Raw genomic sequence first — 144,179 nt, 5'->3', positions numbered from 1 at the left:
ATTGACTTTACAACAAGAAACCATGATAAATAAATGATGAAACTAAATGATGCAAATGTATTATTGACTATGTTTATATGATGAACACATCTCATTACCCAAAACATTTAATCAAAGTGATTAATAAAGGAGCTGACTGGTGAGTGAACATTACATTTCCAATACATAACACAGAATACATGAATTACAACTTCAACTCGAAAGCTCTGTTCTCACCAACGCTCTTCACGTCACTTGTGCTTGACCGCCAGAGAGGAGGCGGGGCTTACCTCCACGCAGACGCCAATCAGGTTTCATCCATCAGCTGAATTCACCACTAGTGCTGCTTTGTACATGTTAAAAGTCCCAGACACACCAGGAAACCAAACACCGTTCTGTCTGAGTTCATGACATCATCCAGAGCTGCTCGGTGGACTTCACCAAGCTGGATCCACTGGCTCTAACAAGACACACCAGCTGGTTTACTAAAACCCAAACCCAAAACCCAAAATAAACGATTTAGCTGTGATTTCATTGCAATAACCAGATTAAAAGGAGGCTAAAATAACTACAAAATTATGGTGATTATTAAAAGAAGATCTGAGGCTCTTTTCATGTCATTGCAAGGTAGTCACAGGTGTAATTAATAATAATTAATTGAAATGAAAACTGAATATTTTCATGGGGAAGAAATTCATCACAAAAGGTATTGAGATTTTACCGACAAACTTTGAAATTGATCTGGTGAAATATCTGTTTGTTAAAAGCACAAAGTTTCTAGAAAAGGTGAAAAACTTTCTAGGCGGTGCTATTAAGTCATTTTACCACACGCCTAAAATATTAAACATAAATAATAATTCCTTCAGTTATAATAAGGCGTTCACCCAACCAAGAAGCCAGGTGTTCCTGTGTTTACGCCTCATTTTAGTGTCTCTAAAATCTCTGTCATATTCAGGTTGCCACAGGATCCAAATCCAAAGAAATGATCACCTCATCACTATAGTCTGAATTATTCAGCATTTAGCTTCTGGCTGTCTGCTCCTCTCCCAGTAACTTGTCATCTGTGGGATGCTCGTCGTCGTCACGGCGATCACTTTTGAAAGGCTGCAGCTGCTCAGAGGATGCATGGGGTCGACAATGAACATGGATTTTCCAGGAGGGTCGGTGGGGGAAATGGCCAGGCGTTTGAGGCACATCCCCAGGTAGGCGTCTTCGATGAAGATGGGTTTAATCTGAGGAGAGACCTTCAGGATCTTGGCAGGCAGGTCCAGGGACATGATGTAGGTCATGCCCAGAGGATATGGGGGGTACTCTGCCTCAGCAAACACGTGTCTCGGCATGTAGAACTTATCGAATGGGTTTCTTAAAACCGGGCTGTGCCACCACACCAAACCCGTCATGTAGTTCTGTTTGGCTGTGCCTGGATCCAGCAACAGTTTGACAACATTTCGGACATGCAGTAACATATCAGAGTCGATCTTCATGACGTAGGAGGCCTTGACGCAGTGTGCTGCCAGCCACTCCAGCATCATCATAGTCTTGATGGTCAGATTGTGGTAGCTGTCCTGGAAGTTACTCTGGATCAGGTCATGATGCTGCAGGTTCTCCTGTTTGAGCTTCTCCTGCTGCTGCTCAGCATCAGCTCCTCCAGGTAGGCCAAGTACGAAGAGAGTCTCCACCTGCTGACCCAGAACCAGTTTCTCATTTCCCCACGTCTTCCGGATGGTGTCCCGAGCTGCAACATCACCGGTTCCAACGTGAACCATCAGGACCAGGAAAGGAGTCTTGGTCTTACACGTGGGGGTGTCATCCATGATGTATTTGTAGTTCCGTGGATAGGCCACGTGATATGGCCCAGGATCCTCCCATTGTGGTGCTGCAGGTGGTGCTGCAGATGGTGACGTCGATGGCGTTCCTGGAATATCTCCGCTGACCAAGTCCCAGTTCCAGTTGAGATAGGCGACTAAGACGCTCACTGCTCCCAGGATGGAGATGAAGATGTAGGTCCTCCTGTTCGCCATTAAAACTACACAGAAAAGAGACTCACATTATGACATGATGGCAGCACATTCCTCCTTAAATTCTGATAAGGGACTGTACGTTATTTAATTAAGACCCACTGGAGGGGTTTTCAGACCTCTGATCAATTTATGCATAACCCCCGAGTGATTTTTTTTTTTTTTAACATGACCCTGCAAACGACATGGCAGAATTCATATGACGAATGGTCAGTTATTAATATTTTGTAATAGGGTTGCACATCTCTTTGTGATAAACGGTTCGATATGCATCTAGATACACAGGTTACGATTCGATTCAAAAACGATATCCTTTTATTACAGACCGATTCGATTCAAATCAATTCCATACAGTGTAAGAATGATACGATTCGATTCTACGGTTAATATTTGTTGTAGATATTTCATAAAATAAAGAAGCCGATTCTATGAAAGTGACAGTACAATAGTTTCTTTTCAAATATGTAAAATACCACATATCCCCAAACATTGTGGCTGTATGGCACTGGCAAAAAAGAAAAAAAAAAAAACAGAACAAAATCACATGTCAATGTATTTATTTTTAGACATGGACCAAAAAAAAACTCTGTCTGAATCGTTGGATGGCGGTCACAGGACAGCGTCGTGGACGCTACCTGTGCTGCGGCCGCCTCTTGTGGCGCAAGTTGAGACACAAGCGATCGACATTCAAAGCCTTCCGTCTCTCACGTGCGGTCGTGGAGTGCCTGCGGTCACACGGCAGCGTCGCAGCCGCCTACCTGTGCTGCGCCCGCCTCTCCACCTCCACCTCCTCCATGTTCCGTGTTGTCCCTTGTTTATAACTCATACAAGCTAGCCAGCTACGGCGTTTCGCAGGCAGCTTCAGCTCTTGCGTTGTTTTAGAGACGCTGGTGTAATGCCGCCAACCGCTTCAAAGTCTTGCGATACCCGATCCATGACTCCGTAACCGATTCATCTAGGAATTCATTGATAATTCGTATCGATTGAGGAGGCTGCTACCGATGCAGCCGTATCTCTCACTTGTTGAACCGAATATCCGGTCGCATCGGTTTATCGTTTACAACCCTATTTTGTAACATTTCGTATAATAGTCATATAATATGACTGCCCTATCATAAGAGCAGTACTAGATCTCACCGATTTAAAGCGTGTTGATAGCTCAGTGGTAGAGTTACTGCCCCATGTACCGAGGCTCCGTGCACAGAGCTCCACGGGTCCTTTTACAAATGCTGATGACATCTTCAAGAGAGCTGATTGGTCAGTAGGCGGTGCTTTTCTCCACCTTGATCTCTTATCAGCAACATAACCTGCTCCGGAGCAGGTTAAAGCACTTGAAATGTTGCTGTTTTCATGACAATAGTTCAGGAGAACTGCATGTAAGGGCACTCTCGCCAAACTGGACACACTATCACTCTGCTATCCATTTTCCCACAAATTCCCCCCTCAACACCCACCACTGCAGTGTTTACCCTCTGGTAAATTGGCCATCACTTCACACTCATCGACATATTCACTGGCTCACTCTCATCTACAAGACCCTCCTTCAATGGACACCCCCTACCTGACTCCCTATCACATATAACACCCGGTCCTCTCTCCACATCCTGCTAACATCACCTAAAACCAGATCCATACTCGGTCTAGCATCATTCCAGTCAGCTGCTGCCGTTGACTGGAATGCACTACAAAAACACTTCAAACTGGTCAAATTAATTATCATCCCGCCCTTCAAAGAGGCCATCTCACAGCTTCTCGCAGATTCCTGCAACTGCTTCCATTCCATCTAACCTTCCTCTCAGTCTCCTGTCTCATCTGTACACCCATACCCGCTGATATACCATGGTCTGGGTGAATACACGATTCAGATTGGCTGGAGGGTGTAGGTTAAAAAAGTGTTAATGTACACCTAGGAAAGACGTTCCATCAAATTGCCTGATGACAGTTCTAAATGATTGCGCTGGCTCAAACGCTAGATGGTAACCCTGGGATGCAGCAGAAGAAAAAGAGAGAAGAGAATATGAAAAGAAAAAGGAGAAGCGACACAAGGAGGTGATACCGGAGGAATTGAACGAATTAGAGAATGACAAGGACGAGATAAACACAAAGAAAACCACGAAATGGGCAGTTAAAACATTAAGAGACTTCCTCGCTGGCAAAAACATGGACATCAACTTTGAAAGCTACACTGCCGCTACTCTCAATGACGTTTTGCGACTGTTTTATGCGTCTGTCCAGTCGACCAAGGAAGGAGGAGAATACAGTGTTGCCAGTTTGAGGAGTCTGAGAGCTGGTATTAACCGCCATTATAGTGACGTCAACATCATTAGTGACACTGTGTTCAAGACCAGTAAGGCGGTTTTTAAGGCGATACTGAAACGTTACAGAAAGAGTGGGAAGGACACCAGCTTCCACCATCCTCGCATCACTGAGTCGGATCTTCAAAGAATCAGATGTTCATCTGCGCTGTCTCCCGATACGCCCCTCTGCCTCGTCAGAAAGGTGTGGTTTGACATCCAGCTGTGTTTTACTCGACGTGGCAGGGAGGGGGAGCCGTGAGCTGACAATGACAACTTTCATCATCCAAAGAGACGAACATGGCGTTGAATACAGCCTAGCGCATAATCCTCAGACAAAAAACCATAAAGATCTGAACGACCCACACAAGGAAAACCTACGAGGGTTCATGTTCGCCAGGCCCGGGGATCCTCTGTGTCCAGTAAAAAGTTTTAAAAAGTACATCTCCAAGTGTCCACCAGATGCAAAATCGTTTTATCTCCACCCGAAGCGCTCCATCACTGTGGCATCTGATGTGTGGTACTCCAGGGAGCCGATGGGTGTCCACTACCTGGGGAACATGCTGAAAAAAATCAGCTAAGAGGTTTGTCCACTGGCTACATTCTAATATAATGTAGCCGTATAAGCCCTCTTCTGTCCTCATTAATATAGCCTAAGTGTGTTTATTATTGTTTCTTTCAGGTGGGTCTCTCGCGGGTTTACACCAACCACAGCCTCCGGAGCACAGCTGTCGGCCGTCTGACGCCGGGCTGGAAACTCGCCAGATCATGTTAGTGACGGGGCATCGTTGTGAGAGCAGCCTGCAGGCTTACTGGGCTCCGTCAGTACAGGACAGACGAGAATGGAGCAACATTTTGTCATCTCCCACTGTCCCAAGCAATGGTCGTAGCGAGCCACAAACTTTAAATCTTGGTCCATCAAATGCCACGATGATGGACATGCCAATATCGCTATCAAATTTGACAATTAATGGAAATGTAGCATTTAATTTTAAATAATGTGTTAATAGTTAAGTGACATCTGGCATAGGTCCACTGCCATTGCCTGTCTTTCTGTCTTGCATATAGGCTACTTGCTTGCTTTCCTTTCAACACATGTGATGATCAGAGTGAATGGTTGACAATATTTGCTGTAATAAAAACGATTTAGGAAACTATCTGTGAACTTTGATTCTTTGAAACAAAATTTTGCATCATCCTCTGGACACACACAAGCGGTAAGTAGTGCACTGGCCTTCTGAAATGATACTTTGTATCACGTAACATAAGGTTAAGCTATCATCTCACTTCCCATCACTGATCAACTGCTGCGGTCGGGTCACTATAGCCAAGTTGCTTGGCAACGCCTTCATACGGGAGATATTAAATAGTCCGCTAGACTTGTAAAGATAAAAAAAACCCTTACGATTTTAACTCAAACACATTAAAGTATTGGTAGTAGGTTCACGCCTCCGCGTCCTCCAATCATTTCTGTTAATGGACACCTCGTCGGGCATTATCCCTTACCTATTGGCTCAGGTCCATTTTTTGTGATTTTTTATGATGTTCTAAATAATCCTGGTTATTAACTCTGTTTAATGTTAGCATACTTTGCTATCCTGCTTGTTGAACCTGTCTGAGTAGCTCTTTGTTAACCCTGCATGTCCCGGTTGCTGCCTTGTTGTATGTCTGTATAGCTGTGTTTGCCGGCTGTTGCCCCTCTAACTGCTCCTGCTAGTTCCCCAACACCCATTGTTCATTTAAGGAGTGTCAGGTCTGATGCATCACCTTCAATAAACCAGTTTGACCTCAACTGAGGTGTGGATGCAGCCAGGTGTAACTGCCAGAGCCGAGAACACTGCGCTTCAGAAAAGACAAATATTCTGTTAGGTCAATAACGGTATATATTTATATATATTTGACAGCAGTCTATATTCCCCTCTTTCAATCGCTGCTCCCACACCTCCATTTTTTTTTTTTTTTTTTTTAAATGATGTGATTTAATGTGCCAGCTGTCAAGGATTCAACCCAAGCAAGTAGCGCTAGAAGCTAATACATGTGCTACGTGCAAAGTCCACTAAGAACACTGCTCCAACACCGTGTACAGGCTATCAGTGAGAGTGTATGGCGTTTTTATCATGATAACAGGAAGTGTTTCCTGATCTCCTGTCAGTTGAAAGCAATACTCTTAACGATGTTTGATTTACAAGGACGTTGTTGGAGAACGCCAACTTTAAAAGGGTAACACTGACCTGAGATCTGAAGTGAATAATAGTCAACAGCATTCCAGCGAAAGATTGATCGTCCTTGTCAAACCCCCCAGTATATTACTATAGACATATATCTGTATTACACAGTGTTGGAAATTAAAGACATGTACATATACATTTTTATAGTGATTATAACATCCTATTGAGCTGAAATACGATTAAATCTAAATAATACATCAAATTAAATTACTAATTGACATCTATATTTTAAATTTCTCAGACGGTGCATCCAGATATATCAATAATCTACAGAATTATTCCATCTTAGATTAAGGAAGCAGTAACTCTGACCTGAAGGTGGAAACCTCCTTCACTATCCCATTTACGTTGATATACTCACTGCTCTTTTTCCACAACAGCAAGGAAGGAAATGTGACAGCAGCACAAGCTAATACTATAGGAGACACAAGTGTCGCCAGCACTCCGCCCAAAGAAGCTCTTCGCTGTAGACACAGAACCACTTCCTGTTCAGGTCTTCAAAGTCATATTTCCACTTCAATGATGAGAGCATGTGAGCAGAAGCTGACAAAATTAGGATGCTCTCAAAAGAGGTGCATTTTTCTGAAGATCACACTCCATGGAAATCGGAACAAAGAAATACAATTCTTACTTTTGTGTGTGGAGAGAACACACTCGTCTTATATGAGCCTCCTGTGTCCATTTAATGTGTGTCGAGTTTTTATATATTTTGTGATGATGCATAATCAATGATCGGTGTATTTAGCAGTTTCAGTAAGAAATTCCCTTCATTACCATTTACTTTGTGTTTTCCACTGCTTGTAGCCCTTAATGTCTGTATACACAATGTTAAACCACGTGTCTGTGTGTGAGGTGTTCAGCCAACAGGATGAGGTGGCTGTGACACGCTTTCACTTCGTCGGTTTCACAAACGTGAAAAATATTTTGATAGACAGGCTGGTGTCCTCCAGTCCCACAGCGACAAGTCATGAAAACCATCTTTGCAGCAATGGAGGAAAAAAACAGCGTACACTGTTAAACATTTCTGTAATTTCTACACTTATTTACCACATACCATACAGTAAAATACAGCAAATAGTATACGCAGTAAATAAATGTAGTTTCCATTGAATTATGGGAGTTTTGGGTTATGTCACACACTATACAGTGAGTTACTGTATTTTTTAAAAATTGACGTTAATTACCGTATTCAACAAAAAACGTTGGCGCCAGGGTACAGTAATATACTCCAATTAAAAAAATACAGTCAGTCTCAATTTTTTTGTGGGATTTTAACGGCCAAGTGCTGCCTTAACGAACAAACGCTAAATTTTGCCAGGGAAGGTTTTCAAGGAACCCATCAAACCGGCGCAGTCGGCCCCACTTCACTTCATCAATTCCATTGTGGATGGACGAATACTTTGTAGTGGTGAACAGACAAGTTTAACGTTCAGGCTGCGCGAGTGAAGTAGCGGAAAGTTACGGTATATTTATTAAAAACAGTGACTTTATGTTTACAGGTTTATTTATTTGAAATGGTGACTTTTTTCATGGTATTTATATTTACAACATTGAGTTTATGTTTTCCATATTTTTATTATTGTATTTATTAAAAATGGGGATTTTATGTTTTAAATATGTACATATTTCATATACTTTTGAAATTGTTTACAAGGCTAAGAAGCACTTTTGCATTTGAAAGTGTTACATTTTTTTTTACATATTTTTTATTTTATAATTACACTTGAATGTGTCTGAATGCAAAAAAAAAATCTTAGCTTATAAGCAAAATAAAGAAATAATTTTTTAATATATAAATAGCAATTTATTTTCTCCTTGTGAACAAAATGTGTACCGAAACAGAACCGTATGGGGTCAGTTCAGTCTCATTAATAATGAATGCACAGAGAAGGATTCACAAACGTATTTTGTGATTTATATATAAATGACTCTCTTCTCACAAATACATTTCGTTTTAAATAAATGTAATATAAATCCATAAATATATGAATGAAAAAAATATTTGCAATTTTCATCAAAAATGTATTTGTATGTTGTTACATTTATATACAAACTGTTGAACTTGAATTTACACGACGCTTTTCATTTGTGAACTTGTTTGCAATTGTTTCGTGAACTGGTCTTTGTTTGTGGATTTTTGAGACTCTCCTGATGTGGCTGGATTCACAAATGCATTTTTCAACAAGGAACTCTCTGTAGCCAATCAGATGCCTCCCTCGTTTTCAGCCAATCACATGACTGCATTCCCACGAGGGGTACCTCACCATGGGCAGAGCACAGCTTTTTCTCTGCGCATTTTGCGCATTTGCGTTAGCTAACTAGTTAGTCATAATGCTTTTAGACAACGGAATATAAGCTAAGTTAGCTAGCATAATATGATCCTACTAGTCTTCCGGCTTTGCTACAGTGCAGACGCTTTTCCTCTTTGCTCTCACCCCTGCCTGCGATTTTCTGCTATTTTTTGCTATCTGCTTCTCCTCAATAAGAAACAAAGAGCAGCAGCTCCTGGATATTTACAAAACCAGTGGGATTATATTTTCTTTGAGATAAAACGGGCATTTTTCAATATTTTTACGAATTCCTCAACGAGGAGGCCTACCAAACAAGATAAGCCTGAGCCTGCTAAAGGTAATTAGCAGTAGATGCCTCCCTTCTCTACGGAAGATTACCATAAACTCCTACAGAAGATTTTACTGCTGGAAACAAAAATGAATCGGTTAGAAGTAAATGTAGAAGTGAATGGACTTTGTGGGAACAACACCACTCTAGCTCTGACTCAAAACAGTGGACAGGAGCATGCTAGAACCCAGCTAAGTAGCAATAATGAAGCTATGAAGAAACGGGAGGATCCTATACACGGTAATAAATCTACCAGCGATAATCCTCCCTGGAACACACCTGGTGCAAAGCCAAAGAGAAGACCATCTCCCTGTGACATGGGAGAACGGATATCTGGCAGGACCCAGCGCCCCGATATCTGTGATCTGACCGGCTGGCCTGCGTTACCATCTCCATCCAGGCACAGCGCCTCCTCAACCCCACTGCCTCGTAGGACACAGCAGCGGACAGCTGGGGAGAGGAGAGCTACCAAGAAACCTCCCCAGCAAACAACTGTTCAACTAAAGAACAGGTTTGCTCCACTGCTGCAGGACCATGGATCCCCCTCTGACTGCCTGGATAACCCCCCACCACCACGCAGCAGGGTAAGACCTTCTAACTTAAAGCCACAGAGAAAGCTAACGACAGGGCCTGAAAATCTGATTGTGGGTGACTTTTCTGACTTTTTTGAGATATGAAAAGCAGTAATAACATCAAAGTACTCTGCTTTCCGAAGGATACGGTGTCTGATTTGGAAAAAAGAATCCTGGAAATTGTGGCTGCACACCCAACTGTGAAAAATATAATTCTGCACATTGGATTTAATGACATTGAAAAACAACAATCAAGAGAGTTAATGAGGACTTCAACAAACTCTTTGAAACAGTCAGCTCTGTGAATGCTGAGGTTTTCATCAGTGGCCCTCTGCCCCCGACCGGGAGAGGAGCGGGGTCATTCCGTGTCATTTCATCAAATTTCTGAAAATCTTCCCACCTGACCATCTCAGAATGTCCTGAAAAAATTCAAGTACAAAGACACACTTGTTAATAGGACTAATCCAAAATATTATGTCTCTACTGTCAATAGTTTTCTCATGAAACATCATTGAATGAAGGGTAGTTTAGACGGTTTTTGGCATCATGCTCTGAAAAGCCATTTTTAAACAGCAATATCTGGAAAACTATCTCACATGTGGCCTTCAAAATTTTTTACAGAGTATATCTGTTACTAATAGCCTCCAGACATGGAATATCAGGGATGTAGCTCAATGATAACCTAGTATGGTAGGTACTTAAAAAGGGGCTTGTTGAAATAAAGTAGTACATTTGAAGAGTGGCTGAGCTCCCATTTTTGTAGATAAAAGACTTCTATCATTTCTGCCTCTATCTCTGGTGTTGGCTTAAACATTCTACAAAATATGGTCTCTCTTAGATTATTAGTTTCACAGATATTAAGGCTAAAAAATGGAAGTAAACACATCTTTGCCCAACTTCAGAGTCATATTCCAAAAAACTTACAAGTATCAGGTCCAAACTTACTTTTTTTGAAAGATCATATTCTTTTTAAAATCATATAAAAAAATCGGGAGGGTGTTTTGCCTCATTTTGTCGCAGTGATTTTTTAAAATCCTGATATTGGTGGGGTTTTTGTGTCCGTTTTTGGTACTGCATGTCTTAATATCCTACAAGTAAACATCACAGCAGGGCAATTCAAATGTGTTTTTTACCATATACCAAAGACTTACATGTGACTAAATGCTACTGATAAATTTAGCCTTACGAAAACATTAAAATGTAGCACAGTTGTAGTTACAGAGGCAATACGTCCTTGAATGTGAGTTAAACATGGTGAAAGCAGCTTTTAATGTCTTAAACCATGAACAAACACAGCATAATATTGAAGACTGTACATTTTGTCATACTTTAAGTATATAAATTACACAACCAAATCAAATAATAATCTTAATTTGAGCATAAAGATTTTACATTACAGTAGAAAAGTCTCCAAAGTTTGATATTGAATAACAGTTTGTCTCTATGCTCACTATGAGACAATATGTGAGTTATGATCAGAAATGGTGGATAGGAAGTATCAGAGATGTTTCAGATGAAGATGAAGATGTACTGGTTCAGTTCATGCACCCACATGACCCTACCAAGAGTTTCTACTGGCCAAGAAGAGAAGACATGTGCAATGTCTCACTGCAGCATAGAATTGCAAGATTTGACGTTCCCTCTACAGAAACTGGGCGCATGTATGCCATCAAAAAAGATGAGCACAACAGAGCAGAGATGTACATTAGACAATTTGTAAAGTGACTGACAAATTAATGAATGTGACGAAGGAATTGGATCTAAAAGATGAAAAATGTGTGATCCCTCATAGTGAGCATAGAGACAAACTGTTATTCAATATCAAACTTTGGAGACTTTTGTACTGTAATGTAAAATCTCATGCTCAAATAAAGATTATTATTTGATTTGGTTGTGTAATTTATATACTTACAGTATGACAAAATGTACAGTCTTCAATATTATGCTGTTTGTTCATGGTTTAAGACATTAAAAGCTGCTTTCAGCATGTTTAACTCACATTCAAGGACTTATTGCCTCTACAACTGTGCTACATTTGAATGTTTTCGTAAGGCTAAATTTATCAGTAGCATTTAGTCACATGTAAGTCTTTGGTAAATGGTAAAAAACACATTTGAATTGCCCTCCTGTGATGTTTACTGCTAGGCTATTAGGACATGCAATACCAAAACCAGCCACAAAAACCCCACCAATATCAGGATTTTTAAAAAATCACTGCGACAAAATGAGGCAAAACACCCTCCTGATTTTTTAATATGATTTTAACAAGAATATGATCTTTCAAATAAAGTAAGTTTGGACCAGATACGTGTTGTCAGTTTTTTGGAATATGACTCTGAAGTTGGGCAAAGATGTGTTAACTTCCATTTTTGAGCCTTAATATCTGTGAAACTAATAATCTAAGAGAGACCATATTTTGTAGAATGTTTAAGCTAACACCAGAGATAGAGGCAGAAATGATAGAAGTCTTTTATCTGTAAAAATGGGAGCTAGGCCACTCTTCAAATGTACTACTTTATTTCAACAAGCCTCATTTTAAGTACCTACCATACTAGGTTATCATTGAGCTACACCCCTGATATTCCATGTCTGGAGGATATTAGTAACAGATATACACTGTAGAAATTTTGAAGGCCACAGGTGAGATAGTTTTCCAGATAACGTCGTTTAAAAATGGCTTTTCAGAGTATGATGCCAAAAACCGTCTAAACTACCCTTCATTCAATGACGTTTCATGAGAAAACTGTTGACAGTAGAGACCTAATATTTTGGATTAGTCCTATTAACAAGTGTGTCTTTGTACTCAAATTTTTTCAGGACATTCTGAGATGGTCAGGTGGGAGGCATTTGATGAAATGACACGGAATGACCCAGCGGAGACATTCAGTAGACTGTTTTGGCTCAACAAATGGCTCTCAACTGCATCTCTTGCTCGCCCAATGCATTTCATTGACAATTTCCGCTTTTTCTGGGACCGCAGGCATCTTTTTAAGACAAACGGACTTTGCCTAAATAAGCTAGGGGCAAAGCTATTCATCACCAACATGTCTTACTGCCTGCGTCATCCATCTGTCGCCAAGGACAAGAGACGAGAGGAACCAACAAAGAGGGAAGACGAAACACAGATTATCAGAAACGTCGAAGAGGGACTGAATGTGGATCCCTCCCCCACCCCCCCCAAATCTCCATCCAGGTCTTCGTCATTCTCCCTCCTTCCAATAAACCTTTCTCTCCCCTCCTCCCCCTTGGAGTTCCAAGAGCTACCCCCACCTACCCCCCGCCCTTCTCAGACCCCCTCTCCCAAGGCTGCAACTAAGTCACCAAAACCCAAGACCCCCTCTTCCAAGGCTGCAACTAAGTCACTAAAACCCAAGACCCCCTCTTCCAAGGCTGCAACTAAGTCACTAAAACCCAAGACCCCCTCTTCCAAGACTGCAACTAAGTCACTAAAATCCAGGACCCCCTCTTCCAAGACTCTTCCCTTATGGCCACCTCTTCCCTTATGGCCACCCCCTCCCCACCCTGACAGCAGCCCTGAATATTACTGAGACAGAAAAGGGTTCAGCAGTAGACCGCATTATCAGCTGGACCCAAGGTCGCCTACATCAACAGGGCTGTACAGTGCGAGCATTTTACTCGCATATGCGCCTAAAAATAGATTGTGCGAGTAGAAAAAATAAAAAGGGAGCACACGTGCGAGTACGGATTTCAACCCTTTCATTCGCATTTTGCTCCTAAAATAAATCCATACAAAGTGGATCAAAGTAGAGTAACATTTTCGCGCATCTGTATACAAATCAACAAGTCATAGCCTTCAACTTCTTTCTTTTTTCACACGCCGCCAAAACACAGAACTCTCATGATGACACGTGATGACGTCTCAGACGCACAAGCTGCACTCAGCGCCACTCACTGACGGATAAAGTTTAAAAAAAAAAAAAATTAAAAAAAGCCACTCACTGACGTAGCTCACGCAGTGTTATCAGTCGGATACTCGAGCGTAGCGGGGAAGTTGACTGACCGTGAAAAATGAAGAAAATCGAGTCGTATTTTTAAAAAAAACAAAGTGGAACCAAGGAGGGAGACGAGGGAGAGGACATTTGTGAAAGAAATGTGAGAGAAAATGTGGAATCGGGGATAACTGACAGTGTCGAGCCAGAGGAGATGGCAACAGTTAGCGTTAGCACTAACGCTAGTGCTAGCAAAGTTTACAAATTTAAATCGGATTGGATCAAACTCTTCCCTTGGCTAGAGTTTGAGAACAACCTCATGTTCTGTAAATATTGCAAAGGGCAGAAGCAGGCAGGTAATTCGGCGTTTGTGACTGGAAACCCCCATTTAAAAAAAGACAGCCTCACAAAACACAACCACTCCAAGCGGCACATCGCCTGCAGAGACAGTTGCATGATGCGACAAAACAAACCAGCCTCGACGGTGACCGCAGCCCTGGATAGGCAGGTGATGATTTCCGAGGTGGAGATGAGGAGGCAGCTCAAGATCAAAATGAACATCGCCTACTTCATCGCCAAGGAGGAAGAGCCATTTGTCAAGTTTGGGCCACTTATCACACTGCACAAGAAGAACGGCGTTGATATCAACCCAACCTACGACAACCATGTCAGGTAATATGTTAGCCTGTCTACGCTAGCAGAGCTAACGTTTGCATGCTCGCCAGAATCGGTTTATGTGTAGATATGAACGTAGATATCTGCTTTACAGGCAGTTGAGACCGTTATATATAACATAAAATTAACTTCACTTTCAGGGGGACGCGGGGTCCCGTTAGGGAGGGCGGGGCGGGGATCTTTCCTCTTTTATCCGCATTTCACTCAACAGGTTGTTGCTAGGTTACCAAAGCGCGAGTGAGTTTGTTGATGCCATCAACCTTGCTTAGCTGGGCGGGGAGAGAGGTTAAAGCCCTTCCTATGCCTACATCCCCCAGAATGCCTTGCGGTTCTGGGGGTATTCTTCCTGGTTTTTTTTTCTAATGGAGCTCAGTGTAATTATCAAACGTTTTATCGAATGTATTTTCTACTTATATTGATCACGTGTCTATTGCGATACATATCGTTATCGTTTTATCGTCCAGCCCTAGTCAGTCATGTTATGTGACTGTATGTGTAGCTTAGTACATGTGTGTACGCCCGGCATGTAGTATGCCAGGCTATGTATGTTATATTAATATTTGTTGACCCCAGTCCCAGGGAGATAAGCGGTTGTTCTGCAACACTGCTTATGGGGATCTAATAAAACTACAAACTATAAACTATAAGCGCTTTACAACAGTGTTCTCATTCATACAGGTGTGCGGAAATGATTGATCAAGTTGCCGATCTCTTGAAAGAGAGCCTAGCTGCTAAGCTGAGAACAGCAAAGCACCTTGCAGTTCTCATCGACGGAGACACTGACATATCAAACACCGAGTGCGAGATTGTCTACGTGCGCCTGGTGGAGGGTGGGAAGCCAGTCACTCTCCTCGTTGGACAACAGACCCTTGAACACTCCCATGCCATTGGTAGGTGGTCACTTTAGCAGCTAGATAGTAACCTTTATTTTTGTATAGTTTAATAAATGCATAATTGAGTCACTATCTTGTTTGTTTTAAGACTACACAAGTCTTATTGTTTTTGTGGTGTCCTTCAAGGTGTTCTGGATGCAACCAAGGCTGCATTCAATGCAGTTTGCCCAGAGGACGATGGAGAGTCATGGATGAAGAAGCTGATCAGCTTCGGGGCAGATGGTGCCTCAGTGAATATGGGCCACCGTGGAGGAGTGATTGCTCTCCTGCAAAGAGAGGCAGGGGAGTATATTATCCCTATCCACTGCATGCCACACAGGTTTGTAACTGAAAAAATTGATTATGTGGTAGCAGACATATATGCACATTTGTCACATGCGTGTGTGCACACACTAAATTATTTGTCAGTAAGACAAACAAACAGGCACACAGACACACCAACTACTTGTGTAACAGAGAGGAGAAGAAAAAGAAGGTGGATCGTTTTTTTTACTATATTTTGGCTTTCACAGACTAGAGCTGGCAATCCTGACCCTCCAGAAGAAAGAACCAATGGTGTGCCAGGTGTACGATCTCGTGCATCTCGTGTGGAAGACCTACCACTTCAGTGGAAAGTCCAAGAGAGAGCTCCATCAACTAGGGCAAGTGCTTGGTGTGGATGTCTGCACACCGTCTACCGTCAAAGGGACACGCTGGATCCCCCATGTCCACAGGGCCCTCAAAGTGTTCCTGCGACATGGAGCAGACAAGGACCTCGCCATAGACCATGGCCAGTACTCTATTGTTCTGCGGCACATGGAGCACCTGGCTGTTGCAGGTTCAGTGGAGGTTCAAGGACGGGCAAAGAAGGTCAGTTTTACACAAAACATGAAGCTAAAAAAAATAGGTTCAAGTCAAATTACATTTCAGACTTGAATGACTGGCAGGTGAGGAGGTTGCTAGGAATACAACACTTATTTTGTACTGATCTACTCACTACTCAGGGTCCGACGTTAAGGTTTTTTCCTACTTGCCCGTCGGGCAAGTACTTTTCAAATCTACTTGCCCTGCCTAAATTCTTACTTGCCCTGCCTAAGAGGTTCTTTTTGTGGCGCCGCGGTGTTGTGCAAATTTTCTTCAAGACTTATATCTTACTAAAATCCATTATCTGTTGACTGTAGACGACACTACACAACACTTCTTCTGTCAGAAAGCTGTTTTTATTTTTCATTTGTCATTACATTTCATATGAAACTTCTCCCTGCTCTCTTCCAACCAATGAAAGAAATGTTGTGACATTGTATCTTGACCCGACGTCCACTCCATTTGTCGTCTGGAGATTTAGAAGAGATGCATACTGCGTGAACGGCTGCTCCGTTTTGGCGACATGATAAGCTGTCGTTAGACATTTTTTTATCTGGTTGTGGCTCTCCAGGTAGAGTCTTTGGACACAACGGTCCATCGGTCCGGGAACATTTCTGTGTTTTTTAGCCTGTACGCAGGCCAGGTGAGGAAGTGACTTGCTATGGCTGTCTAAATTTTGTTTGCGATAGCTGTCGTTCCCGCGGAAGTGAAACAACGTCACCGTACGTCTGCGTCGGTACGTCAGCACGTCAGCACAGAGGCTCATGGTACAGACACACCAACTCCGGCAGCAGACGTCAAGTCAACAGATCCCATTCATTGGGTGCAGTCGAATAGTCTTTTTTGCTTAGGAAGGTTCCTAACTGAAGAAGTGACCCGGAAGTAAACAAGTGGCCGCCATGATAAGAGCTGTTCGAATTCTCTAAATGCATAGGAAAGGAGCTCCAATGCTTCCTTTCAGAGCTCCTTTAGCATAGGATGCAACGGACCTTCCTATGCGAAAGGAAAGGAGATTACGCCGACCCACAATTCTTTGCGAGAGCAACATTTAAAGTGCCGCACACCTCGGCCGTTAATGAAAACAAACGATATGTGCATTTACATATTTAACAGTTACTTTCAAGCAGACATATAGTAATTGGAATAGTGATAATAAATGTGTGTGGACAGTGATAATAATTGAATGTTTTTTTTTTATTTATTTCAATCATGTTACAAATGTTTGACAAAAACGAAACATAAACCACAAATGAAATGTAAATACAGCGGTCAAACAGAAAGGAGGAGCTGCTGGACCTGAAGCCGGTCAGTGAACCAGCTGACCATGTGGAGAAGTGGACAATGCGCTTTTTGTAGTCCATTATTGTAGTTTATCCAGCGCAGACTCACGTCAATCGCCGGTGCCGATCATCAGCTGTCAATCATCAGCGGCCGCGTTATAATGACGTATCTTAGTGAAAGTCCGGTCGGATTCTCTGAGCACCGCGGTCGACTATTCCTAAGTCCTTTTGAGTTCTCCTATCGCCTTTCCTTAACCCCGTGACGTTTTCCCCAGAGGTCAAGGAATAGGAGATAGGAATAGGAGTTAGGACCTTATTTTTTGACTATTCGACTGCACCCATTGTCTATGTAGAGCAGGAGCTCCGCATGATGGATACGGCACGTCGAATTGGCGGCCCTGTCGCCGTACGTGAATTTGCATAAAGTTCGATGGATTGAACTTTATGCAAATGCCGTCCGTCCAACGCAATGCCGCCGGCTCCAGAAACTTCGTTCAAACTATCAAACTAGGCAATGTTGATCAAATATTAATCCAGATTCTGTTACTGCACTACACATTTCCCGCCTCAAATGTTTTCAGAAACATGCTTTAGCGTGTAGATTAACTGTAAAATGAGATCGTTTGTGGCCCGGCCGCCATGTTGGAAACGGCAGAGCAAAACTCAAGTCCCGCCCACTTCGCAGGACGTCTATCCAATTGATCCAACTTGAACACAGAACTGCCCACTCGCGGGTGCGTTCGACGGTCCGTTGCGTCGCTGCCGGAGTGTGTCTGTACCATTAGCCAATCGAAGCACACACAAAAGAAAAAAAAAAAAAAAAAAAGCAGCACACTGCAACTGCCGCCTCCACAGCAGCAGACAGATGATACGAATTTGTCGGAGTTTGTGCTTGCCCGACCGGGCAAGTCTGAACAGGTTCTACCTGCCCGCCGGTTATTTTTACTTGCCCCGGGCAATCGGGCAACCGTTATTGTCGAACCCTGCTACTACATAGGTAAAGAGAGGAATGGAGAGTGCACTTTTTTGTGTATTCTGCCATTTTCTCTCTGACCTGTTCGAGGAGTTGTCTTCACTTAGCCTGACCCTGCAGAGAAAGGACCTGATCCTCCCCCAAGCTACGTCAGAGCTGAGGAAGACTGTGACCAGACTAGAAGGACTTAAGTCTAGGGCAAAGTCAGGAGGCATGCTGGAGAAGATCCAGACCATGCTTGCTCAGCATGGAGATGATGATGAGTGCAGATTCCAGGTGTGTTAGGATGAGTTTGTTAGGATCTAACGGAAACAAATGTTTAGAGCAAAAGTGTGAGAATCAGTCACTATATGAGAATTAGTGTAGGTCTATTTGATTTAAAGATTTGGAGAAATGCAGTCTTTAAAACAATTTTGTGTGTGATTGTGTGTGTCTCTCTCTCAAAGGCAATACCACTGAAGGGGAATCTGACAGGTCTCACAGACCTCACCCATCCCCAGCTGAAGAAGCACATGGAGGCGGCCATCAACATCGGTGTGACTGAGCTAAAAGCCAGGTTTGGTGTGCTCCTGAATGATGAGGCTGAAGTCAAGACCCCGGTGCAGGCCTTCAAAGTCTTCAACCATGACACATGGCCAGATGACCAGGGCAGCCTTCTGACCTTTGGTGATGATGGTGTGGCAGACTTGATGAGGCATTTCAGAGAGCCTCTTGAGAGGTAAGAATGTATTTTGCACTGCTGTGCCATGTGATGCGAACAATGATGTTTGGGTATTTGCTAACTCCCTCTGTTAAATCTCTACAGATTAGGGTGTGACCTGGCGGCTGTTCAGGACGAGTGGCAGGGACTGAAGATCTTGGTCAGTCAAAACTTCAAGGACAAGTCCTACAGTGGCCTGTGGGAGACCATGCTGACCAAGGAGCCATACAGGGAGGATTACAAGGTAAGCAAACACTGCTGAGTGTTTGTATGCTGCAGTGCCCTCCTATTATTGGTGGTTATAGATGAGATAAGTAAGGCCTATCTTGATCCCCCTAGAACATACTGGAGTTGGTGCAGCTGATGCTGGTGCTGCCCATTTCAGCTGCCCAGTGCGAGAGGGGCTTCTCTGCACAGAACCGCATAAAAAGCTCCAAAAGAAGCAGCCTTGCGGTCTCCACTACCGAAGACCTCATGAGGATCACCCTGGAGGGGCCAAGTCTTGAGGACTATGATCCAAGTCCTGCTGTGGACCGCTGGATAAACTTAGCCAAGCGTGCCAGGCGACCTGACTACAAAAAGATGTGGGACAGGGATGTTCTGTGTGTTTAATTGAGGGTTGCAGTAGGCCTTATGATGGCACTGTGTTTATACGTTTGAGTGCACATGTGTGTTACTGTACATGATTTGAGTGTTAATAATAAAATTGTGTTATTTAAGAAATTTCATAGTGCTCCTAAATTTTTTCTGTGCTCCTAAATTTTTTCATTTAGGAGCACCTGTGCTCCTAGTGAAAAAGCTAAGCGTACAGCCCTGATCAAAACATGGCACCTTCTGCATTCCTGTTGTGACTACTAAGAGAGTAAACATTGGGAAACTTGAACACACAGCTAACCTAAACAATCTCATTCCTGTTCTCTCAAAATCAAAGTCAACCTCAAAGCCTGTCAATAACACCATCAGGATGGGTCTGCTAAATGTTAGGTCTCTTAATAACAAATCATTTTTAGTCAATGATTTTATTACCACTTCTAAACTTGATTTTATGTTTTTAACTGAAACATGGCTAGAACAAAATAACAGTGCAAGCATTCTGATCGAGACAGCACCCCCCAACTATAATTTGATTGATGTTTGTAGATCTGGGAAAAGAGGTGGAGGGGGTGCTGCTATATTTAAAAATACATTTCAGGGGAAACAGATGTCACTTGGTGTTTTTCCATCATTCGGATATCTTTGTGCTGTGCTGAAATGCTCTCCCAGAGTTCTCCTGTTAATTATTTACAGGCCACCTAAATATTCATCACATTTTTTCGATGATTTTACTGAATTATTGTCTAGCATCTCCACTGATTTTGACTGCCTAGTTATAACTGGTGACTTTAATTTTCATATTGATGATTTGGATGACAAGGGTGTATAATGGGAATTTTGGATGTTTGTACTTTATAATCAGAATATTTGTCAGGCTGACTCGATCCGCATCTCCTCATCTGACTGTTATGCTATGACGAAAATGAATGCCTGTTTGTAGATGATATGAACATGAGTGCCACATTGACATAAGATAATTTCAGGACTATGACGCCTGTGTTCTGTAAATCTTGACCTTGCCTGTATATCTGGTCTTTGTAAGATAGGACATGATCCGTCCTTTGGTTCCTCCTCCTTAAAAGGGAGATTGTTGTTGGACTCAGGGTCGTTCATGCTGATTCTGAACCTTTGTATCAGAAGGCAAGGGGTGAACCTCCTCTGCAGATCGAGAATACTTAGTGGAATAAACCTCGGAGAAAGAGCTGATCCTGGTTGTTGATCTTTATTGGGCAGATTCATTTTTCCACAACAGGTGCAAAAGAACTTTTGAATATTCTAGACACATTTGACCTTTCTCAACATGTGAAAGAGGCTACTCATTGTAAGGGACACACCCTGGACCTGATTATCACAAAAGGTCTCCATGTTTCTGATGTTTTTGTGACTGATCCTTCATTGTCTGATCACTTCTGTGTTTTCTTTAATATTTCTTTCATTCCTGACACAAACCGAATCAAATAAGGTCAAAAAGCGGTACATCAATGAACATGCCAATTTACTCTTTAAAAATGCCATCTCCTCGTTACCACCTCTAAACCCATGTCATGCTGATGATCTTGTAAACATCTTTAATTCCAAAATTCTGAATGTCATAGATGTCATTGCACCTGCTACGGTTAACACAATTTCTGGTAAGCAAAAGGCACCCTGGAGAAAAGCTGCTGTTGTGACAGCCCAGAGAAGAGAGTGCAGGAAGGCTGAACGAATCTGGCGGAGTACTAAACTTCATATTCACCATGACATCTATAAAGAGAGCCTCCGGGCCTACAATTTAGTGTTAAAAAGTGCGAGAGAAACATACTTCTCCAACATCATAAACAACAACACTAATAAGGCGAAAACCCTATTTGCAACTGTTGACAAACTGACCAACCCCCCAACACAAATACCAGCTAAACTCCATTCCACGCAGAAATGCAATGAGTTTGCATTCTTTTATACTAATAAAATTGAAGGCATCAGACGCGCCATCAATATCTCAAACAAAAAAGTTGGATCACCACAGACTCTGGCAAAACTTCAATATTAATGCTATTAGACCTCAGTGCTGCATTTGACACTGTCGACCACTCAATACTCTTGGACAGGTTGGAAAACTGGGTGGGGCTCTCAGGCACAGTCTTAAACTGGTTCAAGTCATATCTACAAGATAGGAACTATTTTGTTTCCATTGGCGACTTTGTATCAGAACCTACCAATGTAACGTGTGGAGTCCCCCAAGGTTCAATCTTGGGGCCGACTTTATTCAACATCTACATGCTCCCACTAGGACAAATCATGCAAAAATAATAACATTGACCACCATTGCTATGCCGATGACACCCAAATCTATGTAGCACTATCACCAAACGACTATCGCCCCATAGATCTTCTGTGCCAGTGCATTGAGCAAGTCAAAGACTGGATGTGCCAAAACTTCCTACAACTAAATGAGGACAAAACTGAGATAATTGTTTTTGGTGCTAAAAAAGAAAGGTTTAAAGTAATTCAACACCTTCACTCTCTGTCCCTGAAAACCTCAAACGAAGCCAGAAATCTTGGGGTTATTATGGATTCTGATTTACATTTCGACAGTCACGTTAAATCAGTAACAAAATCAGCCTACTATCACCTAAGACTTAGAGGGCTCATGTCAGCTCAAGACTTAGAAAAACTTGTACATGCCTTTATTACTAGTAGGCTAGACTACTGTAATGGTCTCCTTGCAGGTCTTCCGAAAAAAACTGTCAGGCAGCTACAGCTTGTTCAGAACGCTGCTGCTAGAGTTCTTACAAAGACCAAAAAATGTGAGCACATTACACCAATTCTTAAATCCTTACATTGGCTCCCTGTATGTCAAATCCTCCTGGATGAAAATTCGTTTATTTGGATAAAACCCCTTGAGATGTACCATCTCGTTTTCGAGGGGGTCCAAACATATAGACAAACATAGATTCAACAGACAAACATGTTCTCAGCAATATAGAAAAACAGACAAAACAAGCAAAAAAAAAAAACGTACAAACAAGGACAAACCACAGTTATTGTAACTACATATGTACAGAACAAAACAACCGTAATAAGGCCACAATGGTCAACACTGAGACTAGAATGACAGTGTATAATGTTTAGTGTCAGTTCAACAAATCAGAAATGCATCTTCAGTGAAAACAGGAACAGGTCACCATGAGATGAGAAGACAGAACATGCTTGAAAATACCAAGAGAGGAACCGGATCTGATATTAGCAGGAAGGTTGTTCCAATCTGCTGGTGCTTTAAACATAAAAGCTCTTCTACCAAATGATTTAATGACATTGGGAACAGAAAAAAAGGGATGCGATGAATGTCTAATATGATAACTTTTTGTATATAGTGTAAGATACTGCTGTAGATAGGATGGGTAATTAAAGTAAATGCATTTGTATATCAGCTGTAACCAGTGCATGTGTCTTCTCATATTCAATGTTGGCCAGTTGAGTCTAGTGTACATTGTGCAGTGATGGGTAAGAAAAGGGCATCCAAGGACAAATCTACAGAGTCTATTGTAGGCTATGTTAAGTGAAGCAAGGTCTGATTTATGAGCACTTTGATATAAACCATCACAATAATCTATAATTGGGAGTATAAATTGAGTGGCCAGTTTCTTACGTACATTAGATGGAAAACAAGTACGAGAACGATACAACATATTAATCCCAAAATTGACTTTGCGTAAAAGATGATTAATGTGAGGTTTAAAAGTAAGTTCAGAGTCTAGCCAAACGCCAAGATATTTGAAGGTGTCAACTTTATGCAGTGGAGAGCCGTCATTACAGTTTATAACACAAGAACCAGGGATGGATTTAAGTTTTTGTCTGGTACCAAATATCATAATATAGGATTTTGATTTATTAAGAAGGAGTTTGTTACATGACAACCATTCCTGGACAGAAATAAAGTCGGACTGAAGGGAGGACTGAATTTGTGTTATGTCAGACTGGGATGTATATATGACGGTGTCATCAGCATAAAGTTGAACACGGCATTTAGCAAGACTTGTTGGGAGATTATTTTCATAGATCGAAAATAGAAGTGGGCCAAGAGTTGACCCCTGAGGGACACCACATTGTTGATATCCATTTAAGACAACACACTGTTTTCTGTTGTGAAGGTAAGAGCTAAACCACTGGACTGCATTGAGAGAGAGACCAATATTGAACAGTTTGTCTAATAGAAAATAGCGATCAACAAAATCAAAAGCTTTAGTTAAATCAATAAAGATTGCACCAGTGAGTTCACCATTTTCAGCAGCAGAAAACACATCATTTGTAAATTTCAAAAGAGCAGTTATTGTTGAATGGTTTGACCTGAAACCCGACTGGAAAGGTGATAGTATATTGTTAATTGTGAGGTAGTGAGAAAGTTGATTATAAATTAACTTTTCAAATACTTTAGCGATGGAACATATGATAGAGATTGGTCTGTAATTATTGGTGTCAAGTACATCGCCTCCTTTATGGAGTGGGATGATGCGGGCACATTTCCAGACAGCTGGTATCTCACAGGTGGCCAATGAAAGGTTGAATAGATCAGCAAGTGGATATATTAGAACATGGGAAGCTAACTTAATGTACCTGTTCTGTAAACCATCAAGTCCTGGACTGCTATTCACCTTCAGGTCATTGATGGCATTCTGAACTTTTAATGGTGAGATTTTCCTAAAGGAAAAGGAACTGGAACTGGGACAGGCTGAAATATGGCTAGAGGAAGATATAATATTGGATTCAGGTAGCAATGAGGAACATACAGTCGAGAAGTGCTGATTGAAAGTTTGGGCAATAGTTAGTGAATCATGGATTATAGTATCCTCAGCTCTTATTTTATTAATAGAGTGCTTGTCAGATGTATTAATAATGGTTTTAATTTGATTCCAGAATTGTTTAGGATTCTTAAAGTTGGATGTGAGAGATTCTTTATAGTAGTTCGATTTTACGTTACGTGCTTTTGTTTTGCTCATATTACGTAGTTGCCGGTACACTTCCCAATCAGCATTGTCACGAGTTCGACGATAAGTTGCCCACGCCTTGTCCCTCTCACTAAAGAGACTTATAAATCAGAGTTGATCCATGGTAAATGTTTGCCCTTGACTTTGACAGTTCTCCAAGGTGCATGTCTATCAACAACATCAGTAAATTCATCATACAGAAAATCCCAAGCATCCTGAACATTCGGTATAAGTTAGTTTCTGTCCCAGTTAATATTAATCAAATCATTAATAAATAGAGCAGGGTTCAGTTTCTTATATTGTCTAATTTTGATTAACTTAGGGGGTAATTTAGCTAATTTAATTTTCCATACACAAAAAATGATTGAGTGGTCACTGAAGCAGTCAGACATGATACCAGCCTTTAGGATTCTATCAGGGTGTGACACAAGAACCCAGTCAAGCAATGATTGTGTTCTATGGGTAATACGGGTTGGCTCCTTAATTATTTGGGTAAGATTTATACTGTTAAATAATTTTGTTACTTTATCTGCTGACTTATCCAACCAGTTTTTGTTGAAATCCGCAAGTAAGATTAATTCATTGCTACTGGAGATGGAGTTAATGGTAGAGATCATGGAGTTAAAGGACACAGCTGGAGATGAGGGTGGCCTATATATGCTACCAATAGTGAGAGATTTATTTACATGAAAATTTAACTTAATGAATATGCTTTCAAAATGTAAGGGCTCAATTGAAGGGACAATTAGCTCACTCACAAGATCAGAAGAGACGTAAATAGCAACACCTCCACCCCTGGAGCACCTATCAGATCTATACAGTACATAGTCCGATATATTTAATTCATTATCAGAGGTGCTATTATTGAGCCAGGTCTCAGATAGTGTGATGATGTTGGGTTTATGTTGAACAATCCAAGCACGGAATAAGTCAATTTTAGACAAAAGACTCCTGATGTTCATATTAATTATTTTTAATCCCTTAAATTCATCCATTTTGGGAGAAAAAAACTCATAGTGATACTGTTTCTACTCAGGTGTACATGCCATACCAGGTTGTAAAGTTTGCAAAAGACATTGAGTACTGTGGGACAGACAGACAGAACAAGACACAGATACAAACGTAAAGAATAGAAAATGAATAAAAATAAAAAATACAACAAGAAGGCCCAGTAGTCCCAGAGACCAAGTCCCAGAGCCTTTCCGCAAGTAAACCTAACTGTGTAGGTGCAGTCCATCAAATCAAAGCACAGTCTGCATTGAGCTGAGGGAAATGGATGTAGCTCAAAGATAACCAGATAACATAAGTAGTAGTAAATAAAACCTGTCGCTAGGGGGCGGTGTAACAAAAAGACGTCTCTGTCATGGCAGGAAACGGAAGTAACATCACACTGTCAGAAGTAAACAAACGGTGTAACTGAAAGAGACAGGTAAAAGTTACCTGTTGCGCCTAAAACACACAAAATTTGTCTCAAGATCAGTCACAAAAACGTGCAAAAAACAGAAAAGAAAAAGAAATGAGACAGGAGGAGAGAGTCATCGCGTGTACGTGAACTGATAACTGGATCATTATTAGGAAATCAAAGCCGCTAGCCATTAGCCGCTAGGCTAGTGATAGCAGTGCTAGTGACAGCCATGGACAACAACTTCACCTCAGGTATCAAGGAGAGTTTGAGGTGGACAAAAAGACAGCTTCAGCGTCTTTGTGGGTGAAGAAGCGTTGCTGTTTGCCATCCACAATAACACACAACGTGGTGGGGAAACGGAGGAAGTATTTCATATTGAGTTCGCGGAGCTTACGTTTAACTGGATCAAAGCTCCTGCGCCTCCTCGTCAGGTCAGGGCTGCAATCAGGATAAATGAAGATGCGCTTCCCTTTGAACTCAAGGATCTTCTTGTCCCTGGCAATGCAAAGAATTTTAACCGTATCCTGAAAGTTCAGCAAGTTGATAAGGATGGATCGAGGGCCAACTTGATCACCTTGACGGGCAGTGGGAGACCGATGCGCCCTCTCTATGATCACCGGAGTTGGAAAGGCATCTCGCCCCAGTAGCTGCGGGATAAGCCGGGACATGAAGCCGATCATGTCGTCACCTTCAGCGTTCTCCTGGACCCCAACGAAGCGGAGGTTTGAGCGGCGGCTCCGGTTCTCCAGGTCATCGACTTTATCCAACAGGTAAGCGTTGTCCTTCTCGAGCTGCTTAACCCGGACGACAAGCTCATGGCCAATATCCTCACTAGCCCCAACACGTTGCTCAAGTAGCTGGACCTGTTCACCCAGCATAGTCATGGAGTTCTGAATGCTGATGAGACTGTTTTGAATAGGGTCGACTTTAGCATCGAAGTGGGATAGCATGTCCCTCTTGCTTTGTTGGATGGCGTCCCACAGCGTTTGTAGACACATGCTTCCGTCCATCGTATCAGATGCAGATTTTAAACAGATCCAGCAGTAATTTGACATTCAATAGACACAAGATTATGCTACAAAATAACTTTCCTCAGCTATATTTAAGTCCCCTTTGAAGAGCCAACCATCAATTTTAAAAATTCCCAGTTTATTCCCGTTTATTCCCATAAATTCCCATTAATTCCCATTAATTCCCATAAATTCCCATGGAAAGTTTCCACTTTTGAAAATTCCCGGAATTTTGCAACCCTACAGAGGATTGATTTCAAAATCCTCCTGCTCACATATAAATCACTACATGGTCTAGGACCGAAGTATATCACTGATATGCTCCCACTACATAAGCCTTCTAGACCACTAAGATCTTCTGAGACCAATCTGTTAGTGATTCCCAGAGTAAACAACAATCACGGGAGAGCATCATTTAGTCACTATGCAACAAATGGCTGGAATAAACTTCCTGAAGATGTAAGACTTGCCCCAACTCTGACCACTTTTAAAACTAGACTGAAAACGTTTATGTTCACCATAGCTTTCTGCTAAATCTTTTAATGTCTGCACTGTTTTTAATTATTGCAAATATGTTTTTATTCTCCTTTCTTTCTGTAATGCATTTTTAAATTTGCCTTTATTTTCTTTTAATTCTTCTATTTTTTTTCACTTTGTTGTATGATGTGAAGCACTTTGAGTCTGCCTTGTGTATGAAATGTGCTATACAAATAAAGTTGCCTTGCCTTGCCTTGCCTACTAACATCAGAAAATATAACGGTATTGGTCATTTGCTTGCTAAAGCTTACCTGTTGTTAATGCATGCAAAAATAAGTTACAAGCAAACCATAATAACTAATAGGTAAATTGCTTACTACATTGGTTTCAAAGTGCTGACTAAAAGAGCTAGCTAACGTTACCAAAAAGCAACGCAAAATGCGCAGAGAAAAAGCTGTGCTCTGGCCATGGTGAGGTACCCCTCGTGGGAATGCAGTCATGTGATTGGCTGAAAATGAGGGAGGCATCTGATTGGCTACAGAGAGTTCCTTGTTGAAAAAAATGCATTTGTGAATCCAGCCACGTCAGGAGAGTCTCAAAAATCCACAAATAAATACAGACCAGTTCACGAACAAATGCAAAGCGTCTTGTAAATTCAAGTTTAACAGTTTGTATATAAATGTAACAACATACAAATACATTTTTGATGAAAATTGCAAATATTTTTTTAATTCATATATTTATGGATTTATATTACATTTATTTAAAACGACATGTATTTGTGAGAAGAGAGTCATTTATATATAAATCACAAAATACATTTGTGAATCCTTCTCTGTGCATTCATTATTAATGAGACTGAACTGACCCCATAGAACCGAAACTGTAACCCAAGAACCGAGGTATGTATTGAACTGTGGGCTAACTGTATTGTTGCATCCCGAGTACACACATGTAGCTTTTGCCACAGAATGGGCTAAATATAGATCATGGCAAATATTCCATTGATGTTAACATTTTCTATCAGCTTTGTCTCTGTAGTCTGTTAACAAGATGTATAGCTGTAAGGTTTGTTGCCATGGCACTGACAATTTAAAATATTGTGTGCCCATGTGAAAACCCATCGAAACCTGGCCAACTTCAGGTTTTCATGTGGCATAGAACACTGTCCAAGCAATTTCAGAACATTTTTAGCATTAAAGTGAAATCACATACCTTCTGTGTCACCTTTCACCTACAACCAGATAAACAGGGCAATCTTGCAGACAAAACTACAAGGCAATGATTCACACAATAAACCATGTGAGATAAAGGAAAGTGCTAAAAAGCTGAGTGGTCCCTCCTTCCCATGTGACCCCCCTCCTCCGTGACCTCCACTGGCTCCCTGTTGCAGCACGCATCCAATTCAAGACAATGGCACTGAACAGCTACTACTTTACTCAGACGAGGACCTAACAGTTTTTAGCTCTTACTTTATCGGCAATGATATGTTGTGGTTTCTTTCTTTTGACAAATGCACTTATTGTAAGTCGCTTTGGACAAAATCGTCTGCTAAATGCCCTAAATGTAAATGGTTCAGCAGTGCAGAATTGGTGCCTCTTACATCACTCAGTCCTGTTAATTGATCTTGGAGTCTACTACCTGCAAGTCAGACAATAGATATGTGTATATTAAGGCAGACAGTCTACAGGACTATTATCCGCTGCCAGTGAACAATATCATGGAGCTCCCTGTCCATGATATTTACATCATTCAGTGTGTTCTTCAGAATAGGTATGGATGAAGAATGCATTCAGGTCATTCTGAGGCTCTTCCTGAACTGGATGATGAGAAGTTAAAGTAAACTCATCCAGACTATCAAAGAAAGAGGTGAGAAAAAATAAATGTAAAGCAATTTAAATGCTGTAAACATTGTAAGAGGCATCTGCCTAGATAACGTTTGAGACACTAAAGTCTTAAGATGTTTCTGTCTGGTTTTTAAGTATGTAACTATTCAGTTTTTAAGCCATCAATGTAGTCATATTACACACCAATTACTTTATCTGCAGTCTGTATATATTGTAAATAACCAAAACCTTAAAGTATGTTTTGTATGTCCTCGTCTTTAAGAGCTGAATGAAAAAGACACTGGTGACAGTGGTATGCCAAATGTACGGACAGGAACCCTCTCATCCTTGGACACATTACTGACAGATGGACATGTTAACACACCTCATGCACAGCCTCACCATCCTGGACCCCCAAATTACAACACAGACCTCACTGATCAGCCGGTTAGAGATTCCTTGGGATAAGACGCCTGCTTCCCTCTCATGGGCCATATGGAGAGGAGAGAGAGCTAACCCCGCAGATAGGAGAGCTATGGTGAGAACTGTGGTGGGTGCCATACATTTGAAGTTTGAAGGATAATAATTACAGCTGAAATAGTCATTCTTAATTTGACAAATGCACAGAGACAAACTTATTCAATATCAAACTTTGGAGAATTTTGTACTGTAATGTAAAATCCTTATGCTCAAATTAAGATTATTATTTGATTTGGTTGTGTAATGTTTGTACTTAAAGTATGACTAAATGTACATGTCTTCAATATTATGCTATGTTTGTTCATGGTTTAAGACATTAAAAGCTGCTTTCAGCATGTTTAACTCACATTCAAGGACTTATTGCATCTGTAACTACAACTGTGCTACATGTCAATGTTTTCGTAAGGCAAAATTTATCAGTAGCATTAAGTCACATGTAAGTCTTTGGTAAATGGTAAAAAACACAATTGAATTGCCCTCCTGTGGTGTTTACTAATAGGCTGTTAGGACATGCAGTACCAAAACCGGCCACAAAAACCCCACCAATATCAGGATTTTAAAAAATCACTGCAACAAATTGAGGCAAAACACTATCAATATGATTTTAACAAGATTATGATCTTTCAAAAAAAGTAAGTTTGGACCTGATAGTTGTCAGTTTTTTGGAATATGGCTCTGAAGTTGGGCAAAGATGTGTTGACTTCTATTTTTGAGCCTTAAGCCCAAGTTATGCTTCCGCGTCGACACAACGCAAGGGGGCTTGCGGACCCCTTACATCCTTGCGGACCCCCCTTACGTCCAACGCAAGGGCCTGACGTGCACCTCCCAAAAATCCTAGACGCGCGTCGAGGCGACGCAACACCAACGCAACACCAACGCAGCGGCATTGGCAGTGATTGGTCCGCTAACTACATCCGCTGGAGACCGCTTTCCGGTTACTCATAAACACCGCCATTTAAACTTTTAATAGGCTACTTTTATTGTTTTCACCTCGTTTTATTGTTTGCACCTTGTCGCTTTTGCACAAAGAAATAAAACACCAAGTTCTGAAAAATTGTGGATGTTTAAAGCCGGAAAGTAAACAAATAGGCTATAAAGAGGCTAACGACGATATACGTCAAGAGTCTCGGTCTGTCAGTCAGTCTTTACAAAAAACATAGCGCCCTTTACCGGTGTGGCATTGAATTGCATTTCGTAAACCCAATGCAGAACCATCACGGTCTCCAAGGAACTGCGTGGCCGTTGCGTGATCACTACGCGGAAGCATAATCAGGGCTTAAATATCTGTGAAACCAATCATCTAAGAGAGACCATATTTTGTAGAATGTTTAAGCTTACACCAGAGATAGAGGCAGAAGTGATAGAAGTCTTTTATCTGCAAAAAAATGGGGGCTCAGCCACTCTTCAAATGTACTACTCTATATGATATTCCAAGTCTGGAGGCTATTAGTAACAGATATACACTGTAAACATTTTGAAGGCCACAGGTGAGATAGTTTTCCAGATATTGCTGTTTTGCTGTTTTGAAAATATGCTTTTAATCAGAAGATATCGGCTAATAAACATTAGAGGGTTGGGCCACCAAAACTCAATTAGCATAACTCTATAACCGTTGGCCCAAAAATTACGAAACTCGTAACCTATGTTGCCATAGCTTCAAAGAACATGCATGTCAAGTTTTATCAAAATCGAGTAATGTTTGCCGCTGCCAAAAAATTCCAAACATTGCCATTTTTGTCCGTTTTTGGCCATTCACAGGGGTCATACCAAATCTAAAACTGACTATACCGTTGATCCGATCGATACCAAAATTGGATATGTGGTTGGAAAGGCCTTACGCCTGGTTCACACTGGACGCGGAAGCGCCGCGAATAGACGCGTAGCGAAGCCCGCTTCCATTCGGCGCCCCTGTTAAGCTATGGTGTCGTTCACACTGGACGCGGAGCGCCGCGAATACGCCCGGCCCTCCCGCGCCGTGAAGCGATCGTTTCGGCGTCTGCTCTATTTTTTGCGCATGCCGCGAGTGAACGCGTCAATTCTGGCAGGAAATCACACAGAGAAACACGAGACAATCCGGTCAATTTTCAAAATAAAATACCGCGATTGACAAACGCGATCATATTTGTGTATCTAAACTCGCACTGTCGGAAACAGGAAGAGACAATACATTTAATAAATGTGAAGAGTAGATAAAAAAAAATGTGTATTTCAACGGTATATCTGCACTACTACTGTCTACTACCATACACACTCTCTCTGTCTGTGTGTGTGTCCCTCTCTCTCTCTCTCTTTCTCTAAACGGATAAATACAAGAAGTGTACAAACTTCTTGGTTACAGAAACATGGCGTATTAATTGTATGGGGTTTAATGGAAAAAAATAGCTCTGAATGAACAACAGCTGAGCAGAAGCGCTTGTCGACCGCCGCGGAGAAATACGCGTCTGGTCTGAACGGGGGGTGCGTGGATTGCTCGCGATTTTCGGCGGCACACCGCGCCGCGGTGCTTCCGCGTCCAGTGTGAACCAGGCGTTAAGGACAAAAAGTTACCCAAAGATGCTCCAAAAGTCTAGAGGCGTGGCCACGGCGACGCCATGACTGCACTACTATTTTCAACCTTCGCCATAGGCATTAAAGCTGTTATAACTTCACCGTTTCTTCTTCGATCTGCTAAGAGTCACGTCCTGAACACAACTGCACTGCAATTTTGACTCACAGTAAGAGCGCCACCTAATGGCAACATGAAATGTGACTGATTTTATGCCCTTTTTCTGAGCAACAGCCCCCCCTCTAGGTAGGGCGTACACGCATTAAATATTTTTTCCTAGATAGCTCAAGTAGAGATGTACAAAAAAGCCTCTTTGACCCACTGCCTAAAGTCATCATAAAGTGGGTAAAAAAAAATGTTTTTAGCCAAGTGTGTAAATCAGCCAGGTTTTCACTCAATCCTCACTCAGGGACATAGGTGGGAGAGACACAGGGGCCACAGCGACCACCAGATGGAGTCAGAGATCTATCAGTGACACATGGAGAACTGTGAATCTCACATGCAGTTCCAGTCTGCTTTACACCAGATCAACAGTCGTGCCACTTTTAATTCCTTTTTTTAAATTCCTCTCATTTCAGCCTGGACACAAAGGGAGGAGGACAGATGCCACACTTCACATGCATCCTCACACAGCTGTCAGTTGAACTCTGCCATAAACATCAAAACTATTATAACTTCAGTGTTTCTTCTCTGATCTGCTCCAAACTTTCCACACTTGATTAGAGTTCCTTCCTGAACACATCTGCACTTTGATATTCACTCACAGTCAGGGCGCCACCTACTGGCGACAGGAAATGTCATTGATTTTGTGACTTTTTCCAAGTAAAAGCCACACCTGATTTTTTTTTAACTAATTCCTCTCATTTCAGCTTGCAAGGAGGACACAGGGGGAGGAGGAGAGATGTCAGGAAGGCATGGACATGTGTGTGAGCTCTGTGACTGAAATGTAGTTTCACTTGTGAATGCAGCCACTCCACGACTGCACGTGACAGACAGATGGCTTTCAATGTCGATGGCTTGTGTCTAAACTTGAGCCACGAGGAGGTGGCCGCTGCACAGGTAGGCGGCTGCCACGCTGCCGTGTGAATGCAGGCACTCCACGACCGCACGTGAGAGATGGATGCCTTTCAGTGTCAATCGCTTGTGTCTCGACTTGCGCCACGAGAGGCGGCCGCACCAAGGGTAGTGTCCACGACACTGCCCTGTGACCGCAGGCAGTCCACGACCGCATATGAGCGAGGGCCCGTCACGACACTGCTTTGCAGTTTTAATTTATATTATATTTATATTTTCACAGTGATTTTTAAACTTTGTGCCATACATGTAGCCATGCTGATTTACAATAAATCTGAAGTGGTCCCTTATTTTTTTCCAGAGCTGTAAAATGCATACATGCATCATTTTAAAATTGTGTGCATTAGAAAAGCTTGTCTTTGTGGTATTTTATTTAGCAGAAGTGATAGAAGTCTTTTATCTGCAAAAATGGGAGCTCAGCCACTCTTCAAATGTACTACTTTATTTCAAAAAGCCTAATTTTAAGTACCTACCATACTAGGTTATCATTGAGCTACACCCCTGATATTTCATGTCTGGAGGGTATTAGTAACAGATATACTCTGTAAAAATTTTGAAGGCCACAGGTGAGATAGTTTTCCAGATATTGCTGTTTAAAAATGGCTTTTCAGAGCATGATGCCAAAAACCGTCTAAACTACCCTTCATTCAATGATGTTTCAGGAGAAAACTGTTTACAGTAGAGACCTAATATTTTGGATTTGTCCTATTGACAAGTGTGTCTTTGTACTTGAATTTTTTCAGGACATTCTGAGATGGTCAGGTGGGAAGATTTGCAGAAATTTGATGAAATGACACGGAATGACCCAGTATGCTGGGCTTGTCTGTAATTGCATTAGACCATTCTGTCCTATCCCAAGCGTAATGTCCGATGATGCCAGTGCACGGATCCGGGAGATCACAGTTATTGGTAGAAAAGCTGATACTGCAGGGAGTAGAAAGCAGAGAAGACCTGAAGTATGTTCTAGAGGAGGACATGGTGGACTTCCTGAGACCCATCCAGTGTAGGAAACTCCTTGATTGCTGGAAATCACAAGGTTATTAACCAGTGTTATTTCAGTTGATGATGCTCATGTATATTATTTCTTCAAGAATAAAAAAGAAACAGTTGATGAGAGGAAGACCTTGTGTTCTTCTCTTTTTCAGATCCAGTGAACAGTGCTGTGACCCCAGCCAGGCAGCTGTCCACAAGCACCTCCTCACCTATTCCAAGCTCTTCATGGTCAAGTAGTCCCATGTCCTCTCCTCAACCATCTCCACGCCAACATAAAGGCCTAAAGAAAAACTGGCCTGAAACCTTTCAGGTAAACTGGGAAAAAATGCCCCCGGGGTTGCTGTCTACAGTTACAAGCGGTAACAGGCCCTCACCAGCTGACAGACGGCAGTTTGTGAGAGTGCTAGTCGATGAAATGAGAAAGCATGAAGCTAATCCCACAAGGCAACAATGCATCAATATCAACAGAAACGTGATAAGACAATACCTACAATCCTTTACCGATACCATGGACGATGGGAAGATGATGATTGGCAGAGGCTATGAATCACTTCTGAGCCAGGTTAAAGTACGTGTGGAGCACTTCAACAGGAACAACTACCTTGCTCGACATAGAGCAACAAAAGGATGCCACAGGGGCTATACACTAGGAGCATGTGTGCACACTTTGAACTGCTCACAGAAATTCCGATCCTGAGAACAATGGGGGCATTTCCTGAAGACCAGGGCAGAATCATAAAATTATAAAATGATAAATAATTTCTTTCAATGTGAAATTGATGCCTACCATAGTTAAAACATTGTTTAATTATATTAACATTAACTTAGAACTGCAATGCTGTTTTTGTCTCCTATATAGGTGTCTGTGAATACATCCCTCGCCCTGCCTGATAGCCCTCGGTTGATCATTCTTGGTAAACACTTGTATACTTACACTGTACTAGTGCACATCTCGTTGCTGGGTATGGAATGCCACTGGACCCTCTATAATACCTTGATACATCAAGTATTGGGCAGTGCAATGGACGAGTAGCATTCCACATCCAGCATCTAGAATCCTGATATTTAGCAGAGGCTTACATACCCACAATGTTTCCAAATATCACTTGGAAAAGGTAATACAAAACAAAAACAATAAAGCAGTAAGTGGCCACCTGATAATACAACAAATGATCAATTTGACAATCGGTTTAACTTTTTTTGCACTGTGTTTCAGGTCCAATGATTTCTAACCATCGTTGGATGGTAAGCATCGAGGGTCAGGTGGTGTGTGAAGGAGCATCGTTTTTGCTGGGGCTTGCTGTTGTTTTCACGTGCTACTACAACTTCAACCTCCAACACCAGGATCAGGCTGCCTGCACACTTGAATTCATACAGAGGTAAGTTTGAATCCCATATCGAGGCATTAGTGTCGGGTGTGTATTGATGTATACAAGTAGATTGGAAAACTGAATCAGAGTAGCATAATTGGAAATTGAATTTATTAGTTTGAAACTGAATTCCAATAAACTTGAAACTGAATGTAATATTATGAAATTGAATTCAGTGGCTCTCAAATTCTGTTTTTAATGCAGTCATCCAAGTTGAGCAATTCATATTCAAATAAAAAATATTAGATTAATTTTCTTGTGACACATATTTCCGCCCATAGATTAATCTTCGAGAGTAAATTGATATTGTCCTATTTCAGTCACTGTGGGTGTTTAATGTCCCAGTCAAACTGTATTTTTTTAAGCACTGTACAAGTGCCACAAGATGGCAGTAGCTACATATTTGTCACTGAATTTTCCACAACATGTTCCTGTAAATTGTTTCACAATAAAAGCCTTGTTATTAAATGAATGGATTCTGGCCACTGAAAAGCTACAGGGCTTTTAATCTGAAACATATACAGGAAGTGGTGAGTTTGTATCAACAGCATAATGCAGTAACACAAATTTGACAGAGTAACTGGAAGTAAAGTACATCAGACAAGTCGGAAGCTTCATACTAAAATATGAGCAAAACAGTGTACTTTTGAAACAGGGAATTAGAAATAAATGTCTGTTTCCAATATAAGCCTGCTTCAAATAAAGCCCTGTTATCCTCTGCATTTGAGGTAAATAAAGGCCCCGGCCACTCTTTGAGAATTTACGGCATGCTACAAGTGATTTCATAATTCATTTTTGTGTCTCTTTGTTTTACCTTGCTATGCCTTGTATAAGTTGTGTTGGGATCAACCCAGAGAGAGGGACAAAGGCATGACGGGGGAAAGTGACCAGCAAGAAGAGTGGGAAAATGGTCCAAAAGAAAGTGACATCCCTGAATCCACATGTGTGCACACTGTTGAAGAGGCTCATGGATTTTGAGTGGGACTTTGTGTGAGTTTGACAATACACTAACCTCACGTGCACTCATTCACAACAGGCTATTTCCTTTTGAGAAGTTACAGTACTATTTACTCTGTCCGTAATGTATGCCCGTCACTCACTCAGATACTCACACACACACACTTTATATGTATACATGTGAAATTTATAACATTTTATTTATTAAATAACTTTCCACTAATTGCTTCAGCTATAATGATATGGATCATAGTTATGAATATTGTATTCCATTTCTGCTAAAAGTTCCCCCCAAAATCCTACACACTGTTCCTTTCACAGAATTTAATCAACTTGTGGACGATCCCGAACACGTTGTGAAATAGTTATGAAATTGAAATCTATACATGGAAATTTTTTAAATGGATCGTTGTCGCTCAGCACGATTTTTAAACTCATGTATTTCAATTTGGATGTAGGGCCGGGCGACATATAGTTTTTAAAATATATTGATTTATTTTCAAACAGGATATAGGAAAAGACATTATCGTGTATCGAGATTAATGTCACGTTAAAATAACATTATGTTTCTTTGGTGGAGCCGCCTGTTTCTCCCCGTGTCTATCCATCATACGACTCCGCCTCTCTTCCTCTGTGAAACCAGTAGCAGCCCCTCCCCTACCCGCTCACTCACACACAAGTCTCACATGCAGCAACAACATGGCAGACATGAGTATGGCTGGATGTCGTTTTCAGTCATCACATGAGAGAACAATACAGAGAACTAGGGTTGTCACAAGAACCGATACTTCGGTACCAATTCGATGCCGACGCGAAAAAAATAATTCGATACTTGCTTTTTTCTGGTATCGTCAGAACCGAATATACAACTTTTCACTCGGCGAGCCGTGTCGATTCTTGGCGGAACTGACGGGGGCAGTATACGCGTGTGAGCAGCACAGAGCAGTAAGCGGCGCTGAAGAAGAAAACTTGCCGTCTTCGAAAAAAATGGCTTCAGCAGGTGAGAGCGAAAGCACAACACGTCGGCTCGTCGACAAGACAGGTGCGAAGAGTCGCGTGTGGAATTATTTTGTGTTCGAGGCGGATGAATCTGGAGCAATTCTGGACTCGAACAAGCCGACATGCAAAAAGTGCCTCAGAAGGTTTCAGACGAAAGGAGGAAGCACGTCCAACCTGGCCAAACACCTCAAAGACAGGCACCCCGACTTGTTTAGAGAATTCAAGGAGTGAGTTTCCGTTTACCATCACTGTTGTGTCACGTTATACGTTAACCCGAATATGCCTACGTTCCGTCATTTGGGCATGAGCGTCAGCTGGGGCGCAGCCGCGCAGGCTTCTACTCTCTCGCTCAGTCGCTCCCTCATGTAGATGTTTAACGTAATGTAACGATACGGTCTGCGTCATTATACGTAAGGTGACATGATGAGATACTGTCTGACAGTCTCTTACCTTATGTTATTTAAACTAAAAGTTTTTTCTTTTTTTTCTTTACAGTACCAGTGTGAGCCAGACCCGGAGAAGCAGGAGGAAAGTCACACACTAACACAGCCAAAAATCACTGCAGCTTTTGAAAGGCACAGAAAATATGACTCAACTTCAAATGAGGCAAAAAAGCTGAATAGGGCAGTAGCAGAGTTTCTGTGCATGGACCAAGTCCCCATCTACACAGTAGAAACATATGGATTTCGCCAGATGCTTGAGCAACTCAACCCTAAATATCAGTTACCAAGCAGAAACTATTTCATATATACAGAGATCCCCAGAATATACAATGAAACTAAAGAGCTCCTCACCCAGCATCTCAAAGAGAAACCATACTATGCCTGCACAACAGACCTGTGGACAAGCAGAACTCCACAAACCTTCATGTCTATCACAATGCAGTACATAACCAAGTCATGGGAGATGCACTCATGGTGTTTAGGCTGTAGTGGCCTGGACACAGATCACTCAGGTATGTAATTAAAGTACTTACTCAGCTTATTAAGCATTTTAAAACAGAACATGCTTTGTTTGAAATAAATTAATTCTATTATTATTATTTTTTAATCTTTATCAATTCAGGTGAGAATTTGAAGGAAGCCTTTGAAGAGAAAATAGAGGAATGGAAGTTTGACATTTCAAGAATGGCAGGCATAACAACAGATAATGCCTCCAACAACAAGAAGGCCTTTAAAGATGACTTCACATGGATTCCTTGTTTTGGTCATACTCTCCACCTTGCAGTCAACAAAGCCATTGATATTAACAGGGTATCTGCAGCATTGTCAAGGCTTCGTAAAACAATATCTGCCTTCACCAGATCACCAAAACTTTCACGTCAACTCCTCAAAAAACAGAAAGAACTCTCACACCAAGAACATAAGCTCATACATGATGAACCCACTCGTTGGAATTCATCATATGACATGGTAGAGAGATTTCTGGAGCAGCAGCAAGCTGTGTGCAGTGCTGGCAGAGGACCGGAAGAAGTGGCATCTGATGCCCAAAGACACTGACATTACAATTTGAGAGACCCTGAAAGACGTCCTCGGACCATTGAGTCCCTTCACTGATGCACTAAGTGGTGAGCAGCACACCACCCTCTCATCTGTCTTGCCCCTGACGTGATAAATGTTCACATCTCTCAATGATGAAGAGAAAGACTCACTTCTTGCTGGGGAGATGAAGAGTGCCATCAGAGATTATCTAAATGTGCGTGTTAATGATGACAAGCAGTTGCTGCTCATTTTGAACAGTGCCACCTACCTTGACCCCAGGTTTAAGGACGTTTGTTTCGCTTAAGGAGGAAGTCAAACAAAGTCTCCTGGACCAAGTAGGAGGAAATGCTGAGCCTAACAGAAGTCAAAGCCATATGCCAGACCCAGGACAGGAAGAGGACTCAAACCTAGTCAGGCCACAGAAAAAGCAGAAGGGTGACTTGAGACGACTGCTGTCAAGTATCCAAGGAGAAAAGAAAGGCAGTGGTGCCACCCCCTCAACTCCTGGAGAACCCCTGTCCCGAAGTGATAAGCTGAAAGATGAGTATCAGGTATATGAAAAAATGCCAGAAATCAGTGCTGAGGAGGATCCACTTTCCTGGTGGAAAACAAATGCACATACTCTACCTCAGCTCTCTGATTTTGCCAGAAAGTATCTGTGCATTGCTGCATCAAGTTGTGCTTCTGAGAGAGTTTTCAGTACTTCTGGCTTGATTGTCATTCCAAGACGGTCAAGACTGACCCAAGAAAACATTGACATGTTGGTGTTCCTTTCAAAAAACCTGGAACTGACAAAGAAGTTAAAAAATCCTTAAGTTATGCCTGTTGCAACCTGGTATTAGAGGTTTTAGTTATGTGAGAACAGGCTCCACACCACTGTTGTTTTGTTATTTATTTGCATATTTATAAGAAGAACAATATTGTTTGTTTTATATACTTGAAGGCTCCACGCCACTGCTGTTCTTTTTTGAATGTAAAATAGTTGACTATTGTTGTTATTTATGACCATATTTATAAGCACAGCAGGGTTTCCCGCAGCGCTTTCCTGTTAAGGCGGCCGCCTTAACAACAAAGGGCTGCCGCCTAAACTAACGTCTTAAAAAAAAAAGAAAAAGAAAAAAAAAAATCCATATACTAGCATTATTCGCCGCAGTGTTTCCCCTACCATTGTACAGGCCGGGCAGGGCCTCCAGGCATAGGCGTAATTTATGGGGGGGATGGGTGGGTTGCAACCCACCCAATAATCCAAACCAGCCACCACAACCCACCCAATTTGATATCATAATTATTGATATTGAATGTTAAGCATTAAAATCACAACAGTGTGGTAGATTTTCTCAATTTACCAGTAAAAAATAGTGACGTTTGTCTGTGCCCCCTCCTGCTCTGAGATTTGGTTTCGCCCACCTTGCCGGACCTGCGCTTCTCTACTGTCTCTCCGGTCTCTCCCGGTCTCTCCCCGCATCAGCGGTGGTATGAAGAAAGCACGCGAAAAAAAGCAAAAGAATAAAAGTATCTTCCCAACAGGAGGTAGCTACTGCTAGGGCTCCAGTGCCACCTCTCACGAGTCAAATCATGTTACTGAACAAAAGTTAGTTTCTGTTCCTCAAATCTACGCATCAAAGGAACAATAACGCATTCAAAGATTATATTTGACAGTAAGACAGAAAGTCTGCTTTCAAAGTTCGGTTTGAATCTGATCAAAACACCGCTTCGCTCCAGTCGGATGTGCATGAAATGTTACCGAGTACTTGTCCGATTACAAAACGACACGGATATAATTAATACTTGGAAAGACAAGGAGACATCGGACACTGGAGCAAGTGCAAGTGTCGTTGAAAAAAGAGACAGGGAACCCACTCCGTCTAAAACTCCGAGGGATATAAAGAAATCTCGCAAGTCCACCGTAACGTCAACGTTACCTTCACGGACAAGTATTACTGGGGTGGGTAAAACAACTCTATTTCTATATTCATGGTAGCCTAAAAGTATTAGCCAGTGTGTGTATATTTTTCCGCTTCAGTTTTTAGATAAGCCCAAAACGTGATTTAGCCCATTTTCAATTGCTGTAATGTTAGGTGCTAAACGCCTAGCATTTTTTTCCATTGTTTTGGTCAGAGGCAGGAGGGGGGTTACTGCAACAGCCCACATATGAGTTCACATACACTCAGAGCACAGTCATATAATGCAAATGTATTCCTTGATCAATGTGTTTTTTGTTTTTTGTTTTACTTTGTATTTGCATGAAACCCTTATATACCGTTTATGTTGTAGGTTGTCCTGACATACTCCTTACATGATACAAGAACCTTCAAATGCCAGTCAGACGTTGCTGGAATTATTGAGAACTTGGCAAAAAATAACTTTTTGAGAGCTGCCAATCTCATCTCACAACACAAAGAGCTCACCAACCATTTACGTCCCAGTTTTGTAAACATTGTTGAGGCTGAGTGCAAGATGCTGTGCAATCCATTGCATCAGTTCATGCTATGGAGGTCAGGTGCAAATGACATGCAATCATTCTCATTCGTGACACTGCATGAGGAACTAAAGCAGATGGCCCCATTCCTAACAAGTCTACTGTCAAGGATCACTGAAGACTCTGTGCCCCACATTTGCACGGCAGCATCAGTAGCTTTGAGGGCAAGGCAACCAAGATTATCTGCCCTTGCATATTATGTGGACTCAGTTTTGATGTATGGTGGCGCTAAAAGGGCTGTTTTCCAACGACTGGCAAAACTGGGAATTTCCACAGTCCACCAACGAGCAGTTGGGAAACAAAAAGAGCTTGCACACATCTGCACAGTTCCTGTGTTGTCCCTGAAAAGGGAATTGGAATATTTCTACAGCTCCCAGTCACAAGGCGCGACATCAAGTGACGCCACAGCTGCAGAGATTCAAAGAAGCTTGGAGGATCTTACCATATCAGGTAAGCTAGCTTTAATATATTTTTTGTTTTATTTTTATGAGTAGCTATTATTCCCTGAGACTTTCATTGTAAAATATAACAGACTGATTTCTATTTCCTTTCAGACATTTCAACAAGTGCAGTGCCCACAACCACAGAACAGAGCAGCACTACAGGGACCACAGAGCAGCTTACACAGGAGCTGGATGGCTGTGATGTTTTCACTTTCAGCACCCTGTCTAATGAAGAAATGGCCGATTTGGGTGTTGCACTTCTGCCTTCTCCACCACCTCCTCCTTCACGGGTTCCAAGTACCTATTCAATAATTTTTGACAACCTTGATTTTTTCTTACACACACATCACCAGTCTACAAATGTGCCAAACAAATCTATACACTGGATACACCACGTGTGTCATCGACCGAGTCCCCACACTCCACCTGGAAAACTCTCAACCGACAAATAGCTTGACAGAATATGACCTTGGAATGTCACTTCCTGACAACCAGACTCAAGCCAACCTCTGTCGAGAATTTGTGGTGTTGGGAAGCCGAATCCTCACAACGTATCTGGAAGTGTTCAAACCCTTCTCAAATGTTGTTGTGCACCACATCCCACACCAGTATTCTGAAGCAATGTCCCAGCCTTCAACCCATGTAAGTCGTTCTTATTATAACACAATGAAAGAAATATTCTTGTAATGTTTGCATTATTGCATCTGCCAAACTAAAGTAGTACATCTCCTGAGGTTTTAGACACAGTTATTGTAATTGTTGTTTTTTGTTTTTTTTCTATATGTAGTTCCCACTCGGACTTCTGTTCAAGAATGAGTGTCAAACTGGTGACTTGGTTGACGTTCTCCAACAGCTTCAGAACGAGTAAATATCAAAGGATATGTATCTTCCTGACATTGAGGGACAGTTTTCCAAACATGGATTGAACCATACTGAAAGAATTGGAATTGTTGAAATGTTTTTGTCTAGATAGTCCATAATTATTTATAGAAAAAAATGAAAAATTTGTTGAAAATCATTCTTTAATGGTCTGTTCTCTGTAGGTATGTCCCGTTATCTCCTGATGGTTTGGAGAAGATTTTCATTGGAGGCGACAGACTTACAGAGAGCAACTGCAGGAATGTGCAGTTGGCCTTTGCTGATGGAGAAACTGAAAAAGACAGACTGGAGGGCCTCGCATTCAAGTTTGAAGATTGGCATGCCATTAGAAATATATTTTTGGTCTGTACTTGTCTTTCCCAATAACAAAAATACTGGCAAGGCTAGCGCTGCCTAATGCTTCCGGCATATTTCATTTGCCTCCAACATATAGTCTGGAAATTGATGTCCTAACTGTGACACCACACATAAGTATGCACAAGTACTTTACATGGAATATAGAACATTTTACCCGTAATTCTGTTATTTTAATATGCTCCACAGATCTATCACCAGGTTTTTTACAGTGTGGACTCTGCAAAGGACCATGGAACTCTCCTTGCAAACATGAATAAGTTAAGGTACTTATTATAGAGTACAACATGTGTAGATATGGAGATATAATGCCTTTAGATTAATGCCATATGCTCTGTTATGTTTGTGTATGTATGATCTGTTTTTAAAACCATGTGTTTATACATGCTTCCCAAGGACTGTTCTTCTACTGATGATCTTCGGCAAACATGAATTTGTCTTGGATATATGAACTGTGTGCATGTTTATGACATGAGCAACAGCCACCATGAATTGGGCTGGTTTCTGCCGAAATGGTAACGTGTTTATTATTGTCCGTCTTTCTACTCATCTATCTACCTGTCTGTCTGCCTCTCTTTATGTTTATCTATGTATTTATGTATCTGTCAATCCATCCATCAAACCATTTCCTATGTCAGCTCTAACTTATCCACTTCTATTTGTCTGTGTGTCTCCTCCAATTGTTTGTCAACTTTTACCATGTATGTCTTATTTTCTCTGAGCTTTATTTCTCTCTGTCCTGACATATGTTACCTTTGTCTGTGTGTGTATGTCAACTTTTTACTCTGTCTCCCTTTTTTAGTTCTGTATCCTTGCCTGCATTTTTTTGGTCTGCTTTCATTAACAAGTGTCTTGTTCTCTCCCTCTTCTAATTCCTCTTAAATATTGTTTACTTTACTGCATGTAAAATGTTTTTTATCTGCAGTCCCTGCTTGGAGACTGCCTAACAGTTATGTATGAAATAACAGGCGACTTCACGTCGGTGCTAGCCGGAGTGAAGTTTGCTTCTGCCAAGTTCATTAATTCTGTATAACGGCACACCTCAAAGGCTGTTATTCCGCTTATCACACGGTTGCAACTAATGTGGAGGCTGCAAAGAATGAACGTCAGTTTAAAACATAGTCTACAAAAGGGCGTAGCTAATGTATATACAAGCCTGATCAGTTGCTCTACTACTTTCTTTTCAACAGTGGTTATCGCTACAAACAGTTGAGTCCACTGTAGCTGTCAAGTTCAACTGGCGTTTTACTATAGTTGGTATGGCTGCCATTCAAACGAGCATTGTTGAGGTGATTAAACTTTTTAACCAGATCTACTTCATACAGTAGTTGTGCTTTAGGAAGACTTAACACACAACCTGCTAGCCAATCAGTATTTAGTACTCCATTTCACCGTGTGATAATCAGAAATACATATTATGTGTATTCCTTCATCATCACAACAAAACACAAGTTATTTTTTTCTATTTTCACATGCCTATCCAATAACTGAGACTTTGACTTCAAGGTGCAGCAATGCAAAGCAAGGCCCGCACGCTGCATACAATGCCTACAAACAGTTTGTCCAGGTTGACACTACAGCCCTTTTCCTGGCAGCAGCGATGGAACACTTCAACCTGGATGATGTATCAGGTATTTAGCCCAAATAATTATCTGAATCAGTGCATTTACATGTAGCCAATAAACTGATATGAATCAGTTTATTTATTTACCAAATTGTTTGTCAATACATTTTTAGACCTGTTTACACGCAGGTAAACAAATGTCACGTTTAGAGCATAGGCATGTTAAGCAAGCCAAATATGTCAATTTTCGGTTCATTCAAATCACAGAAAGATTATTACAAGATACCACACAGATTCAAGAAATTTTATTGGCTGCATGAAAATGCAAGATATGAAACAAGGTAAAAAGCATATACCATGGCCTAACATAATTTTCCTTATACTTTTTTAGCCAAACCAGAGGGTTTTGTTCCAGACCACATCCTCCAAGGCTCTGATGAACAAAAGAGGGCCTGGCTCCATGACAGTGTGGCAGAGGTCGTCAATAAGTTTGTCATGTTTGCAGACATGTCTGAACTCTCAGCTGGCATTTCAGAAGAAGCAAGAACACATCAAAAAGAAAAACTCCCGTGTCGTGAACCAGGGTGCTCAAAAGCATTCATATACTCCAAGGCAAGAGTCAACCATGAGAATAAAGTCCATGGTCTTGTGGTGGCACCAGCTCCAGCAGCTGAGCCTGTGCCCTCCAGTATGGACGACCACAAGAAATTGCACACAGAGGCCAGGCTTAGCTTTGGGTTTCTTCTTGCAAACTTTTTGGATGCTGTGAAAGAAGGGGATGGGGAGCGTCTTATGAGGCTGTATAAGGTGGCGTTGCTCATCTATAAGGCTTATGGACATACTCAGTATGCATACAGTACCTTCCTCCTCACTGTGCAACTTAACGCAACCTTATCACCTCGGCTTGCACACAACTTGAAATGGAACAGATTCTGGAATGGAAAGGGTGGTAAAGGAAGAAACATTCCTCTGGATCTGCACCTAGAGCACTTGAACAATTTCCTAAAGGCCTTCCTGAAAAACAAGGGCCCAAACTTGACAGAAGAATCTGCTGACAGGGTCAGCAGTTCTGTTGGTGTGTTGAAGGCGATGATGGACACAACGGACAAAGAGCTGCAGGTGACACGCACAAGTGGCACCCATCATCACGCCAACTTGAGGGAAGATGTTTTCGTGTTGCTTAGAGTATTTAGGGAGACAGAGGTTTTCAAAAGCCAACCAGGGAGACACTTTTTGGCTTTCCCCAACTTTGAGCGCAACATTTTTTCCCGTTTGAAATATAAGGACCTGTGGCAGTGGATGCGTTCCAAACTGAAAGAGTTGAGAGCTATACCCATTTAAAGAAATAGACATGCAAAGCATGTAGGGGCCCAGGTTTTGATAAGACAAGGCATGAAACATGTATGGCAATTATTGCATTGTGGGAGTGTCTCAAGCACTCATGTAAAGAGAGCTATTCTCAGATGTAACAATCTTGATTGTCAATGTTTAATAATTTATGTCATTACACTTTGCATTACAGTAATTGAGTAAACAATGTAAATTGTTGAAACTTTCTTTGATAGTGTGTTATCATAGATGAATAATATAACTTATTATTGTTGCAAGTCATGTGTCTGGTGTTGTCTGTAAAATAAGGTTTTGGAAACAGGGGATCACAACATATTTTTTTTATTTTGGCTCAGTTATATACATATATACAGTTGTATATCAAAGAAGCAAACATTTAACAATATGTACTGCAAATACATTCCTCCATGATAATGTGGATAATTTCCTTACTCACATATCTGACTCAGAGCTACTAACGCAGCTTCTCAGTGCATCATCTGCATCAGAACAGTCATCAGCATCATCGAAATAGGTACCATAGTACAGATCTGGCTCATCCAAGCTCTCGCTCAAAACAGATTGCACATCAACATCAACATCACCAAAAACCTCAATAATGATATTCAAAATTTCTTTCGCATGGTCAAGCTTGAAGACAGGGAGGTTAACAATAACATATTGCAAATCAAATATGTATTGGCAATGGTTCAAGACTGAAACAACCAGTTCTTGACTAAATCCTGTGCATGCCTCTTGTGAAGTGTACAGATGAGTGGAGGAGTTTATCAAACTAGTCCTGTAGTCATTAAGCAAATCTGCAATCAAAGATTTGTCTTTTTCGCTCACCTGTCTAGACCTCAAGCTCACAGTCTTGCTTTGTGTTGCCTCGTAATTTGGAATGGGCTCTGCACATGTTCCAGGGGAACAGGAACACATACTGTGGCAGAATGTGCAACACTGGTGGCCTGGCTGGACGCTAATGGGCTCCTCTTCAAAATGAGCATAAAGGCATTTTCTGATACACTGATCTTTAGCAAAAGAAACCAGCTCTCTAACCTCTTTCTCAATGTTCAAGTACATTTTAGTGTTGTACAAAATGGCATGTGCTGGTTGACCATGTCTGCCAGCACGACCCACTTGTTGGACAAGTGTTTCTAAATCACTTGGTAACCCATACATGACAATGTGAGAGACATTTTGGAAATTTAAGCCCATGCCCAAAGCTGTTGTGGCCACAACAACTCGACAACTGCCTTCCCCTCTCAGTGACCTCAATATTCTTTCTTTGTTCTGTGGAAGAGTCTTGCTGTGGAATATTCCAATGAGGAGTTTGTCATAGTTACGCTCAGGGTCGCAGTTTACCCAAGCATGTTGTTGTAGTTCTGCCTTTAGGTAAGCATATACCTTCCCCACCATCTTCAACGTTTGGCAGTAGATCAGAACTGGCTGCATCATTTCACCTTTGATTTTTATGTCATTGATTAACCAGTCAAAACAGTCCATGGTGTTGTTTGAGGTCTGACACAGTCCAAGTCGGATGTTAGTCTTGTTGGGGCTTGCAGTGACGTGAACAGCCTTGTCCATAAGCAGGATCCTGGAGATTCGTCCACGAGATCTGATGTCTGCTGAAGCAGTCAGCGCCAATACGGGGGTTCCTGAAAATAACATCAATAAAAACTGTCACTGTAATGGCCATATGCAACATCTTAATCATCTCAGGTGATTGGATTAAAACAAAGGAATGTTCAAATTTACCACTACATCAACAAAACAGCCTAAAATTGATTCTCCTCACACAAAATGCTGTTTCTATACGAAATGTTATTTTAAATAAATAAGTAATAGATTGGAAAAATCAAGGAATGCATACGCTTCTCAACTCACCCTCTTTGACGATGGATCGCAGCTCTCCCAACTTCGAAAAACTCTCTCTGAATGGTGAATATCCTTTGGTAGCTTCGCCCCTGCGTGAACGAAACGGGAAGGAACATAAGTGTCACATAATGATAACTTGCTAAACAGTATGGCCATCACTACCTTCATTAAAATGTGTTGCTAAATGTCAACATTATAGGCAAATGTTAGTGCTTCATCTGAACCGAGACAGCATTTCCTATAACCCCTATGACAAAGTGATTGGGACATAAATGGCATTCAGAAGCATAAACGTCTATATTGTAATGTCACGTTGTTTAAAGTTAACATGGTAACGTTAACTTTACAACTAACTGTCGTCAGAAAACAATTAGTGAACAAAAGTGAATCAACCAACATCGGTAACATGGCATCATTTGTTATCTATAGGCTAATTTTCATACCAATTACATGAGTGAAATTAAAATACAATTCAAGCAAATAGTTGTGACTTTAACGTGTGCGAACTCACCATTTATACGTTACGTGCACCTCATCCACGACGATACCAATGATGTTGTCCTGGTACACGTTGGATGATAGCATTCCTCGCCATTTGGTATTGAGTATCCAAGACTCAGGACTCCCGAAAACGATGCTGAATTTTCCGTTTATTATGTCCTGGTCATCACTAACGCCAAGCTGGCCTGCTGTTACACCCAGTATCCCTGCCTCCTTAATCTGGTCTTCTATCAGGGCAAGCAGGGGGGACACAACGATGACAATAGGGTTAGCATTAGCGTTTGGCTTGCATAATGTCTTCGCCACTAACGGGGCCAGCTGGTAAATTAAACTTTTCCCAAACCCGGTAGGAAGAAGTCCAAAAACGTCTTTGCCCTCCAAAAAATTCGTCAAACATGCTTCTTGTTCTGGCTTTAAGTCTTTAATATCCTGAATAGTTTCAAGCACAGAGCGTATAGCTTCGCCGACATCCATCTCGTCAACTGTTTACCGCAGCTTGGGAACTACACCGGTATTTCAGTTTGGGCGCTTCAGTTCGACGTCATCGCCCGTCATCGCCCGTCATCGCCCGTCATCGCGACATCTGTTCGCTGATTGGTCCGTCCGCTCTGGCGGACGGAGCAAACCGAAACGCATTGCTAGTTCCCTGACTATATGGTTGAGGCAAATTAAATTTGCCGGAACCAGTATGCGGCGCTAGCCTGGCTACCACATCGCCTGTCCTGGTCCACATTCCGCTAGAACACATTCACATTAATTGACAGCTGTCTCTCAGAGATGGGCGAGTGGCGACGTATGTGAACGAGGCTTTAGTCAAAACCAAAACACCAAGGAAGGCTGAGGAATAGTCACCCACTTATATTATTATTATTATTATTATTATTATTATTATTATTATAATAATAATAATAATAATAATAATAATAATAATAATAATAATAATAATAAACAAATTGTGTTTTAGTCATTTTTGTTTTCATCTTTTCTTGAATGCTTAAACTCATCAACCCCATTTAGTATGTCAACATTTGTATCAGTACCAGCAGTTTGTAAGAAATTGGTCAGTAATTGATATGTCATATTTTGTTTCTCAGAATTCACCAAATTGATGCATTAAAATGAAATTATTAAAAATGTTCTCCCGGGGGGGCATGCCCCCGGACCCCCCTACAGGATCGCAATCCCCCCACCATAGTCTCCAAAGATATATATATATACACCTGCTTCAAAGGCGGAAATCTCAACCCCCCCAATGTTCAACTCAAAGTTACGCCCTTGCCTCCAGGCCAAAAAGAAATTAATATATGCCAAAAATAAGCCACCTATCAATTCATTCATAAATCAATAATCATTTACATGGGGGGGAGACACCCCCTGTGGGGGGAGGATTGTTTTTGATAAGCTGTGGAACTCTGAGTTAACCTATTTCTACCTGAATTTCTATGAACTATTAAGCTGTTGAGTAAACCCATAACTTATATTTTACTTCATAAAATAAGACATGCACTCATATGTCGTTGTAGTGTTTTACAGTATCTGTAGCTATTAATGTGATGCTCATCATCCCCCCCCCCCCCCCCTGACAGACACCACCTTAACTAACACATTTTCTGGGGGAAACACTGCACAGTATTGTTTGTATTTTATACTGGATGGCTATAGGTCACTGCTGTTCTTTTTTTAATGTAAAATTATTGTTATTGTTATTTATGACCATATTTATAAGCACAGTATTCTTTGTTTTTATACTGGATGGCTATAGGTCTGTTGGCAGCTGGTACTGCAATTTAAATTCTGTGCAAAAAGATCTTAAAGCACAGTGGTGTTAAATACTTGCAGTTGCAGTTTTCAATAAATTAGTGAATTTAAAAATACATGGGTCCTGTTTTTTTTTTTTTAAATTGTGGTATCGAATTAGTATCGAGAATCTTGGAAATTCACAGGTATTGGTATCGACTACTGAAATTCTGGTATCGTGACAACCCTACAGAGAACATGACTGAAACTTTACCAACGAGTCACGTCTGCAAGTATTTCTACTCGGCCTCAGAGCATGTGAGCTGAGTGGGCAGGCAGCGGGTTTTGCACAGAGCGTAGAGCGGCATTTTTATTATACACGTTCCGGTCCGGTTCCACTACCGCTGACAGCACGAGGCCCCAAGCCCGACCCAGAATCCCGCTGTGTCCTACACACTCAACAACAGTATTTTCAGTCATACATCGTCACAATAGCGGGGGAGATCCGAGTAGAACACAGAGATAATGGTTGCAGTCGAATAGTCAAAAGTCACTCCCATTGCTAACTCCTATCCCTAACTCCTATTCCTTGACCTCTGGGGAAAAGGTCACAGGGTTAAGGAAAGGCGATAGGAGAACTCAAAAGGATTTAGGAAAAGACGGCCGCGGTGCTCAGAGAATCCGACCGGACTTTCACTAAGCTACGTTATTATAATGCTGCTGATGATTGACAGCTGATCGGCACCCGCGATTGATGTGCGTCTGCGCTGGAGAAACTACAATAATGGACTACAAAAAGTGCATCGTTCACTTCTCCCCATGTTGTTGGTTTTATAAACAGCTCGTTCATTGACCGGCTTCAGGTCCAGCAGCTCCTCCTTCCTGTTTGACCGTTTGATGTATTTACATTTCATTTGTGGTTTTAGTTTCGTTTTTGTCACATGATTGAAATGAATAAAAATACCATTAAATTATTATCACTATCCACACACATTTATCAACACAATTCCAATGACTATACATATGTCTGCATGAAAGTAATTGTTAAATATGTAAATGCACATATCGTTTGTTTTCATGAACAGCTGAGGTGTGCGGCACTTTAAATGTTGCTCTTGCAAAGAATTGTGGGTCGGCATGATCTCCTTTCCTTTCATATAGGAAGGTCCGTTGCATCCTATGCTAAAGGAGCTCTGAAAGGAAGCATTGGAGCTCCTTTCCTTTGCATTTAGAGAATTCAAACGGCTCTTATCATGGCGGCCACTTGTTTACTTCCGGGTCACTTCTTCAGTTAGGAAACTTCCTAAGCAAAATAGACTATTCCACCGCAGCCAGTGAGAGGGACGGCCTGTCGATTAAAGCCTACGTCATGTCCACATTGCGTACCTGTGCATGTGCTTGTGCATGAACCGTACTGTTCTCAAATCCACCTCTTCAAGCGTGCCGGGCCAAGGAAGCGCACCATTGGAGTGCTCACACTAGTCAAACAATCCAGACTTTAGGCTCCATCATGCACCCTTAAAAACTGGTTTTCAATTTCAAGCTGAACATAGCCTGCAGACAGCTCATCCATTGGTCAAGATAGGAGAAGGTCAAAGTTTAAGGAACATATTAATTTAATATTATTATTTATAGTTATTAAAAAAAGCAAGTGCATGTTAATATTGTGCAGCCCGTTTAATTAAAGTGCCTGTGTTACTTTTGGCATGTTAATTTGACTTGGAACTGACTTTGTTTTTGTTAATTCTTTATGGGAAAAAATATCGAGATATGATTTTTGGTCCATACATTGATTTGCCAGAATATCAACATTGACCACCACATATTGATTTTATTTTTTCAAACTATTTAAAATGGGTAAAATCGTATTTACTTGTAGAGCTGCGTGCAGCGCATCAGCCCCTCCCCCCACTCTCCCTCTGTCTCACTCTCCCTCATGAGCAGGAAGGATCGTTTCCCCCTGGGGAGAGAATCTGATTCTGTGGGAAACACTGCGCACGCACGCCCGCCCGCCCACCCGCGCACACACACACACACACACACACACACACACACACACACACACACACACACACACACAGTAGTAGTTTTTCAAGTAGTTTTTTTAATATACTACTTCGCTACTCTGGATAGTCACGTGGATGTCTTTGTGTTTCCGCTACGTCTAATTACCAATAGATTTCAATTTCGTCACTATTTCACGATCTGCTATGAGACTGGGTTGGAATCTTCATTACAGGAACACTGTGCATCATTTTGGGGGATCTATTAGCAGAAATGGAATATAGAATATATAACTATGTTTCCATTCGTGTGTAATGACCTGAAACTAAGACTAATTTTCAGTAAGTCAGAATGAGTACATAGGGAGCTGGTCCTCTTCGCCGAGTCCGCCGTATTTCTACAGTAGCCCAGAGCGGACCAAGCAAACTCTAGACAGAAACTTACATGGTTTTACGTAACCGTCTCCACACACTTGTGTAGCCGCCGTAACGTGAGTTGAAAGGCATGGCACCGCCAGCCGGCGTCTGACTTCTATTGCTCCTAAAGTAGTTATTATGGTCAGTACGGCCACCGGCGGTTCACGTTGCCACTGCAGACTGGATAAAACATGCAGCTAGTCCCCGTGATGTCAGCTCTGCTTTCGCTGTATTGGCAGTGACACCTCAGCCTGACATTGGCCGCGTTTCCCAGATTCGATCATTCTTAAGGACTTAAGAAGGCTCTTAAGAAGGGTTCGGCTAAGAAGGAGCGCTAAGATACGGGTGTTTCCCAGACGCGTTCTTAACTGCCTTCTTAGGAGAACCTTAAGATCAAGCCAAAGAAGCTTCTTAAGAAGCTCTTAGTGGGAGCTGTCCACCGCGGTGGTGCTGAAACTGAATCAATCGATGCCAGGCTAAATCGATCACCCACCTCTTTATCAGCGCATAACGGCGGTCGACAAGGGCTTCTGCTCAGCTGTTGTTCATTCAGAGCTATTTTTTGCCATTAAGCCCCATAAAATTAATACGCCATGTTTCTGTAACCAAAAAGTCTGTACACTTCTTGTATTTATCCGTTATCTCTCTCTCTCTATATTTTGAAAATTGACCGGATTGTCTCGTGTTTCTCTGTGTGATTTCCTGCCAGAATTGACGCGTTCACTCGCGGCACGCGCCAAAAATAGAGCAGACGCCGAAACGATCGCTTCACGGCATGGGAGGGCCGTGCCTATTCGCGGCGCTCCGCGTCTGGTGTGAACGACGCCATAGCTTAACAGGGGCGCCGAATGGAAGCGGGCGCCGAATGGAAGCGGGCTCCGCTACGCGTCTATTCGCGGCGCTTCCGGGTGCGGGTGGGTGTGTGTGTGTGGGGGGGTGTGTGTGTGTGCCAACAGGTGTATCCAAGTAGTAATCAAGCCCATTAGCGCATATATACCCCCGTGGGTATAGGCACACACATGTGAGAATGGAAGAAAGCAGCAGCAAGCGAACCAAGCGGGCACCGGCGTTCACCGCGGAGGAGATGGGCGTGTTAGTGGACGAGGTCTGGCAGCACCGGGAAATTTTATTCGGGGGAACGAGGGGAAAGAAAAACATCACGGTAAAGAACCGTATATGGCAGGCCATAGCCGACAAGATGTCCCCCTCCAGCCCCTGTGGCCTGCGTGACTGGGGTGCTGTTCGGAAGAAGTGGCAGGAGTTTCAGAGCCAAACCAAAGCGGGTTGCTCTCTGGATGTGTGGAGACACCAAAGTGATCAGCCGTTGGATCCCCGCACGGGGCAGCCGGTACTTTGTCTGGACAGCCCGGTCTGACAAGCACGTCCAGTGGGGAGAAGTGCTGACGCACGTAAGCATTTATATAAACTGTCTGGCTTCGCGCACGGCGACGCTGTTGGTTCGCAGCGAGAATGTGCTGTATTGCAGCCATGGTTTCTCACACGCGCGGACTTTGGCAACGCCTTTATATAGAGTAGCAGGTGGAGCCTCTCTGGATGAGGTTCAGCTGAGTTCAATTACATCTGTTTCCTTGATATCTGTGAAATGCCACAGGGTTGTTGACGCAGCAGAGAGAGTTAGCAGCTAGCCAGCTAGCAGCTCGCCAGCTAAGATAACACCCATGCCTCAACGTAACGGGTATAGTATATGAAAATTCCCCCCTGTAAAGTCATCATGAACAGGGATATTAGCTTTAGAGAACAAAAGCATGTTTTCTACCAGGTTGTCAACATTTATTTCTGCCCTTTAGCATGGAGATCTATTGGGATTCACTCTGTTGTTGGTGCAGCTTCAGCACTGGGGGTTGTTGTTTGCTAACTCCGGTCTTGGAAAGGGAGGAGTAAGCAGTCAGTTACAACCTGCAACCACACCACTAGATGCCGCCGAATCCCACACACTGTCCCTTTAAGACAGTATCAAATACACATGTTCAATAAGTTCATATCATAACTCTGATGTAAGATTTTAAACTGCATCGTAATATTGTTGTTCAATTTGAGTTGACTTATTTTATTAAATAAATCTAGTTACTGTATTAGTCATTGGTGTTAGTATTGTGTAACCTGGGCGAAAAAAACCCTTATTAATTTATCCCTTTTTCCTTCATAACGTAAAACATCACGTCACGCCGTTACGCCATCAAGTCACGGCGTTATGCCATCACATCACGCGTTACGCGTCACGTGACGGAGCACCAGGTAACGTTACTCAGTTGTGGCTTACTGCCAGTTGTGACAGAGGAGCACGCTGGGGAAATGTTTGCTGCAGGTACGTCGTATCATCACCGCTTAATAATAACATCAAAACACTATGTAACTAAATGCAATAACTGTCGAAACATAGGAGCCCACTACCGGAGCCGCTGAGCGTCTGAATCGGAGCCGTATGCCGTTTGAATCACGGAATTGGTGAATCGAGCGAACGCTATTCATTCAAACGACGTTAGCTTAGCCTAGCTGCTACCTGTGGATTGGTTGGTTTGGTTAATAGTGTCTCAGTGCCTAGTACTCTGAATGTGTCCTGCCACATGAAACATTAAGCACTTTAAAGCCAGTCTTCTTGGTTGGTGATACTGAAATTACTGTGATGAATATTTTAATATAACAAATATTATGTAATTTATTTTCATTGATTTATATATTATGATTTGATTATATTGAACAATATTGGTATTATTGAAATTGATATACTGCTATTTATTTAATGCAGTCTGTGTTAATTGGCTGTAGTATTTTTGAATGTTGTGTGCACACTGGATATTTAATTAGACCCGTTTTCCATACAGGCCAGGTTGATGGCGAGCTAAGAGTCTAGCACAAAGCCTGCAGACTGAGCCGGGAAGGAATCAATTGAACCTCCACTGCTCTAGTCAGGCTGGTAGGAGGCTCTTTTGTGCAGCCGCCCCTCTTCCTAACTTTTGCCCTTGCAACTCACTAACCCATACATCCACTACACACATTCACCTCCCAATACGGACCTTTTCCCCCCTCCATTGGACACTCAACTGTTGGGCCGTTGTGCTGTGGTTGTGCCTTGTCATTACAGACAAACCTTGAACTCCCCTTTTTTTGGGCAATTATGGAATATATGTGCGCTGCAAAGTCATTTAATGTTGAATGATAAAATGAACTGTACATATTGTGGTTTCCTATAAATGGCCATTCATATTCTTATTCTATTCAATGCTGTAATATTCAATGTGTTTATGGGTCACAATTATATGGCGTTACTAAATCTAAACTGTGTTCAGTGTCTCACTCTCCACTCCTAGAGGCCAACCTAGTTTTCTGAACCTAGCCCAAATCATGACTGTGTAGCTATCTGTACCTAAGCTGTGCTTAATAGGGTGAAAAAAAACCTTATTAGTGCATGTTACAATTACCTTATATACACTTTATATTTTGAGTATTGTTTTTAGTTGTGTAGCAATTTACTTATTCTATTTATATTTTTGTTTCATTATTTATTTTGTGTATTCTTTTATAATATATATTTATACAATACTGATTAGTATTATTTTTATTTTTATTATATATTTACAATACTATATATATATATATATATATCATACTTATTACACATTTATTTAATCACATTTTCTTTTATAGTTACTGTATTAGTCACTGGTGTCAGTGATACTTCTACATTACATGTTTTAAGGCTGGGACGATATGCTTTTGTTCCGATTCAATTTTATCACAATACTTGGGTGCTGCTGATCGCTTTATATTGCAATTCTGATTGATTGTGATTCAGTAGTATCGATTACTGCGATTCTTTTCCTTCTTAAACAAAAACAAAAGTTGAATTATACTCTTCAAGAGACAATTTTCCAAGAACAATGCACATGAGATGTCAGTCAGTTTTACATCTATTTCTGCTGCATCGGAAAGTGGCAGATAACATGTCCAACAGAGTGATTCTTGTTTTAATCAAACTGCTACATTTAGTGTCCCCTGCTCATGAAGCCAGTAGTATAAGAACATAAATACAATCGGGCCAAACATAAATTGAGTACCTAAAATCTCCACACAGCAATGTGGGCCTTTTCATTAACCAGGCTTTAATATACATGAGCAGATTATGCAATGGACTAAACAAAAAATACTAACTTTTTATGTAAAGTGCTCTTCTTACTCAGTGCTCACTAAGGCAGTGCTTTAAGAAAATAAATAAAATATAATGCTAGGCCAGAATTAAGTCTCTGAAAACACATGAATTTTAAAAACCCTGTTCAAAAAATTGCTACGTATATGAGAATCAATTTTTCCCCTAGCCCTCATGTGTTTACTCTTGTTTTTAGTCTTATGGTAATTTACTTCTTCTAATTTAGTGGTGTTAGTATCGCTTATCACTTATTTACTCTATATTCATGCCTCTTGTTTGTTATTCCTTTGTTGTATTTTATATCACTCTGGTACAAAAATTACAACTACGATTAATAAACGGCTTATCTTATCTGGAGGTGAGATAAGCCAGTGGAAGGCAAATAAAAAATGTACCGATATAAACCGCAGTACTTGTAAACTCACCACAGTGAATAAATGTCTGCACTGACTATGTTTACATGCAAATCCTCAAAGGTTGTCTCCTAATGCTTATATTAGTGCTGACATCATTTCGTCAGCTTTTAATGTAATGATCTCAGAGTCTCCAGCTGTAATATAATGGATTTTATATATGCTGTATTACGTAGTAAAACCATACAAGGCCTGCCTGCATTTCTTTGTCCATGCTTGTGAATAATGTCAATATTACATGTGTGTTAATCGACATCCAATGCAACTTTTGCAACCTGACATGTTTCCTCAGTTCAGCAATGCTTTCATACATATTATAGCCATATTTAGTCACAATCTTGTTGTGGCAAATGTTGCAAGTGTTTTCACTCAAACATGCGACTACACAAACACTGGAGGAGGAGATTAGTGTGTGCGCTCTTTCACTTCTTTTATCAGGGAAGTAACATGCAGATCTGTCTGCGGTGACTCAATACTCATGTTCATTTCCTACAAAACCACACGTTTCTTCATCTTCTTCAGCGGTCTCGTGTTTTTACTTTCGTTTCATTTCTTCATCCAGTCCATTTCATGGAATCAGCCACAATGTGACAAACCTTTGAAATTGTACTACTTTACTCAGATGAGGATCTAACACTTGTTCTATTTTTAGCTCTTACTTTATCGGCAATGATACGTTGTGGTTTCTTTGTTTCCTTCTCTTGACAAATGTACTTATTGTAAGTCGCTTTGGACAAAAGCGTCTGCTAAATGACCTAAATGTAAATGTTAATATTGGGGCAAACACCATTCTTCCACCCTCCTTTCCTCTCCGTCCAGGAAACGTTGTGTAAGACACCAGTAGGAAGTAGACTACATTATTTCTCACGCTGCCATTGTGTGTGCAGTATTTAACTCCAATGACTTCATGAAAGGGACTTTTAAAATAACTTGTTCCTGATATGGAACATGGAGTTATAATTAATGGATTACGGATAATGACGGTTATTTTATTGTGAAGGTTTACTGGATTCTCACTTTCTCCTTCGACTTTTCGATACCTAACCGATATAAAGTGCGCATCACTGGTTCGGGTTTCGGTACCAGGTATGTCCACGTCTTGGTAAGGTTATGGGGGAACATTATTCGACACAACACCGTAACTTACCGTGTTCTTGTCGGCGTGTTTCTGTTGTCTTCCGTGCGTCGCGGCAATCCAGGGGCCAAGCCCGTTTGTCCCCGTATGGGTCCAAATAGCTCACCGTCACCTGAGACTGAACACCGCCCACAGTCTCCACCTGCTGCTCGTTTCCTCGTTTCAGGCGAGGCGGCGCATGCGCAGTGTAGCTGGAGCGACGGTCCCCGCGGACCTTTATGTCTTCACACCGAAATACAGCACAGCTTCTCAGATAGACACGGTGGTTATGGTCTTTAAATTAAACTATCTGCAATGACTTGAATTTAATTGTCTCCCATAAAGTAGGCTGCTATGACAACCTACAAATCCTCGTCCCAATCCCAATGCCCCCCCTAAAGCCGTAAACCCTGACGTCACCTGCTCAATGGCGTGTGAGAGGCTGTGACGTCTGAAATGGTATGAATACAAATGTGACATCACTTGACATGTCACTTTGATGCCACAAAAAGTTTGGTGTTTTATTTTAGACTTCTTCCAGGCTCCTGTCATCACAGACGAGACGTAAACATCGAATAATCAAATCTCTGACGTGTTTGAGTTCAAACAGCTTCAATAAGCAACGGTACAATAAATGGTTGATGAATAGGCCAGGTGTGTAGACTAATGCTCCTCTTCTTTGGTTGCAAGTGTTTCATGTTCGATGTTAAATCTTTAATGTCAACGTTGCTGTGCAAATGAAATATGCCACACACGTGTGCCATCCTCTTTGGTTCGCAAAGCTATATGCTGTGGGTAATTGCCTCAGGCAAAGTCAGCATGGATGCTGACTTCCGTAAAGTGGGCATAAAGGGCTCACAAGTTCCGCGAGTGAGTCCTCATGCACCTGACGATGTGACAGCTGGACGGCCCTACACCTTCAAGGACATAAAGGGAACGCGCATCACAGTCTGTGAGTCCGTGATTGTGGACATTGATATCGATATCATGTTCTACGTTCTATATTCTATGTTCACCAAACCAGGTGTTACTGTGCATGTGTTGCAAACCAATAACACCACACACGACACCTCCTCTTTCTCCTCGGCTCGTGTTTCAATCAGCCAGATCCCAAAACCTGCCTGAACGTGTTGAAGCTTCCTGGGTAGCCTAATGATGAACAGAAAACAATCACTTAACATAGACGGAGAATTATTTAGAGCAAAAACAATCAGTGAATCCCCCAAAAACTAATCTGACCTAATGCATTCATTAATGATTGAGTAACTAGAACCCTGGTTGCAGCTGAAAGCTGATATGTCTGGATATTTAGGAGTGTTGTTTGTTTCTTAAGGTCCTAATCTTAACATTTAAGTGCAAAGTATTTGAAGTCTTCATATGGTGTTATACACATAGTGACTGCCCTCTAATGGTTAAAACCAGTTGTTGCAATTGAATTGCGCTATTATCTGATCTGGTGTCAGCTGATATGTAAAGAGCCGGGGTGGGGAACCTCATGGCGTTTGATACTGCCCGTATCTGTGCCCTCTGCCCCCCCCCCCCGCACTTTTTACAACCGCACGTTTTCCGAGCCGTCCTCAAACGCACCGTGAATAGATGGCATACTGATCGTGTCACACAACTGAGACGTTCGCTGGCAGCGCTGACGTCAGGCTCGTTGGAGATGAGCCAAGCCTGCACACAATCGATCCCCTCACAATGCATGCCGGTTAGTTTTGTGTTTTTTCAATAACTTTATTGAAGCGTTTGTCAATACATACATATACAACACAGACACATATAGCCTACACCACAGCAACAACATAAACACATAAATAATAATCAATTCATATCCCAGGGAATCTACAGAGTTCATCAAGGCTAATGATTAAGCAGACAACATTAATTGTGTTCAATTACAGTTAGAAGAGTTCAAGTATCAGTCAGTCATAAAGTGTCACGTGTCAAGTGTTGAGTAGCCTATATTTGCAGTCTTCTGAGTTTTACAGTTCTTTGAGTATTTTGTGGAGTCCAAATATTCTTCAACTTCAAATTTAAACACAGGAAAAATGGTTTTGAGCCCCTGAACTTACATTTATGGATGTGATATTTAGCCATCAGAAACAACACATTTATAATAAATGACTGTCCTTCCTTGTTTTTCTGAAGCTCCATTACACCCAAGAACTAGAGGACAGCTGGCCAGAATTTCTCTGTATAGGAGCATTTCCATAACAGATGGGAAATATTTTCATCTGAGCTTTTACAGAACGAGCATTCAAATTCATTATCCAGTTTATACCTCATAAATACACATTTCTGTGATGTAATTTAAATGTAACTTCTCTCCCTTTTAAGCACATTAAAGTAACAATATCTTTTTGGAATAGAGCCCTAATTGTTTTATTGTTAGTCCGGCGCTCTGCATAAAAGCACAGCCTCCCCACAGCAGTATCAGATAAGTTATTAATGTGAGTCAGTGGCCATGGGAGATTAATGTAGCAGCATTCTGATCCCAGAAGGAATTGCATCAAATAGCGTACTCCTTAACTGAAACAGGAATTTCAAATCTCCGCAAAAAATCGGAATAACTGCCTTTGTGTCAAAAAGTTGGCCAACAAGTAAAATATTATTTCTGAACCATTTTAAAAAAAATAACGATTTGTGTTTGTAGAGAATGTCCTTATTATTACAAATGAAATATCTATGAGGTGAGAAGTTATGTTTATATAAGAGAGACCAAGCCAAAAGCATCTGCTTGAGAAAGTTTGACAGTTTGATTGGGATTTTGCTGATATTATAATTGCATAGTAAGAGAAACGTCAGGCCACCAAATTTAGAGAAGATATAGTTTGAAATGAAATTCCATAGTGAGCCAAGAGTTTAATTTCTTTTGTGTTTTTCCAATGATTGGGCTAAATTTGAATGCACTTCTTATATTTTGGTCCTTAGTTATTATTACTCCCAGGTACGTAACCTGATCCTTCACAGGGATATCACATAAAGTTGAAACATCACATTCTTTTACTGCCATTAGTTCACATTTTCTCAAGTTTAACTTGAGACCTGAAGCTCCTGAAAATCCTTTTACCAGTTCTATCTCAAGAGGAATCTAGGAGGCATTTCTCAGGAAGATGGTGATGTCTGCAGCCAGCTGACTCAGGATGATGTGTCTCTCAGCAATTGTTATCCCTTCCAAAGCACTGTTAGAGACATGCAGAGGAGTTGAGAGGCGATTACAAACACATAGGGAGAGATTGGGCACAGCATTGCTTGATGCCACGTGACATAGGAGAAGTACCAAATGTAGAGACAGACAGGTAACCAGTCTATCACAGGACTGTCTGTCTCTACATGTCAGCCCTGTGATAGACTGGTTACCTGTCTGTCTCTACATGTCAGCCCTGTGATAGACTGGTTACCTGTCTGTCTCTACATGTCAGCCCAGTGATAGACTGGTTACCTGTCTATCTCTACATGTCAGCCCTGTGATAGACTGGTTACCTGTCTGTCTCTACATGTCAGCCCTGTGATAGACTGGTTACCTGTCTGTCTCTACATGTCAGCCCTGTGATAGACTGGTTACCTGTCTGTCTCTACATGTCAGCCCAGTGATAGACTGGTTACCTGTCTATCTCTACATGTCAGCCCTGTGATAGACTGGTTACCTGTCTGTCTCTACATGTCAGCCCTGTGATAGACTGGTTACCTGTCTGTCTCTACATGTCAGCCCTGTGATGGACTGGTTACCTGTCTGTCTCTACATGTCAGCCCTGTGATAGACTGGTTACCTGTCTGTCTCTACATGTCAGCCCTGTGATAGACTGGTTACCTGTCTGTCTCTACATGTCGGCCCTGTGATAGACTGGTTACCTGTCTGTCTCTACATGTCAGCCCTGTGATAGACTGGTTACCTGTCTGTCTCTACATGTCAGCCCTGTGATAGACTGGTTACCTGTCTGTCTCTACATGTCGGCCCTGTGATAGACTGGTTACCTGTCTGTCTCTACATGTCAGCCCTGTGATAGACTGGTTACCTGTCTGTCTCTACATGTCTCCCTGTGATAGACTGGTTACCTGTCTGTCTCTACATGTCGACCCTGTGATAGACTGGTTACCTGTCTGTCTCTACATGTCTCCCTGTGATAGACTGGTTACCTGTCTGTCTCTACATGTCGGCCCTGTGATAGACTGGTTACCTGTCTGTCTCTACATGTCGGCCCTGTGATAGACTGGCTACCTGTCTGTCTCTACATGTCGGCCCTGTGATAGACTGGTTACCTGTCTGTCTCTACATGTCTCCCTGTGATAGACTGGTTACCTGTCTGTCTCTACATGTCTCCCTGTGATAGACTGGTTACCTGTCTGTCTCTACATGTCTCCCTGTGATAGACTGGTTACCTGTCTGTCTCTACATGTCGGCCCTGTGATAGACTGGTTACCTGTCTGTCTCTACATGTCGGCCCTGTGATAGACTGGCTACCTGTCTGTCTCTACATGTCGGCCCTGTGATAGACTGGTTACCTGTCTGTCTCTACATGTCTCCCTGTGATAGACTGGTTACCTGTCTGTCTCTACATGTCGGCCCTGTGATAGACTGGTTACCTGTCTGTCTCTACATGTCGGCCCTGTGATAGACTGGCTACCTGTCTGTCTCTACATGTCGGCCCTGTGATAGACTGGTTACCTGTCTGTCTCTACATGTCTCCCTGTGATAGACTGGTTACCTGTCTGTCTCTACATGTCGGCCCTGTGATAGACTGGTTACCTGTCTGTCTCTACATGTCAGCCCTGTGATAGACTGGTTACCTGTCTGTCTCTACATGTCAGCCCTGTGATAGACTGGTTACCTGTCTGTCTCTACATGTCAGCCCTGTGATAGACTGGTTACCTGTCTGTCTCTACATGTCTCCCTGTGATAGACTGGTTACCTGTCTGTCTCTACATGTCAGCCCTGTGATAGACTGGTTACCTGTCTGTCTCTACATGTCAGCCCTGTGATAGACTGGTTACCTGTCTGTCTCTACATGTCTCCCTGTGATAGACTGGTTACCTGTCTGTCTCTACATGTCAGCCCTGTGATAGACTGGTTACCTGTCTGTCTCTACATGTCAGCCCTGTGATAGACTGGTTACCTGTCTGTCTCTGCATGTCAGCCCAGTGATAGACTGGTTAGCTGTCTGTCTCTACATGTCAGCCCTGTGATAGACTGGTTACCTGTCTGTCTCTACATGTCAGCCCTGTGATAGACTGGTTACCTGTCTGTCTCTGCATGTCAGCCCAGTGATAGACTGGTTACCTGTCTGTCTCTACATGTCTCCCTGTGATGGACTGGTTACCTGTCTGTCTCTACATGTCAGCCCAGTGATAGACTGGTTACCTGTCTGTCTCTACATGTCAGCCCCATGATAGACTGGTGTCCTGTCCGGGGTGAACCCTGCCTTCGTCCAATGACAGCTGGGATCGACTCCAGCCCCCCCGACCCTGAATACAGGATAAGCGGTAAATGATGGATAGATGGATGAAAATGAAATTATTATTTACCTCTACCTTCATGTGTTCATTAGGATTGTGGCTAACTACTTGCGTAATGCAACAGTTAGCTTGTTGTAGCTGGCCAGGAAGACCCATCAGTCTGTCGCCCATATTGGGATCCAGTCTCTGATAAGCGGAGCGGGGCAGCCACGCGCCACCGTAATATCAATGTAATATCAAGCCACTGCTGGTTTTTAATTATTAATATATAGACAAGTTGATATAACTGAGGTAGCCACTCAGTTATAGCAACTTGTCTATATATTATCATTTTGACATAATAGCACTGGGATTAGCATTCGGTACATGGCATGTGAGTAGCGGTAGACCGGAAGTAAGAGAGAAAACAGAGACTATAGACTCTCGCGAACAAGGAGCATAAAGTCACATGACATAGCTAATGTCACTGTATACAATACATGAGCACAACAAAGAATAAGATGCGTGGACATACTTTTATCATCAATATATTCTGAAACTTAAAGTAAGATATGAAGTGAGAACACATAACTCAACATTGTTGATTGGCAAACGCTCCAAGGATGGCCATCCTCCACAGAGTAGCATCATAGAAGAGGTCCCTTGCTAAGGATATGCAGTTATAGGAATGACAAATATAGAATAACTCTATAGCAGAATATGAAAATCAATGTGGAACAATAAAGTGGAATGAATGAAAGATTATATAGATCTTTATTGTCATTGCAGTTATACAATGAAACTTTGTTAGGAGAATCTCTAGTCTCTAGTTCGCAGCTAGGAAAAAAAAGTAAATACGAAATATAAAAAATGTATAAAAATGTAAGAATATAAATATAAAAATGAAAACACAACAGTTATTGTGTAAATGTAAACCATTGGAAATACATAGAGAAACAATAATTTTTTAGTTTTTTGAATTATTTAGCTTTGTATAATGTCATTTATTGATTTGTATTCCTTTGGGTTTGGGGCGAGGGCTGCACGGTGGTGTAGTGGGTAGAACTCTCGCCTCACAGCAAGAGGGTCCTGGGTTCGATCCCCAGGTCGGCCCCGGGTTCCTTCTGTGTGGAGTTTGCATGGTCTCCCCGTGTAAGCGTGGGTTCTCTCCGGGTTCTCCGGCTTCCTCCCACAGTCCAAAGACATGCAGGATGGGGATAGGTTCATTGATGACTCTAAATTGCCCGTAGGTGTGAATGTGAGCGTGAATGGTTGTTTGTCTCTATTTGTTGGCCCTGTGATAGACTGGCGTCCTGTCCAGGGTGTACCCTGCCTTCGCCCAATGACAGCTGGGATCGGCTCCAGCCCCCCTGAATACAGGATAAGCGGTAGAAAATGGATGGATGGATGGGTTTGGGGCAGTTGTTTTGGTCATTTCCAGCACACATGAACTGTTGATTTGCGAAGGATTTATCTGCAGGCTAATTTCCAGGATGTATTTAATCTCATCCCTTATCTCAGTCAGCAGTCACCACAAACGGAAACCAATAGTTATTCCACTGCCCACTACACATCGTTATCACATATAACTAGACCCACTGTCATTATTTAAAAGTTTGTGATCATTCATTTCAATCATTCTGGATAATTAGATTTTAGATGATGTTGCTATCATAAGGTAATTTACAGCTAATTTACTCTGAAGTGAGGTAAAGGCAGCTGTGGACAGGAGCAGCTAAAAACACATTTTAGTCAAATATATTAAATAAACAATATCAGTTGTTCACCTTTGTACCTTGCACTCAGACAGCCCTTTCTGATGGGACAATGAAGCAGTTATCTATGCTCTCGTCAAAGCAACCAGACTCCATTAATAAATTAAGTAATCTTACCTCTCAAAACACAGGATTTGTTGGTCTACCCCTGCCTCCATCATGTTATTGTGACTTTCAGATCCAAGTTAACGTGGCGTTAACAGCAGTATGATGCTTAGTAATCCTTCATTTAGCTTCTCCAAATGTGCTGATCCCCACCTACTGCAGGTTATACACTGACTATTTACGAGGATATATGTATGTGGAACACTATCATACTGAGGTCTACATGAGGTCACATGGGCTTGTAAAAACACATTTTTCCTGCTAAATCACACATACTTCAAACACAATGTTAATGTTCAGATTTTAATGCATATAAAAGGGTCTTAAATAGAAAAAATGCAGTGTTGTTGACATGCATTTGCCATTCTGTGTGGACACGGAACAAACTTTTCACATTCAACATGACATTCAATGCTAAGTTAAGAATGGAAGAGAATTCACGCTGCCCAATACAAATGAGGCAAAGTGATCAGGTGAAAACCCAAAATTCGCAGTATTCACATATTTGCTCAAGTTGAAGTATTTTAGCTTGAATGAGAAATTCTTATGACACTGATTTACCACACAATTAGCTGTGAAAACGATCAAGGAGACTCCTTTAATTCCACTCATTCACATTTCCACTGTCAGGATTGATAAATTCCCTTCATTATTTAACCCAAAAAGGAGCTTTAAATTCACACAATTAAAAAAAATGGGCTTCTCTTGACCATAGAGCAGTTGTTCAGAAACCATGAACCTTTCTACACAGGTGATCCAAATCCTCACTTCTGAGAATCATTGAGTAGAATCATCTACGAATAAGTTACCCTTCCAATTCCCTTCCACCAAAGTGATTTCTCAGTGCATCTGTAAGATTCATTGTCTTAACAAGGTGGTCCAGGCTTCTTCAAGTCTGTCCAGTATCTCAACAATTCTTGAGAAGATGAGAGGATGTAGGTGATGACCTTGGAGTACTCACAGCGATTGTATTTAGTGTTATAGGCCTTAAACTGGGAGGGATCTGGCGGCGACGTGGGCGCAAGTCCCAGCTTTTTCATGCACATCCCAATGTAAGCGTCTTCTATGTTAAAGGGTTTGATTGATTTTGAAGTCTCCACAAACTTCTCTGGAAGGTCATTGGAGAAGATGTAGCCCATGCCCAGAGTGTAGGTCGGGTATAGGGGTTCTGGGTACATCTCCACAGGTACGTACCACTTGGAGTTCTTTGAACGGACGACCGGCCTGTTCCACATAAGCATCCCTGTCAGGTAGTTCACCTTGGGAATGCCTGGCTTCTGTAGCATGACCACCAAGTTGTCAATGTTCAGGAACATGTCAGAGTCAACCTTCATGGCGTACACAGCTGTAGGGCAGTATGTGGCCAGCCAGTCCATAATCACCATGGTTTTGGTTGTCAGATTGAGATACGTGTCCATGAAGTCACTCTGGATCAAGTCTTGGTGCTGCAGATTCTCCTGTTTGAGCTTCTTCTCCACATCAGCTCCTCCAGAGAGGCCCAGCATGAACAGAGTAAGCACCACCTTGCCTTGAACCAGGCTATCGTTGCCCCACGTCTGACGGATGGCATCCCGAGCTGCCACGTTTTTTGGTGCCACTGGAACCATCAGAACCAGAAAAGGGGTGTTGCTCTTACACGCCTCTTTGTTATCCATAATAAAGTGGTAGTTGTGTGGGTAGGCGTAATGGAACGGAGTGCCTGTAGGAGGTAAAGTCGGTGGTACAGTAGGCCGTTCTGTGGTTTCAGAGGTTTCAGTTGGTCTGGCTCTGTTTTTCGGATGCACAAGATGGGGAGGTGGTCGATTAAGCCGATTGCTTTGGTTGAAAAACCTGTGGTAGTGCTCATGGAGGGAAAAGCTCTCCCACCATGACAGAGAGCTGCTGGACAGAGTGCAACACAAGACAAGGAGCACCAGACAAAGCAGGATCAGGGACCGGAACCAGGAGTGCAACAAAACCTTCTTCTGGTGAGACAGGCTCTCAGTAGGTCTGAAAAGACAAGAAAGACCATGTTAAATATCAGAGAGGCCAAGTTCCACCCCTTCGTGCAGTAGTCAATAGTATTTATTTTTTCCGAAATAAAGTCCCATAGGTAACACCAGGATGGGACGTAGGTACTGTAGAAGAAAATGCGTTACCTTACAATTCTTATTTTAATCTCATACTAATATTCCTTTCTCTTGTACTCATCAAATGTCCTGCTGCCCCTATTTGATTATGGTTGGCTTGTTATTCTGATAAGAAGACCTTTGATTTGTCCCCCTTCCTGGACCGTCTCCGAAACATCTTTATCTCACATACTCAAGTCTTGAAATTTAATTAATTGGTTTCATACTGAGCCACGCAGAACCTAAAATATTTTTTAGGATATTCTGGTAATTTGCAGGTAGGTCAGTTGAAATAAAATGGAAGCCTATATTAGTCAAATATTACCTAAAGGTTCTTATAAATATTTAAGTTGAGTAATAATTATTTCCTAAAGCATGGTTGGTTGAATGAATCATCGCGTGATCACCACAGATGGACACATGGAGTCGGTGCAGTAAAAGGGTTCAGGTAGAGGGTCGGTATCATGCTGTCTTTATTCATTTTCACGGTTCTAGTCGTGCTCGGGTTGAATGAAAGCACAGGGCCAGTTCGGGTCACTCGTGAAAAGGACCTGTGTAGACTGAATTACGTCGAGTAGCAGAGATGCTGATCCTTGATATGTACTGTATGCTCCCATGAATTTTCAATTTTGTCATTTTTCTTACATAATATTTTTGTGAAAATGTTGCCGCTTTTCTTCTTCCCACCATAACAGGAACTTATTTGTAGTCTTCCACTGTTGGTCATCTGGACACCAAACAATTAATTCATTGAGAAAATAAGGGTATAGAACCTGATCACAGGTTACATGGTTTCTGTGTAGAGGTGGTAAATCCCAGTCAGCGTGCTGACTCACGGATCTCTGGGTCAATCACCAAACTGATCCGGCTGACTTGAGTCAGCGCCACCCAGATTATAGAAATCCTATCTGTAAAATGCATATTTTCATTCCAATTAAATTGTATTTTATTATTCATTATTTTACTTTAAAAGGATGATTTATGCTGTTGAAGTCTAATCATTGGTTTAAGTTTTGAGGAAGCAGATTCACTCAATCTGTCAGGCTGCGTGAGTATGGTCTGTTGTTAGGGCTGAGCTTTCACCGAGTGATCCATGCAGCGAGTCCTCCTCTCTTCTGGTCTGGTCTGGTGAATCAGTGAGTGATCCATGCGGCAAGTCCTCCTCTCTTCTGGTCTGGTTGGTGAATCAGTGAGTGATCCATGCAGCAAGTCCTCCTCTCTTCTGGTCTGGTTGGTGAATCAGTGAATGATCCATGCAGCGAGTCCTCCTCTCTTCCGGTCTGGTTGGTGAATCAGTGAATGATCCATGCAGCGAGTCCTCCTCTGTGACGGCATAGTGATACACAGTAACAGAACCTCGGCTGCTTCGAGCTACTGCCGAAGTTTAACGTGGAAGTCATTGAAGCTCCTTCTCTTGTCCGTGTTAACTTCTAGCAGAAGACAATAGAAGATTGTAAAAACTTTGCCTGGTCTGATGAGTCTCGATTTCTGCTGCGACATTCGGATGGTAGGGTCAGAATTTGGCGTCAACAACATGAAAGCATGGATCCATCCTGCCTTGTATCAACGCTTCAGGCTGGTGGTGGTGGTGTAATGGTGTGGGGGATATTTCTTGGCACACTTTGGGCCCATTAGTACCAATTGAGCATCGTGTCAACGCCACAGCCTACCCGAGTATTGTTGCTGACCATGTCCATCCCTTTATGACCACAGTGTACCCATCTTCTGATGGCTACTTCCAGCAGGATAACACGCCATGTCATAAAGCGCGAATCATCTCAGACTGGTTTCTTGAACATGACAATGAGTTCACTGTACTCAAATGGCCTCCACAGTGACCAGATCTCAATCCAATAGAGCACCTTTGGGATGTGGTGGAACAGAAGATTCGCATCATGGATGTGCAGCCGACAAATCTGCAGCAACTGCGTGTTGCTATCATGTCAATATGGACCAAACTCTCTGAGGAATGTTTCCAGTACCTTGTTGAATCTATGCCACGAAGGATTAAGGCAGTTCTGAAGGCAAAAGGGGGTCCAACCTGGTACTAGCCAGGTGTACCTAATAAAGTGGCCGGTGAGTATATATATATATATATATATATATATATATATATATATATATATATATACATATACATATATATACACATTTCCCATACTAGTTTAAACACTAGATGTCCACCAAACTTGCAGTGTGTAGGATTTGGTGATATTTAGGTGTGAGGTTACAGATTGGAACCGACTGAAACATCTCCAGTGTGCCAAGCATGTAGAGAGCTGGCCCTTTCTAGAGCCAATATTTGGTTTGTCCATCGTAGGCTACTTCAGAAACATGGCGGCCCTATATACATACTATACTATATACTACATCCCTATATAGATATGGCCAATCTCAGGTGACAAAAACACAAGGATTCTTATTTTCAGGGGATTATTCTTTAAAGAAAACATTTATTAAAGCTATATTCCCTTTCTACCAATAGTTCAACCTTTAATGCTGCACACTAACTTTTTAACTCACTCTTTGATAGACAAAGACACTTAAAAGACAATTAAATAAATGGAAATGTTCCAGAGAACAACTTAAAATTAGCCCTGAGGCCATGAACACAAACCGACAGTTGTCAAATTCTGCCTCTTAACTTGACCAATTTATAAATTTACACATAATGTAACCATTTCAAGTGGCCTTTTGGCCTTACACAGAGAACAAGGCTTTTAGAAAGCTCTGCCTGTTTTGACTTCACTTACATATTAACCCTCTATGGCATGAATTTTTATTTTAGGAGGAAAAAAATATTTCACCCTACTTTTTGGGATATGTCAATCATAAAATGTGTCCCTCCCCCCACCAGATTTTGGTTTGTTGCCTCAGGGCAGCAAGATGCTATGAGGGTGCTAAAACGCCAAGGACATAGTTATACTTTAAATTGGCATTTAGTCCATGAACAGAAACCTATATTTGTCAATTTAACTTGATTTATTTACACATTTGAATTGAGCATTTGGAGCATGCACCATGACAGTTTAAAAGTAGTACATTGATTTTGGTGTAAGAGTAGCTGATACAAATACTGTTTGCAATAATGTTTGTAGTTATTGTGACAGAAATTATTTTTTTCAGGGGCACATGTGTTTTTTTTTGCTAGTTCACAACATTAAATTCGCTATTGTTGGGTCTCATATGTTTCTGTAGACCTACATGATCTGCTACAAGCAGCACGATGAAACCGGATGAGGACTACGGTGGGTCGCATCACAGCCCACAAACAAGACACTGGAACCGCCACAGACCATGACGTGGACACCTTCTACCGGCAAACACCTGCAGCAAACTTTAATGTGAGAAAAGCTTACTGATGTGGAGCGGTGCCCCCCTGCACCTGCGCCTCGGCGGAGAACAAGCCCAAGAGCCGCCGCCATCCAAGCGGAGAGGCGCACAGCACGGACCAGAGCACGCTGACCTCCGCCTTGAGAGCGTGTCTGAGGCGGGGAGCCGACACGAGCAGCTGCCGCAGGGTGAGCGTCGTGACCCGGGCAGCGGCGGCGGCGGGGCCCGCGGGGCGGACAGCGAGCTCTGCGACGTCTTCCTGCAGCGTCATGAGCGAAGGCATCAAGTGTGAAACGACATGTGTTTACCCTTCAGCTTTGGTGGCAGTTAATTAAAGCGTCACGCGAGGAGGGCGCGTTGGATTTATGTCACAACGAGTGCAGCGCGACAGGGGCGGCTTCAAATGACCGTTCGTAACCCCCCCCCCCAAAAAAGGGTATTTGAGTATCTGAATATTTAGTGTTCTTGAGGATACTTGACTTATGTGGAAGCCACTTTAGTCACCATAAGAAGAATATAACGTAGGTTGCATTAAAACTACTCTTACAAGTACAATTTATCCAAAAAGTTACTTAAGTAGGCCCTGTGATAGACTGGCGACGTGTCCAGGGTTAAAGCCACGCCCAATGACAGCTGGGATCGGTCCCCGCGACCCTGAATACAGGATGAGCGGTAGACAATGGATGGATGGATGGAAGTTTCTTAAGTAAATGTAACGGAGTAGCCTACATGACGTGTTGCTACCCACTTCTGGCTGTCAATCCCAACAGAGCCAAGAGAGCTGCTAAGCCGAATGTTATTACGCCTGGAAAAATAGATTCTTTCAGGAATGGAATTTCTAACTGGAATTTGAGCTAGAAGGAGGATTTTAACGATGGTGAGTTTTAACAAACAATAGGTGGCCCATAACGTTAATGGCGCACTCACACTAGGCCTTCTGCAGTTGTTCCATAAGAGAAAGAGAAGAAAGAAAGAGTCAAATAAATATAAAAATATAAAAATATAAAGTATAAAATAATGCCAATAAATATTTATTGGCATTATTTCATACTTTATATTTTTTTTGACAGTTATACTGTATTAAATGTGTATCTGTTTTTTTTATTATTATGTCTGCCTCATAAAGCACACCGTGGGGTAATTGCTCGTTTTGATAAGGTCTATATAAATAACCTCTTTTATTGTCGTTATTATGATTATTATTAATATTATCAACCACAGGAGATATGTTTGTTAACAGACTGAACTTTAATTGCACAACATGAGACTAACAGCCCACCAGCATTAAATATTAGACTCACACAGGAAATTTGCATTTTCTACTAAACGTGCTGTTTGTTTTCAAACCTAAGAGCCAATCAACTTAAGTAACTTTTTGGATAAATTGTAGGCTACTTGTTAGAGTTACTTTTACTTGAGTATATTTGTTTTCCACCCATAATCAAAACAAATAATAAATATTTACATAGTAGTACACCAGAGGGGTATTCCACCAAACTCGCTAAGCGCAAAGCCGGGCTAATTTCGATAAGCCTCGCTACCTTTAGCGAGAGTTGCGTTCCATCAACGTGACTTGAGGCACTCTCCGCTAAGTAACCATGGGAATTTATCCGACCAAACTAGCCTGCCCCGGGGCATGGCTAACCATCAGGCTTACTTTAGCGGGGGTTTCAGAGAAGTCCGTCTGTCAGAAACAACTGTACCAGCAGAAGGTTCCGCCAAGTCTAGTCCTCGTGATTTCATCACGTGAAAGACCAAAAATTACCAAAATTACATATATGAAGTACAAACAGACTATATTTTCATCAAGCGTCTAAGAATACATGCTTGCAATTAAAAAAATATGAATAAATCGTTTATTTTGTTTAAGACCGACTGGCCATATAATTACCTAAATTCCTCAGTTGGGTGAGTGGTGAAACACCTGCCCTCGTGTGTGGGCATCGCAGGTTCACATCCCAGCGAGAACAACACATCTGTTTTTTGTTGTTGTTGTTTATTTTGCTTGTATAATTGTCTTTAGATCAGAGAATTAGACCAACATTTTACGTTAACTATGATAAATATGTCATACAATTTCCCCAGAACCCAAATATAACTTGCAAAAACATGATAGGCATAAAGATGTTTATTCTGCCCCCGCTTCAGTGTGTGTGTGGCGCGGTCTATCCTGCTACGTCAGCTCGGCAGATAGCTAACAGTTTTCCTTCGTAAAGAATGAAGCAGCTTGTTTCTTTTCCAAAACTTTACTCAGGAAGCACTGTAAAACTGGACAGATACAAAATACATATTTCAGTATATCATACAGACGTTGTTCAATATCAACATTTATACATTGTCTGTTTAAAACGCTTCACAACAAATGCGCTAGCTTAAGGCTAACGTCTATGGGAAATTCCATTAAGATGCTAGCGATTAGCATATATGATAATGATACACATTCTGAACGGACTTGAATTAATTAACAAAGGTTTTCATTACAAGTATTTCTTAATACTTAATGTCAAATAACTGTATGACATGTACTTACAGGCAAACGTGTTTTCTGGCCAACCAAATTAAGAGAGAAAAAATACGTGACCGTGTACTTCACCATGCATCACTGAACTACGGCAAAACTGCTACAAAAACATTGCTTAAGAGTCGCCACTAGAGGTCTCCCTTTTACCAGATAAACACCTGAACATCACAATGTTATTATTAATAGCATGTTATAGATCCCAATGACAAAGGCATTGCTGCATGCAATTTTCAGCCACATACATTCCTTTCAGGTGAGTTCATTAATAGGTTCATTGAATTGCTGAGATAAATTAGTTGGTCAATGTAGATGCATTTACTAGGCCTATCTAAAAAAGAGAGAAAAAGAGAGAGAGAGAGAGAGTGAGTGAGTGAAAGAAATACGTTTCACAAACTTCCGTAGTCGGGAATGGAACCGTGGCCGGCCGCATGCAAAGCCAGCAATTTACCTCTACACTATCCTCACGTTGGAGAAATTGTAGCCAGTGTTATATTCGAACATGTTACTCTTAACGGTAGGCCTACTTCCGTATTTAATCGCTCGGCATTTCTTGCCCAAGCAATCTCGCGATTTTTATTTATCACTACAGTATTCCCTTTTTTGGTTATGATGGGTTTGTACTCCTCGTAAAGTTCCATCAATAATTTTTGCTCTGGTCTTTTCTGCCATTTTCTCGATGATTCGACATTCACGGTTCTGGTCTGGCTTCATATCCCGTGACGGGCTAACACACGACAACGTTAACCTGGCTTGAATTAGCCTCAACAAGGCGCGGCTGAAATGCGTTAATGGAATGGGTTTAGCCGCAAGTGGAAGTTGGCGTTAGTTCTAACCAGGCTTAACCAGGTAAGCGCCGCTTTAATTAGCGACTTTGGTGGAATACCCCTCAGGGGCCTGTACTAAGAGGCGAGTTCAACATACCCAGGGTATCTTTCAGAGATCCAGCTTAAGTAACCCTAACAAAGGCAATCGGAGATAAGCGGTCACACGAAGCTGGTTATCAACTCCTTAACTCAACCCAGGGTTTACCTGTACAGCTATCAGCGCATGCACATGAAAGAGGCGGCGTTTGCAGCATTTGACCAATCACAAACATGGATCAGTCTACGGCAGCGGAGCGGCGTATTTCACGTACGAGGAGCGAACCATAATCTTACAGAAATACGAAGAAGTTAAACATATAATGCAGGCAAAAGGCAACAGTTTCATCTGCAACATGCAGGAAGGACAGCTGGCAAAAACTCACCGACTGTGTGAATGCGGAAGTCGTATTAATAGTATTAGTAATAGTATAATATGACTGCCCCATCATAAGGACACTACTAGATCTGACTGATTGAATGAAAAACTCAACTTTGCTGATAGCTTAGTGGTGGAGTTACCGCCCCATGTTGCAAGGCACCTTTCAGCGGCCCCGGTTTGAATCCACCCTTCGGCCGTCTTTTAAATCATGTCGTCGCTCTCTCTCGTCCCTTTAACTCTTACGATGTCCTTCCGCAATAAAAGGCCAAACATATAACTTTAAAATAATGAATGTGCTGCTTGGATGTATTCTTATAACGTGGTTTATGACAATATCAGCCTCATTCTTTCAGCTGAAATCCCGGCGGTGTAAAACGGACTTGGGAGCAAATCAAATAAATATAAAAACATAATTCAAAGTGGTAAGTAGGCTGTACTCTGACACAGAAAAGTCTTCTCTCCGATGAGAATCTGTATCTCTCATATAAAACATCGTCAGGGACAGAAAAAGGGTTTTGCCGGTCTCTGTACACTCTATAGTTCTCCTACGAGACCCTCTCACGATCCACCGAGCTTCTTTTTTTTTATATCGCGCTTATAGTCTATGGGAAACTGTAAATTACCTAATGATAGCAACATCATCTAAAATCATAATTATCCAAAATGATTGAAATGAATGATCACAAACGTTTAAATAATGACAGTGTGTCTAGTTATATGTGATAACAATGTGGGCAGTGGAATAACTATTGGTTTCCGTTTGTGGTGACTGCTGACTGCTGACTGAGGTAAGAGATGAGATTAAATAGATCCTGGAATTTAGCCTGGTCTGGAGCAGGCTCACTCCACAGAATAAATCTCCATGGTAACTTATACCATAACATATCCTACTGCCCCCTATCCCGCTTTTGTGCAACTGGATCATGGATAAGTTGAACCAGGATAACCAAGATATCCCGGCTTAATCCCATATCCTAGTTTTGTGCAACGGGCCCCAGGTGTTGTTAACATTGATGGTAAACTAGTAGGGGGAGGGTTATTGTGTGGCCTTACATATAGCCTGACAAACAGACCAGCAGGCAGACAGACAGACAAACAGGCAGGCAGGGAGGTAGCCTAACTAATGGGGGAATTTTATGTATGTGCTCTACACGTGTATGTGTGTGTGAGTGTATGTGTAAGTGTGCGTGTACTCTGTATTTATAAGTACTTGTGTGTGGATATTTCTGTGAGTGGAGGAAAAGGGAGAAAAAAAGAGATGTATCGCAATGATTCTGTGGAATTGACATCAGGCATTTGTGGAGGTGGATTTTTGAATAAATGTGGACCAAATCTTGTTCAATCTTGCTGTGATTAATTGATGCTGACATTTTTAGCATTACTTTGACCCCGCCCACTTTTACATTGCCTAAAGTCAGCACATGTGTGTCCACGCAGTGCTATTTGCAGTTTCACTTTCAGTTGAGAGCAGTTAATATCAGTGTAACAGCTGATCCTTGTAAGGAGGTTCCCCGTTCTTATCAATAACAGCTGACTGGTGCTCAATATGAAGTGTAGTTATTTACCAGGATGTTGATTTCTGTCACTTGAGAAATTAGCTCAGAAGCTCAGCTCACGTTGTTATCAACGGGAAACAATATAATACGTAAGGAATAACGGGGATGTAGTTCATTGGAGAACGTACTCTGACTACAGTTGGTCCTCCACCTAACTCGTAGCAGATAAAAGTATCAAACCACATTATGCACCAGAATACAGGAAGTTACATTCACACTGTTAAAACTGTTCTGGGGAAGGACCCTTTGCCTTAATTTGTTATTTTGTAAAGATTGAATTGTTATTTTTTTAAATAGAGGGATATTGTTTGGCAATATCTGAATTTGCACATTGATATTTTGTCTAATTTACGGTCATGCTCTGATTATTGAAACAGTCAATCAGAAGTTACTTACGAGTTAATCAGTACTTGAGTAGTTTTTTCACCAAATACTTTCTTACTCTTACAAGTAACTATTTGGATGACTACTTTTTACTTCTACTTGAGTAAAATTATACCAAAGTAATAATACTCTTACTTGAGTACAGTTTTATGTTATGCTACCCACATCTGGTTGTTAGATTGTGGCAACTTAACTGCGTCGTTATAGGTTGAGGCATCTCAACTACATTTTTAGGTTGAGGCAACGTAACTGCAAAGTTAGGTTGACTCGAGGCAACCAAAAGTTGTCAAAATCACAGACATTCTACAATATGTTAGGTTGAGGCAACAACCCTCCTTGGTAAGGTTGAGGCAACAAAACAACATGGTTAGGTTGAGGCAACAAAACTACATGGTTAGGTTGAGGCAACAAAACTACATCACTACGCTGTGGCAACCAACACTATATTGACAAAAGTATTGGCTCACCTGCCTTGACTCACATATTAATTTAAGTGACATCCCATTCTTATTCCATATGGTTTAATATGATGTCGGCCCACCCTTTGCAGCTATAACAGCTTCAACTCTTCTAGAAGGCTTTCCACAAGGTTTAGGAGTGTGTTTATGGGACTTTTGGACCATTCTTCCAGAAGTGTATTTGTGAGGTCACACACTGATGTTGGAGGGAAGGCCTGGCTCTCAGTCTCCACTCTAATTCATCCCAAAGGTGTTCTATGAGGTTTATGTCAGGACTCTGTGCAGGCCAGTCAAGTTCATCCACAACAAACTCTCTCATCCATGTCTTTATGGACCTTGCTTTGTGCACTGGTGCACAGTCATGTTGGAACAGGAAGGGGCCATCCCCAAACTGTTCCACAAAGTTGGGAGCATGGAATTGTCCAACAATTGAAGCTCTCTACACTGTTCTTGAGCTAATCTGAAGGCCACATGAAGTTTGGAGGTCTGTAGTGATTGACTCTGCAGAAAGTTAGTGACCTCTGTGCACTATACGCCTCAGCATCCGCTGACCCCGCTCCATCATTTTACGTGGTCTACCACTTCTTGGCTGAGTTGCTGTCGTTCCCAATCACTTCCACTTTGCTCTAATCCCACTAACAACTTTGTTATAATCCCACTAACAGTTGACTGGAATATTTAGGAGTGAGGACATTTCATGACTGGACTTGTTGCACAGGTGGCATCCTATCACAGTACCACGCTGGAATTCACTGAGCTCCTGAGAGCAACCCATTCTTTCACTAATGTTTGTAGAAACAGTCTGCGTGCCTAGGTGCTTGCTTTTATACACCTGTGGCCATGGAAGTGATTGGAACACCTGATTTATATTATTTGGATGGGTGAGTGAATACTTTTGGCAATATAGTTGTTGAGGCAACCAAATTGCTTCGTTAGGTTGACGCAACCAAACTGCGTCTGCCCTTTCTCGGTCAAGAAGGCATCAAATTCAATTAAATTCAATTCAAACTGCGCAGCGAGTAGGGCCCTATGATTTCCACGATGTGGAAAATGTGGAATTTGACAGTGAAAATTGAGTCAAATATAAAAGGCGGAATTCAGGGGCGTCACTAGGTTTTAAGGACAGGGGGGGCTTAGAACCCAGGGGATGCACAGAATGTGAGCGAACGTTTGGGGTGGTGGAGTGATTATTATTAATGTATTATTATTATTATTATTATTTTCCACTGATGAAAATCATACGTGAATGTGCTCAGCTCTTGTTTCACTGTGTGTATCCATGCGTAAAGTGAGAAACACAGCTGATAATCCAGAAGGAAGTCACCCCATAAAATTCCAAGACTGCCTGCATCACAAATGACTCTATCCTGTGAAATCCTTTAGACTCACCTTTCCAGTAGAGGTTTCTCCCCTCTCATTCTCTCTGCTCCTCTGCCCTGACTCCTACAGGTCAATAGGGGTGGTGGAGTGATTATTATAAGTGTATTATTATTATTATTACCGTATTATCATCATCATTATTATTGTCATTATTATTATTATCCACATAATCATACGTGAATGAGCTGTTTCACAGTGTGCATCTGATGCTGGAGCTGATGCTCCAGAAGGAAGTCACCCCAAAGATAATATGAAGAGTGCACACCTAACTCTATAAACAACCAGGACCTTCACATTGCATTTCGGACTAACTAGCTAGCTACTGTAGCAGAGTTCTTCCATCCATCCATCCATCGTCTACCGCTTATCCTGTATTCAGGGTCGCGGGGGGGCTGGAGCCGATCCCAGCTGATATTGGGTGAAGGCAGGGTTCACCTGGACAGGTAACCAGTCTATCACAGGGCAGACATGTAGAGACAGACAGGTAACCAGTCTATCACAGGGCCGACATGTAGAGACAGACAGGTAACCAGTCTATCACAGGGCAGACATGTAGAGACAGACAGGTAACCAGTCTATCACAGGGCTGACATGTAGAGACAGACAGGTAACCAGTCTATCACAGGGCAGACATGTAGAGACAGACAGGTAACCAGTCTATCACAGGGCTGACATGTAGAGACAGACAGGTAACCAGTCTATCACAGGGAGACATGTAGAGACAGACGGGTAACCAGTCTATCACAGGGCTGACATGTAGAGACAGACAGGTAACCAGTCTATCACAGGGCTGACATGTAGAGACAGACAGGTAACCAGTCTATCACAGGGAGACATGTAGAGACAGACAGGTAACCAGTCTATCACAGGGAGACATGTAGAGACAGACAGGTAACCAGTCTATCACAGGGCTGACATGTAGAGACAGACAGGTAACCAGTCTATCACAGGGCTGACATGTAGAGACAGACAGGTAACCAGTCTATCACAGGGCTGACATGTAGAGACAGACAGGTAACCAGTCTATCACAGGGCTGACATGTAGAGACAGACAGGTAACCAGTCTATCACAGGGCTGACATGTAGAGACAGACAGGTAACCAGTCTATCACAGGGCTGACATGTAGAGACAGACAGGTAACCAGTCTATCACAGGGAGACATGTAGAGACAGACAGGTAACCAGTCTATCACAGGGCCGACATGTAGAGACAGACAGGTAACCAGTCTATCACAGGGCTGACATGTAGAGACAGACAGGTAACCAGTCTATCACAGGGCTGACATGTAGAGACAGACAGGTAACCAGTCTATCACAGGGAGACATGTAGAGACAGACAGGTAACCAGTCTATCACAGGGCTGACATGTAGAGACAGACAGGTAACCAGTCTATCACAGGGCTGACATGTAGAGACAGACAGGTAACCAGTCTATCACAGGGCTGACATGTAGAGACAGACAGGTAACCAGTCTATCACAGGGCTGACATGTAGAGACAGACAGGTAACCAGTCTATCACAGGGAGACATGTAGAGACAGACAGGTAACCAGTCTATCACAGGGCTGACATGTAGAGACAGACAGGTAACCAGTCTATCACAGGGCTGACATGTAGAGACAGACAGGTAACCAGTCTATCACAGGGAGACATTCTCTTCTTGCGAAAGAAAAGAAGAAAAACACTTGTTGTGGAGAGTCTCTACTGTGTTTAGTGTAATTAACGGACAGACCGCTTCGTCCAGCGTCTCTGTCTGTTACATCCGAGGGGCGGGGCTGAGACGCACACACACACACACACAGATCGATAGTGATGTCGAACACTTTTCTCTGAGTTTTGTCAACACATGAATGAGTCGACCCTCAAGAATCCGTGAAGAGCAGCTACAAACAGAATCTCACATCAGAAGCGTTCAGAAATGAACTGATTCACAACTGAAAGTGAAACTGAAATAGTCGATAGATGCGGACTTTAGACTCGGTAAAAGGCGATTGCACTACATTTGCATATTTATGCACATGTTCATGGTCTCTGAATGATAAGGAATTATAATTAGAACTACTAGAATGTTTCTTCAGTACATTTCTCATATTTTCTAATATTTTCGTCTTGATTTATTGAATTTTTATTCATCGACCACATGATAAGACGTGATTTGATGAAAAAAATTTTTTTAATTCTAAAACAGAATTATGGAAAATGTCAACAGAAAACACGCATATGCAAATATGGAATTTTGTCGTGGGAATAATGTGCGCTGCGTTTGGTGTGTCCCTTTAGGTTGAGACAACTTAACTGCGTCGTTGAGGCAATGTAACTGCATTGTTGGGTTAAGGCAACCAGAGTTGTAACTATACATTCTCTTCGAAGTACTTGAAAAAGTAAATTAAAAAAAAATAAAAAAAACTCCAAGTACTGATTCAACTTATTTACCCAAGTAAAAGTGACAAATAACAGGCTCTGAAATGTACTAAGTATAAGGTAAAAAGTATCCCTTTTGCTGACTGTGTTTTGCAAGGCGAACTGAATCTTGTGTCATATTAATAACAAAAAATCCCCTTAAACGTAAAGAGGTTGTTTTGAAAAATTGGAGGAGTAGAAAGTACAGATATTTGTTTTAAAATGTAGGGAGTAAAAGTAAAACGTTGTAAGTAAAATACAGATACCTGACCATCTACTTAGTATCAGTATTTGTACTTTGTTACTTCCCAGTTCTAGAGGCACATAAACTAAAGTGGGCATTGACTGTCAGAAAAGGTTTTGGTTTTATCCCATATCTTTATCTTTTAGCTTTAGTTTTATCTCAATGTAAATTATTTTATATTATAGCAAACAACTTTTGTTGATGCTTTTCAAAAATATGATATTGTATTATATTACGTTGGAGCCATAATATTGTTTAGTCTGTTTAATTTATACACATGCAGTTCTTGAGTTGGACAGAGGGTGGAGCATTGATCTCAAAAGTGCATATAGTTAACCTGCAAGGTGATGGAGCCAGGTGTATGGAACGGATGTTGGCATGCCTTGTTCGGCTGTTCACAAGGACACTTACGATTTGAATATTGATTTGAATGTCAAATAAACGGATCACGTCTTCCAAACATATACAGGTACTAGACATTGGTTCATTTCAGCCCATAAACATGCGTCCGAAGTGAATCGGTCGCACCTCCGTGGCTTATTTCATTTGGTTAAAATTCACTATATATTATATTGATTATATTTATCTAGTAACTTATCTAACGGACTAATGGAAACATATTATAAAGGTATAATTTATACAGAATCAGAAATGTTACTAGAGAAATGTTAATAAAACTGTTATAAAAAACTCCAGACACATTTTAGGGACACGTTCAAACTGACGGGAGTAAGAGTCTGAGTCCTCCATGAAGCGTGCCAGGGTTTCTCATTAAGGATATAGCTGTTCAGATAAAGCCGCGTTATCTTCTCGTCCACACCTCTCTACGGGCGCACAGCCAGCGGGATGATCCATTGTGCGCTTCCGTGCGTAAAATGCGCACCGAATGCATTTGTTTTAAAGTAATTCCCATCGATGAGTGAAAAGAAGGCGTTTTTTTATTTGTGGTGATGCCGAACAGCAGCTGGCGTGTCTCCCTTTATCTGACTTAGTTACACATTCAACGCCTGAACTTATTCCCTCTGTCAGATGATGATCCGTGTCAGTCCTTTCAGTCCATCCAAAGTAGTAACACACGATATAGCGGGTCATCATAAACTCGATTCTGTCCAGGCTGATGGTCGGACCTAGGGTCGGGTTTATTGCCATTTCGAGTGCTTACCTTTTGAGCCAGCTCTCACCTGAGCCACACCCTCGATCCCCCATGGTTGCCTTTATTCTCCCGTGTCTTCCAGGCGCGATGTCCCGCTATGAATGTGATTATTGGACAGGGACGAGTTGATGACTAACTAACCATAACTCCCACCCATCACAACCTCTGCCGAACTCTGCCCTGGGTTGGATTCAACTCCGCGAGGGTTGAATGACTAAGAGGAAGAGGAGGAGACTCGTACCTTCTGTCGATTATGTACTGGGAGGCTTTTCAAGTGGTCACCTGGTTTTACGCAAGCCAGCGCAAGGACGGGAAGACTGTGTGTGTGGGCATGTTTTAGCATTCATGTGGGGACATATATCGGATAACACACTCGCATTGTGGGGACTCACCCAACTTTTTGCTAGCCTGTTTTTAAAATATCACTCATGATATCTGTATAGAAAAGTTGGGAAAGTGTGTCTCCAGACAAGATAACTGTTGAAGAATAAAACTGCAAAAATATTACAGTTCGTATAAATTATTAGAAAGACGACACACCTAAACGTGTGGTAAGTCTCCCTCTGAGCTATTATGTCTGTGTGTTCGGTACCAGGATGTAACGTTGCTCACACTAACAGGTTCTTGTTTGTTCTCTCTCTTCCAAGCTGATAACAGGAGCCGCTGCATAAAACACATCAGGTAAGATAACGTTGCATTAGTCATATAAATCACACAACGTACAAATTCACAAATGTGTAAGCCATGGTACAATTGCAATCAAAAAATCTAGCCGGCCCCCCATGTAGCGAGGCAACGTTCTCACTGTAGCGGCATTCTCACACTGTCCTCTCTCAATAAAGGCCTAAAAAATAACTTAAAAATATATATACAGTATAGTTGCCTTTGACTACCGGACATATTTTCTGAATTATGGCCCAGTAGGAGACACAGGAAGCTTTGAGTGATGTGTTGTTTTCTCCTCCAGGGTGGGCAGGACTCAATGTCTCTAAACTGCTAAATAAATCAGTTTGACAGAATCATACTGTAAACTGCATACCACTAATGACCGCAGTATGCAGAAGCTAGGGATTAATCATTATACATCTGAAGGACCTGTGATTCTTCATCAGGACAATATGCCATTTTTGCACAATACTTTTGTTTATGACTAATGACCTTCCCATCAGCCTCAGCTAGACTTTGTGTTTTGTGCAAATTAGCAAATGTTAGCTGCTGTTAATGCTAACAAGGTAAAGTAAAAGAGTCATCGTTGCACCTGCACAACATGAGCTTGTTAGCATTGTCATGGCTCGACTAAGCTGTTAAGTCAATCTCAAACACCTTGAAAAGAAGGCAAAGTCGATTGATTGATTAGTGTATTGTTCAGTCCTACTCTGATTTGACTCAGGGTGCTTTCATTGTTTTCTGTTTGTTCTGTTGTTTGAAATGTGAATGCTTTATTCTGGTCCTGGCTTCTTTGGATATCTGGTTTCTTGTAAGTCAATGCGGGCGGGGCATAATTATACACACAACACAGTAATTAAGTTTCCTCATGAACGCTGAAACAAAAGAAGAAAGGAAGGACAACTGTTATTATGTTTTACCAGCTGATCAGAAATGATCTGACATCTTGTCTCTGCTCACATGAAAACATCACTTCAATGGATAAATATATGGAGTTACTCTTAAACGTCAAAATGTATCATAGTAAGAAACTCAGTTTGCCTTTTGGTAGATGCTCTTGTGACTGTGTTGTTAGCAGTTGTCCTTATGAGGAAATAAGTTGTCAGTCTTTTATTTAGCTTCTTAATTGGAGGGACAATATTTACTGGAAATTCCAGACAATTATCTGATATGATCTATTTATTCATTTAAACAGGAATTGTAGCCTACAGGCAACTTCTAATAAGTGTTGCAGAGTGTTCAGTGTCTGCATGACTGATACCATCAATCATTTTAACAGTGTGGATTCAGATATTGTTACGAAGCATGAGCTCAGCTTGTTGATTGAAAAATTATTGTAATTATATATTGAATACATGCATGCATGCACATTTGTGATGCGGTGCACAGCTAGCATACATGACTGCACAACCTGGTTTTTCCAAACATGAGTTAGGACATGCATTCATCATCTTTGATAGACATCACACACAATGGGTTTAATGAGAAACAGGATGTAAATATAACCTGTACAATTACCTTATTTACATAACCAGATAATAATATTAATTACATAATTTGTTTCAATAGACTGTTCCTTTCAATCAAGAGGTCTTGTTATTAAATGTGCTATAGAATCATATCCAGCACTACATTAACAAACAAAATCATCTAATTTGCACATCCAGAGTCCATTTTTTTTACCTTCATAGTAGTTTAAAAGTCCCTTTGGTAAAACTCCTGTTGTTTTTAAATGTGCTGTACATATGAAGTTGACTTCCTGCTGCCGAGTCCGTAAGCATTTGTGGCCACTGGTGCAGAGGGCGAAAGAAAAAAACTATATTTTAATAAGAACTGACTCATTTGCTGCCAACACCTAATTCCACCAACTCAGTGAATTAACTCGGTTCAAAGAACCGACTCTTTGGTCAGACCATCATCTCTAGCCTGCACCATTTTTTTTCATGTTGGGTGGGATGTCATTGAGTCAAGTTAAGCACTGACCTCCAAAATTGCATCGCTGCGATGGATGATATAGACGACTATACAGAGGACTATACAGAGGACTATACAGAGGACGATGAAGAGGTAGATATAGAGGATGATGTAGAGGGCTATATAGAATATGATGTAGAGGTAGATGTAGAGGATGATGTAGAGGTATAGAGGATGATGTAGAGGGCTATATAGGATATGATGTAGAGGTAGATATAGAGGATGATGTAGAGGGCTATATAGGATATGATGTGGAGGTAGATATAGAGGATGATGTAGAGGGCTATATAGAATATGATGAAGAGGTAGATATAGAGAATGATGTAGAGGGCTATATAGAATATGATGAAGAGGTAGATATAGAGAATGATGTAGAGGGCTATATAGGATATGATGTAGAGGTAGATATAGAGGATGATGTAGAGGGCTATATAGAATATGATGAAGAGGTAGATATAGAGAATGATGTAGAGGGCTATATAGAATATGATGTAGAGGTAGATGTAGAGGATGATGTAGAGGTAGATATAGAGGATGATGTAGAGGTAGATACAGAGGATGATGTAGAGGGCTATATAGAATATGATGTAGAGGTAGATATAGAGGATGATGTAGAGGGCTATATAGAATATGATGTAGAGGTAGATATAGAGGATGATGTAGAGGGCTATATAGAATATGATGAAGAGGTAGATATAGAGGATGATGTAGAGGGCTATATAGAATATGATGTAGAGGTAGATGTAGAGGATGATGTAGAGGTAGATATAGAGGATGATGTAGAGGTAGATACAGAGGATGATGTAGAGAGCTATATAGGATATGATGTAGAGGTAGATATAGAGGATGATGTAGAGGTAGATACAGAGGATGATGTAGAGGGCTATATAGGATATGATGTAGAGGTAGATATAGAGGATGATGTAGAGGTAGATATAGAGGATGATGTAGAGGTATAGAGGATGATGTAGAGGGCTATATAGAATATGATGTAGAGGTAGATGTAGAGGATGATGTAGAGGTAGATATAGAGGATGATGTAGAGGTATAGAGGATGATGTAGAGGGCTATATAGGATATGATGTAGAGGTAGATATAGAGGATGATGTAGAGGGCTATATAGAATATGATGTAGAGATAGATATAGAGGATGATGTAGAGGTAGATATAGAGGATGATGTAGAGGTATAGAGGATGATGTAGAGGGCTATATAGGATATGATGTAGAGGTAGATATAGAGGATGATGTAGAGGGCTATATAGAATATGATGAAGAGGTAGATATAGAGAATGATGTAGAGGGCTATATAGAATATGATGTAGAGGTAGATATAGAGGATGATGTAGAGGGCTATATAGAATATGATGAAGAGGTAGATATAGAGGATGATGTAGAGGGCTATATAGAATATGATGTAGAGGTAGATATAGAGGATGATGTAGAGGTATAGAGGATAATGTAGAGGTATAGAGGATGATGTAGAGGGCTATATAGGATATGATGTAGAGGTAGATATAGAGGATGATGTAGAGGGCTATATAGGATATGATGTAGAGGTAGATATAGAGGATGATGTAGAGGGCTATATAGGATATGATGTAGAGGTAGATATAGAGGATGATGTAGAGGGCTATATAGAGGATGATGTAGAGATAGATATAGAGGATGATGTAGAGGTAGATATAGAGGATGATGTAGAGGTATAGAGGATGATGTAGAGGGCTATATAGGATATGATGTAGAGGTAGATATAGAGGATGATGTAGAGAGCTATATAGAGGATGATGTAGAGATAGATATAGAGGATGATGTAGAGGTAGATATAGAGGATGATGTAGAGGGCTATATAGGATATGATGTAGAGGTAGATATAGAGGATGATGTAGAGAGCTATATAGAGGATGATGTAGAGATAGATATAGAGGATGATGTAGAGGTAGATATAGAGGATGATGTAGAGGTAGATATAGAGGATGATGTAGAGGGCTTTATAGAGGATGATGTTGTTGGGGTAGTAGCAGGAGCAGATTTGGTTATCAACAGCTAATTATTAATGTCAATATGATTATCGATATTAATAATTATATTTAATATATTATCATGATATAATCATGAATAAACGGGGCACCACCCTGGGATCAGGGAACAATTAAAAAGGCGTGAAATTCGAGCACTAGCCTTCACAACCTGCTGTCATCCAGTGACATATACACAACAAGCACAAGAGACCGCTAGTTATAATATAATAAGATTTATTAAAAGCAGTAATAATGATCACAATCAATAACACTGCAATTAACAAAGCCTTATTACCTAACTACCTAACACACAAAGCTAAGCTAAACAAAGGAAGAGACACACGTGGAATGTGTGTGTGTGCGTGTGTGCGTGCGTGTGGAGAGAGAGAGAGCGAGAGAGAGCGAGAGAGAGATGGCCGGGCACGACCACAAGATGGAGCTATTCCTCACAGCGTTCAGGGCCGGGGGGCCACTGACTTCAGATAGAATCGCGAGAGAGGGAGAGGGAGCGAGAGATGGCCGGGTACAGCCACCAGATGGAGCTATGTCCTTAGCGTCCGGAGACTAAACAAAGTTAGTCAGAACAAAGAGAGAGAGAATGCGCGCGTAATACACAAAGGATCAGTAAGCTATTACCATCACACGGGAGCCCGTGAATGAACTGGCGTTCATTCGGCGGGACCCCGGTCTTTTAACTGATGGTAGATCACTTACTGAGCTTGTGAATGTGTCCGAGGTTGGACACGCATTGTTACCGAAATGAAACCCAGCAGTGTGGGTGCACAATCAGCGTTCAAATACAACAAAGCAATGGACTCTGTGGTCCGTGATCAAAACTTAAAACACATTAACAAGAATTACAAGCATATCCTACACTATCAAACTTATGTCTCTGCCCAGACTGATAGCCTCTTACTGGTGTCGTTGCGTAGGCTGTGAGTCCGTCCCGGCGATGGCGGCGTTCCTCGACGCGGCGGCGGCGACGGTAGTTCGTGGGTCGGCTGAGTCCAGACGAGAGCGGGGCGTTATCCCTCTCGTTGATCAAACTCGAATAAAGAAAACAGTTCCCGTTTCTTCCTTCCGTGGGCAACAATATAATCGCGGCTTGGCGATTTGGTCAGCTGACTTCAGACAGGAGCTGGTAGCTGGAATGCAGGAACCGGTTGTGTTCCTCTTCTGCAGGCAAACAAAGAGAATCACGCGGTTGTGGCGATCTTAGGATCCAAAAACGAGTAAAAGAAAAGGGGCGAGTCGCGGAAAATGGGGAAAAACAGTCTGTCGCTCGTCCAGCGAGATTGGGGAGAAGACTGTGGCCTAAGACAAAGGAAACGCTGCAGACATTATAAGTTGGCCTCCTGTTGCAGCAGTGTGCTGCGGTGGAGGAGTCTACCTCCTGTTGCAACGTGGTGTTGCGATGGAAGAGAGAGTTCTTAAGGCGGCGCCGGTTTATATAGCTCACGGCTGCTCCCGGGGACCCCCTGGGGTACCTGTGGTTGTCAGCCAATAGGGCACCAGTTGTGTGATGTTGCACTTCGCACCTCGGTGCAAGGTGAAACTAAAATGGCGGTTGTAGTTTTTAATCCCCTTTGTCCCTTTGTTCTGACCGCATGTGAAGGCTTTTGTAGGCCACATTGTGTAGTCCTAATGGTGAGGTCCCAACAATGTAGAGGGCTATATAGAGGGTGATGTAGAGGTAGATATAGAGGGTGATGTAGAGGAAGATATAGAGCCTGATATAGAGGTACATAAAGAGGATGATGTAGAGGTAGATTTAGAGGATTATGTAGAGATAGATATAGAGGATGATGAAGAGGTAGATAAAGAGGATGATGTAGAGATAGATATAGAGGATGATGAAGAGGTAGATATAAAGGATGATGTAGAGGGCTATATAGAGGATGATGTAGAGGTAGATATAGAGGCTGATGTAGAGGTAGATATAGAGGATGATGTAGAGGGCTATATAGAGGATGATGTAGAGGACTATATAGACAACGATATAGAGGATGATGTAGAGGGCTTTATAGAGGCTGATATATAGGTAGATATAGTGGGTGATGTAGAAGGCTGTATAGAGGGTGATGTAGAGGTAGATATAGAGGATGATGTAGAGGTAGTTCTAGAGGATGATGTAGAAGGCTGTATAGAGGGTGATGTAGAGGCTGATGTAGAGGTATATATAGAGGCTGATGTAGAGGTAGATATAGAGGATGGTGTAGAGGTAGATATAGAGGACGATGTAGAGGGCTATATGGAGAATGATGTAGAGGTTGATATAGAGGATGATGTAGAGGTTGCTATAGAGGATGGTGTAGAGGACTCTATAGAGGATGATGTAGAGGTAGATTTAGAGGATGATGTAGAGGTAGATATAGAGGATGGATGGCTATATAGAGCATAGATAGATACATAAATATGGCAGTGATGGTGATTGTACTATAGACAGTCTCTGGTTTCTACACATACATTTCTACACATGGTTGGGTCTGGACTAGGGCTGTTCGATTAATCGATTTTAAATCGTAATCGCGATTATGTATTTAGAACGATGTTAAAACGTGAAACTCGTAAAATCGATTTTTCACACACCTCTACCTCCTTCATGGGTTACATTATTATTTAGCATGCAAAGACCCAGTTTAGTTTAATTAGAAAATGTCTTGTTTTATTTAATTGGAAATATAACTTACTGTATGTTTGCAAGTGCTGATTTGCTGATTTTTTTCTTATATTTTTTCAAACTTTATTTATTTTACAAAAAGAGTTTTGCACTTTATTCATTCATTTTTTGTTTAATAAGAGCAAATTGCATTTAAAGCCCAATGGGGGAAATGTTCAATAAAAAAGCAGCATATTTGAAATAATTTATTTGCCTTTTGTCATTTCACAAAATAATCGTAATCGTAATCGAAAATCGGATTTTGAGAGAACAAAATCGAGATTTTATTTTTAGGCAAAATCGAACAGCCCTAGTCTGGACTAATATGAGCTACTCATAGAGCTCTGGGTGACAACAGACAGCCAAGATTCTCCTATTGCTGATCAGTAACGTCAGGATGACGGGAGGAGAATCTCAAATGAACATCATGCTGTATTGAATAATAAATCAAGTGAGAACTTGTTTTTTTTTCTCATAGGCCCCCGATAGCCACTAGAAAGAATGGAGGCTTAGGGAACTAACATTTCTGGTACTGACAAAAACAAAGGGACAGAAACATGTTTTTATTCGTGTTTATTGACACTGAGTCATAGTCACCATCATCAACAATGGTGATGTCCTTGTAAAGTGTTGCAGTGGCCCTGATGTACAAATCACATCTGTTGTCAAGTTATTAAACTTCAGTTTTCTAAAAATGTAATGAAAAGTACATTTATACACTTGTGTAAATATGTTTCATATATTGTGTGATATATTTCAGATGAAACCCAAGGCACTTGGATACCTTTATGAAATACTGATTAGGAATCAAATTGTGCAATCAAGAAGCTAAATCAACAGATACTGGCCACATGTGGCCTTCGTCAAACATTTCACCCTCAGGAGGCCTCGATAGCTTTTAAAGCTTTTGTTTGGTTTCTTAAAGCAAATGTGTACCCATTTCCGTCTCATACACACCTTTGTCCTGGTCGTTGAATGAGGTTTTTCTCAAAAGGCAGGCTGATCCTGTTCAGACCATTGTCTTGGAATGAATAACAGAGGTAAAACAAACTGCAAGCAAAGGAGTTCACCTCAAACCTCAAACATTCAGTTGCGTCAATAGAGTTTCCTTCCTTCTTCTTGTGACTTGAAACATCACACAGCAACAGGTAGCTTTGTGTGGTGTTTGGTCACACGTCATAGCGTTGTGATTGTGTACGTGTCTCTGAGTTTAAAGCACACTGAGAGACTTGATCACCAGTTAATCATTGACCATGATGTACTGTGCCTCACTAGGTGATAAAGATAACCACAAAAATGTTGCGTGGAATTTTCAAATTCTTTAATTTAACCCTAAATAACTGGTTCAGACTACAACATATTGGGCAGTTTTTAGCTTTCTTGTCAACTAGGCAACAGGAGCGGCAAAGGGTGGGGGAGGAAAGAGCGGTTGATGCTAACAGGAATTATTTTGGACCAGACCATCTCATTTCAGAGACTGCTCAGTACGACCTTTGCGGTCTTCAAAGGAGGTGTTCTCTGGAGGATAATGCTGAGTTGGGACACAGCTATAATATAGTGCAGCTAGATTTTGCCACCAGTGAACTGAAGTGACCATATTTGGACTGCACAGGAGCAACGGGTGGATCTGACTAACACAAGCAGCAGATCGGGACCCGGAGCAGCAATCTTACTGGATCTGGATCCATCTGGATTCTAGTGTGAAGCTGTTTACAAAGTTAACTTCCATGTGTCTGTGCCAAGTCGCAAGAAGAATTTCTGATTATCGTACCGGCACTAATATCATGTAGTCTGAATCAGGTGTTAGTTGCACTTAAGTTTGCTTTGGAAAGAATTAAGAAGAATGTACGATCTTAACGAAATCTGTAACACATATTCATTCTCATTTCTCATCGCTCCCCATTATCCTGCTTTTCCCCATGTTAAAAAGTAAAATGGGTGTGCAGCAGCAGTCAGTGGAGGTTGTCAAACATAAAAACGTTTCATGACCTGTGTTAGTGAATCTCACGCAGGCGATTGTCCACCACAAAATGTTTTTTGACCATGAATAGGAAGTGAATCAAAGAACAAAGGGTCAGTTCACATAATTTCTCACTTGAGTGGTATCAAGTCATGCAGACAGATGTGGTTTTTGAGATATTAACCGCTAAAAACATACAAGATTTGAATTGGAAGGTTCAAAACAAATAAAACAAATATGATGTTCAGCTTGTTAAGAGCTTTGGCATAGCCTACTTATTTGGTCATTTGCCAAATGTATGGACAAATGTAAACCCATAGGAAAAAAATAGGAGTGGAATGAACATTGTTTTCAGTGGTCATTTGACTAGTACAAAATGGTGATTGTTCTTAGTTGTCATGGTGACAGGTCAGTGGGGCTGTTAAGTGTCAGCTCACAAGGACGAGCACAGACGCGGCCGGAGAGACAGATGTCTGTCTAGTTAGCTAGGTAGCTAGTTAGCTAGGTGTCTTGTTTTTCTCTAGAGCAGCGGGGAGCGAGACAAGTGACCATCAATGTAGGTTCATACCAGAATTAGAAAACTAGCTAACTATCCAGCTGTTCAAAAGTTAGCTAGCTAGTTCTTGATGCTTTCATGTAAATGTTTTATTGGTTACAGAAAATTATTTTATTTGTCATTGTCCCTTCTCGTTCTATTTTGTTTCTATGTTAAGTCTGAAGTTGGTGCCAAAGGAAAAGTCAATAACTTCCATCTTCTGAGGACCATGCATGTACAAGAAATACCTATGACTTCTACTGCTGCTTCATTACATTTGAAAATCGAATTTCAAAGTAAAGATGTCCAAAAATGTCCTCAGATGTAAACTGATCTGCATTACCAGACACCACAAGTGGTAGCTTTTGGTTTTGTCTTTGTCCTTTGTGTGAACTGAGTCTTTCACATTTAAAGATGTTTGTAACACTATCAGGACACAAGGCCACGTATCCTTTTCAGTTCTCCAGGCTCTCTTCAGTTGTTTCCTGGTTGCAGTGTTTTTTATGGCTCTGCAGGTGACCTTTAATACCTGGCACAAACACACACACACACACACACACACACACACACACACACACACACACACACACACACACACACTCTCTGTGGTTGTAAGCGTTGTTGAGTGGACATCTTAGCTGACAACAGCTGGTTTGAGGAGGAGTGCCCTCGGGGGAACAACCAGCCAGGACAAACGGTCGCTCCGTCTGAGCCCCGCCCCCGCTGACAGGTTCAGCACCTCCCCCTCCTCTCCTTCTTCCCCTGCCTCATCTCCTTCAGTCTGCCTCCCTGCCACCCGACCCCCCAGACCTCCCAGAGCTCCCATAGCTCCCAGCCCCAACATCGAAGCAGCTGAAAGTCCAAAGTGTAAGAGAGGAGAGTCCGAGAGGCCGAGCGGCCCCATGCTGCCACCTGGGCCCATGGAGAAGAGTGGCGGCCCGTGGGGGGCCAAAGCTCTGGCGTGGCAGAAAGCCGACAGAGGCAACGCGGTCCCCAGACCCCCAAGAAGAGCCGCAGCAGCTCCAGGAATTATGATGTGGGCCCCGCCTACATGCGGCAGTTCAGCAGCAATCTGGGCCCCAGGGAGGCCCCGCCCCACCCCCAGCCTGCTGGCAGCGCCTGGCTCCTGGGTGACAAAGTGCCCATGCGCTTTGATGTGCTTGCGAAGCGAGCTGGGATCTGTGTAGCGCTTTAGGCAGCCGGCCATCTTGCAGTAGTACGGCTTGTCCACGTAGTGGGTCCGGGTGTGTTTGAAACGGTCGCTGGAGTTGGAGTATCGTTTGCTGCAGCCTTCGTAAGGACAGATGTAGGGTTTCTCTCCTGGACGAGGACAAAAGAGGCAATATGAATAAAAACATAATGCAAATATAGAAATTTAATGCAGCAATATTAACTTATATGGTGTGAAAACATATTAAATTACTTTAACTGACTTTTACTGGCAACATGGCCAGCAGTGGTTAGAGTTAGAGCTTTCTTTTGTTGATCTGGACAAAATAGATTTGGCAAACTTTTCATTTTTCCGTGTAAATCTTTAACGTTGAGTTAGTTATTGATTCTTGTCATAACTTTAAAAGGACTTTAATCAGTAACTTCCATAAAGTGAAAGATTTTTTTTTAAAGAGGCATTAAAAGAGGAGTGTTAAACATGGGGAATTGTTTTTTGAATGGGTAAAATCCAGTCCAGCCTGTAGTGCCCAGTTGAATCCTACACCCATAATTCAAATGGAAATTATATTTTTGTTAGTACCTCCCGACATCTTTCATCTTTTTTCACTGTTTCTGCTTCATGTTAGAAATGTGTTTCCAACATAAAAACTTGGGTTAAGAAACACATTGTTTTTCATGCTCTGATCAATTTGCATTTGCTGCTCTATTTATCTTCAATCATTTGTCTTCTTTCAGACTGGCAGAGGGAAAATATTTATTTTACTACTTTGTCTTTGTGTCTGTAGTTGTCTCCTACCAGCTACCATTAAAATGCCTCATTTGCATGAAACATAACATTTCAGAAAACAACACAAGAATTGTGATAATATCAGTAATCAGCTGGGGAAGTTTCATGGTATCTATTAGTTTTTATTTCTGTGTATGTTATACACAGAAATAAAATATGTTATATGTCAAAAGCAAATGTAATCCATGACAAAATAGAATGAATAAAATGAATGTGAGTTTTCCATCGCAGCAGAGCTTCCACAACATTTCCCAACGTCACAGGCAGAGAAAGCAGGTCACAGAAGAAGGATTTTAAATCCTGCTCATTGTTAATGCCAAACAAACATCGGAGCCAGTGTAACCGTGATATATGAGACAGTCGCCATGGTTGCCGTTCACAAGGCTGTATGTATCATTCGGAAGTTACCGCACCATGTGAAATGAAACATTTGCACAAGCTGTGTGTAACTTCTTAATGCACAGGCCTGGTCATGAGCTTTGCATTGCATCCAAACCAGAAGGTCCTAGTCACGTGGCAGTGTATTGTTGAAATCCACACAAACAAAAGGAAAGCTTTTATGTCCTGGTTACCTTTTTGTGGAGATACCTTAACCCTTGTGTAGTTTATGGGTCCTTTTGGACCCAAAATCATTTTCGTCATACCATTATTAAAGGTTAACTTTCATAGAATTGCTTGATATTTTCAGAAATTGTGCCTCTCTGCATCCTCAATAGATCAAATACATTTCTACTTTCTTCATTAATGTATACGTGTTTTATGAATTTTTATATCACTTGTGGTCTTCAGTACACAAATGGACCCGGCACACAAAATGGAGCATAATGGTCACAAAATTGTGCTTTCTGGCACAATAAACTCACACATGCACACCCACAGGCACATAGGCATGTCTCTGAACAAGCACGTGCACATACACACACACACACACACACACAATAATGTGTTGGTCTTGATTTGCAGAAAAAAGGTGAAAAACAGAAGTTGTTAATATTTTTTTTCTACATGTTTTAAAAACAGTCTCGAGTCACCCAGTGAGATGTGACCCGGGAGGACCACAGGAGTGATTTTATCATTATGTTTTGCTGCTATCAAAAAAGTGCAATGCTGTCTGTTATATATTATATATTGCATTTTCATGTCATTATTAACTTACCTGTGTGTGACCGAGTGTGTATCTTCAGGTTCTCCAGACGCGAGAAGCTCTTGTTACAGGTGGGACAGTGGTGCGGCTTCTCATTGGTGTGTGTGCGGATATGAATCAGCATTTTATACCTGTGGAACATCAAGCACATTCTGGTTAACACAAGCACACACTCCTTTTCTTTTGTTGTGAATAGGTGGCTGCTGATACTTGATTTTTTGCCAGTTGCATTGCCTCATAAGGCTGCTAGAACTGTCACATTATTACAGTTTTTTCCGACTGCTAAACAACAGCAGGTACATCTGGACTCACATGTGTAAAACTGTAAAACAATTTTATAAACTCTCCACACTTCTCTGCTGACCTTAACCACAACCTGCACAACACTGTGGATTTACAGCACTTTGTTCACATGTTAACACACCGCTGTCTAAATGTAAACCTCACATTCAACACAGGAGGATTTCAGCCTGCTGACTTTAAACACTGATGATCTTCAGCTGAAAACCTCTGCAGGTGTTTAAAGGGATAGTTCGGATTTTTGGACATAAGACCTATTTTCCAACTCAACCGGTGTGTTGGAGACGTCTGGAGACGTTTTCAAGACATTTCATTCAGTTCTTCTAGTTGCCGAGTTCGCTGTGCTATGGCTAGCGCAAGTCAATGGTTCTAGTTAGCCAGGCATTAAAAACAGTCTCCACAGTGCACCCGAGGCAAATCAATTAAAACACTAGACCACGGGAATCCACACATGCAGACTCTCCGTCGGACTCAAAACTCTAAGACGCGCCGCCCGAAATACTGCCCGTAAATAGTCGGGCCTCATGCCCTCAGACCTGAGTGAAAAGCGCTTGGAGCTCAAGCAAACACCGGGCAGCCCACGGCCACGCAAACCCACAATTACGCACCGCAAACCCGAACCTCTGCTCCGTCCGGAGAACCGTAAACCCTCGGAGGCGTTGCGGGGAATCCCTCCGGTAAATACACACCTGAACACCGCCGAATTGTCGGCCCTTATGCCCCCAAGGCTGTCTGAAAAGCGCTTGGACCTCACACAAACACCGGCCAGCACACGGCCACCCGAATCCACACATGCGGACTCTCCGTTGGACTCAAAACTCTAAGATACGGCGCCCGAAATACTGCCCGTAAATAGGCAATCACACGTTGGTGGTGGAGGGAGAAGAGTGGCCGGGAGACAGGTTGGTGGTGGAGGGAGAAGAGTGCCAGGGAGACAGGTCGGTGGAGGGAGAAGAGTGGCAGGGAGACAGGTTGGTGGTGGAGGGAGAAGAGTGGCAGGGAGACAGGTGGGTGGAGGGAGAAGAGTGGCAGGGAGACGGGTGGGTGGAGGGAGAAGAGTGGCAGGGAGACAGGTTGGTGGAGGGAGAAGAGTGTCAGGGAGACAGGTTGGTGGTGGAGGGAGAAGAGTGGCAGGGAGACAGGTGGGTGGAGGGAGAAGAGTGGCAGGGATACAGGTTGGTGGTGGAGGGAGAAGAGTGGCAGGGAGACAGGTTGGTGGAGGGAGAAGAGTGGCAGGGATACAGGTTGGTGGTGGAGGGAGAAGAGTGGCAGGGAGACAGGTGGGTGGAGGGAGAAGAGTGGCAGGGAGACAGGTTGGTGGTGGAGGGAGAAGAGTGGCAGGGAGACAGGTGGGTGGAGGGAGAAGAGTGGCAGGGAGACGGGTTGGTGGAGGGAGAAGAGTGGCAGGGATACAGGTTGGTGGTGGAGGGAGAAGAGTGGCAGGGAGACAGGTTGGTGGTGGAGGGAGAAGAGTGGCAGGGAGACAGGTTGGTGGTGGAGGGAGAAGAGTGGCAGGGAGTGGCACTACAGGCAAAATAAAAAGGTGATGTGATGTTTAGCTCAGGTGAGTGTTGGTGATGCAGACTGTTAGAGTTGTGTACAAGTAGCTGGTAGTAGTAGCTAGTTGTGACTGCTGTCTATAAATAAGGTCATGATGCGGTCTACCAACCCACGTATAGTTCAGTAGCTAAGGGAACCGGAAAACTACTGCAACTTCTGCTGCAGCCGGGGATCATTTACATGCAGTGGACAAAATAACACAAATCCCTGAAGCCAGTTTCTTCTTTCTTAATCTATATTTCATCCAGTTGAGCTGTTCAGTCAGGACGCACCAAAGTGACCACCGTGGCGCTGAGCCAGATGGAGTCACATTCACTCTGTGGTGCTGGCTTTTCTACGGCAAACAGCTTTTTCACTGGTTCATTTCCTGTTTTATTTTGTCGTTTTGTCCCCTGTGTGGATTCCTGTCTTGTACTTCCTGGTCCTTGTTGTTTTGTCTCCCCAACCCTCTGGTGTTGATTACATACCTGCCCTAATGTGTTTAACCTGTTCCCCCTCAGCTCCCTGCCTCCCTATGGATAAAGACCCGGTTTACACGAAGGGAAAACGCAGATATTTTCACGTGGTTTGGCCTCTCATTCACACGAAAATGCCGTTTTTATCACAGAAAACGATTATTTCTAAAAACTCCGGCCAAAGTGGAGATTTCGGGTAATGCTGGCTATGTGTTGTCGTGTCAACTGGGAGAAACTGGGTTTTAGGTTCTCAAGCGTCACAGGGGCCCGTTCCAGAAAGCAGGTTCAACAAACTCTGAACCTAACCCTGAACTCCATAATATCTAATAACGCTCGCCCTGTTGCCATGGTGAATCGTAGTATCGGAGCTCCATTGATGATGGCTTTATAGAGTCGGCAGGCATGCGCGTAACTCAGAGTTTACATACTGAGAGTTGACTGAACTTATTCAGAACCGCTGTTCTGAAACCGAAAACTCAGAGTTGCCCATCTCAGAGTTGGTCAACTCAGAGTTCAGGGTTAGGTTCAGAGTTTGTTGAACCTGCTTTGTAATACGACTTCCGCATTCACACAGTCGGTGAGTTTTTGCCAGCTGTCCTTCCTGCATGTTGCAGATGAAACTGTTGCCTTTTGCCTGTATTATATGTTTAACTTCTTCATATTTCTGTAAGATTATGGTTCGCTCCTCGTACGTGAAATACGCCGCTCCGCTGCCGTAGACTGATCCATGTTTGTGATTGGTCAAATGCTGCAAACCCCGCCTCTTTCATGTGCACGCGCTCATAGCTGGACAGGTAAACCCTGGGTTGAGTTAACGAGTTGATAACCAGCTTCGTGTGACCGCTTATCTCCGATTGCCTTTGTTAGGGTTACTTAAGCTGGATCTCTGAAAGATACCCTGGTATGTTGAACTCGCTTCGTAGTACAGGCCCCTGGTCTTGTCTGGATTATTGTTTGTAAATTTTGTCTATGGTTTGGATTATCTTGTTCTTTGTCTTTTAATTGTGTTTTTGCCCTTGTGGCCTCCCTGAGTTTTTGGACTTTGTTTTTAGCTTATCATTTAAATAAACCTTTTTTTTAACTGCAATAATAAATAAAAAATACCATTAAATTATCACTGTCCACACATTTATCAACACAATTCCAATTACTACATTTCTGCATGAAAGTAGTTAAATATGCAAAATAAGCATATTGTTTGTGTTCATGAATGGGCGAGGTGTGCGGCACTTCAAATGTTGCTCTCGCAAAGAATTGTGGGTTGGCGTAATCTCCTTTCCTTTCATATAGGAAGGTCCGTTGCATCCTAAAGGAGATCTGAAAGGAAGCCTGGGAGCTCCTTTCCTTTGCATTTAGAGAATCCGAACGGCTCTTATCATGGCGGCCACTTTTTTACTTCCAGGTCACTTCTTCAATTAGGAACCTTCCTAAGAGAAGAAGACAATTCCACCGCAGTCTGTGTGTTTCCCCTGTCTCTCTGTCGGGTGTTGTATGTGTTCATGGCTGTTCGTTTCCTGCATGTTCTGTGTTCTGTGGAAGTTCCTCTTGTTCCTGTGTCCAGCCTCCCGTGTACTTTAGTGATTTTAGTTTATCGTGTTTCTTATTGAATGTTTTTCACCCTCGTGGCCTCCCTGAGTAGTAACTTTGTTTTGTTAGTTCAAATAAATATTTTTACCTTTTACTTTCTGCCTTTTTGCCTTCATTTGGGTCCAACCCTTTCCCCCTTTTCCCTACCATACCATGACAGAGCAGGCTTGAAAGCTGACAAAACTATTGAATACTAGGGCTGTTGGAATGAAATTCGTGAATCAAATACTATTTTAATAGTAAAAAAAAAAACAAGACTAATCAAATGCTGAAATTAATACGCTTTTTTTGTTTTTATAAACGTGAAACATTAGCAAATCTCGCCCTCCGCGGCTTGGCCTATCTGCATAAATGAATGCTTGTAGCGATACTAGGATGCTGAATACTGCTAGCTAGTCCGACCTGGACTAGCCAACAGAAAATAAAATAAAACAAAAAACATTCAAACTGGATGAATATAACCCTTCAAATTGTGGCAGCGAAGCTCATTGAGTTAATGGAGTGCCAGAGCCTCTATATTTCACATTAATTTACGTTTTTTTCTCAAAGGCAAAATTAACCAAAACTGACTTCTGCGCTATAAATTATACGATTTTTAAGGCAACAACACTGAGTTGCCATCTTTCTGAGCTCACTTTTGGTGACGTCTGATGGTCACATCTTCAGAGAAAGCACAGCGTCTGGATTGACGACGATGTTAAAAGTCATATCGTTGGGATTTCTGAACACACAAGTAAACCCTGATGCCATAATACCATGATACCGCCCAAGCCCAAATTGGACTTTATTACAATAATGAAAATGAAATAATACGATTTGCATTTTCATTTCAATAAGTCATAGAATGCTCATACGCATATGTGAATATACAAATTGGATAATTGCATTTATAAAGCTACTGTTGTTAGAGTTTAAATTAATCAATTAATTCCTTATCAGTCATCACTTTTGTAATTTGTAATTGTATTTTGATTAGGTTTTTCTAATTATCATGCAAATTTCTTGAACACTAATACTTCTTAAATATCTTCAGATCAAAGAGGGCCGTGTCAGTAGGTACACAGTAGCAGGCAGTTCCTTGTCAACAGGCCAACAGCATATTTTCATTCGAGAAACGTGAACATACCTGGCATTGAAGCCCCTGCCATTACGAGCACAGCCCTCCCATTGGCAGCAGTACCCAGAATCCTTTTCAGGCTTGACGTGGAAGTCGTTGATGTGATCCACCAGGTCTTGCAGCAAGTCAAACAGCAGGTGGCACTAGAGGATGGAGATGACAAGAGATGTTTTATACAGTGAACTCACCGGACCTAGTCTTAGCTGACACTGCGTCCACAATTATTAGGCAAGTTGTATTTTTGTGGATTCATTTTATTATTGAACAACTACAATGCTCTTGGCCAATCCAAAATGTTAATAAACCTCAAACATGAATGAAGTAAAAGTGAGGTTTTGGCTTTCTTAGGAGAATATCTATGTGCACAATTATTGGGTAACTATTAGTGTGCAGAATTATTTTCATCTGTTAAAGTGATAATAAAAATAAACAAACAATAAATATTTGCAAATAAACATTTCCAACATTTAAAATATTTAGTAGAAGGGCCACACGTTTTCAATAGGGTTTAGGTCAGGTGAGGAAGGGGGCCATGTCATTATTCTCTCATCTTTAAGGTCTTTACTGGTTAACCACCCAGTGGAGTACTCCATGCATGCGATGGAACATTGTCCTGTATTAAAATCATGGTCTTCTTGAAAGGTGCAGACTTTTTCCTGTACCACTGCTGTGTCTTCTGAAAACTGGCAGTAGGTTTGAGAGTTGATTTTGAGTCCATCTTCAACCTGAAATTGTCCAACTGGCTCATCTTTAATAATACCAACCCATACCAGTACGCTCCCACCTCCACCTTGTTGGCGTGGAGTCGAAGTGGAGCGATCCATCCATCTGGTCCGTCAAGAGTCACTCTCATCTCATCAGTCCATAAAACCTTTGAAAAATCTGTCTTCAGATATTCTTGGCCCAGTGTTGACGTTTTAACTTAAGTCTTGTTCAGTGGTGGTCGGGTTTCAGCATTCCCTACCTTGGCCATGTGAGCACTGAACACATTATGCTTCTGGACTCCAAGTAGGTTGCACTTCTGGAATATACCAGCACTGGAGGATAATGGCTTCCTGGTAGCTTCACGTTGGATTCTTCTCAAATCTTTGGCAGTTAATTTTCGTCTTTTTTTCTTGACACGTTTTTCAACCTCTGTTGACTATTTGCAACAAAACGCTTGATGGTTCTGTGATCACGCCCCATATGTTAGCAATTTCAAGAGTGCTGCATTCCTCCGAGATACTTTTTTTCCATTTTTGACTTTTCAGAGTCAGTTAAACCTATTTTTTGGCTGCCTAATAATTATGCACAGCTCGATATAGGGCACAAAATTAAGAGACATGTGTCTGAGTGGAAAGGCCAGGATTGGAACTGTTAGAGAGAGCACTGAGGAGGCGGGACCCAGCAGGGCCAGCAGGACCCAGCAGGACCCAGCAGGACCAGCAGGACCCAGCAGTACAAGCAGGACCCAGCAGGACCAGCAGGACCCAGCAGGACCAGCAGGACCCAGCAAGACCAGCAGGACCAGCAGCAGCAGAGAAATGACAGCTGCACTATCAGGTGTGTTTGGCAATAATGTGCATTAGGTTAAAGTGTGTTTAAGAGGGAATTTGCATTTATTATGCTATTATAACAATGACTTTCTAAACTCCTAAACTCATTCATTTAGGTCTATAATTTAAGTTATTGTATTTGTTTGTCTTTTATTTACGTATTGTCTTTGTACGTAAATATGCAACATAATGAAGTTTATTATTATTACTATTAAAATTACCTTCTCATGCTGTAATAAAAGGCCGCTTCATCCCAAACTCTGTGTGTGTGTGTGTGTGTGTGTGTGTCTGACTGCCAGTTATCATTCTATTTTCTTCTTAACTCCACCTAGTGGCCAGAGTAGTCCACTGCAGTCTTAATTTATTTTATTTATTTATTTATTTATTTATTTATTTATTTATTTGTTTATTTCGGGCATGTCAGTTAAATCATCATCACACATCTTTGTTCACATAGTAAAATACACATGGCCGAAAGGGAAAGCGGGAGAAGCCAAGGCTTATCAAGTCCCGCCCCCATTACCCACAGGAGAAAATCGTCATCATAATCTTATCTTATCGTTGCATTTTTCACTTTACATAACTTTTACTTTTTCTTGTGACATTTGACATAACATGTTACAGCAGTAGGCGGTACAGAGAGCTGAAGTCCAGTGCATACAGATTACGTGTGTGTCTGCACACGTGTCCATATTTATACATCGCGATTGAGCATCAGTCTCATCATGTAGCAAGGTCCGAAGGAAAAGAGAAAAAAAAAGGAAAGAAAAACAAGCAAAAAATAAGAAAAAATGAAGAATGAAAAATAAAAATAAGATAAAAAATAAAAGTCCAGTGAAGTTACTAGTTGTTGAGATGGTGTGTGAGCTCCCCCCTTTTTTTTATTTTTTTTTATTAGTCATCACTGTCCTCTGCAGCTCTCGCAGGCCTCGACTTAGCCATTTCCTCCCGGTTATTGGCCACTTCACCTCGCTTCCGTGAAGGGAACTCGCGAAGTGCGGAGAGGTCAGAGCGCATCCCGACCATGGTTGACCGATTGGTCACTATTTCTTCCCGGTTAGTGGCCACTTCAACTCGCACCAGTGCCGTGGAATCGCGAACTGCAGAGATGTCAGAGCCCATCCCGACCACAGTAGACCGAGTGGTGGCGTTGTCCGCCCTCACACTGGTCAGCTCCGTGGCGATCTTTCTCAATTTCCGATGTAGCATGAAGATTCCACATCCCAAGGCGATTATTCCAGTTGTCATGAACGTGAACAAGTACACGTCCTCGACGTCTTCCACATCCAGAGTGGCAAGACAGATGACTCTTCACTTTCCCCAACCATCCATGATGTAACCGGACATGAAGGTCCCATCCGGGCACGCAGGTTCACCAGAACCCACACGCCGTGTTGAGAATACTCTGTCGATAGCATTCAGTGACCAGTTCAGTAACTCCATCGTGAATTGTAGGAGTAACAGTTACGCTTGGTATTCATACCTCATTTATATACACATTGTTGATACTCCCTACCACGTACAACTGACATCATACCATACAGTTTCTTCGGTCCGACTTATTGTTTGGGTACAGAATGTTCATTTGTGCTCCCATCCCGTCACAACACATGTCTACTGATTCGTGTCTCAGACATTTATCAACTCTCATGCAGTAATCTATACCGGTCAACGGCTGAATTTACCTAATCACACAGCTCTCCTCTGACGCCACAAATTCAGTGAATCTGATTGATTTATTGTTATTGATCGACGATGGCTGGCTGCTCAGTTGACACTATTTAATTGTGTTCTATGTAAATTGAACCTGAAGATCACACAATTGCTCTTGTAATGTAAACAGTAACCAAACCCCCAGACCACTGTTTTCAGATGAAAACCAATGTACCTCGGTATTTAAACCACATTTTGTCTGGAGAAAGGAAGGAAGCTGCTTTGCCTCTTGCTGGTAAGTCAGAAACTGATTGTAGATTTGGGTTTAGGCATTGTATGAGTAAAGCTAGTTGTAACATTTAGTCTTGTGTTGATAGCTTGTTGTTTAAATTCTTGTGAAGCTGTCTATGCTAAGTGAGCAATCAGCTAGTTTCAGCCAGCTCAGCTGTAGTCAATAGATTTGATTGGAGGGAGGGGTCACAGTCAGTGCATGAGGTAAACTGAGCACTTAAAAGACTGTCACTACAGCTTGCTTACAAGGGAGTCTATCTGTGGGAGTCAAGACAGCCGAACAAAGACAAGGGAGTCTATCTGTGGGAGTCAAGACAGCTGAACAAAGACAAGGGAGTCTATCTGTGGGAGTCCATCGAGGAAGCCCATTGAGGTAGGCATAACACCCCCCCCCCCCCCCCCCCCCCCCCTGCTGCCTCTGCAGACTGTGGAGAGTATTACGCCCAATTTCCACTGCATGCGTCTCCGCTGCGGTGCGTCTCCGATCCGGCTTCGGTCCGCCGTCCGCCAATCCCCACAGGATGCGTTTGAGTCCGCCACGGCGCAGTCCGGCAGAACGACTGTGACGTCGCGAGACCTCGCGATAATACGTAATCGCGCGAGACTGCAGTTAAAGAACTCTGAAAACCTCTGACCTGTTGACTCCGTACCTGGCCCCGGCCATTCTGACGTTTTTGTGACGTAGTTAACTGAAATATGATCCGTCGTCAAGAGGTTTTATTAACACAAGTGTTTTATTTTGAAGTAACCGGATGTTTTATTGTTGAGTATGTACCGAACTTCCTGTTTCGCTATATTTGCTCTGTGCTGAATTGCTGCGCCGTGGTCCGGCATCCGCCAGAAATAGAAGCCCTCCATATTTGTTGCGGAGAGCAGCGGACTGCCGGAGCCGAGACGCAGCGGACACGCAGCGCAGCGGACACGCAGCGCAGCGGACACGCAGCGCAGCGGACCTGGTGGGGATTCACCCATAGACTAAAGTGAAACGTATCTGCTCCGCTGGCGTGGCGGAGACGCAACGCAGCGGAGACGCATGCAGTGGAAATTGGGGGTTAGTGAAGAGTAATGGGGCTCTGAAACTATTATGTTTATTGATAATGCTAATCACTAGCATACATGTAGCCTTGACTCAATTTGAAAAGTATTTTGTCACTATAACAGACCTTTACAGCAATTAGCATTAGCATTCACCCTAACTAACGATTAGCATAAACAAACTGAATGGCCATCATGAACAGTAATTAAAAAACAGTGAAGTCCAGCTACATGCCCAGCGGTTTCACGTGGTGCTTTTTATGTTCTGTAACTGTAGCATGGAATTAGCATGCTAGCTAGCTAACGAACCAAAGTGAAAAGCCTAAATGAATAACTGATGAACTTAAAGCTCTAGTCTAAGATTTTTCACTTGAGTCAAACTTTAGCCAATAGTAGCCATCCGGGCCGCATGACTACTATTGGCTAAATGTTCCGATCCAATCCTCGCTCACTCCCGCTCCTGCTCACGTCTCGTCCCGACTCACTTCCGCGTTTGAAACTACGAGTGGACAAGACGCTTGTTGCCCTGAGCAGTTCAGGTATGGAGCAGGGCTCTCACGTGAGTTCAGAGTGAGATTTTGGCTGAGGCTGCAGCGTCAGCAGGAAGGGGGGGGGGGTTGTGGCGAGCGATCGCCGAGCAGTTTGGGATCAGGAACGTACTGCAGTCGGGGTGAGAGAGAAATCCGACCGGCACCCGCTGCATTTACACCGATAATGTTTCATCATTTGTGGCCGTAATAAACACTATTACTGCTTTGTACATGTTGTGGAAGTCCCGGACACACCGGGAAACTAAACGGCATCCTGCCTGAGTTCATACCCGGAGGGAATGTTCCCATTCATTGTCTATGTAAGAAGCCGTGCATGCCATCGCGGAGCCACCCGCAAGCTCTCGAAAATCTTTTAAACTGACCGTTGTCGATCTAAAATAAAGACAGATTCAGCAACTGCATAGCTTATTTCTCGCATAAAATACCTTCAGAAACACATTTCGGTGAACTATTTTCGTCAAATAAGAGGGAGGTGGGAAGCTGCGAGGGGAGAACGATACGAGCTCGGAGGAGCACAGAGGGGAGGGGTGGGTGTGTGTGTGGGGGGGATGCTTTTTTCAAACCTTTCAAATCGTAGACTAGAGCTTTAAGGCTTCTTCCACACACTCTTGTCACGGTGTAGGAAAGCACATTCATATCACCAGATCATTTGTCAATAACACTGATTTACCAGATTCTGTGATGCTGTGTTTCATTTCAAGTCCACAGAAAAGAGGGAAAAGAACTGTACTGTGATTGTAGCGATACATCGGTTATGGAAAACAAGGAGTGTCTAAGGATCCATCTGGCTCCTGGTGTGAAGCTCTTAAACATTAGTTAGCTTCATAATTCAAGGTCAACTTTACAGCGACATGTTAGAGTCATCTTAGTAGCATGGTAGCGAGGCTGTGGTAGTTACCTGTCAATCACAAGGTAGCCACGCCCCAAAGAATCCGCTGCTTTATTCGATATTACCTTAAATGGACCATAATGTACTAAATGAACATCATGCTGGTTTGAAGAAGACTTGAAACTAGAGATTGAGACCATAAACTCATGTTAACAACTGAGATAATTAATCGAGTGAGAAGAAGAGTCATTTTCTCAACCGGAGGTGTCTGCCCTTATGGCCAGAAGAGAGAATGCAAACTTCAGCACTTCAGCCTTGGCTTCGCTTTGCAGAACTGGAGGTTTCTGCCTGGAGGGTATCAGGGCAATGCTACTCTATTGTCATGACAAAGAGTCCAAGTACAGAGACACCAAAAACCAGTACAGTGAGCATTGATTAAGTATATTCACCTTCATCCAACGGCAGGCCAGCTGACCGTCCAATGAGGGCTCTGGTGATACCTGCTTCTCTCTGTTCTGACCAATGAACATGGAGGAGGGGAAGTTGTACGCTCTTGGCGGGCTTCCAATCGGCAGATAAAACGGATAACCCTGCGGTGAAGCTCCGCCCTCCAGACCTCGATGACGAGCCAGCTCCTGAAAGAGAGGAGGCTGATGAGATGAAACAGCATTTCCAGAGTAACCAACTTCTGTATTGTGATGAATTTGAGAGACAGTCGACACTGTTGCGGTTGGGTGAGGGGGATGAGGTCTTATCTGCAGTTCCATCTACCACCAAAGAGGCAACGCATCTCAAATCTAATGGAGTTTGACCGCAGGATAATTTGTGTTTATTCACATTGCTCACATTTGACATGCTGGAGAGGGAGGGGGCTTCCCCCCATGTAGACATCAACAATGTTTCATCCATCACTATTACTGCCCATTGGGCACTGCTTAATGCCATCCTTGGTTCGGTATTTACTGATGGATGAGCTGCTAACTGTGTTTTTTAAGATGGCCTGCACATTTAAAATTGAAAGAGGGTTCATATTGAGATTACTGGGAATCGTTTTGGACAAAAAGCTGCTGCCAACATTTTCAAAGACATCTTAGAAGGAAGCACAGTATCGACTTTTAACATTTTATGAATCGGTGTCATTAGGAGAAGTTTTAGGTTCCAACAAAGAAGTAGCGTGTTTCATGTTTTACCACTCAGGCATGTCCAGAATCAGATTTAGTCACTGGATGGCTGCAGCAGAGAATTAAATTCGCTCAGGGTCCCAATTCATTACAGCCACAATAAGTAGTTGTCTGGATTATTAAGCGAAGCCTGTGGTATATTAACTGCTAACATGAAGATACACACTGACTGTTTAACCGTCGGCCTGCAACTTTAATGTTTAATGTTTCACTTCTAGAGGGTCGTCTTCAGCTGCAGTCAGCAAAAAATAAAAACTGTAGGCTGTAGTTAGCACAATGGTATATGATAATTTATTATTTAACATTTCTATCTGCAGTTCACCTTTGAGTCACACAAGGGAGCTGTTCATATTGGTCTCATAACACTGAGGGCCCTAAATGGCCTCATTTATATAGCGCTTTTGTCCAAAGCGCTTTACAACAATGACTGACATTCACCCATTCATTCACACATTCACACACCGACGGCAGAGTCAACCACGCAGGGCGACAGCCAGCTCGTCAGGAGCAATTAGGGTGAGGTGTCTTGCTCAGGGACACCAGGCACTCAGCTAGGAGGAGCATCTTGCGGTTGCCAGCCAACCCGCTCTACCTCCTGAGCTAAACCCCGCCGTTCTGGTATTGGACGGGGAATCCGGTGCAGCTGTGGAGCGCAGATGATGAAGACGGTGATGATGATGATGAATGGCCCGGCCTCGTCTATTATGTCTACTGCTGTGCGCCCTGACCCTGTCTTGTGATAGACATGCCTAAAATGTGCCTACAATCTATAGTGATATAATATCGGCATTATAATTATTATGACTATACGCACGCACAGCGCGTGATGAGTGTGGTGGGAGCTAGTGCTGCTTCTGTCATTGGGTTGTCAAGTGACGAAACTTGCACTGCACCTCGCCCTGGCGCATTAAAGGGGAGGAGAGGAGCTCATTTGATTGGTGAAGATCTGAATCGGCTGTATTAATCCCAGTCCACGCCTTGTTTCCTCCTCGTCTCCCACTCACGCCTTCTTCTCCTCCCTCTTTCCCACTTGTGCGGGTGGGAGTGACGGGAGGAGTGCCTGCGTGGTGCACGAAACTTGCAAAGTCCAGGCGGACACACCCCGTCGACGTGTCGCAGGTGCACTGCGCGCCGACAACACCTGGTCTACGAAACTAGGGCCCTGAGTCTCAGGGCGCACTCACACTCGGCAATCCGTACCCTGCCCAAGCATGTTTGACTCCAAAGTCCGGTTTGTGAATAGAGAGCACGGTACACTTCTTTGGCCCTGGCACAGTTGGAAGAGGCAGAGTACAGTTACTCATGCAAAAGCAACGTGGACATGCCGTGGACGTGGGCGTGGACGCCATGTGGACGTGCCGTATAATTGAGAGGCCAATACACTCATTATCGCTCAGTGCGCAATAAGCTTGGGCCAGTTTAAAAATGTTTAAACCAGTTTGATATTAAGCCAAACCAATACTTTTACCACTAGGCTTCGCACTTGCCACAGCAGCCCCTCCGGAGTGAAACATTAGGCCTATTTACACAGAAGATTCTGCCATAATCACGGAAAGGAGAGTCAAAAATATGCTGTTATCGCACCGTTTATAAGGAACTTTGCTTTGCGGCGTTACGTTATCTCTTTTTACAAATGCGGCTTTGCGGAACCAGAGACGCCATGACAGCGCCGTGGGCCATGTGGCGTATTAAATGAGCGTCAGAAACCCGATTACCTCGAGGCTTCAAAACAACTGCTGGTCTTGCATATTTACATGACAACAAGCTAAGTTGCTGTGCACCATAAACATGTTGATGATACAATGGTGGCCACGTGCAAGCAACTACTGGCTTTCTATCTTCTTCGAAGAAAACTTTCCCAGCTTGTTAAATGCTCATCTTCAAAACATTGAAGTAAACAAACACAAGGTACGGCGTGCACATCTCCCCTCCCACCTCGACTGAAATGTGATCTCTGTGTATCTGTGCTTCGGCCTGGTTGGGCTCGGAGCAGAGTGCAGGCCAGCGGGGGACATGGGACCCCCTCCCATGACAATCGTGCTTCAGCACGGTACCGAGCAACAGGGCTTTGTGTGAGTGTGCCCTAATTAACCTCTCACAATGGAGCCTAATAAGCCGCCCAGCTGCAACAATAACCTGATGAACGAACATGTTGAATCATCATTTATCAGCAGCTGCAGTATGAAGCTAAACACACGTCTAGTGAGTCTCTGAGAAACACTTTGTCTTCCCTTTGTTTTTCCCTCTCTGCGGTGTTTTAAAGGAAACCTGCGTCTCATACTGTCTAGATTGAGACTGAGTTTCATCACAAGAGTTAGTAAAACGTGAGCCAGTGATATGGACCTTGGTTCATGCAGCTGTCTGTAAATTAGCGTTGCCTCACCCGTGAGAAGAGATGTGGCTGAGGGCTGCTTTCGCTGTGAGGGGACTCCAGGGGTGAAGAAGGGAAGGGGGAGGCGGGGGATGAAGGAGACGGGGACAGGGAGGAGGCATGGCGGGAGGAGGGCGACAGGCTGAGGTCCATGGCTGGAGGACTGAAGCAGGACCCGGGTCGTTGAGGGGAAGACAGGGACTCTAGATTGGAGATTAGAGATAAAACAAGGTGATATTACCTTTGTCACACTGAAGAAAACCCTTCACATATAATGCAACACATGAAGGTAGCCTATTTAGCTGGGTGAGCATAACTGGGGTTTAAAGCTTCCTGTGAGTAAAGCTTTTAACATTTTAACAAATATTGTGCAGCTACATTTTTCACCCCTTAACTGGTGAAGTACCGTGACTGAAACTCGCCAATTACAGCAGCTTGGTCATTGGTCCTATCATAGACATCTAGGAGTAGAAGATACATTCACATTCAAATCAATGTAGCAGCATAGTCAGGGTGGAAGCCATTTTTATGTGTGCCATTGCCATTGTGAACAATGTAGCGGGTCACTTCTGTATAAAGTAAAGCAACCTACGGCAAGTGGTGGACTGAGATGAGGTTTTACAGTAACAACTATGAGTGTAGTAGTAACGTTACGAAGCACACTGTAGGAAACAACATTGATATTGCATGAGTGACAACTTTGTTTGGTTATTTTTGTGTAACAAGTGCATTATTATGAAGCAGTGGAATTAGCAAGCTAGCTATCTTACTAGCGGACAGTTGGCTGAGCAAGGCTGGGTCCAACGGTACCTCCGCCTTACTCCCCGCCACAGGAGGACAATTTTCGGCCTCACCGACATGTGTTGTGAATTCCACATAGTCTTATTGATTAAATATTGATTCATTTCCCTCTAAGTGCACAGTTTTCTGGTTCAAGCTTTGTTTTGCAAACACAAATAACAGGGCAAAAAGTCATTATTAAAAAAGAAAAGACAATAACAGCCATAAATACACATGAGACACTCTGTAAAGTATGATAATGTGATCCAGTCCATGGAGACTGTGGTTATCTTGAACTCAGTGTCACGCTCTTCTTGTTATGAGCCACGCTGACAAGTCTGGGGACAATATATGTCTGTTAGAGGACAGCTGCCATTCATTGAATTTACAATATTATGTTCCTGGTAAAGTGAGAACACATAATCCACTTATTGTTCTATTGCATTATCACTGTGGTAGTCTCAATCAGTGCAACACGGCATCAGCAAAGCCATGTCCTGTGTGTTTTACCCTGTTTACACCAGCGTTTGTGCGGATATGAAGGTTTTGTAACCACAGCAAAAGCTGCCAAAATAAATTGAGTTTAATTGAGTTTAAGGGCCCTAGTTTCGTGGGGCAGCGCAGGGCGGCGCAGGGTGGCGGAGCCGGCGCAATGCAAGTTTCGACCCGCGCAGCCTTGCGCACGGTCAGTTTGGCAGTTTGGTGGATCGCCTGCGCCAAGATGGGTGTGGCGGTGCAGCAGGGGGAGGCGCTTGGCGTAGCGGAAGTTTCGTGGCAAAAAGCCTCGCCGAGACTGCGCTGAAAGCTCGCCAGCTCCAACCTGGTCTACTTTCGGCGCAAGGCGTAACTAAAGTCCATTCATTCAAGGCGAATCACAGCTGGCGGAGTGGAAGTTTGGCTGACAGCGCGCAGTGCACACGTCACCGAGACCTCACAGGCAGGTTTCCACAGTTCCAGGCACATTTAAATGCAATACATAATCACAAAAAACACTATTTAATGCAACTAATTGAATCAACACATGAATTTATATCTATATAGATTGTCCCCACATCTGACAAAGATCAAAGGCGGATGGCACGCGTAACGGAATCTCAGCCTCTCGGACCAAAACATCTCCCTCTCTCTCTCCTGTTTTTTATAATATCGGCATTGTTATTATTATGATACACACGCACAGCGCGTGGTGGGAGCGGCGGCGCTGCTTCTGTTATCGGGTTGTCAAGTGACGGAACTTGCACTGAACCTCCCCTACGCAGTAAAGGTGAGGAGAGGAGCTCATTTGATTGGTGAAGATCTGAATCGGCTGTGTTAATCCCAGTCCACGCCTCGTCTCCTCCTCGTCTCCCACTCACGCCTTCTTCTCCTCCCTCTTTCCCACTTGCGCGGGTGGGCGAGACGGGAGGTGTGCCTGCGTGAGCCTGCGCGGTGCACGAAACTTGCAAAGTCCAGGCGGACACACCCCGTCGGCGTGGCGCAGGTGCGCTGAAAGCTGACTGCGCCTGGTCTACGAAACTGTCCAGTTTAATGATAATCAGAGAAGTAACATTACTGTTTCTGTCAAGAGTCGGGTGGCTCTGAGGGGAGCAAATTAATCATATTTTTTTATATGCAGCAAACAGCATCACCTTTTTATTGCCTGTTTTATACTGCTAACAGCTGGTGGAAGTATCAGTGCAAACACCGGCTAACCGCTAACGGAAGTACTAGTACACACACTTGCTAACAGCTTACAGAAGTACCAGGACACACACTGGCTAACCGCTAACGGAAGTACTAGTACACTGGCTAACAGCCAGAAGTACCAGGACTAGGGGTGTGACGAGATCTCGTACCACGAGATCTCGCAAGATTAAAGTCGACGATATTTCTCGTCGCGTTAAAAATCTGTCTCGCGAGATTTGTGAGCTATACATAGCTGAGGTTTTACAGACAGCTGTTACTGACTGGGAGCTTAAAAAACCCAACCACGGCATCGCTTATTATTACCGACAATGCACGTAATATGGACCTGGCCGTGCGCGACGCGGGATTGAAGTCGCACATCTGTTTTGCGCACACTATAAATCTTGCAACCCAAGCTGGCTTCGGTGTTCCCCGCGTCGCTCGTTTGCTCGGGCGGGTGAGACGTGTGACTGCTTTTTTTCATCGTAGTTCAGCGGCTACCACGGTGAAAATGTCCAAGCAGAAACGGCTACAATTGCCATCACACAAGTTACTCACGGGCACGTTGGATATGCTGGCTCGTTACCTTGAGCAGCAAGCTGCCATAGCAGCATCACCAGCCCAGAGATAAGACAAAACTCCCGAAGCATTGATACATTTGACAGCTGCGATGTCAGAGATGCTGAAGGTGCTGTAGTTGCAGCATGTTGTTCATGACATACTTGGTCAGGCTCCGTTTGCACTATTTGCACTCTGTATTGACAAAGTAGAACTTTGATTTGGTTTTGCACATATTTACACTTGGGGGAAAATAAATATTTTATTTTATTTATTTTATTTTAACTTTTATAAATTTTAGTTTTAGTTTAAATTTGTGAAAGAAGAAGTTTATTAAAAGATCATGCTTACATCATGCATGTAAAGAGTTATAATAAAATATTTATAATAAAAATGCATGTGCAACTCTGTTAAATTAAAGTCTGTTAGTCCAGTCATATATTTTGTCATTGTAGTTTTCTTAAAATCTCGTCTCGTCTCGTTCTCGTGAGTGTATCGTCACAACCCTAACCAGGACACACACTGGCTACTAACAGCTAAAGGAAGTTCCAATACATACACTGACTAACAGCTAATGGAAATACCAGTACCACCAACACTTATTAACACGTCACACTGTGACCGATGCCACTGTGTTACACATCACACTGCCTGGTTTCGCAATGCTGGGTATGCCGATAATGAGTTGTGACTACTTAGAGTCATGTGTTCCCTCAGGTGCTCTCGAGATAATTTGTTGATAAGAATATTCTGTTTGACCTGGTGAACTCTTACCTGGGGAGGAGGGTGGCGATGGAAAGGTTGTGCATAGCAGGCGTGGTCGTGTGGTGCTGAGGGGGGTGCAGATAGAGGAAGGACACGCCCTCTTTCCTAGTCTGACGGGACCGTCCAGCCGTCCTGAGGGAAGCTTCAAGTCCAGCGGCTCGTCCAATGACAGCATGGCTGCTAGTTGCTGCTGCCCACCTGAGAAGACACAACCAGCTCACAGTCAAGTTGCCAAAAATAACCATCAATGACCTTTTTCCAAATTAATGTTCAATGTATCAGAACAGAACCGTTTTAAAGTGTCAGTGATTGATTTGTAATTTAGGACAGTTCTGTTGTAACACAATGTCTTGACATTGACATATTTCACCTTATGAATTTGGTAAACTGAAATTATTGGTCAACTTCTGTTGGGACCTCACTAGTAGGACTACACGATGCGGCCTACAAAAGCCTACACATGCGGTCAGAACAAAGGGACAAAGGGGATTAAAAACTACACCGCCATTTTAGTTTCACCTCTCACGTAAGTGCGAAGTGCAACGTCACACAACTGGTGCCCTATTGGCCACAGGGAACCCCGGGGGGTCCCCGGCAGCAGCCATGAACTATATAAACCAGCGCCATCTTACTCTTACTCTGGCGCCTCTTCCTACAACCAACGCAACACCACGTTGCAACGGGAGGCGACCCCTCCGGCAGCGCATCGCTGCAACAAGAGGAACCAAGCCGGTTCCTGCATTCCAGCTACCAGACGCTGTCTGAAGTAAGCTGACTAAATCGCCAAGCCGCGATTATATTGCCGTCCGCGGAAGAAAGAAACACAAACTGTTTTCTTTTTATTCGAGTTTGATCAACGAGAGGAAACACGCTCCGCTCTCGTCTGGACTAAGCCGACTCATCACGACCCCCGCTGCCGCCGCGACTCCCGAACTACCGCCGCCGCGTTACAGAACGCCGTCATCGCCAGGACGGACTCGCAGCTTACGCAACGACACCAGTAAGAGGCTATCAGTCTGGGCAGAGACATAAGTTGATAGTGTAGGACATGCTTGTAATTCTTGTTAACGTGTTTTAAGTTTTGATCACGGACCGCCGAGTCCGTGGCTTTCCATGTTGTATTTGAATGCACAGTATTGCCGTCGTCAACTGCGAGGAACCTGGGTGTAATCCTCGATGACCAACTATCCTGCACCCCCAACATCACTGCTGTGGCCCGATCCTGCAGATTTGCCCTCTACAATATCCGCAGCATTCGGACCTTCCTCACAAAGGATGCAACGCAACTCTTGGTCCAAGCACTGGTCATCTCCCGCCTTGACTACTGCAACTCTCTCCTGGCCGGACTCCCGGCCTCTGCGATTAAACCATTGCAGCGTATCCAGAACGCTGCAGCAGGCCTTATCTTCAATCTACCCAAATTCTCCCATGTGACCCCCCTCCTCCGTGACCTCCACTGGCTCCCTGTTGCAGCACGCATCCAATTCAAGACGATGGTACTGGCCTTCAGGGCCATCAATGGAACAGCACCCATCTACCTTCAATCACTGGTCAAACCTCATGCCCTGAAGCGAGCACTACGCCTCCTCTACTTCAGCTGGCCGGCTGGTACCACCATCGCTGAAATCAAACAAATTCGTCCAAAAAAGAAGTCCAGACTTCTCTGTTCTGGCGCCTCAGTGGTGGAACGAACTCCCGACTAATGTCAGGACAGCAGAGTCATTTGCCATTTTCCGAAAAAGGCTCAAGACTCACCTGTTCAGACTTATCCCTCGACTCTACATAGCATGACCCACTAACCCCCCCCCCCCCCAAAAAAAACCCTTACCTATAGCACTCTGATCGTAGCACTGTTGCTCTTGAAGTAATAGTTTACTCAGATGAGGACCTAACACTTGTTCTATTTTTAGCTCTTACTTTATCAGCAAGGATACGTCGTGGTTTCCTTGTTTCCTTCTTTTGACAAATGTACTTATTGTAAGTCGCTTTGGACAAAAGCGTCTGCTAAATGACCTAAATGTAAATGTAAATGTAAATGAATGCTGATTGTGTACCCACGCCGCTGGGTTGATTTCTGTAACGGTGTTTGTGACTAAACCTCAGCCATATTCGCGAGCTCGGTAAGCGTCTACTATCAGTTAAGAGACCGGCCCCGTTGAATGGACGCCAGTTCATTCACGCGCCCGTGTGATAGTAAACACGCCTCCTGAGCCTTAGAATATTGCGCGCACATTCTTCCCCTCTCTTTGTTTGTGTCCCACTAACACACACACACACATACACCGCCCCACACATATCCTCCGCCAGCTGTTTCCAGCTCCGGACGCTAAGGACATAGCTCCACCTCTCGCTCTCTCTCTCTCTCGCTCTCTCCCTCTCGCGATCCTATCAGACATCAGTGGCTCCACCCCTGAACGCTGTGAGGAATAGCTCCATCTGGTGGTCGCGCCCGGCCATATCTCTCTCTCTCTCTCTCTCTCTCTCTCTCTCTACACACACGCACAAGCACACACACGCACACACACACACGTACACACACACACACTCCACGTGTGTCTCTCCTTCTGTTTAGCTTAGTTTTGTGTGTTAGGTAGTTAGGTAATAAGGCTTTGTTAATTGCAGTGTTATTGATTGTGATCATTATTACTGATTTTAATAAATCTTATTATATTATAACTAGTGGTCTCTTGTGCTTGTTGTGTATATGTCACTGGATAACAGCAGGTTGTGAAGGCTAGTGCTCGAATTTCACGCCTTTTCAATTGTTAGATTGTTTTTATGCTTCTATGCTAATTATCACGATGATTGGCATGTGAGTATAAAACCTTTATATTGAGACTGAATACAGTTTTAGGTTATCTTTTCCCTGATCCCAGGGTGGTGCTCCGTTTATTCATGATTATATCATGATAATATATTAAATATAATTATTAATATCGATAATCATATTGACATTAATAATTAGCTGTTGATAACCAAATCTGCTCCTGCTACTACCCCAACACTTCGCAAACCACTTCCTGTTCACACACAGGTTCCCTACACTGTTTCCAAATTCAAATCCAAGCCCTTTCTAGGCATTTTCAAGATGCATGGTTAAGCTTTTCCAGCTGTAGTAAATTACTATGTAGCTCCCATATGTACAGTACCGATCATTTCAACACTTAACATTAAATCAGATGCTATTTGTAACTAGCCCTGCGATAGACTGGTGTCCTGTCCAGGGTGTACCCTGCCTTCGCCCAATGACAGCTGGGATCGGATTTATTTTATTAATGATATATAATGATGTAATTTGAATGCTATTATTTTGTATTTGCTGAACGAAATCAAATACAACTATTAGTGTGCGTCAACCGACGTTTCGGTTTGTGAACCCAGCTGATCTGGATCCAGCTCTGCGTTGTGAGTTCTAGTTGTTGCTTCGTTCCTGAGGCTAGAAAACTCTGAGAAGCATTAAGATGTGGCTTTGTTACTGTGACCCTCGACATTTCTGTGGTTGGCCTTCACTGAGAGGCTCAACAGGATCCTGCAGTAGTTTTCCACCCATCGTGGTTTGATGCTTCGGGTGAAGCATGAGACAAAAAGCCACCCGGGTCCATGACTCAACTCATATGTTCTTGTTAGTCCGGATGACTCAAGACCCAGATATCTGCTTCACAGGAGGAAAGTGAAGGCGGTGAGGTGGACCAGACAAACTGAGAATAAAAACGCTGGACAGCTGCTGTAAAGGTGACTCAACTCTCACTGTTACACAACGTTCACACCTGAGAGCCGCCATCTGGTCGTTTAAAGTAAGTAACATCTGGACGTAAATCTGATGTTTACAATTCAGTCTTCTAAAGTCGGTCCACCTATTAGTAACAGGAGAATCTCAAGCTCTGGGTGACAATATTAGTTTCCTCCATTTCTGATTCAGCAACGTTATTGACGATGTTAGTGACAACAGGAGAATATTCCACTCAAATACACAAATACCAAATACCAAGTAAAAGTATAAGTAAAAGTATAAGTAAAAAAAGTTAAAAAAAAAATTATATAAAAAAAAAAAAAATATATATATATATATATATATATATATATATTTTTTTTTTTTTTTTTTTTTAAGTATGACATGGGAGGGGGCGGGACTGAGCCTCCCTATGTTATTCTTTACTTTAAAATGTGTAATCCTGGTAATTATCTCCATTTTGCTCACTCTAAAAAATACAGTTAACATAATGCCACCCGGTGTATTTTTACTTACCTGCCGACTTTTCACTTAAAACTTTACACCACAACACAAAATAGTTTTCTGTTTTTCTCACGAGCTGTAATATTTTTGCTGCCGGTGAAACTGCTAAACGGCCCCAGACATGGGCTGCAAGTCGATTAGTGACACAGCTGTTGGGTGTCTCTCTGTATGGCTCTTTAATGATAGCTGGCGTTCCTTATTTACTTCCACCGGCTGCTTCTCCAAAACACACTATGGGATTCAAACCAGCCACTTTCCCAGCTACACGTACACCTCTTTAACTGGCTGTCACCACAAATTCTTCCACCATCACCGACAGGATCCCCCGACATAATATGAGGCAGAGGCTAAACCACAATGAAGTCAGTGTTTAGGTCCTTGTGTCGGCCTGCCAGCTACCTCACCACACTGGTTTCACATTCCTCAGCACACACACACACATGCTGTCCGGAGGCATTGTGACGGCACGCACATACAGGACCATATGTATCCAGGCACGCATGCAGACTCAAGTCTCACCAGCACAAAACCCAGAACCACACGTGAGCCCCACTTCAGCAGCTCCTCCCCTCTTTTCCCTCAATGACCTGTGTTTGGGCAATGCGCCCGGACCTCTTATGGATCCCCTACTGCCTAAAACACATACTTTGCCACTTGTGCACACATGCATGCACACACACACACACACACACACACACAAATAGTGAATATTCTAAACACATGTATGGAGCAGCACACACACGCACGTTTGTGTTTTTATACTTGTGGGGACACAATGCATTGCAACTAAATAGCTGAACCTTAATTAAAGTTATTCTAACCTTAAAACCAGGTCTTAAGGTTTTCACACACCAAATAAACATCACAGAAATAAAAATATACTCTATTGTAAAAATGATTCACATGAGCAGCCACACGAAGCAGTGATGGTTGCAACATTTTATCAATAAAAGCTCTGAAAAGATTCTTGTAGACGACCAGCTGCCAGGGTCCTATTGACCCAGAGCTGCGTCTGACAGAAGAGAGTGGAGTTACAGTGTTTATGTCGGCTTTTATTGTGAAAGGTGAGAACAGAAGGATTGGATCTGGTCTTAACTTTGTCAAGGTTGAAAGGAGAAAATATTCTCACAATGAAAAACACACAATGCCCTCACTACAAGTGTTTAAAATGGTAAGACAGCAGTACGAGCCAACACACACTCGCTTGTGCATGGTCAAATGCACATTGTAAGGATGGCAGCTCTCAAGTGGACTTACACAACACACACACACACAAGCAAATAAACATTTCACACAAACGTGAGCAGAAAGTAAACTATTTACACATAATTCAGACGTACAGACACAGCGAGCTGCTGATGCATCTTCCACGCAAACACCAAAATTCACTTTATGAATGTCGTTTGTCACAGAAACACTGCAAGCTGTTATTTTTCCACGTACTTTTATGTAAAACTGTAACGTACACTACCCCCCCCCCCCTTCTCTTCCATGGCGCCCTGATCTGGCCTCTTCTCCTTCCTGTGGTTTTCCTCTCCCAGTCCTCCAGCAGAGCATACCTCTCCTGTTCTCCTCCCCTCTGCACCTCCCACTCCTTTTTTCTTCATTCCTATTTTCTTTATCCTCCCGAGAATTCTTTTCAACTCACCCTTTTTTTAGATTTCCTCAAAGTTCTTGTCATTCTGCTATGGCAAAATCAATCCAACAAATAAAAAAGAAAGAAGACAGAGTAGAGCTGGATTGGAGGCTGAACTCCAAAATGTTGGTATTTTAGAGGAATGTATTTCAGTGGGAGGGAGGAGACCGAAACGGTCCGTCTCTCCAGGAGCAGTTTTTTTAGGGGTTACATCCTTTGATCTTTCCATCCCACGTCCTTATATGGTGTTACGTCGCTTCAACAGCGAGGAGGACAGGAGGCTTTGTCTTCATGACTTGTAGGCAGACAGGAAGGAGAGACACTGGTGTATTAATGGGAAATGACTGAAAATGACACCTGTCTCAGCAGGGAACATTTGGGCAAAAAGCAAAAGGTGAAGAAGAAGAAGAAGAAGAAGAAGAAGAAGAAGAAGAAGAAGAAGAAGAAGAAGAAGAAGAAGATGAAGAAGAAGAAGAAGAAGAAGAAGCATGGAAAGAACAGTAGGGTTCAACATACTGAGGTTCTCCAAAGACAGAAGACAAGCCACACTTACTCCTCTTCTTCAGTCTCACTTTGGAGTGTTTTGGAGGGCCCAGGCTGACATCGCTGTAGTTCCAAGTAGTTCCTTGAAGAACCTCCAGGATACTCCAAGAACGCATGTGTTCCTTAATGTTCTTATGCCGTTTTCACACCAAACGGGAAACCAATTTTCTCCTAGATGCACCGCAGAGGAGGCTTACCTCCATGTAGACATCAACAATGTTTCATTCGATCGCAATTGCTGCTTTGTACATGTTGAAGTCCAGGATACGCCAGGAAACCAAGCACCGTTCTGTCTAGTTCATAAGAGGCCGCTGTGGCTCAGAGGTAGAGCAAGTTGATACCCAGCTCCTCCAGGCCGCATGTCCTTGGGCAAGATACTGAACCTCAAAAATATGCCATCAGTGCATGAAAGTGCGTAAATGCTAGGGTTGCACATCTCTCTGTGATAAACGATTCGATATGCATCTAGATACACAGGTTACGATTCGATTCAAAAACAATATCCTTTAATTACAGACCGATTCGAATCGATTCCATACAGTGTAAGAACGATACGATTCTATTCTACGGTTAATATTTGTTGTAGATATTTTATAAAATAAAGAAGCCGATTCTATGAAAGTGACAGTACAATAGTTTCCTTTCAAATATGTAAATTACCACATATCCCCAAGCATTGTGGCTGTATGGCACTGGCAAAAAAAAAAAAAGAACAACAAAATCACATGTCAATGTATTTATTTTTAGACATGGACCAAAAAAAGTCTGTCTGAATTGTTGGCTGGCGGTCACAGGACAGTGTCGTGGACGCTACCCGGGCTGCGGCCGCCTCTTGTGGTGCAAGTTGAGACACAAGCGATTGACATTCAATCAATGGACCAAAAAAAAGTCTGGCTGAATCGTTGGCTGGCGATCACAGGACAGTGTCGTGGACGCTACCCGGGCTGCGGCCGCCTCTTGTGGTGCAAGTTGAGACACAAGCGATTGACATTCAAAGCCATCCGTGTCTCACGTGCAGTCATGGAGTGCCTGCGGTCACACGGCAGCGTCGCAGCTGCCTACCTGTGCTGCGCCCGCCTCTCCACCTCCACCTCCTCCATGTTCCGTGTTGTCCCTTGTTTATAACTCATACCAGCTAGCCAGCTACGGCGTTTCGCCGGCAGCTTCAGCTCTTGCGTTGTTTTAGAGACGCTGGTGTAATGCCGCCAACCGCTTCAAAGTCTTGCGATACCCAATCCATGACTCTATAACCGATTCATCTAGGAATCCATTGATAATTCATATCGATTGAGGAGGCTGCTACCTATGCAACCGTATCTCTCACTTGTTGAACCGAATATCCGGTCGCATCGGTTTATCGCTCACAACCCTAGTAAATGTGCGTAAATGCAAGTCCATTCACCATGACATCATCCAGTGCTAGGCTATGCTAACATTGTAGCTGCTCCATCAACACTCCAAATAAGACATAAATACGGCGGTGACCTTGTTGTTTGGACCACAGACAGTCTCTGGTTTCTCCACATAGTCTGGTATGGTCTCTGGACTAATGTGAGCTACTATCGTAGACCATTGGCGGATCACAGGAGTTTTTTTGCAGAGTAAAGAAAAAGCTGAAAAAGTTGGCGACTCAACATTTATATTTCCAAATCCTATTTTTCAAAAGGTTCCCTTAAAAACAGGTTTTTCTAAGAAACTTTTCTTGGAGGTGCTTTCACAGTTGCAAAATTAAGAAACTAGAAATGTTCCTCAAGGATCTTGTTAAATCTGAAAAAGATTTTAAAAAAAATCTTCTTTAAAAAAGAAACCAGATGAGTGATGTATTTTTTTATCCAATTTGCATTTTATTTTCGTCATCACATTAAACTCTCTGTTTTTAACTTCAAAAGTTCTTCTCTCTGTTCTTTTTTGGGTGTTTCAATCCAACACACTAATGACCTGATCACTAGAGTTACTAAAATGAAACCACGGCCGCCACAGCAGCGAAGGGCATTTACATTCAGTGTTTGAACGTGTTGTTTTATATTACTGTATGTCAGCTGTGTTTCTCAGCATGAATTTCTCTCAGGATGAGGAGGCTGAGAAAAAAGAGAGAAAGGAAAGACATAAAGTGAAAGAGTCCCACCCTTTCTTCTCCTCATACTTTTCCCATTATTTGCCTCGGTATTATCCTCCCTCCTCCCTCTTGTGTCTTAGCAGCATTAGTGATGCAACTCTGCAGAGGAAGTCTGCAACCGCCACCAGTGTCTCTCTCTCACTGACACTGGCGTCTCCACCATTTAGGAGGGGAGTGGTGGCGGCTGTGAGGGGAGGAGCAGCAGGGGAGTCGTCTCTCGAGACACACTTTATTTACTTCTTTTCCAGACTTTCTGTATATCGCTTAACTTATTGCTGAATCACTTAAAAGGAGGCTGCAGCAGTTAGACATAATACATGCCTGGGTTTTATTAAAACTGCAGAGTTCACTTTAGGACTGAAAATGTTCCAGACTTTCTTGTTTCACCAAAGAAAAACACTAAAACCATTAAATGTGCATTTATTTTAAACACGGGAAAAACTGCTAAAAGTATGAGAGATTCCTTTCACATCGCTGTCAGACTTGTTTTAAAGCAGAAACCAGTAAACAGTGAAAAGGCTAGTGTGGTTCATTCTTCATTCAGTCTCTGTTTGAAAATCTCAAACCAGAGTTGGTGATTGATGAACAGTGGAAAAAGACAGTTTGAAGAGTTTTATTTTTGTTTTTGTCCAGTTTGAATATTTTAAAATGACAAACAATGTAAAAAGGATTCTTTTTATCAATGGATTTTGTTGGCTTGGAGCAGTTTCTGTGAATGAAGGGTTTATGTCCATCCATTTGACTACAATCCATCCATTTACCATCATCCATCCATCCATCCACCCATCGACCTATTTACCATCCACCCATCCATCTATTTCACTTCCATCTAGTGTTGTCACGATACCAACATGTTGGTACCGGTACCGGTACCAACATGTGTTTCGGTACTTTTCGATACTTTTCGATACTTTTTCAAATAAAAAGTGAACGTAAAAAATGTCATTACTGACTTTATTTTAATAGAAAATCTTAGAACAATAACATATTAATCAGCAAATAAAATAAAATACCACAAAGACAAGCTTTTCTAATGCACACAATTTTAAAAATGTTAAAATATAAATACAATAATATAATATAAAATATAATAATATAAATAAACCAGCTCTATTTTTTTTCTTCCAGAGCTACTTTTGTTAAGAGTGAAGGGCGGTGGCGCTTGCTTTTAGCACTAAATGTGGCTTTTCTTCCTGAGTAAATGACCTGTCGTTCCCTGAGCTCAGTGTGCAGGTCTGGGGGCTTGTCCTTTAAGTGTTTGGCTAAGTCGGAGGTGTTTCCGCCGTTAGCCATGCATGTTTTTAAACACCGTTTACACAGTGGCGCATCGGCGTTAACTGCCTCGCCTTGCGCATTTGTTTTTAGCTAAAGTACTGCTATATCGCACTTCGCGGCGCTGGTTTGTCCGCAAGTTGCGGCGTGGTGACGGTTGCAGCAGCCAGTCTCCTCTCCGTGCTTCGCTCGCTCGCGCTCTCTCGCGCTCTCTCTCGCGCTCTCTCTCACGCTCGCTCGCTCTCTCTCTCGCGCTCGCTCGCTCGCTCTCTCTCTCGCTCTCTCTCCAAGCTTTCCTCCTGCTCCGTTTGTTGTTCCAGTCCACGCTGCTTGCTAACTTGCTAGCGGTTTCCTCCGGCTTGCTTGCTTTTTCCTTTTATCTCTCCAAGCTGCGGCTCGCTCCTCGTCCTCTCAGCTGGAGTTACAACGCGGTGACGTCACGTGGCGAGTTCGCCGCGCTGTTGCGGGCGCTGTTGCGGGCGCTGTTGCGGGCGCTGCCGGCGGCGCTGCAAGTACCGGTCCCGTCCAAATGCAATATAGTACCGTTTTAAATTCCTCAGTACCCCGGTACCAAATTAGTGCCGGTATACCGTGCAACCCTACTTCCATCTATCCATCCTTCCATTCATTCATCCATCCATTTACCACCCATCAATCAATTTACCATCCATCCATCCATTTACCACCCATCTACAATCCATCCATTTACCAACCATCTATCCATCCATCCATCCATTTACCACCCATCTACCATCCATCCATTTACCACCCATCTACAATCCATCCATTTACCAACCATCTATCCATCCATCCATCCATTTACCACCCATCTACCATCCATCCATTTACCACCCATCTACCATCCATCCATCCATTTACCACCCATCTACCATCCATCCATTTACCACCCATCTACCATCCATCCATCCATTTACCACCCATCTACAATCCATCCATTTACCACCCATCTACCATCCATCCATCCATTTACCACCCATCTACCATCCATCCATTTACCACCCATCTACAATCCATCCATTTACCAACCATCTATCCATCCTTCCATTCATTCATCCATCCATTTACCACCCATCAATCAATTTACCATCCATCCATCCATTTACCACCCATCTACAATCCATCCATTTACCACCCATCTACCATCCATCCATCCATTTACCACCCATCTACCATCCATCCATTTACCACCCATCTACAATCCATCCATTTACCAACCATCTATCCATCCATCCATCCATTTACCACCCATCTACAATCCATCCATTTACCAACCATCTATCCATCCATCCATTTACCACCCATCTACAATCCATCCATTTACCACCCATCTACCATCCATCCATCAATTTACCACCCATCTACAATCCATCCATTTACCAACCATCTATCCATCCATCCATCCATTTACCACCCATCTACCATCCATCCATTTACCAACCATCTACCATCCATCCATTTACCACCCATCTACAATCCATCCATTTACCAACCATCTATCCATCCATCCATCCATTTACCACCCATCTACCATCCATCCATTTACCACCCATCTACAATCCATCCATTTACCAACCATCTATCCATCCATCCATTTACCACCCATCTACCATCCATCCATTTACCAACCATCTATCCATCCATCCATTTACCACCCATCTACAATCCATCCATTTACCAACCATCTATCCATCCATCCATTTACCACCCATCTACCATCCATCCATTTACCAACCATCTATCATCCATCCATTTACCACCCATCTACCATCCATCCATTTACCAACCATCTATCCATCCATCCATTTACCACCCATCTACCATCCATCCATTTACCAACCATCTATCCATCCATCCATCCATTTACCACCCATCTACCATCCATCCATTTACCACCCATCTACAATCCATCCATTTACCAACCATCTATCCATCCATCCATCCATCCATTTACCACCCATCTACCATCCATCCATTTACCACCCATCTACAATCCATCCATTTACCAACCATCTATCCATCCATCCATTTACCAACCATCTATCCATCCATCCATTTACCACCCATCTACCATCCATCCATTTACCAACCATCTATCCATCCATCCATCCATTTACCACCCATCTACAATCCATCCATTTACCAACCATCTATCCATCCATCCATCCATCCATCCATTTACCACCCATCTACAATCCATCCATTTACCAACCATCTACCATCCATCCATTTACCAACCATCTATCCATCCATCCATCCATCCATCCATTTACCAACCATCTATTCATCCATCCATTTACCAACCATCTATCCATCCATCCATTTACCACCCATCTACAATCCATCCATTTACCAACCATCTATCCATCCATCCATTTACCACCCATCTACAATCCATCCATTTACCAACCATCTATCCATCCATCCATCCATCCATTTACCACCCATCTACCATCCATCCATTTACCAACCATCTACCATCCATCCATTTACCAACCATCTATCCATCCATCCATCCATTTACCAACCATCTATCCATCCATCCATTTACCACCCATCTACAATCCATCCATTTACCAACCATCTATCCATCCATCCATCCATTTACCACCCATCTACCATCCATCCATTTACCACCCATCTACAATCCATCCATTTACCAACCATCTACCATCCATCCATTTACCAACCATCTATCCATCCATCCATCCATCCATCCATCCATCCATTTACCAACCATCTATTCATCCATCCATTTACCAACCATCTATCCATCCATCCATTTACCACCCATCTACAATCCATCCATTTACCAACCATCTATCCATCCATCCATCCATCCATTTACCACCCATCTACCATCCATCCATTTACCAACCATCTATCCATCCATCCATCCATTTACCACCCATCTACCATCCATCCATTTACCAACCATCTATCCATCCATCCATTTACCACCCATCTACAATCCATCCATTTACCAACCATCTATCATCCATCCATTTACCACCCATCTACAATCCATCCATTTACCAACCATCTATCCATCCATCCATTTACCACCCATCTCTCATCCATCCATTTACCACCCATCTACCATCCATCCATTTACCACCCATCTACAATCCATCCATTTACCACCCATCTACCATCCATCCATTTACCAACCATCTATCCATCCATCCATTTACCACCCATCTACCATCCATCCATTTACCAACCATCTATCCATCCATCCATTTACCACCCATCTACCATCCATCCATTTACCAACCATCTATCCATCCATCCATTTACCACCCATCTACAATCCATCCATTTACCAACCATCTATCCATCTACAATCCATCCATTTACCACCCATCTATCCATCCATCCATTTACCACCCATCTACCATCCATCCATTTACCACCCATCTACCATCCATCCATTTACCAACCATCTATCCATCCATCCATTTACCACCCATCTACCATCCATCCATTTACCAACCATCTATCCATCCATCCATTTACCACCCATCTACCATCCATCCATTTACCAACCATCTATCCATCCATCCATTTACCACCCATCTACAATCCATCCATTTACCAACCATCTATCCATCCATCCATCCATCCATTTACCACCCATCATCCATCCATTTACCACCCATCTACAATCCATCCATTTACCAACCATCTATCCATCCATCCATTTACCACCCATCTACAATCCATCCATTTACCAACCATCTATCCATCCATCCATCCATTTACCACCCATCTACCATCCATCCATTTACCAACCATCTATCCATCCATCCATTTACCACCCATCTACAATCCATCCATTTACCAACCATCTATCCATCCATCCATCCATTTACCACCCATCTACCATCCATCCATTTACCACCCATCTACAATCCATCCATTTACCAACCATCTATCCATCCATCCATCCATCCATTTACCACCCATCTACCATCCATCCATTTACCAACCATCTATCCATCCATGTACCAACCATCTATCCATCCATCCATTTACCACCCATCTACAATCCATCCATTTACCAACCATCTACCATCCATCCATTTACCAACCATCTATCCATCCATCCATCCATTTACCAACCATCTATCCATCCATCCATTTACCACCCATCTACAATCCATCCATTTACCAACCATCTATCCATCCATCCATCCATTTACCACCCATCTACCATCCATCCATTTACCACCCATCTACAATCCATCCATTTACCAACCATCTACCATCCATCCATTTACCAACCATCTATCCATCCATCCATCCATCCATCCATTTACCAACCATCTATTCATCCATCCATTTACCAACCATCTATCCATCCATCCATTTACCACCCATCTACAATCCATCCATTTACCAACCATCTATCCATCCATCCATCCATCCATTTACCACCCATCTACCATCCATCCATTTACCAACCATCTATCCATCCATCCATCCATTTACCACCCATCTACCATCCATCCATTTACCAACCATCTATCCATCCATCCATTTACCACCCATCTACCATCCATCCATTTACCAACCATCTATCCATCCATCCATTTACCAACCATCTATCATCCATCCATTTACCACCCATCTACAATCCATCCATTTACCAACCATCTATCCATCCATCCATCCATTTACCACCCATCTATCCATCCATCCATTTACCACCCATCTACCATCCATCCATTTACCACCCATCTACAATCCATCCATTTACCACCCATCTCTCATCCATCCATTTACCACCCATCTACCATCCATCCATTTACCACCCATCTACAATCCATCCATTTACCACCCATCTATCCATCCATCCATTTACCACCCATCTACCATCCATCCATTTACCACCCATCTACCATCCATCCATTTACCAACCATCTATCCATCCATCCATTTACCACCCATCTACCATCCATCCATTTACCAACCATCTATCCATCCATCCATTTACCACCCATCTACCATCCATCCATTTACCAACCATCTATCCATCCATCCATTTACCACCCATCTACAATCCATCCATTTACCAACCATCTATCCATCCATCCATCCATCCATTTACCACCCATCATCCATCCATTTACTACCCATCTACAATCCATCCATTTACCAACCATCTATCCATCCATCCATTTACCACCCATCTACAATCCATCCATTTACCAACCATCTATCCATCCATCCATCCATTTACCACCCATCTACCATCCATCCATTTACCAACCATCTATCCATCCATCCATTTACCACCCATCTACAATCCATCCATTTACCAACCATCTATCCATCCATCCATCCATTTACCACCCATCTACCATCCATCCATTTACCAACCATCTATCCATCCATCCATTTACCACCCATCTACCATCCATCCATTTACCAACCATCTATCCATCCATCCATCCATTTACCACCCATCTACAATCCATCCATTTACCACCCATCTACCATCCATCCATTAACCAACTATCTATCCATCCATCCATTTACCAACCATCTACCATCCATCCATTTACCACCCATCTACCATCCATCCATTTACCACCCATCTACAATCCATCCATTTACCAACCATCTATCCATCCATCCATCCATTTACCACCCATCTACAATCCATCCATTTACCACCCATCTACCATCCATCCATTTACCAACCATCTACCATCCATCCATTTACCAACCATCTACCATCCATCCATTTACCAACCATCTACCATCCATCCATTTACCAACCATCTACCATCCATCCATTTACCACCCATCTACAATCCATCCATTTATCATCCATCTATCCATCCATCCATTTACCAACCATTTACCATCCATCCATCCATTTACCAAACATCCATCCATTTCCCAGCCATATATCCATCCATCCATTTACCAACCACCCATCCATCTAGCCATTTACCATCCATCCATCAGTCATGATATGTCAGAAATGATTGACAATAATGTAGAAGGAAGTCATGTCTGTGTTTAAAATGTGCTTCAAGCAGAAAACAAGTGAATACTTGACTTGACTTTGTGTATTGAATTTAATGTTTCGAATGGAAGAAGCTCCAATTGCTCCAATCCGCTCACAACACGACACCTCCCTAGAAAAATGTTGCACACAGAACCATTGTTTTCTGGTGGTACAGCACACCTGGTGCACTCCTCTAGCACCACATTTTCTAGTGTTTTTTAGACGTAAAAGTTTAAATATTCTCAAGTTTTCAATGTCTTTGGTAGAATCAAACCACTCGTCAATGTCTCACTTGGCCCAGGCAGCCAATGACATGGAGCAAGAGGCGGGCGTTACTAATTAACAACTTTCTTCCTGTTTTGAAAACAAAAGTTTTAAAAATATACTGACATGTGCTAATCCAACCCTGTCTCCTACAAAATAACGTTCCCCTACAATTAAACTTCACTCTCAGTTACATTTCCAGGGAAACCATTCATACCAAATGGTTGCAATTTGAAACGAAAAACTACTGAGTTAGGTTGAGTAAAAACATCCTGGTTTGGCTGAAAATAACTGGGAAATTGAAACAAAACCAAAACACAACAAAACCATTTGGTTCTAAAAAGACACCGACATCCGTCTCCTGGAGAAAGCCTTGTGCTTTTTGATCTATCCACCACCAGACCTCCTCCCTACGTGGACTTCAACGGAGTCATTTAAGACCAATTTGTGATACATCAAGAGCAAACCTAATCCATGCCAAAATATGTTTCCTATAAAAGATAATTAACGGTGTAGTTAAGTAGTGTGGGAATGTCATTTTTAGGAGAGCAGGCTGGTTAACCATACGAGGCCTTTACACAAACAGGAGACAAAAGAAGACACGTACAGTATTTACAGTCAAATGGGAGGTGTGCTAATGGAGAGGAGTGATGAGGAGGCCTGAAGTAACAGATAAACCCACCTCATCCCTCTTTCTCTCTCTCGAGCTCTAAAACTTACCCATGTATAGTCATGATGGACAGACTTCAGGCTAATGCTATTTTGGTGTTCGTACGAGTCATATTCCTATCCTATTCCTTAATGGAGGACGACAAAGTTTGAATTGTTTTTTTCCCATGAAGGGAAACTAAACTGAGCCGTCTCTCTCAGAAACACTTTATGTTCATGTATAGCAAATCATACCCAAAGTTAATATTGTTTTCATTGTGTACTTTACTATTTGGTGGTTTCCAGCCACACTGAGCAGCTGTTTTACAGCAGGAAAGCTCTGTACTGCCAACGAGATGCTACCTGTCCAGACACAGGAAGTGACTTAAACTGTGTTCACAGCTTATTCTGCTGCTCCCAAGCAGCCACAAGGAACAGTCATTGTTGCTTTAAAGTGTCAGTTCAACACGTGGGTTTAATATTTGTTCGTAAAACAAAGTGAATCCAAAATGGTTGGGCTTTACATAACTACGTGCAATTAGGTTTAGGCAACAAAATGAAGATTTGTATCTTACTGTAGTTGCTCTACTACTTTTTCCTTTCATAGACACAGATCTTCTAGTCTCTTCATGTATCCTTCTCCTCACTCATAACCCCACCCATAATCCCTTGCACCACCATCACCATCATTCCACCATTTGGCAGTGGGACAAGGTCAACACAGAAACTTCTCTACGTCTCCTCCCTGTAATTCCTCGCCATCAGCGGAGCAACAGATCCCTCCCCCTCCCCGATCATTTCATCCACCGCCACCCTCTGAGAAGTGAGGGAAAAAATAAAGATGGAGACCAGGATGAAGGCCAGGTCCAGGGATCGAAAGCCGACATTCTAGGTCAGTGTCGAAAATATGAAGACGGAGGACGATGGAGAGGGATGGGACGTGAGGAAATGAAAGGCAGAGGAAGGAAGGAGAGGATCTGGTAGAGAGAAACCAAGTGTTTTTAACCTTTGTTGTCAGGCGAAGCAGACGATGCCGAGAGCAGTCTGCATCCCAGAATTCAATCTGTCCCTCTATCGTTGTCCTCCCCTGTATGTCTGTTTTGTCTTTCTCTTTAATTTCTTTCTGTCTGTCTCTGTTTCATTCTCTCAGCTCTGTCATCCAGACCTAAAACACACAAACACATGCGCCTCACATTCCTACGTGCAGAGCAGATTCACCCAGTTTGTTTCCACTGTGTGTGTGTGTGTGTGTGTGTGTGTGTGTGTGTGTGTGTGTGTGTGTGTGTGTGTGTGTGTGCCAAGCCAGTAAATAATAACCAATCCCAGCTGGACTGTGGGCCGTTCCTCTCGTTCTCGTTGGGGAAACAAAGAGGGAGAGAGAGGAAAAAAGGCTCCAAATAACAGAGTAATGAGCTGGAAAAGAGTCAGCGGAGAGTTGAGAGGAAGAATTAATAACATTTTAATGCTAACAGACATTATGAGTCTGGTAGTCATTGGTCTCTAAGAGTTGCATGCCATTTGAACAAAATAAATTCTGATTTGTACTCATTTCAAAGCTTCAGAGAGTGCTTTTTCATCCTGCCACAAAGCAAATTGGAGGAGGAAAACTGCTGCACAGGTAAATAAACTCCTTACAAAAGTGACTCATTAAGTTGGCTTCTTCACACTAAAGAAAGTAATCCACTAACTCCACCCTGATTATTTGGATTTAGGTCAAGTAGCTGAAATTAATTAAGTAGGGCAATTGAGTAAGGGAGAGGAAGGAGTTGATGGAAACAGAGACCATAGCGACCACTATGGTGGACATATATACTACAGAGTAGTGGCCAAACTACTGGATTTATACAGAAAAGGAGTCACAGGTCAAATAAAGGTAAATGGGTGCTTTTCAAACCAAGAAAACCAATGCTTGTACACCAGAAAATACCATGTACCACAGAAAATTCATTATTTATCAATATAACTACAAAGACGACTAATTATTACTAGGACTAGTTGATATCATAGTAGTTTATCGGTGCCCACATATTACAAAAAATAGGTCTGTATCTGCTTCTCTTAAATTTAAATTCAAGTGGATGCAATACTTTATACTGTAATTCAGAGCGCGGGCTACAGATGTGTTAAACGTGAAGCGAATTTTCATCTTGCGTTAGAGTCGCATGAGTTTTATCCATGGGATAATTTGTGTTTCTTCACACAGAGGAAGTGGGGCTTATGTTGAAGTCACAGATACACAAGGAAACCAAACCACTGGATCACTGGATCTAGCCAAACACATGTTGGCTGGTTTACTACAGCTGTATAAACACATAATGAACAAAAAGGACTGTGATTAAATTTTAAAAATTGTATAAAAAGGATGCAGAAATAACTACATAATGATGGTGATTTGTAAACAAGTCTGAATTCATGCGTTGTTAGGTCTGTCTGCAAGAGGATAAGCAAACAATCTTTAAAATGCTTTTTTTCTGAATGGAGTCTGGATTGATGGGTGCTAGCTATGCTAACATTGTAGCTGCTCCATCAACACAAAAAGTAATGTCATCAAATAACAACATAAATACGGCAGCGACATTGTTGTTTCTACCATAGAAGTCTCTGGTTTACTAATAGGCTATCACGATACAGCGTGATGCAAATTTCTGGCTCGAAGCTTAAATTTTACTTCAGTTTTGATGTAAACGCAGCATAAGTGTCCACTCAAAATATTATGATGCTATGTTTAAATCTGTAAATAATTAAAGGTAAAACAGGCAGAAATGGTAAAATTTCTGTTCATGGACTAATCAAATAAAATTTCTCTTTCCCGCTAACTCTGACTGGGTCTTCCCAGTGGCCTCTTCCCAGCTGGTCGTGCCTAAAACACCTCCCTAGGGAGGCACCAAGAAGGCATCGTTAACAGATGCTTGAACCACCTCAGCTGTCACCTTCCGTTGCAAAGGAGCAGCGGCTCTACTCCGAGTCCCTCACGGATGACTGAGCTTCTTACTCCATCTCTAAGAGAGATGCCAGCCACCCTCCTGAGGAAACTCATTTCGGCATCTTGTGCCCGCAATCTAGTTCTTTCGGTCATGACCCATCCCTCATGACCATAGGTGAGGGTAGGAACGAAGATTGACCGGTAGATCGAGAGCTTTGCCTTCCGGCTCAGCTCTCTTTTCGTCACAACGGAGCGGTTGCAATACCGCCCCTGCTCTGCTCCGATTCACCAATTCGCCATTTTCAATTTACATTATCCCATTACTCGCGAAAAAGACCCTGAGGTCCTTGAACTCCTTCACTTGTGGTAAGGACTCATTCCCTACCCGGAGCAGGAAGTCCATCGGTTTCCTGCTGAGCACCATGGCCTCAGATTTAGAGGTCCTTTGGACAAAAGTGCTATATAAATGAGGCCATTTACCATTTTGCCATTTATTCCTCACCATAATTAACAATAGATCAGTTGTCATTACAACAACCTTTCAAGAACCATGAAGCAGATAGTGTGGTAAGTAAGTAAAATGAATCTTTGGTGATGGACATTGGCCATTGAATGTAATGTGGGGATACAGATTCAGGCAGTATCAGTGACACGGTTTTATACTGTAACCAACAATAATTCTTGCCAAACATGGCAAGTTTATCCACTAAATAACCAAGTGGACAAGAGTTCTGAGACAATTAATCGTTTAGTTGGTTGACACAATAATAATAATGAATTAAGTAATAACTTAGTAAGTTACATAAAGATACAAGCACATTCTGGGCCCAATACCAATAATAAAACTGGTATGTGAGAAGAACTGAATGTCCCAAGATAGACCCTTAAAGGTGTCATGTTGGTAAGTCCTAAGCTGATTCCACCTATTTAAGTCTAGACCATCGACTGTTTATAAGTTGTGGACTATGGTTTTGAAGCCTCAAGTTCAACATTTTGTCTGTCGCCATCTTGGAATTTTTGCAACCAGTGAACTGCATCTGGCTCCATCTGGCTTCTGCTGTGAAATTGTTAAGTTAGCTTTCATAATTCAAGGTAGGTCAACTTAACAGCTAAGAGTAAAAGTCATCACAGGAGTTAAAGCCAAAGGTAGCCACACCCTAAAGCATATACAACTGAGATAATAAATCAAGAAGAAGTAGCGTCATAGACTTCTCATTGACTTCCATGAAATCAGAATTTTTGCAATCATGGCCAGCAGAGAGAATGCAAGTTTGGGGCACTCCATCATTGGCTATATTTTTCAGAACCAGAGGTTGCATAAAATTAAATTATATATATATATTTATAATTATATATATATAATTATATATAATTAAATATAATTATAGATAATTAAATTATAGATGATTGGACAAAACAAGCAACTTAAAGGCATCACCTCTGGATGTGGGAAACTGTGATGGAAATATTATATTATTTTATGGACCAGATTAATAAATTGTTTGAAGATGTAGCCATGAGATTACAAACAATCAAAGTATCCTGTAGTTGCAGCCTAGTGGAGTGAAAAACCTGTTGAATCTGACACCGAAGCCGACACCACATTTATGAGCCTTGTCTGACTCAAACCCATCTGTCATCCCTTGTCACAATCACAGCTCCCATCTTCCTTTATGCATGTATTCTTCTCTTTCTCTGCTCATTGTTTAGTCCATCTCTTTGTTGGGTGGCCTCCATCCTCAAACACAGACCCAAAAGAAAGAGAGCGAGTGGGACAGAGAGGAGAATAAGAATGGGGGGGGGGGTGTCGGGGTGGGGTTTGTGGAATTTGGTCTATGTTTGGTTTGGAAGTAAAAGGCCCTGGCGCTGCGCTCTCAGGAGGATAATGGAACAGAAGAAAAGGAGGTTTATGGATGTGTGTGTACCTCACAGGTGGTCAGTACATGCTGACTGTGTGTGTGTGTGTGTGTGTGTGTGTGTGTGTGTGTGTGTGTGTGTGTGTGTGTGTGTGTGTGTGTGTGGTGAGCGGCATGCTCAAAGCATGTGTGTACATTTGTCTGTTGATTTGCAGATGTTGGCACAGATGCATGGGAGCTTTAGCATGTAAGAGTCGGATAGAAGACAGAGAGGAGGTGAATAAGACATTCCTAAGACTGAGGAGGAGGAGGAGGAGGGGGGGTCAGGGAGCCAGTGGTTAGTTAGTGGTTAGGAACTAAGAGGAGAAAAATGAATATCTGGTCCAGGGCTGGGCACAGAAACGAGACCACAACCAGCCAACGAGTCCAGCGAGAGGAGAGCAGTCACGAGAGTTGTATAAAAGAGGAGAACCAGGGGAGGCACCACCACCTCCTCCCCTTCTCCCATACCAGGCCTGCTGTGACTCCTGCCTCTGCTGCAGGGGAGGAAATGGGGGAGTGGAGCTTTTATAGCTGAGCTGAACCCGCTGAACCCTCCATGTGTTAACAGCAGAGGAAGGAGGCAACGGAGGGCCTGCAGCCAAACGGTCTCCTCCATCTGCTCCATCTCTCTCCTCCGTCATCACTGCTCCGCCATCACTCTCCTCCATCACTGCTCCTCCTCCATCACTGCTCCTCCATCATCTCCTCCATCTCTCTCCTCCGCCATCACTGCTCCGCCATCACTCTCCTCCATCACTGCTCCTCCTCCATCACTGCTCCTCCATCATCTCCTCCATCTCTCTCCTCCGCCATCACTGCTCCTCCATCATCTCCTCCATCACTCTCCTCCTCCATCATCTCCTCCATCACTGCTCCTCCGCCATCACTGCTCCTCCATCATCTCCTCCATCTCTCTCCTCCTCCATCACTGCTCCTCCATCAACTCCTCCATCACTGCTCCTCCTCCATCACTGCTCCTCCATCATCTCCTCCATCACTCTCCTCCTCCATCATCTCCTCCATCATCCAACGAGTGATGGAGGAGGGGTGTGATGAAGAGGGGGATAAGGGGAGTAATGGATGAGGAGAGTGATGGACAATAAGAATGAGGATGAGAGATGGTGATGGAGGAGGAGGAATGGAGCCATCATCTCCCTGTTCAACTGTTCACGCCATTCTTCCTTCCTCACTTCATTTCTGCTTTCACTTTTTCTTCATTCCTTTTCCACCTTAGCTGCTTCGTTCTTCTTGCTCACACATAAAAAGCACCAAAAAGAAAAATCATATGGAAAAAAGAGCGAGGACTAACCCTGAAATATCAGTTTGTCTTTTTTTGTTCTACCTAATAATAATAATATTGGATTTAAATGATTCTTTACTTTCCAGACTTAAATTATACTTTATTCTCTCCTTCTCTGATCCTCCTCTTGCTTTCTTCAGCTGTATATTTTGTTCTCTTCGTCTTCCTTCTTCAATTCTTCCATCTTTCCTTTGTTCTTGTATTGTTGGATTCCTTTTCTGTACTTGCTCCTCTCTGTAAACGTTTTTTCTTTAATTCCTTCTTCTTTCATCCTTTGCCTCGTTCTTTTTTAGGATACGTTTCCCCTCCAGAGTTGACAGAAAATAAGGTGTTTCTGTCTGGACGTTGAAGTTGACGCAATAAATGCTGAGGCCACCAGGGCTCCTTCCTTCATTCTTTTTAACTTTTTTATATTTTTTATGTCTTCAACTTTCTTATTGGTTTCTTTTTCCTCCTTTGTTTTCTTTGGCTTTCTCCTCTTGCTCCCTTCATCCATTTCTTTCTCTCCACGTCTTTCCTATTTTTCCATCAGTTTCTCCTCACGCTCTTTATTCTTCTTCCTCTTCCCTATATATCCTCCCTTCCACATATATATGAGCGGCAGTCCCACCCGGCAGCAGACAGCGTGGGCAGAAGGACTTCGCTTGGCTCAGGGCCTTTTTTTAAATCCGTCTGTCCAACCTTCAGAGAGCAGCATGATGCAACAAGCCTGCAACCTGCATGCGGCTGCCGTCACACAAAAACCCCACATTCCCTAAATGCGTCACCCTGACCGCCACCATGGCCAGGAAGGGGGTTTGAGTGGAGTGGAGCCGACCCACCCATCAGTCACTCCCTGAACCTGCTCTTGGGAGTTCAATAAGTAAAAGTGTGAAAATCAGTGAAGCTGAGTCAGGAGGTGTTTCGAAGGAGGTGGATCATAATTTAGGGAGGAGGAGGAGGCATGATCAGTGATTCGGGAGTCGTGTCATGAGGGTGGTGGACTTTTGAACTGGGAGGAAAACAAGGGAGGTCCAGGTCTCGTCTCCTGGGAGTCGGTGCAGTGGTGCTAAATGTAAATGTAAATGCTATGTGAAAACCTGTCTTCTAGAAAATGGCGTACCCCACAACTAAACTCAACGTCTGGACTTCTGGATTGAACTGTTGTAAGTTCTAAATAGTTGAAGAAAACATGCTACAACGCCACATAGTTAGGTTTAGGCAACACAACCACTTCAAACAGGGCACTGTCACCAGTCTGCCTGTTAAAGTCGGACCCGTCCATCACCAGACCTCCTCACTACGTGGACCTCCACAGAATGGTTTGAAACTAATTAGGGATATATATGTTTCCCTCAAAACAATTCACAATGCAGAAGAAGCTAAATTATTCTCAACTTTTCTGCACCAGGCGTGGAGTCGCACAGCTCCATCAAACTGAGCGAGGGGCGGGCTTTACTACTTGACCACCTGTTTTGATGGCAGTAGATGTGGTAGCATCGGACAATGAAAGTTTGGTGTTAGTGTTTTTTAATTATAGGATAAACTTTTTTTTTTCTTTTTTCCCTCCTCATCCAACAGCAGAACAACATCAAGAGTTCCACATCTCAAATCCACATTTGATCACCTGGTTGATCACGAACACCCCTTCCACAGGCTCATCAGCTGTTTTACCTGAGCACCCTGGGGCGGTTATGAAACAGGGATGCAACAGGGTTCAAACTACGTCCACAGGTTCACCAATTAGTAGCTTAGTGGCCTTGTGGTCAGCAAGACCAGCCCTGGTTGCTATAAGTCGCAGGATATGGGAGAGTTGATCATGTTTATGTTATATTACATTGTTGTACAGTCTTATGTTTTTTTCACACCAAACACACATTGTATACAAAGTCAATGTTAAGATGCAAATAGTAGCAAAATCATGCAAATTATGTTGTATGCAAAATGTGTGTATTTGCGTGAGTTGAAATGTTAGTTAGCTTTTTGTATTTTGTTAAATATAATGAATCAGTAAAGAAAGAAAAGTTGTTAAGATTGACACATCAATGAATAATTTACCTTAAATTAATGAGATATACACACACACAACCTGGGTCAATACTAATCATAAAAACATGTATTCATAGGAAGTATCCAAGAGGAGTAAGTGAGGGCCCAGGATCGAGCTTTGGGGAACTCTTTTCTGGTGAAGAGTTGTAGCCTAGATGAGGAGAACAATGTAACTTTCAGCCTATAGACTTAGACTTAAAGTTCACCTTCATTAACTTAGTGGATGTGGATTTGAACACTGGTAAGGATACGCTTTACACACACACACACACACACACACACACACACACACACACACACACACACACACACACACACACACAAACACACACACACATATTTATATATATATATTTATTTATTTGTATTTATTTTTGTATTATTTTATGAACACAAATAAGCCTCCATAAAAAGATGCCATACCTGCATGCAGTGATGTCACAGCTGATAAAAGATAAAAGTGCGGTGTGCAACATGTGTGATGCTTTACCTTCCAGCAGCCTGTGGTCGCCTAACAGCCTCTTCTGGTCCCTGCAGTCCGTCCGACGGCGCGTCCCGGAGACTCAATCTGACGAGTCAATAACCGAAATCAAGCGAGTTTCTCCGACGTTTCCCGAAACATCTTCAATTCACTTCTCAGTTGTGTCTGGCTGCTTTCACAATAAAAGCAAATCCTCCCGCGGGGGCTCGTTCAAGACTAACAACAACAACAACAACAACAACAACAAAAACTGCCTTTTTTCAGATGAGCAACCCAAAATGTTGTCCTGAAAAGCGTTGTTGCTCGACACTCGGCTTGGAGGCGCATCGCCCAGTTGCGACGCTGGTCAACTGAGCTTCAACGGCGGGGAGGAGGGAAGAGACCGAGAGGGGGAGGGAGGAGGCGACGGGGAGGAGAAGCGACTGAGAGGTAGGGGGGAGGAGGAGTGGAGGGAAGAGACCAAGAGGGGAGGGAGGAGGCGACGGGGAGGAGAGACTGAGAGGAGGAATAGAGACGGCGGAGGGAGGAGGAGAGGAGGAGCAGAGACTAAGAGGGGGAGGTGGGAGGAGAAGAGACTGAGGGGGGAGAGGAGGCGAAGAGACTGAGGGGGAGGGAGGAGGAGTAGAGACTGGGGAGGGAGGAGGAGGAGAGACTTATAGGGGAGGGAGGAGGAGAGATTAGGAGGGGGAGGAGAGGAGGAGAAGAGACTGGGGGGGAGGAGAGGAGAGGAGGAGAAGAGACTGGGGGGGAGGAGAGGAGAGACAGAATAGAGAACCAACTTCTTCTTCCAGCTGTTGACTCTGGACAGTCTGAACTGTGTTGTAGTACATGTTAGAAGTATTGTTGTTTATTGTTATTATTGTTGCTGTAACAAACAGCCAAACTGTGACAGTAACATACTGTTTTCCATTAAAATGGCATTATACTGTAGAAAACAATGCATTCTGGGCAATATTTGTGGGTAGCTTGCCGTTTCCCATAAATGACTGTAATAAACCATAAATAGCATTGCATTCTGGGAATGATTTTAGAATCAACAGCAGAACTACAGAACACAACGTCAAAACACGTTGGAGCTGTGATGTTAACGGCTCTTTCTTTTCTTGGAACATCCATCTGAATCCTCATCCAGAGAAGACATCTTCATGGAGAACCTCTGATCTCATCTTCACGGCAGGTCATGGGCTGTGGACCGGAAGTCCAAGGATCCAGATGACGGAGAAATTTGTGCAAAACATTGACTAAAAATTCTAAATCCAACTACTTCAAGGAATCTATTGCTCACAACCCCAAACAATTTTGGAATAAAGTAAAGAATATTATTAATGTATCCGATAAAACTAATCAACTACAACAACTAATCAAATAAAAGTTAAATATGTTATTCGTGTTTCCACGGCCAAAGAACCGGCTCTTGGTCAGTGGCTGGTCTTGAATCTTTCACAACGCAAGTCTTGCCTTTTCAGAAAATCTGAAAGAAAAACAACTATTAACAACTCGGCAAGCAAACATAAAAATGTATAATCGACAGTTTTCAAACCATTGAACAGAAACCGAGCAGGTAGAATGACACGTTTAGCAGTGGTGAGATCGTGGCTCCGCCCATATTGTGAAATCGGTGGATTTTTATTTGTTAAACTCCAATGTAATCGATCCCAGGTAGCCTACGCTAGGTAACTTTAACTAACTTTAGAGCTAGCGGGCTAGCGTTAACATCTTCCATTCCATGTTAATAACAATCAAAACGTGTTCGTTATTATCTTTCTACTCCAATGTAATCCATTAATACAGCGTTCAAGACGAGCAGCACAAATGTGTTGTATCCGTCTGGTGTTGATGCCGATGTTGTCGCAAAGCCAGCAGCGGTAGTTCAACAGTAGTCCGCCATTGTAGTTTTGCTTGAAGTTAGCTAGCGTTTCTGGGGAAACCTCATACGTATGCAGACGTATACAGTGACGTAATGACGTGGCTCTCTGGGCTCTCTAGGTTCTAAGAAGGTTCAGAAGTTCTTAGACTAACTGAACCAGCACTGCCACCAGCCCGGCACTGGAACTAGGTTTGCGTTGGTGGAAAAGAGGAACCTGATACCTGATCCTTGACTTCATCAACGTGCAGGCGATCCACACCTGGGGAGGTCCGAGATGCCATCAACGTGCGGGCGATCCACACCTGGGGAGGTCCAAGATGCCATCAAGGGTCTAAAAGCGAGAAGTGGTCCAGGTTTAGATGCCTTGGAGGCAAAATTCCTGAAATGATCGTTCACAAGTATCCTCTTTGCGATATCTTCACCTATCTTTATCTACCAGTGAAATTCCTGATATATGGAAATGTTCTTGTGTTATTCCTCTGCACAAGGGGAGCAATGCCCTGGAACTCAATAATTACAGACCAATTTCTATCATCTGTTCTGCTGCAAAAGTATTTGAAAAATGTATTTATGTACAACTGACACCACCTCAATGAATACAATATTTTGTCTCCCTTTAAATCTGGTTTTCCATCAAATTATTCTACAACTACTGCCCTGCTAAAACTTACAAATGATATGTTTTATCCAATGAAATTAACTTACAGGTGCTATTTTTATTGACTTGACCAAGGCCTTCAATCTGGTTGGCCACTACCTTCTTTTAGACAACCTGTAGTCTGTTGGTCTGTCCTGAAATGCATTATTACGGTTCAACTCTTACCTACATAACAGAGAGCAAAGAGTTGTCATACAAAAAAGAAAGTCTTCCAAAGAAAAGAGGCTCGGTAGCCACTGTTTTGGTGTCCAGTTCTGGGCACGTCTAGTAGCATCTCATTGGTGGTTGGGTGCTCAAACTGGAGTCTAGAGATTACAGTGTTCTGCTATATAAGGTGGCGCCGGTCCATTTTAGAGCTTAAACATTTTTAGATCAATCCTGAAACCGACAGGAAGCCAGAATGTTGTAGTGTCTTTATTCAAATAACATTCACATTCAGTGAAGTGTGTCTTCCATCTCATAACAGAAGTACATATCCAACAGAGTTCTGTAGCCGAGACATATGTGAGCCTCACCTGTAGCCCCAGCTGTCCTATAACGGCACCTGGGACCGCCTACAGGTGGTCCTGGAGGATCAACCCTACAGATACTCTGAGAGTCAGAGCTTGACAGGTCCCAGAGTCCTGTGCTGTGAAGGCCTCGAGTATCTGCCCGGTGCTTAAGCCTGTGAGTATCAGTCAAATTAAGAAACATCAGTTACACTTTTAGGCAACCTATGTTAAAGGGCTTATAAGCTTCCTCTAATGGGTTAATACACCATTGAAGAGTAAGTGAAAGAACGAATGTATCTGGTAAGGGTGTGAATCTTTGGCTTCACAGCGATTTGATTCAATTAACGATACAGTAGATGGCAATTTCATTTAATTTCATTTTCATTTATTTATTTAAAGGACAGTGCACATTTATCAACATTTCTGTAAATGTGTCAGTGTTGGCCAGCAGGCTAATTTTCAACTGTAGTCCTTTGGCAAGATGTTATACTAGGCACATGGTGGCAAAAAAAAAGAAGAACATATTAAATCATACAGCAATTGATATACAACAATAAAACATAATGCCATAGGACTGGCTCTATTAAAACATTAAGACATATAATCATACAGCCATACAACCCTTAGGGGATCAATAAAGTAACCATCTATCCATCTAACTATCATACATACACCATGGGTTACAGGACAGCTAAAGTATAGAGGCAGACAAACATTAATGTATTATGAGAGGTGCTCACATTTTTGTATGGTCAAAAGCCAGTCCTTAAGATGGTGTGTGTAGGAGCCAAAAATGGTATGGCCTTTATTATTATTTGTTTATCTTGCACACGCTCCTTTTGTTACTGGCATTTACGGTAATTATCACCTGGGTGTGGTTTCACAGTATTTCACCTGTTCAGTTTCACGGCGCACTTGGTTAGACATGGGGGGTGAGTGGGGTTGTATATTTTTGTTGACCGCTTCGTTACGTTTCGTTTCTTTGCTTTTCATTCATTTACATGACTTATAATTTTGTTGTCATATATAATTTGTTAGTTCAATAAACACTTAAAACTAACGTCGGGAAAGAATGATTATTTACGAGCGCGTCGGACAAGACCTCACTGAGCTTCCAAGCGGCTAATTAAAGTGACAATTAGTCGCTACAGTGTGTGAATGTATGGTGTGAGGTGGAGTTTTTAATGTCCACTGGCAATTGGTTCCATAGTTTAGAGGCTCTCACAGAAAAGCATAATTGGCCAAAGGAACTGGACCTAAGAGGGACTGCACAGTCCCCTCTTAAGGCAGACCTTGTGGTTCTGCTGCTAGATGACACTAAAAGTGCAGAGTGGTGGGGGAGCCTTCCCATTAATGATCTTAAAGATTAGGCATGCATCACTGTGTTTTAAAATATTTTCCCAACTTAGTAAGTTATATTTGTTAAAGGGATAGTTCAGAATTTTGGACATAAGACCTATTTTCCAAGTGAGCCGGTGTGTTCGAGACGTCTGGAGACGTTTTCAAGAAATTTCATTCAGTTCTTCTAGTTGCCGAGTTCGCTTATGCTATAGCTAGCGCTAGTCAACGGTTCTCAGCTAGACAGGCATAAAAATAGTCTTGCCCACTCCATAGTGCACCCGAGGCAAATCAATTAAAACACTAGACTGTCGATGTACATATCTGTGTTGATAGAATAATATTTGAAACAAAACTAACCTCGCGTCGCATGAATCATCCATTTTTTGAGGAACTAGTTTCTCAGCAGCAGCGGAACTTTACTTTGCTCCGTCGGACTCAAAACTCTAAGACGCGCCGCCCGAAATACTGCCCGTAAATAGGCAATCGAACCGGGACGAATTGTAGAGACTCATGCCCTCAGACCTGGGTGAAAAGCGATTGGACCTCACACAAACACCGGGCAGCCCACGGCCACGCGAACCCACAATTACGCACCGCGAACCCGGACCTCTGCTCCGTCCGTAGACCCGTAAACCCTCGGACGCGTTGCGGGGGATTCCCTCATGGCACCACCAGTCTCCGTTTGTTCGGTCCCGGTTCTCAGCTCCAGCGGGGGCTATCTTGGTC

At 42.5% G+C, this 144,179-nt stretch overlaps 6 protein-coding genes and 2 long non-coding RNA genes across 12 annotated transcripts in view; 4 read left to right on the top strand and 4 right to left on the bottom strand.

The window, feature by feature from the left end:
* Nucleotides 1-6,796, bottom strand: part of LOC311011520 (beta-1,3-galactosyltransferase 5-like) — a 7,054-nt gene extending 258 nt beyond the window's left edge. The window contains exons 1-3 of the mRNA XM_084006524.1: nucleotides 6,523-6,796; nucleotides 6,059-6,128; nucleotides 1-2,005 (exon numbers count right to left, since the gene is read on the bottom strand). The exon at nucleotides 1-2,005 is cut by the window's left edge and continues 258 nt beyond it. Of these exons, the coding sequence (XP_083862650.1) occupies nucleotides 993-2,005; nucleotides 6,059-6,128; nucleotides 6,523-6,555 (1,116 nt within the window). The 5' untranslated portion in view covers nucleotides 6,556-6,796 and the 3' untranslated portion in view covers nucleotides 1-992. The remainder of the gene's footprint in view (nucleotides 2,006-6,058; nucleotides 6,129-6,522) is intronic.
* Nucleotides 6,797-18,360: 11,564 nt separating this feature from the next.
* Nucleotides 18,361-19,815, top strand: LOC311010807 (zinc finger protein 862-like; the record flags this gene model as incomplete). The annotated part of the gene is made up of 5 exons (XM_084005456.1): nucleotides 18,361-18,600; nucleotides 18,771-19,042; nucleotides 19,130-19,268; nucleotides 19,364-19,621; nucleotides 19,798-19,815. The coding sequence occupies 5 exons, from the start codon at nucleotides 18,361-18,363 to the stop codon at nucleotides 19,813-19,815; spliced, it is 927 nt and encodes a 308-aa protein (XP_083861582.1).
* Nucleotides 19,816-40,897: 21,082 nt separating this feature from the next.
* LOC311011526 lies at nucleotides 40,898-42,506 on the top strand. Its single transcript, XR_014596905.1, has 3 exons — nucleotides 40,898-41,144; nucleotides 41,474-42,128; nucleotides 42,233-42,506. It is a non-coding gene; the product is annotated as an uncharacterized lncRNA (long non-coding RNA).
* Nucleotides 42,507-42,523: 17 nt separating this feature from the next.
* Nucleotides 42,524-43,244, top strand: LOC311011527. Its single transcript, XR_014596906.1, has 3 exons — nucleotides 42,524-42,763; nucleotides 42,909-42,985; nucleotides 43,165-43,244. It is a non-coding gene; the product is annotated as an uncharacterized lncRNA (long non-coding RNA).
* Nucleotides 43,245-43,271: 27 nt separating this feature from the next.
* LOC311011519 (uncharacterized protein) lies at nucleotides 43,272-46,528 on the top strand. 3 transcript variants are annotated; one of them, XM_084006522.1, is made up of 5 exons: nucleotides 43,272-43,342; nucleotides 43,544-43,620; nucleotides 43,751-43,869; nucleotides 44,861-44,985; nucleotides 45,310-46,528. In XM_084006522.1, the coding sequence occupies exons 3-5, from the start codon at nucleotides 43,802-43,804 to the stop codon at nucleotides 46,257-46,259; spliced, it is 1,143 nt and encodes a 380-aa protein (XP_083862648.1). In that variant the 5' UTR covers nucleotides 43,272-43,342; nucleotides 43,544-43,620; nucleotides 43,751-43,801; the 3' UTR covers nucleotides 46,260-46,528. The 3 variants fall into 3 exon arrangements, with proteins under 3 accessions (XP_083862648.1, XP_083862649.1, XP_083862647.1); XM_084006523.1 differs by lacking the exon at nucleotides 43,272-43,342 and having other exon boundaries at nucleotides 43,424-43,620; nucleotides 44,867-44,985; XM_084006521.1 differs by lacking the exon at nucleotides 43,272-43,342 and having other exon boundaries at nucleotides 43,424-43,620.
* A 71-nt stretch (nucleotides 46,529-46,599) lies between these two features.
* On the bottom strand, nucleotides 46,600-58,644 carry LOC311011516 (bifunctional 3'-5' exonuclease/ATP-dependent helicase WRN-like). The gene is made up of 4 exons (XM_084006518.1): nucleotides 58,509-58,644; nucleotides 48,637-48,853; nucleotides 48,135-48,214; nucleotides 46,600-47,905 (listed from the first exon to the last, which is right to left on the bottom strand). The coding sequence occupies exons 2-4, from the start codon at nucleotides 48,708-48,710 to the stop codon at nucleotides 46,701-46,703; spliced, it is 1,359 nt and encodes a 452-aa protein (XP_083862644.1). The 5' UTR covers nucleotides 48,711-48,853; nucleotides 58,509-58,644; the 3' UTR covers nucleotides 46,600-46,700.
* Nucleotides 58,645-66,083: 7,439 nt separating this feature from the next.
* On the bottom strand, nucleotides 66,084-82,749 carry LOC311011518 (beta-1,3-galactosyltransferase 1-like). 2 transcript variants are annotated; one of them, XR_014596902.1, is made up of 3 exons: nucleotides 82,576-82,749; nucleotides 66,447-67,777; nucleotides 66,365-66,381 (listed from the first exon to the last, which is right to left on the bottom strand). XR_014596902.1 is itself a non-coding variant. In XM_084006520.1 (2 exons), the coding sequence occupies exons 1-2, from the start codon at nucleotides 82,617-82,619 to the stop codon at nucleotides 66,655-66,657; spliced, it is 1,167 nt and encodes a 388-aa protein (XP_083862646.1). In that variant the 5' UTR covers nucleotides 82,620-82,749; the 3' UTR covers nucleotides 66,084-66,654. The 2 variants fall into 2 exon arrangements, 1 of the variants encoding a protein (XP_083862646.1); XM_084006520.1 differs by having other exon boundaries at nucleotides 66,084-67,777.
* Nucleotides 82,750-90,440: 7,691 nt separating this feature from the next.
* On the bottom strand, nucleotides 90,441-139,441 carry LOC311011513 (zinc finger protein GLIS2-like). Of its 2 annotated transcripts, none has more exons than XM_084006513.1 (7): nucleotides 139,106-139,441; nucleotides 113,723-113,911; nucleotides 109,958-110,148; nucleotides 106,843-107,028; nucleotides 100,509-100,642; nucleotides 95,493-95,611; nucleotides 90,441-93,699 (listed from the first exon to the last, which is right to left on the bottom strand). In XM_084006513.1, exons 2-7 carry the CDS (start codon nucleotides 113,886-113,888, stop codon nucleotides 93,014-93,016), a joined length of 1,482 nt encoding a protein of 493 aa, XP_083862639.1. In that variant the 5' UTR covers nucleotides 113,889-113,911; nucleotides 139,106-139,441; the 3' UTR covers nucleotides 90,441-93,013. The 2 variants fall into 2 exon arrangements, with proteins under 2 accessions (XP_083862639.1, XP_083862640.1); XM_084006514.1 differs by lacking the exon at nucleotides 139,106-139,441 and adding an exon at nucleotides 119,596-119,685.
* Nucleotides 139,442-144,179: the final 4,738 nt, after the last annotated feature.

The sequence above is a fragment of the Eutrigla gurnardus genome (assembly GCF_963514095.1).
Source record: "Eutrigla gurnardus genome assembly, chromosome: 3".
Taxonomy (NCBI): domain Eukaryota; kingdom Metazoa; phylum Chordata; class Actinopteri; order Perciformes; family Triglidae; genus Eutrigla; species Eutrigla gurnardus.
Note: the sequence above shows the minus strand (reverse complement) of the source record. Positions and strands in the feature narration are given on the sequence as shown.

Bases quoted from the DNA above. Each gene is read 5' to 3' on its own strand.
- LOC311011519 (XM_084006522.1), top strand. From the start codon at position 43,802: ATGAACTGTGTGCATGTTTATGACATGAGCAACAGCCACCATGAATTG. The intron at 43,870-44,860 runs GTAACGTGTTTA...TTTGACTTCAAG, and splicing joins GGCTGGTTTCTGCCGAAATG to GTGCAGCAATGCAAAGCAAG. The intron at 44,986-45,309 runs GTATTTAGCCCA...ATACTTTTTTAG, and splicing joins CAACCTGGATGATGTATCAG to CCAAACCAGAGGGTTTTGTT.
- LOC311011516 (XM_084006518.1), bottom strand. From the start codon at position 48,710: ATGCTATCATCCAACGTGTACCAGGACAACATCATTGGTATCGTCGTG. The intron at 48,215-48,636 runs GTGAGTTCGCAC...TCGTTCACGCAG, and splicing joins GTGCACGTAACGTATAAATG to GGGCGAAGCTACCAAAGGAT. The intron at 47,906-48,134 runs GTGAGTTGAGAA...TGTTATTTTCAG, and splicing joins GCGATCCATCGTCAAAGAGG to GAACCCCCGTATTGGCGCTG.
- LOC311011518 (XM_084006520.1), bottom strand. From the start codon at position 82,619: ATGGGGGATCGAGGGTGTGGCTCAGGTGAGAGCTGGCTCAAAAG. The intron at 67,778-82,575 runs GTAAGCACTCGA...TTGTCTTTTCAG, and splicing joins GGTGAGAGCTGGCTCAAAAG to ACCTACTGAGAGCCTGTCTC.
- LOC311011513 (XM_084006513.1), bottom strand. From the start codon at position 113,888: ATGCTGTCATTGGACGAGCCGCTGGACTTGAAGCTTCCCTCAGGACGG. The intron at 95,612-100,508 runs GTATGTTCACGT...GATGTTCCACAG, and splicing joins GGCAGGGGCTTCAATGCCAG to GTATAAAATGCTGATTCATA. The intron at 93,700-95,492 runs GTAAGTTAATAA...GTCCTCGTCCAG, and splicing joins ACACACTCGGTCACACACAG to GAGAGAAACCCTACATCTGT.